Source organism: Paramisgurnus dabryanus, chromosome 11 (genome assembly GCF_030506205.2).
Source record: "Paramisgurnus dabryanus chromosome 11, PD_genome_1.1, whole genome shotgun sequence".
NCBI classification, from domain to species: Eukaryota; Metazoa; Chordata; class Actinopteri; order Cypriniformes; family Cobitidae; genus Paramisgurnus; species Paramisgurnus dabryanus.
In genome coordinates, this window is record NC_133347.1 from 16,884,763 (window position 1) to 17,028,941 (window position 144,179).

The following is a 144,179-nucleotide window of genomic DNA, read 5'->3' on the forward strand; positions in this document are numbered from 1 at the left end:
CATTGATTTTCTCAGGTGTTTAAAAACTTCTTTGCAGCTGTATCATACAAATGAATAGCTAAAAAAAATCATACATTGGATTTTTTTTTAGATTATGTCTCTCACAGTGGACATGCACCTATGATGACAATTTCAGACCCCTCCATGATTTCTAAGTGGGAGAACTTGCAAAATAGCAGGGTGTTCAAATACTTATTTTCCTCACTGTATATGCTGGGTTGTTTCAACCCGAAATTCTAGGTTGAACATACATTGTTGGATCAAATCCCTACTGAAAAAAAACAGCATAGACCAGCATAATTCCCATTGCTGGTGACCATCAGCTAAACCAGCACCAAAACACAACATATACTGGTGTTGCTGGTATGTTGGTTTTCCAGCAGGGATATAAATGTTTTCTAGGTTAATTTAACCCAGACTCTGGTTTTGTCCCTTTTTGACCCAGCACTGGATTGAAAATAACCCAGAATTTTTTAGAGTATCCTATAGAAGCCAAGCTTTTATTATTTTGTCCCGGCCTTTTTGATTTCTCATGGTGACACTTCAGGCAGTGTTTGTAAACCAAAGGCTTGATTTCAATTTGTTAAGTGGGTGTTGGCCTAATGTCCTATGCAATTCACTGTCACAACATTAATAGGGAATAATATGGGTATGTTCCTTCCTTATCTCTCTTTACTGTATGTCCCTCCTTTAGTCGTCTCTCCTCCCATTTCCGTTTCATCCTGAACATTTCCTGGGAGCAAATGATTTAGGAAACTCCAGAGAAAAAATCTGAGGCTGAGTCACATTCTGACTCACTCTTGATCAGTGTCAAACAGCAGATGTTTAAACAAAGTCTAAGTAGCCACTAAAACCTTAACAAAGTTTAAAACAAACTAAAAATAGGAGCTAATGAACAAAATTGCTAAATTCAGATCTTATTATATGCTTTGCTATTTTGTTAAAATATCATTAACAATATACAAAAAGGTTAAGGAATAATACTACTGCAGCATTTCTTCATATTAGTTCATGTTAATCACATCATTTACTAATACATTTTTAAAATCAAGTTTTAACTATAACATTACTTATCACACACACACACACACACACACACACACACACACACACACACACACACACACACACACACACACACACACACACACACACACACACACACACACACACACACACACAAACATTAGTTAATGCACAATGCACAACTAACATGACCAATTTTATAAATATTTATATAAAAAAAGACAAATTGCTATGTTACTTTATTTTAGCTAATGCATTTACCAATGCTAACAAATACAAAATGCTTGTGAAGTATTACCAAAGTTTTTGAACTAATGTTTAAGTGCACTGCAGAGTAAAGGCCACTGATCCTCATCTTGAACTCTTCAAGTTGAACAGCCAAAATGAGGTCAGCATACAAAACAATCGTAAAAGGTCATATGACTTGGATAAATAAATTTGTGGTTCCATTGTTTTGTTTGTTTTCTGATTAAGTAAATGGAAAAACTCTGTCGCTGGCCATCGTGTTTAGGGACGCTGTCGGCCTGTTTGAGGGCACCCCTCAACCGCATCTTGTTTTTTTGAGGTTTATCGCCATGGCAACAAGTGTGTGCGCTGTCATTTCCTGTTTGCTGTGTGCGCCCCATGCGCATGTACTCTATGACACCTTAAAGCAATCTGACTTGCAGTTTACGTAAACAGCAAGACTCGGTGCTTCCCCTTATGTGCGACGATCGCTTCCTTCCTCCTGGTGAAAACACACAACGCACGCGCTCACTGACGTGTGCAGAGGCTTGGCGATGTAAATGCTGTATGATGACCTGCTAAAAAGATCTTCCATAATAACTGTTCTTTTTTCACCACCTTTACATCATGGTCGTCACGGCAACGCTCCACTTTATGTGATTGATAGGGGGGATGTTTTCAAACACAGGACATGAAGCAAAACAGCATGTTCTCTAACTCTTACCATGTGTCTGTTTTGGTATTCTGGCAATGAAAGCTAAGCATCATAAGGGCCCTGGGAGGTGTGGTAGACTCCAAACATATTCCCAGATATTTTGTGGGACCATCCAGCCTAGTCTACAGTTTACACTTTAAATAGTCAAGGTCCTATACGATGCAATTGGAGGAACAATTTCATCTGGGTGGTTCCATATAGAACCATCTGCAGAACATTTCTGTTGTACAGGTTATTTTTTAATAAAAAAGGTGCAAATGAGAATAAAAAGGTTAGAAAGTAATCGTTCTTTTAAGAACCTTTATCTGAATGGTTCTTTGGGGAACCAATAATGGTTGTTTTACTGGAATCGCTGTGAAGAAACTTTTGTAGCACCATTATTTTTTAAACAAGGGTCATTGCAAGAGATTTTTTATACTGGCCCGGTCGGGCTAGTGGTTCAAGGTGCTTGCTCTGACAAAACCAAAAAAATTTTCATTATTTGTTAAGACAATTGGCAATTTTAAATGTTTAAATTAGCTGTGCACATGGATAACTCATATCAAAGAAATCTTTTAGTAAGAAAGATTACGAACCTATATTAATAAAACTGTGTTATTAATATGCTTTGTTGATATGTCTCTCAATGCGCTTAAAATTCTCTTCATTCATAAATCTCGCCATTAAGTTCAGTGGACCATAAAGGGTTATTAAGCAACCCTTTTAGACACTATGCATGCTTTGTGCTGTCAGCTTTTCTCGTAAGTTTCTCGTTTTCTTTACTGTAGTTGCTTGTTCCAACGAAAAAGGCTCCAGACTTGTCTGCTTTACCTGGAAACTGACTCCAAACTGTCCACATATTGCATCATTTCTTTTGTCGTGTTTAACACTAGCAAATGTCTCCTTCCAAGAGTAAAATAATTACGTTTTCGTTTGGCCTCATAATTAAGAGTGGGCCGCTGCCATCTTAATGTCTCTTTGCTCTACTAGCTGACGTAACACCCAACAGTGTTCACAACAACTAATAAATATAAGGTACACTCTAAAAATGGCTGGGTTATTTTTGACCCATAATGAGTTAATATTGGACAGAAAACATGCTGGGTTAAATTAACCCCATGCTTGGTTAAAAATGACCCAATGTTGGGTTGTTTTATGCAACCATGGGGTATAATAACCCAGCAGTTGGATTAAAACAAACCAGCATTGGGTCAATTTTAACCCAGGAGTGTTTTCTGTCCAATATTTACGCATTGTGGGTCAAAAATAACCCAGCCATTTGTGTAGGAGTGTAGGAGAAACGTCATGACATTGCTGAGAAGATAACGTTCGCAATGCTTAAAATGTGTCTCGATGGTAACATTGCATAAGAAAACATACAGACAAACAGTCACTGGGGGGAAGCACTGGCCAAATTGGGCAAGTGACAACACTGTTTACTGGCCCGAGCGTCTCTCATGCTGGCCCATTCCACCAGGCAGTCCTTTATGATGAGCCCTATAAGAGTATAGCTATATCTCCCTGCAGAAAACTGGGCTGTAGGGTTTTGGTCAAGAGGAAGGCTTGATTTCCTCTTCAGCTTCTGTGTTACTCAGCTGTGTATTTTTATACACAACAACATGAACTTTTAGGCCACCTCATCCTTCATGATTGTTTGTGAATGTATGTCACTAATCGGTTCAAACGTTCACATTTTCCATTTTACTTGGCATGACTAAATTTCTTAGTAGACATGACTTGGCAGATGGTCTGTAAGGTGCATGCTGCACAGTTCGTGACAGAAAACCCACAAATTTCCTACATAAAATCCTCCTTATGTGTCATTTGTCGAGGAATCTTTTTCACCGATTGCATCATTTCTAAGCCAAGGTTAAAAATGATGAATAATCAAATAATTGTTAGACAAAATTACCTTTTTGTTCAATTGACAACTTAGTGATTATTTACTTATAAGTTATATGCCTACTCATCGGGAAGGTTTCTATAGCATGGATCAAGAAACTGAAGTTTCACACTAACAGTGAAAACCATACCAAGATGTTTATTGTGTATCTCTGACACTGTCTCGGGGTCAACTAATGTCCTGCTAAATTAATGCTGAGTATGTTCAACCATATCAGCGTGTGAAAGCATTATTCTAGTGAACATCTGACTCAAGTCTAGCTGTAATGGGTGTGTCTGGAGTTTCAGGATAGTAGGGGCAGAAACCTGCAGCATGTGTTTCTGCAATAGCTCATTCAAGTTCTCAGACTGGGTTTTGTTGTTTCAGTTTTACCTCCTTTCAGACAAAAGAAAACTAAAAGTGAGTAATTACAGGGGTTTCATGTTTAATGCCCACAGCTGTAAAATCCTACGATACACTACAAAATAATAGATTTTATGGTATACTTATTTTCACTAGAAGTTACCTCCCGACTACACTGCACATCACAATTCACAACACTGCACAAAAGCCAACTCATCAAACACAATGCTGCACATGGCTATAGGGGATTTTAGAGTGCACCCTGGGTCAGAAACAGAGATAACCCAAAGTCAAGGACTAACTGTGTCTAATGATTCTTTGGGTTTTTAAAGTTCAAACACATACGCAATACTGCGAGGAAAAGCTTTTCATTATTCAAGACCTTTATAGTTTAACAAGCCAATATGTCACCGATTGTGTTCTCTGTGGTTTGTATTAAGTCCCACCCTCCATAACTTGCCCTCTCATGTGATCATAAATGTTATCTATACAGAAATACAAGGAACTCAACATAAAGCAGTGCATCGGTCATTAAATGCGCACAGTAGCCTTCAATGTGTTATCAAGAGCTCTCGTCAGTTAAAATTGTGACACGCGTGTACCTTTCTTTCTACGCTCTGTGCTTTCTTCTGCGATCTCTTGTGTATGTTATCTCTCCAGGAAGGAAGAGATCCAATATAGTGATGTGGGGTAAGTTGAGTGCCACGGTGTGCTTTTAAGACAGTTAAGATTCCATCACGTGAGCTTTTTTCATGCCTACATACACATGCACATGCAGACACAACCAATATCAGTATCCTCTGATCCTGACAGTGGCCTATATTGAGCCGCCCGCACCGGCTGTCTATCTCATGGTGTAGGTGAAGTGTGTAGATGCAACCTTTATGCTAGGGCGGCTGGGAGCCCCTCGCTGATGGAGAGATGGCAGGTGGAAATAAACGTTTGTGAAAAAGATAGTGACATCATCAGCGCAAGAAACAGATCAATCTCTGAAAGTCTTGGACTATTTGGAGAAAAGAAAACATGAAGTCTTAAGCAAAAAATAAGTTACTTGGCTTAAAATGTCATTAAAAACTCGCTTTTGATAAGTTTTAGTTTTAAATCAAAGTGCGGTGGAAATTTTTCATTTGTGGTGCTTGCTAAAGTGAGCATATACACATGGCTCATAGTTTTAATTACACGAAAATGCTCTGCTATATATATTTTTTTAATAAATGGCCAGTTGTGATTTTACATCTATCTAACTGTTGAGTTTTTTATCTGTTTTATATGTTGAGTTAATGTTTTTATAATTTATTTTAGTTATTGTTATTAACACATTATATTACTAACATGTTCAACAACGTGTGTGTGTGTGTGTAGTTTAATATAATTTATGTATTCAAAAGCTCAGAGGTGAGCAATCTTGTATACACAAAATGCAGCAAGAAGTTAAAAGAACTTGGTTTTGCAATGCAATTCAACCTACTATTTTAGGTTTTAACTTGTGATAAGTTGACATAACCTATAAAAACAAGTTGAAATTGTTTAACTTAATTTGTTAAGTTAAAGTAACATGTGACATTATTTTTGTACAGTATATAATGGCTCATATTAAAGGAATAATTCACTCAAATATGAAAATTCTATGCCGATTAATACTTCACATATCCGATGCTGACCGTGTAACGCTTCACAATTAAATTGTCAGACCATACAATGTAAATGCAAAAAACTTTACTAATTTACTTACTAAAAATTATTTTTTCAATTGTTCTGTAACTCCTCCATTTAAATTATATTAAGCTTTAAAGTTCTGCATAATTAAGAGTGTGGCCACTTGAGTGAGGGATGAACAGCCACTGCGGTCACTAGAATTGAGCTACCCACGTCCCGCCTCTTTACCCATTTTCGGATATACAAGAGTGATACGCGATGACGTGCGGCCAAAATGGCGACGGTAGACAACGCCTACTTTAAGCTTCAAAAACGATCTTCGGAAACCAATGGGTGATGTCACTACGTCCGTCTTGGGCGTCTTTTTTATAGTCTATGAGTATGACGCACACTCTTTTAGTGACATACCGTAATGATAGTAATAAGCACACATTTAGATTATCCACGGCCCGTCAGTATTGCGAATGATCCCAATCACTCTTTTTAAACATGTCGAGTAACAGTATTAAGATTAATCAGAAAATGTAACACGGCACTAATAGAAAGACGATCATATGCTAAGAAAAGGAGAGAAAATAACAATAATCCAATGACGAGATTATAAATAAAAACATTTATGGGTTCCTATTTCATTGGTAAATTTTTTATTTTATTTTGTTTAGATGGTATAATGTGTTTGCATGTTTTAAGGTTAAAAAACTCATTATTTTCCACATACTGATATTCCTGTCTTCCTGAAACACACCGATTTTGTACAAAGCTCATCGATCTGAAAAGCGCTGTGTCCCTGATTGGCCAGCTAATCTGTACGTTGTAATAGGCTTGACGTCAGCCGAAAATGTGACGCTCCTTACCAATTTTGAAAGATTCGCTCACAATGCAATGCTAACAGGAGTTAAATTACAGGCTGTGAGTCCAAGCGGGAGGAATTATGATAATGTCGATCTTTACTACATCACCAATCCCAGCAAGTAAACTATTGCCTACAATCTGTGTTTGTTGTAGTCCAAGAAAATATCTTTATGTTGGAGACGATAACTTGTGTCATCATTTACTTTAGGGTATTTTCCTTATGCATATCGTTAACATGTACTAATACACACTTACACACCAAAGGAAATGTAAAATGCATTTACATTGTATGGTCTGAAAATTCAGTTGTGAAGCATAACACGAACACGACGCATATCTATCCCTAAATAAGCTAAAACTACTAATTGTTTTCTCTCATAAATGTATTGTTTCACTGCGGAAGAAATACATGAACCCAATGGAGTCATTTGGATTACTATAATGATGAATAGATGTGCTTTTTGGTGCTTCACCATGATGAGCCCTAATATGATAGCATTGTTTTTATATAAAACTATTAATTTGTTACCGGCTGAAAAAAGGAAGTCATATTTTCGATGGCGATGGCATGAGTGTTAAGTAAATTATGAGCGAACTTTCATATCTAGGTAAACTTTCCCTTAAAAGTGAGGCCCCAAAATGCATGGTCAGTGATGATCATTATGACTGATGTTCTATTCTGTTGTGTTGCAAGAACAGGAAGGCTGTCAATTACTCAACCCAGTTCTGCATGATGTGACCAGTACAACCCAACGCCATGGCGGTGGATGTAAGCCACTGCGCAAGCGTCAGAAGAATAGCAGAAGTGCAACAGTGTCGAAATCTGGGCCAGTGTCCTGCTGGGTCATTGCTCCACCCCTTACGGCCATTGCGGAAGCCGCATGAGTTCCCGACAATCGAGCCGCAAGGCCCCGGATGTTCGCCATCAATGTCATCTACATGAGTCCAGGAGATCAGAAGAAATGGGGACGGAAAGAAAGAGAAATGGGGAAGTGGTGGATGAATGAATGAGTGGCTTTAATATTAGCACAGCATTTTCAAACTGCCAAACCCGGACCCTCCCACAAGCCTGCATGTCCACTGCGCGTAGTAGACCGCAGTAATCATAAACTTACATTTACCTGATCTCCACATAAACACTTTATATTTTTTTGTAGTTTTCTTGAACTTTCAATAGGATTTGTGTTGCTTGTATGTGGGGACCTGTCAGGCCAACTTCAGTAAAAAAATGTCTCCTGTCTATGGAATATTCCAGAGCCTGGCTCTGTTTCCTCTGGATGGTTAATATAATGTAAGTGATTTTAATAAAAAGCAATGTTTTTGCCCACAAAATAAACATGTTCCCTCATGCCCATAAGTTCGCTCTATCACATTGCTCAAAGCAAACATCTTGAAAAGTTATGTTGACCACTTGAAAAGGTGTAAGCAACTCATTGATTTATTAATGTTCCCTCTCAGGGATTGTTCACCTTTGATATGTTGGCCTTGTCTGTTGTGACAATGGTCATGTTAATATTTAACCAAAGGAGTTATACCAGAACAGCCAAAATGGTGCAGATATGCTCAACTCTTTTATAAGGTCTAAACCCATTGTTTGCAATGAGCACCAGCTGAGAGAAATTCTTTCCTTTCAGTATATGTTTTCAAGGAAAGGGTCATTTTAGGGAAGTGAGAGGACATCATGAGAAGGAAGCATAAGATCTGCTTGTGGTATAATTAAAAGCATTAAGTTTGTACAGCCAATTTGTGAAGTGATTCTAAAGAAACAGATGCATTTATTTAGTCACAAAATACGGTATGAGGAGCAGTTTTATTTTACTAGGTAAACTCTATAGTGCGTGGGATCAAGGCATGAAAATCCAGTGTAGACTGGATCATATTAGCGTGACGCAGCAATTCCTTTACTGAGAGACGCAACACTGTTGACGGTAAAATCCTGCCTGGAAGCAGGAGGGGCATTGCTCTCTAATAAAAGGGGAAAGGAAACTTCAAATCCTGATTTTGGAAACCCCTAAGTGAGCGTGCGTAGTCCTTGAGGTTGTATTTTGGGACAAACTAACACAACAGTAATTTATTTTTACATATGAATGAAAGGGCTGACACATATGTCAATATAGAGCTGTATGATGACATATGAAATGTATGTGAATCATTGTCAGAGTCATGGAATAATGAAAACTGCACTTCTTTTTTGTAGCTATTGACACTTTCTTGACAGTGTCAATACAAATACTCTATATTAAATTAAATGTGAATGGGTTTGTTAAAACGTCATTTTTTCATGATTTACTTTTTACTACTTCATTCATATCTACTTTAAATCATTAAAAAAATTGATAACTTTAATATTGTCTGAGCTAAGCCATGTCAAAGATTAACATCAATAAGTGAAACCAAAGTTTGATGCTCCTAATCTCATAATTACACTCTTTAAAATAACGGTGTTTCATTTAAGAACCATTTTTGGCTAAATGGTTCCATAAAGAACCTTTCGGTTTCACAAAAGGTTCTTTGTGGTTAAAAAGGTTCTTCAGATTATAAAAACGTAACAAAAATTGGTTCTATGGCACCGCTGTGAAGAATCTTTTAAGCACCTTTTTTTAAGAGTGTACATACTTAATCCTGGATTTTATAGACACAAATTGTCACAAGTGTAATTTTATTGAAGTGTAAAAATACTTAAAATCGATTACTTAAAAACCTAAAAGTCTAAAAAAGATTAAAAAAAAGATATATATAATTACGTGCTTTACATTTCTTTCGTAACTTATTAAATTAATATTTAGATAGCAGATAATTATGTAGAGATTCAGGTGGGGCTGTACTATGAAATGTTTTTAACAAGAGAGTATCTAAAGCAGCAGTTACATTATTCATGCAAACACACACATGCATGCACAGATAGAAGGAAGTTGGAAGTGTTGAGCAACTCAGATCCTTCTCCACTCTAGGACGATGTTGTGAAATACACAGTACAAAACAACACCCTTTCCTCCTTTGTCGTTGTTTCTCACAGCTCTAAAGGTTCCCTTTCAAACAACAAAATTTCAATTTAAACATTTTGCGAAACAATGTGAGTGAATGTGACAATGTGACATTTTAACAATTTGAAAGTATTCAATTATGAAACTCGATCAGTTTTAAACACACCATGAATAAACATTAAATGGTATGTGCATGTTAAAGGCATTGTGGAAATTATAACAGTCCAAACGCATGAACCAGGCTAAAAATGAGGTAGAGGGTGTCAGGACAAAACAACATTATTTATTTATTTATTGATGTATTGTTCATCAAACTGTATAGCGAGCTGAATATACTGTACTACTGCATAGTTTTTTTTTTTTTTTTTTTTTAGAAATATATGCTAGTGATTTTATTTCTGTTACTCTTTCTGTGGGGTTTATTTTAGAAATTTTAACAAAATTGACATTTTTCACTGATGCATAAATTAACAAATTAAATCATTTTCTCCTTTCCTCTCTTTTTCATTCTTCCGCCTTCTATTGTAATGATGATGAACTGCTCCTTGTCTACCTATAGTATTAGTTACTCTCCTCCCTGACTGACAGGTCATTTAACCTGTCTGTCAGGTTCCATTTCCTTCCACAGGACTTGAGCAGGAACGGTCACACCTCAACAGCTTAAAGTTTCCCTTTACCTTGCAATTTTAAAAATAAAGGTTCTAGAGGGTTCTATGCTAGGAGAACAATGCTTTTGTAAGTCAAAGGATCTTAAAAGAACCATTTTTCTTACCATGTAGAACATTTATTCTTCAAGAACAAACCTTTTCTGTGTATGATAAAGGTTCACGGCCCGACACAGACCATCATTATTAAGAGTGTACATGCCTAGATCCCTATAAAAAATCTTTTCTATATAGATGAAAATTACATGCATTTTTGGTTTAAAAAGGGAATTGAAATTTGTGTCTGTGGTTCGGTATAACTTTGATTCAAGCATTTTTTTAAATAGCTTAAATCAACGTTTCACCACAACTGCTTAGGACTGTAAATGTACCATATTCCAAAAGCTTCATGCCTTCATGCAACAGAAAGAGTGTACAATTGTTGAAATGTTTATTTGAGATAAGGGTTTGTATGATGTGGCAGCTATCCCAGTGCAATGTTTAATTTGGTTGCTTTAGACAAACTATTTCAGAGACAAGATCTATAAATTAATAACTAATTCAATTTACTGACAAGGATCCGGTGCAGGTGAATCTTGCCCCGAGGCCTCAAATGAGGTTTTTAAGGGGCTGTACCTAATCTGAAGGTCATCATCATATGTTGACTTGTGAGTCTTGATTATACAAACCTCGTATTGATTTTTTTAAAATATGCTTTATTTTATTCCTGAAATCAAATAATTTCACTTAAATGTAGCTTGTATTTTATCCTTATATTTACTCTGATTTATATTTATTCCACACAGTGCTAAGACATCATGCAGCCTGTACATTGTGTGTGTGTGTTTTAAGGGCTAGTAAGTTCAATGTTTATCTAGCCTTGAACCAGAGTCTTTAACGGATCACTGAACTCTTTGGATTGTGGACCCTGTCTGTGTATTTTAGATAATTGTACCTTTGTACTGACGTGACTCACACAGATCTCAAATAGCCTTCATGTTCTCAATTTTGAAACGCAGCACTTCTATCAAATAACCAATTTCATGCCCATTGAAACCGAAAGAAAGGGCTTCGATTAAAAACAGGGAAATTTGTGGTGGCAAGCATTAATGACAAGATGGGTGAATAAAGTACTAAAATGAAGGTGAAAGCAGGAGTAACCTGCAGGCTACAATCTGAATCTCAGCAGCTGTGGGTGGGTGTGTGTGAAAATGAATCTTCCTGCATGCAGTCAAAGGTGTACTTGTTTATGATAGCAGCAATAAAATGCAGATAAACACACATGATTTCAGTGGCGTAAAAATTATTTAATTCAATAAAATATTATATAGCAGTAGACCAGTTGTACTTTTACCGTCTTTATAAGACTACTTCACTGCGTTTCCAATACTGTTACAATGAGTTGCATCATACCTCTGCAGTAAAACTCTTCCCATGACAACCAGTGCCCCAGATACGGGCAAAAAGATTTAAATAACAGAATATTAAACAGTAGATATCTCACTTTAAAACCCGTACAAAAATACTTTACAAACGAAATACATGACAGGCTTTCCAAATTACCAAGCACACGATTGAGAGATTGCGCAATCCAGTCGCACAGTCAACATTCATGTTTTCTCTCGGTTGTAAACGCATTGAACGAGCAATCGCTCGTTCATAATCGATCACAGGACACTTTATTTGTAAATTCGGCACTCTTTAAAGTCTTTTGACAGTCTCTGTCTGTATAAGAGTCCCGTCAGCATTGACCGGTAGCTGAGAGCAGGTTCCGCAGCGTCGCCAGCTCACGGGACAGCTGTTCCACGCGCTTCTGTAAGCGGTCGTTCTCCGCTGCCAGCTCCAGCACTTTGTGTTGCGTCTCCATGTTGCGCCTTTTGGCTTTGTCCCTGCTTTTGCGCACAGCGAGGTTGTTTCTCTCCCGGCGCTGTTTGTACTCATCACTTTCCTTGTCCAACCTCTTCTTTCCCTTGCCACCAGAGGCCATTTTGCCGCCAGGCTGTGGCGATCTCCCCTTACCTGGCGGCGCAGGTGTGCCCGGTGGGCTCGAGCACGAGGAGGACGCGGTGGAGATGTTACCCAGGCTGCCGCTCGGAGCGTTCTGGTACTGCAGATACGAGCGCATGTCAAAACCTCCGGGACCCTCCATTTGAGGCTCCTCGTTGTGGTCGTGCCGCCAGGTACTTTTGGCGAAGCTGCCCAAAAAGTCCGGACTGAACACCGCGTCTATGCGCGACTCCTGTATCTCAGGATAAGCCAGTTGGTTCGGGTCCCGTTCGGTCAGCGAGATGTAGTTCTTGTAGTTTTGTAACGCGGTGGCTCTCTTGCTCTTGCTTTCCTCCGAGAGAAAGTCGCTGTAGATTCCCAGTCCGCGGTGCCTGGTTTCGTCCTGGCTGGCCAGGTGCTGCTGATACTGAGAGTCCAGATAGATGCTGATGTCTATGGCTTTCTCGTGCTCAGAGATGTCATGAAGCTTCGTCATGGAGCCGTTAATGGGCTGCTTGCAAATACCGTCGCTTACCGGATTGCCGTTGGTATGGGTGCTGTGAAAGGCGAGGTAGTCCCCCTCGTAAAAACCGGCCACTTCCATGGATCTTAACACCCGCCGGATTGCGGCAGGACGGAGGTCAGGGTTTCACCGCCCTGATAACTTGTATAGCGAACGCAAGTGAAAATGACAGCAACGCAGACTTTAAGCTTAAATAAAACAACTTGTCTTGCAGTTGCAAAATAACTAGATGCGTGCGTGATGTCTAATGTGCGTAATCTGGGTAATAGGTTGCCTACCCAGCGCGCGCTGGAGAGCAGAAGTCAGTTCCCATATCTCGGATTGGGGTGTTTATAGAGTTGTGAAAGTGGGCGGTGATTGTCTATGGTATGTGACGTGTTTTTCTAGTTTGACCGCAGACAGACTCACGACTCCAAACTGGGGTCCAACACACTGGTAGCTAAACAACAACAATAGGAAATAAACGTAACAGCTAAAGAGGGGCAGTTTTATGCTTTTAAGAAACACCTTCATCTTCAACGGACACCGAGTGGCGTCGTTTACGTAAACGTATCAAAATCTATTTAATACAATCTGACCAATATCAGATGAAAATAACGTTTTAAATCCGTTTTAATGCCTATAGCTTTATTTTGGCTTACTTTAAGCTATCATTGCCATTCTGCTCACTGAAAGAACATGATACGCAATATTTGGGTGCGCTTTAAAGTTTGTTTATCTTCACACAGATTATAAATATACTCTATTGTTTACCAACTGAGCTCTCCAAACATAACATTGATATTTAATAATTATCGTCAATATCAAGCTGCAGGCGTTGGCCGCTGCACTATACGCACTTCTGCTCCATCAACGTTGCGGCTAGACTGACATCTGGCGGGTAGATAAGGAATGGCATTACAAAAGCAACCTTACTGATAGATCAAGGGTTCACCGTTTGTCACAGTGTTTTTAGCTCTTTGTGATTGTTGTTGTTGTTTTTAAATAAATATGTTAAGCTTTTGTATTTTTTATGTTTTTTTATGTGTCTGAATGCACCCAATGTAGCATATCATCTCTGCATTTTCTCAGGTCATTTTGAAAACATTAACATGTTATCAAATATGAAATTAAAGGGAACATTTCACTAGCCTTTTAAAGATCAAAGGGTCAAAATACCATATAGATAATTTATTATAACATGTAAAAATTGACACTTTGTAGGTACGATGACAACATTTTCAAAACCCCCAAAGTTCAAAATGTATCACATGACTAGACAGAGCAGACATTCCCATTTACAAAGATACCTGGTTTGTAAAAATCCGTTGAGGTTATAATATTAAAAAGTTATTATATTTTTAATATTAGAAATCAGAGGAAAAAGTTATATATGGATGTCTATGGAAGGTGTGCGACCGAAAATGCTGCTTATTCACATGTTTTTGCTTATAACGTTCTCATTTTATCAGATATTTGCATCAAATTTTAACAGAAGGTAGAATATTGTTAGTTCTTTCAAATAAAATCATGAACATTTACTGTTTTAGTTGGAATGGGCATCGGACACATGGTAACCATGGTTTTTAGAACAATGCCTGCAGTGGACGTTCTGCAGGCGTTCACTGTAGTCTATTACCAGAAACGTAATATTCAAATTTCCGTGAGTTATTTAAATACAATCTTCTCCATAGATTTAGATTACCATGTTTCAGTACCAAGAAAAAAGATATATTGTGGTTCATTATTAGTGTCCAGAGTTTAGTGGAAGCACACCAACCGGTTTGAAAGTGACATAAATTTGCAAACAGTTGCTGTGAACTAAAAACACCTCCGGGTTGAAAGCTCAAAATATCAAATGCTTCCGGTGGTCGGAATTTATGTTTTTATTGTCGTATTTAGTGAAAACATAGTACAATCATGCGACAAGGATTGGATATTGCATGAGACTAATTGTAAAAGTCCCGCGCGAGCGGAAACAGATTTTATGCCTAAGAATTTCGACACGTGTGCCCGCGATTTAAGCATCGTTACACTTTGTAGGTGTAAGCAGAAATGTGCCGTTTTTAGGTGTGTCCTTTTAAATGCAAATGAGGTGATCTCTGCATTAAATGGCAGTGTCGTGCTTGGATAGTGCAGTTTAAGGGGCGGTATTATCCCCTTCTGACATCACAGGGGGAGCAAAATTTCAATTGCCTATTTTTTCACATGTTTGCAGTAAATGGTTAACCAAAACAAAGTTACTGGGTTGATCTATTTCACATTTTCTTGGTTGATAGAAATACTGGGGACCCAATTATACCACTTAAACATGGAAAAAGTCAGATTTTCATGATATGTCCCCTTTAAGCATATCTGTCCTAGGGATCCGAGCTCGAAATATTATCACAAACCTACCCTCTCGATCACTGCGCTCTGCCACCGAGCGAAGACTTGTGGTACCATCTCAAAAAGGGAAGAAAACACTAACGCGTACCTTCTCAGGAACTGTCCCACAACTGTGGAATGATCTGCCGGTCGTGACACGATCAGCTGACACTGTAGCTGTCTTTAAGACTCGGCTAAAAACCCATCTCTTCCATCATTACCTAACTTCCTAATTACAGATTTACTATCTTTATTTAGTTACCTTCTCTTTATCTCTTTCTCTATCTACCTTCCTCTTTATCTAAAAAAAAATAAAATAAAAAATAAATAAATACTAACATACCCTTGGCTATGTATACTGTGTTGGACTTGATGAGACTATTTCCAGTGCACTTATGTATTGCTGTTCTTATGTTGCCATAATTGCTTCTATTGTTTACCTCACTTGTAAGTCGCTTTGGACAAAAGCGTCTGCTAAATGACTAAATGTAAATGTACCTAGAGTAGGCTCCTCCCCCCTCCTTAACTGTGATAGATATACTGAGAATGAGGCGATGGAGTGAACGAAGGATGCTGCAAAATCTCACAATGTCATGGGACAGAGGTGAAAGACGGCCACATCTATCCTCCCAATATTTTGTTTTAAACAGATTTCTGTTTTTACTGTTATCGTAATTATTTTATCATTATTATTATATGGATTTTATTATTACATCTGTTTACATGCTAGATAAAACCAGCATAAGCTGGTAGCTGGTTTAAGGTGGCAGTAACTGGTTTAAGCCCCAGATATCACAGGTTAAAGATCTGGAATACATTTTGTGTGTAAAAACATTTGATAAAGGTCTTAAAGAAGTTGTTTTACAAACATTCTAAATCAAAAACAGACATCTTCTGTCTTTATGAAATCTTTTAGGACAGTGGTTTTCAAACTGGGGGGCCGCGAGATGGTGCCAGGGGGGCCCCCACATTTTATAAAATACATTCATTTATCATGAATTCTGTGTAATTAAACCTAAAAAATAATAAGCCAACTAACCAACAGCACTACTAGGTATAATTTTATGTTTTGTTTAATTAAAATATAACATTTTAAAACTGTTTTTGTCATACATTTTCTTTCGGGGGGCCGCGAAAAAATGCACTGAAAAAATTTGGGAACCACTGTTTTAGGAAACGTCTCAGAGATGTATTACAGATGAGTAAACACAAAAAAAAAAAACATCTTACATATGTCTAAACACAGATATCAAATAGATGTCTCTGTATATGTGATACAGTATATGGGAATAACTGTAGTCCTCTCAGTCTGGCAAAGCTGGTCAAGTTGGTGGGTCAGCTGGTCTTACCGCCTGACCAGCTAAGTCCATCTTAAAAAGGGACCAAAACACGGCAAAACCAGCTTTCCACCCCATAAGCTGAAGAGCTGTTTTAAGCAGTTTTTTTTCAGTAGGGTTTGGCTTTAGGCTACCGATATTTGTGCGATATTGTTTTCTGATTGTCATAAACAGATTTGAATTAAACAATACAAATTTTAAATTTGTTCATTAACTAAATGGGCTTATTAATAAGTGACCCGATGTACAAATCGATCGAGTCTAGTGGTAAACTTGTGAAACTTTTCTGATGTGTAAAATATAAACATCTTACTGTACAGATTCAAATCTAATCAATCCAATGGAAGCATAAAACATTCTTAAAAATGTAAACGAAGTTATTAATATATTACAACTTACTCATGTACTTCTCCCACACCTGCATCAGGCAGATATCGCCAGTCGGTGGCAGGCTAGTAGTATAGTTTAACAGAGTTATTTTTTAGGATATGAGTTCAACTCGAACATGCCTAGAACCTTCGAAACACTCTCGCGACACTTGATGTCATACACCGCACAGTCTGCGCAGCTCTCAATGAAGTCGAACACGCCCATCAGTATGTCATGTTTTTTGATTGGTTGCATCCGGGTGGGGCCAGAACATTCTTGGGTTCTATTGGTCTTCATGCTTTTTGTGTTCAGGGACAATCCAATTTATGATTGGCCGAATGCTGCAGAGGGACGAGCGCGATTGGTGGAGGGAGCAGACGCGGAACAGGGCGGAAAGAGGCGTGTGGTTCAGGATGCGGAATTAACGCATCCGCTGCGTCCGAACCCGAACTGAATATGGCGAGCCCCGAGAGCGAAAGCGGTTCTTCGGAAAACTTTCAGACATCCAAAGCAAGCGGATCGGACCAGCCGGGCGCGAGATGGGGACCACAGCACGCGGGTGCTCGAGAGCTAGCGGAGTTATACTCGCCAGGTGAGAATTTTAACTGGTTTTCTGTTTCTCCTGGGCACCGGTGTATGCCCGATTCTGCCCACACAGCGGACTAAACGGACTGTCAGTGATGATTTTAGCCTTGACCATCCACCTCCCGCCCGAGAGTGGTCAGACACCAAGCAAAGCGCGTGTACATCCAGTGTGTGGGGGCAAACGCGGCGCAGTTGTTATTGTAGCATGAAGGGAAAGACGTGATGTTTGTGTGGCAGTAAGTCATGCTACTAGTCATAATATACAGAATAGGACTTTTGTGCTCCTGTATGTGTTATGAAAGAGGGAAATAATTCATTGTCATTGACTTATAAGGAAAGTAGTTCTTGGAGGTGTTGACAAGTGATCAGCTTTGTTTTATTAAAAACTCCAAACATCCAACAAAGATCAAACAAAACATTAAAGCAGAGTTATGTTAAGACCGTTCATGGAGCTGTTTTTTTTCCAGGAATTAACTTTGTATGTGTCTCATATATTTACATATTTAGGTTGAATTCAGGTAGACTGAGTAAATTTTTGACATTGGAGAAAAGAATTAGAACAAACCAGCACAGTAAGACCAGTTTTAGGGTGTGGTAAGTTAGAAATATGAGTTTGTATATGTGGGTGGGGTGATGTGCTTCCAGTGGTTAATGGACAGTGACTGGTGCTGGTTTTCGGTTAGCGTGACTTCCATTAAACTGCGTTTGTTTCATGTGTCCTCCAGCTTCACGTCATTGTCCTCTATTAGTGCTGTTTACAGTCACCATGGTAACAGAGGGAGTGTTCAGATTCTTGGTATTAGATAATATCAACTTCAACAGAGCTCTGTTTTTCTAGATTTAGTCTTGTGCCAACCGTGTTGTGAATCTTGTTGTTTTGGTCACTTCAGGTTTGTTCTGGAAAATGATTCTGTTCTGAATGGAGGCCAAAGTTGAATTTCCCCTCTGCACACAATTGCATCTTTGTAAGGAAACAATGCGGCTGAAAAAAATTGTTATAAAACTGCCCTACAAGCTTTCTGTTGTAACCATTTCCTTCTGTTAAAAAACTTCTGAAGGATTGGATGATTGCTTAACAGTTACAATTATTTGTGATTATGTTTGTCTGAACAGCTGACGCCGGTAAATAGTTACTCTATAAATAGTTATTTTATACAATCTGTTCTACTGTTGGTTTATATTGACCACTTGTTCTCTTAAAGACCCACTCAAATGCCTTGAATTCCCCCCTTTAAATTTAGGTTTTATTTTCTTTGTCTACTCGGGGGCTTCAGAATGTAATGCACTGTGTTGCTAACTTAATGGTTTGGATTAAGACGGTAAATTTAAACAGTTAATAAACAGTTACACTTAAATGCTTAAGGCAACTTTTTTACGCATACGCTAGGGTCCTCATAGAGTACATGTTACTCAGTATTCATCATCAGGAGAGTGTTTGCTTTCTGTACACACACTGCCAGATTTTTGAAACGTCACGTACATTGTACGCATTGGTCGCACATGCACGTGCAAGAAAATGTAGTATGTAGCCCAGGAGATGCATAACATTTTTAGCAATGCGCAATGCATTCAACGTTTGTGTACATGCACGAGTTAAAGCTGCAGTCGGCAAGATTTTTTTGATCACATTTACTGAAACCGACACTATGCTCCAATAGAACAACACAAATTAGACTGTTAAAGAAAAAACCCAGCGCTTCTACCTTCACCTAGTGCCTGTTATTTGTTTGGCCAAAATCCACTGCTCCCTGTTCATCTGGTCCAATCAGCGCAGGCCGGTTCATCTGGTCCAATCAGCCCAGGGCTGTGTAAAATCTGCCTGTCCATCACAGTACCTGCACACGCCACAGATCCCCGCTCCCCCCTCGGGGTGTTACACATGCATCCGCCTGAAGTTAACATGTGTGTTGGATTAAACGCAGTATACTCTGGGATATAGATTGCCTTAAGGGTTTTTGCCTATTGGGCCCAGATCTTTCATTTGCAGATTCTACATCATTCAAAGAGATGCTATCAAATGCACTTTGGTACCCAGGTCACTTAAGGTAAAGACCTGATAGATAAACACTTGGCAACTTTTATGAAAGTTTACAAATAGTTGTGTCACACTGCTGACGGCAGGACTTTAGATGTTTTTCCTTTCATTTTTGTAACAAGGTTCACAGAAATCAAGATTAGCCAGTCTCTCCCCAAAGCTACACCTGTCACAAAAACATCATGTGATTATGCTCCTCATATTTTTTGTTTGGAAGCTTTTGCGGAAAAGTAATCCACATAAATATAGTTACACAGTTCAATAGGAAATAAAAACGTCTAAATCATGGTAAATTTTCTATTATAAAATGGGCAGTTCTGGTTCTTCATTCTGATTGGTTGAAACACGTTCTAAGCTGTGATAAAATTCCCTGGCAACCCCATGGTTCAGACCGCATCACTGTGCCACTGTTGCTGCGTACTGATTTATGAAAAAAAACACCACAGTCTTTAATCATATTGTACATTTTTCTACAATTGCACTGTTTGCACAATTAATGGCGATATCCAGATAATTGTCAAATAAATATTGTTGAGTTATCTCGTCAATTAAGAGAAAACAATTCCCTGAGGAATTTTTACCTCAAATTCATATATCTGCTTATCCACGATCTTACCCAACTTAAACACAGGTGCATTCACTCCCCACTAAAAACTCCACGTAAGTTTTGATCAGCGGTCTGAATCTCTCTAACCAAAGTCCTTCACAAAAATGGAATTGTCTCAGCTTTTAGCTGAACATTTGAGAGTTGATAAGAGAACAAATGAAGGTACAATGAAACAGCGGAGGGTCTGTTCTTTCATTTGATACATTTTATGTTTATTTAAAGAAGAAATTTTTTTCTGGAAGGCATTAAACTAAAACTGGGTGGCAACTTTTTTTTTTTTTAAACGCTGACGGGGAAATTTGATTCACACCTCAACAGTTGCACTACTTTGTTTGGTGGAAGAGTAATATTTGTATTAATATAATTACTCACTATTAAATAACTTATTTGCTGTGTTTTATTTTATGAAATCCTGCTATGCGTTTTATAAAAGCAATAAGCCCCGCGAAGCAGTGGTGTTACAGTGCATTTTATAACAGCTAAGGGGCACTGTAAGGCACGATGTGAATCGGTAACCCACCGCTTCTTGTGGCTTATTGCTTTATCGAGGATGAGGTTGTTAGATACATTATGATAGATGCTTTCTTTTTAGATGCTTTCTTTTTAGATGATTTATATGTGTTAAGTTTGTATTGTGGATGTCACTTTATCAGTTTGTTTTGAACAATGTCTTTTTTTGCAATTCTAAAGTTACAATTTTTTCCTTTGTATAAAATCTTGATTTGTTTTTGGCTTGTTTTTTTTAGGAAAAAGATGTCAGGAATGGATCAGTGTGGTTCTTTGCTTTACCCTCATGGCCTTTAACTTCTGTTACCTGGTAACATACTTCCACCTGGGACACACCTGGTACATCCTCTTGGGCATAGGTTGGTACAATAAACAAACCCACACAAACCCAAAATAAAATGTAATAGGATACAGGTATACACAACAAAAACGTTATGATCTAGTAGCTAAAATGTTTTCATGTGAATTGAAAGAGATTTGAGTTCGTGATAAGACTTTGAAAGTGAATTTATATACAGCTTGCCTAGTCGACGTCAAGCATCAGGTGTCTAATTGATCTCTGCTTCTGGTCTGTGTGTTGTTATGTGAGTGTAGTAGCAGGGATCCTGACAGCAGATTTTGCTTCTGGTTTGGTCCACTGGGGTGCTGACACATGGGGATCAGTAGATATGCCCATCTTCGGAAAGGTACTGGGATGAAACACTGTTTCTTTCTCCTTAATTCATTTATGTTACGCAAGAGGTCAGGTTAACTTTGTGACCCTGTCTGTGAAATCCAGGCGAAAGTCTCATGATCTAATTATGAGATTAGGATTTCATTCATTGATTTCACATTGATTGACATGGCAATTGACATTGAAATGTTTTTTCCATCCCATACAACAAATACATATAAAGTTCATCAGTATCATTGGACTAATTTTTTGTATAAAGGTGTTACAAATGTAAGACACCTACTGTACAACATGTTTATTGAACTATATAATACCAAAAGCTGGCTTCAACTTTCAATAGCTGGTTGTTAAAGTATTTTAGAACATTTAATTGTCAAAAAGCTATTTCTGTTTTAGTGCATGTCTGTATATGAGTACCGAATCCATTGTACATTATAATCCCTACAGCGTTAAACCAGATACTTGCTATTATCTGAAAAAAGCTGTGTTGGCAGAATTATTTATAGTATAGAATAATGAATACATTCTCCTTGTTGGTTGACTTCCAGGCCTTTATTCGACCGTTTCGAGAGCACCACATCGATCCAACAGCTATCACACGCCATGATTTCATTGAGACGAATGGTGATAACTGTATGCTAACCATTATCCCGCTGGCTAAAATGGCTGCAAACTTCCTGATGCTGCCACCCGGTAAGATGTCAATCATGTTAGTACACACAAATACTGAACCAAAATTTACATTTTTGACGACCTGAGTATCTCACTTCTCCTTTTGCTCTTTTTCTCTATCCAGCGGAGATCTACCGAAACTACCCTTGGTACTGTTATGTTTTTGCTTTAGCCATTTTTGTCACGTTGACCAATCAGATCCATAAATGGTCGCACACATATTATGGGCTCCCGCGCTGGGTGACGTTTTTTCAGGACTGTCACATTATATTACCACGGAAACACCATAGAGTTCACCACGTTTCACCTCACGAAACATACTTCTGCATTACCACAGGTATACCCGCTGAACCATTGTGAACAAAACGCATTCTCATACGCTTTCATGCTGTTTAAGTATTTCATGCATATTTTTGTGTTGTCTAATAGGCTGGTTGAACTATCCACTGGAGAAACTGGGATTCTGGAGAAGCTTGGAAGATCTCATCCAAAGTCTGACCGGAGAGAAGCCCAGATCTGATGACCTCAGATGGGCCCAGAAAACCAAGTAATGATCTTCTGCCACTGAACCACCTCCAATACCTCAGATCCGCTTGTAGGAGAATCTTCTGTCCTCCATCTAATTCTCCACCCTCGCAAGAGAAATGGCAAGATATCAAAGCCATCAATTTTTAAAAAATGTTGAAAGTAAGAGGGTTGACGATGTTACTGAAAGCAATATTCCTCTCTGCTTACTTCATTGATCAAAACATACACGGTTTCTCGTTGAAAACCTGAGACTTTGGGGAAATGTTTAAAACTCTTTAAAGTGCAAAAAAGATCATTCACAGTGTCAATACTTGAACAAGCTCTTTTTTTGGATGACTTTTCTTTAACATTGAACTGCTGTCAAAGCTTCTGCACTCTTGGGTTTGACCTTTGGGACTGATCTCTCTTGCTCTCACCTTCTTCTTGTTTGGGGGTACAGGGCTGAGAACCTGTGTCTTCTTTTGTTGCTTGTGTCTTAATGGACAAAGCAACATCATACAGTATGCAGTCTTACTTCAGTACGCCTTAAAAAAAATGAATCGCAGTAAAGAAACTGCTTCTCTTGGCCTCATCTTCGCACTTATATAAATATCTGAAATAACTGTTCATTGTTAATACTTTTCTTTTGAAGCACAGTTGCAAATTCAGAGGTGCTGTAGGCAAGTAGCGGTTGACCGTAAGCGTTGCGTTGTTAGTGTTTTAAGTAGATCAATGTTATGGTCATTAGTGTTTGTACCTGCAGTGTAAATACACCACGAGAGCGACGTTGCTGCTTGACTCTCAGATGTAGATCCCACGAAATTCCTCTGTGGTCCTCTTTTAATCTTGTATTCATAAGTAAGCCTGTCCAGAAAATTAAAACGTACACTCCATTGCTTGAGATTTAGTTTTGTATACGTTGTTACATTACAGATGTGCACAGCTAGTTTGAGGTGAAACGTTTAAGGCTAGCATGTTCTCATCTAATACTAGTATGACATATTAGTGGCAGTTATAGCATGATAAACAAGTCTCATAACAAAATGCTTGTAATTTCATTACAGTAATGGAATACACATTTTTACATTTTCCAGTATAAATTTCTAATAATGGTGAACTAGAAAAAAATTATTTTACTATCTAAAAGCAGTTAAATAGGAGATATAATAAGGATAATCTTTAATAATAATATATTGGCTTTGCTTTAAATATAAGTGTTGCTTTTCAAGCAATGTAGTTTAGCCAGTATTCATTGTGTGTGGTTACCATTGTAACAATCCTCCAGTAAGAGTAAAGAGGAAATGTGCGAGGCTCTGTACCTCCAGAATTTAGGTTTATATATTGTTTTTGGATGTGCCATTTTTTTGTAATCGGTTTAATATTTGTTTTCAATCACTGTCACATCCAGTTTACACCAAACGATTTTATCAATGAAATTCCTACTTTTGATTATCTCTTCACTTGTCTCTGCATTTTCATGCCAAACTTTGAAAGTCTTGTTACTGTTAGCAACAATTTGTTTCACTAGGTCAATGATAGGTCAGTACGATAATAATACAGATAGGTCAGCTTCTCTGAACGTACATTCCTCAGTCCATGTTGTGAAACTGTTACAATGAGGTCAGCCAGAACTTCAAAAATAGACATGAAGTAAAGTGTTTTGATCTGATTCATTATGCGTCATGTGTTACGTGTTCCTTCTCATCTGAATTCAGGAAGGTTTGTTCAGTGGAATATTGTAGTATTTTCGACTAATATCTTATATATTTCTATACTAAACGAGATGCCAAATTTATTTTTGCTTAGCTAATAGGTCTGTGGTGTGTTTGGTGTTATGTGAAGAGGACACTCCAGTGGAAAGTTTGACTGTACAGGGAATTTGAGCTTAAACCAATTTTTTAGATTCGATAAAATGTTCAATTTTTGTCATAGGATTGTATTTACTTTCATACAATTTTAGACTTCTGTGTATTGATGATCATATCATATTTCATGTCAAGGTATAAATTATTTAATTCACAGATTAAGGACTTCACCAGCGTAAGGGATTGTTTGTGCCATGACTGTAAAGCTCTTGAATTTTGCTTAAGAGAAGATTCTAGATTTGTGTGCAATGCATAAGGAAAATTGATATTGTGATAATAGGTTGATTGTGTTATTGATTGTGTAGAGTGTTAAAGTTAATTTGAGGCAAGCAAACAAAGATCTTTCTCTGTTGATGGTAGGATATTGAACTAATCCCATTGTGCTTGCTCAAAAATATTGTATTTTCCTTCAGATAACACAGCTAAGCCAATCCCTTATACAGCGGGGACTTGGAGAGAACTTGCCGCAGCTGTTGGGTCATTTGATTGATGACCATTGGCATTCACACTTGTTACTGAATGTTCATCCTTAGAGATTTATTGGGAGAAGCTTTTTAAAACGCAGCGTCAACTGATTTTGCAATTCACCTTAAAGTCTCCCGTTCAGTAAACTGACATTTTCTAGGATGGCTTTTTGTTAAAAAATGTTAATAACGCCTTAATGCCTTTTTGTTGTTTCCTGTTTTGAAAACTTTTATGTCAATAAGTTTGTATTTATAATGAAATTAATAAAGAACTTCAGTCTGATTTGAATCTGTTATTTATTTTGCTTGTTGCCTGTCAAGCCAAAATGGTTGGTTCATGTTTGTGCACATCTTACGCAAGATGTGTGGAATTTGCATGTTCTCCCTGTGTCAGTGTGGGTTTATACTTTGGGTACTCCGGTGTCCTCCCACACACACTCAAAAAATGATTCATTGGATTAACTCAATTAAATTGTGGGCAGGATTTCCATCCAATATGAATGTGTACCCCTAACTCATAAAAAACTGCTTCACACAATAAAAATATATTGAGTTGGTCCAACTCAATTTAAAGTAAATGGCAATACTCAATTAGTTGCCTCAACTCAATTTAGTGTAGTCTCAATAACTCAATTTAGTGTAGTTTGAATAACTCAATGTAGTGTAGTCTGAAGAACTCAATTCTGTTATTTTATATAAAACGTTTTTATATCATACTAATTAGCATAAGCACATGTTAGCATGCTAGTAATAATAACATATGATACTTTGGATGAGCATGTGAGAAGAGACTGATCTCTAAACAGGCATTAACACAGTCAGTGCTCATTGAGAGAAATATGTCACATCCACAACCTAACCACAAGCGCCACTCTTTTGCACGATAGTAACCAAACAATTTGAAAAAATATAATACAAACGCTTTTAAATCAATAAGATAAACGGACATTAAACACTATTAAGTCTTTCTCTTTACCTAAAAATGCATAAAATAACACTTAATTAAAAAAATTACTCTCCAAAAGCAGTTGCTGGGAAATTATTTTTCCAGAACCCAAACTCAAACTAATTGTGTTAACGCAATTAAAAAGAAATCAATAAATTATAGTACATATTTATTTTGTGTTATACTAATTAAATATATATACTTATTGCTCTTAATGAGGTATTTTACATTTATTGAACACAATTTTAATTTGTCATTTCTAAGAAGGGCTTGAATCTTTTTTTTGAGTGCACCAGGAACATGCAAGTAAGGATATATTGGAGATGCTAAATTGTCCTTTCCCCAATTTATGCATAGATCAAACTAACTATGGATTAACTTGTGTATAGATTACCCATTTCTTGCCCTGAACATATCAGCATTAAAAAAGCAATAAATAAATAACATACACGCAAAATAACTAGTTTGTAGGGTCTTGGATTACAAGGAGTTATCTGTTTAGTGTACCTATTTGTCTCAATTGCATACTCAAATTCTAGACATTTCTGGAACCACTCCACATCATGCTCTCGGTTCAAAACACGAACCCACTTTAAAGACCTAGAGGAGAAATTCATGTGACATGTGACCCTGTTTTATTTACCTTTACCTTTCAATCCAAAGTTCAGTCACTGAATCTCATGCACAGATACACCTGTTGCTCAAATGCATTTTTTCCTAACTCTTATAATATTATGCCTGAACCGAATAGGAAATAAAGCATGTGTTGAGCAACAATACATGACAACAGATTCATTCTCTGTGATTTTCTGTAGACTCCTAATGTTTTACAGATATGTTTTGGGATGATTTCAGTGAATAAGCATTGCAAGATGAATCTATATTTTAGATTATGATTATATTTTAAAAACATGCTTATTATGAGCTGTATTTTGTGGATCGACATTCAGAAGTAAGTAGTTACGCTGGCAATTACAGTTCAGTTAAAATTTTGCTATTTATGTAATTCAAAAAATGCTTTAGGGGAATCTCATTGTCATTGTATCTGAGAGAAAAGATCTTTCTTAAAATTGTTTTTGTGTTTAAACATCACAATAAGTTGTCAACAGAATAATATTGATGTTATCATGAAGAAAAAACTGTTTAGAGTTGTTAAGACTTATAGATGTAACCTTGTGTAAAGCATTTTTTTATAAATCTAATTTCTAGTAAAAATGTATATTTTAGGTGTCTCATAGCCCAATGCCTATTTTTCTGTGTGAATTATGAATAGTTTTTAATGAATTCTTTATATTTAGGTAAAAGTTGAAACTCTGAGCTCAAGTCTAATATAAGCTGTTACTCATTAATAAAGGTTGTACATTTACTTCACACCATAGAAAGGCTGCCAATGTTTTGTTTGGTTGAATAGGCTGTTATTTGGAACAAGCAAGTTCGTTTGTGATTATTCGTTTGGAGTTTTCCTGCTCAATGTGAGCATAAAAATAAACAGCACGTGTTTAATGTTTTATGAAGGATTAATGGGTGTGTTTATTACTAAGTGTTCTATTCAAAGTGTTCAAAGTTCTAGATCAAGATAATAGATCAAGATAATCATTTTGATACAGATATGTGAGGTACCAGTTTGTACCTCTAAAGTACCAATGTGTACTAATTTGTACCAGTGTGTACTTTCATGTACTTATATTCACCAAAAGTGCTGTTTAAAAGGTACCGCCCCAGTGGACACTTTTGTTCCTTCTTATACCTTTTTATTTTTGAGAGTTCATATTATCAATGAAGCCTCAGTGCAGAACATTTGTCCTTTATTTAAAAAAGACAGCCAGACAGACAGACCTGCATGTTTTCTTGAACATAATAAACATTTAATGAGAAATCAAATACGTATAAATCACATTATATCTCCAGTTGAGGACACCGTCTTGAATTGCAAAAATCACACAGATTACCAAAATGTGTTTTTCTGTAATTCAGTCAACTGACAACAATTTCGTTAAAGCGGCTGATCAAAAACAGACTTCCCCGCCTACAAATTTATGCTGAGGCTAAAATCATAAATCACTCTTGACATCTTAGACTTGAGGTTACAATTCACAAGTTAAACGGTAACGGCTGAAGACCAGACAAAAGGCTGAACGAAAGGTGAATCTATGACTTACCTGTGTGTAAAGAAAACTAACGCATGTGCCAAGAAGAAACAGGCTGTTCAGTGTGGCTCATTGCCTCAGAAGGACTGTGAGTATTTTATTTGTTTAAAGCTGATCCAGTAAAGAAACCAGAAAGATAAACAAAACAAAGGTATTTGTAATGTAAAGGATTTATATTTGTAGCTATAATTTGTACCATTTTGAAATATAAATTAAATATAAAGCTATTACTGAATACCTTGAACATGTGCCACCACTGTTATCAAGTTGGAACTTTGGAAGAGAATGCAAATCTCAATGACGTCCTCTTTCTCTTTGACCAAAGTGTTTTCAGAGTCCCGAATATAGTTCAAATGCACTTATTTACATTTTTTGTTGTAAAAAGTATACTTTTGGCATGGATTTCACACACATGGTTATAAACGTGCTTATAAATGTTCGCTACAAACTTTTAAAATATATTTATCCTATAAGTATATAAGTGTCCATAATTCATATTTTCTATTGTATATAAACTTTTTTTTGCTGTGTTCAAATGTTTTACTATTGTTCACAACCTTGAAATTGCAAATCGTTCAATAATACACTATAGCATACAGTTAGATGCGATACTTTATTAAGTACAGGCTAAAGCTGCACATGATCTAATTTGAATGAGCCTATAATACTTGACACCAGACCTTCAGTATTTGTTTTTTAATTTCTCCTTTTGTTATTTTATAAAGGTGATCATCTGATGTCCTCATTTGGACAGCACGAAGACATCAAAATCAAATTGAACTGATGTGAGATATGACACCAAACCTGATACCATAGTGACACAGCTCACGATACTGACCGACAAAATCTGTGGAAAGAAAAAAATTGAAACCTCTAAATAGGTCTTGTCAACTCCTATCTGATAAAGAATCAACAGTGAATCAGAATGAATCTGTACATACATGTATTGGCATGTGCTTTTGGTGTGGGTTCCTGGATTTCCATTAATGGCTTATGGGTGGAGCTTCCTCTGATTGTCAATATTCTGCCAGAGCGATGGGACTTACCCTCTTACCTCACAGTTATCATTCAGCTCGCCAATCTCAGCCCTCTACTGGTCACCCTGGCACACCAATTCTGCCCTGGTCGACTACGGGAAAATCTGGTTATCTATTCGGTCCTTTCAATTGGTATTGCAGCTTGTATTCTGCTAGCTTTGTTTTGGAAGAAAACCACAGTAATTTTAGGGCAACCACATAGCACAGCATTTTTTATCCTTACGTTCTTTCTCGCCCTTGTCGATTGCACCTCCTCTGTTACATTCTTGCCATTTATGATGCAACTGCCTGCCAAATACATCACCACATACTTTATTGGAGAGGGTCTGAGCGGTTTGGTTCCAGGCCTGGTGGCGCTGGCGCAAGGGGTTGGGATGTCCGAATGTGTCAATGTCTCATATGTGCCGAATAACCTTACGGAGCCTGGACAACCTACCTTTGTGGTGGAGACACGATACCTCCCTCCCAACTTCTCGCCAGAGGTCTTTTTCTCATTCCTGGCAGTAATGACAGCAATAAGTCTAGGTGCTTTCTTCATGCTAAATCGTGTGCCTCGTACTTTTGAACTCTCCTCTGAAAATCTTGTTCCAGATGATGTGGCGACAGTCTCTAAGGGTTTGGAAAGCCCTGTGGAACTCACTGCATGCACAAACAGTGAAGAGAAATTTGAAAAGAAGACCAGATTGCTACTTCCCGTAACTCTGGATAGCAGCTACCGGCTTGCATTTATGTATTTATTGGTAGTGTGGGTTAATGGAGTGACAAATGGGCTGTTGCCATCTGTGCAGACGTTCTCCTGTATGCCCTATGGAAATATGGCCTATCACCTCTCAGCTGCTCTGTCGTCAGTAGCCAATCCAATGGCTTGCATCATTGCAATGTTTTTCCCTAAACGGTACACTCTTTAATTTCAATCTATGAGCATTGTTTATATAATGTGCATATATTTCAGCACTGTTGGTTACTATCATATGCAATGTTTTGGATGTTGGTGTGCTTGTTTTTGACAATGACATCAGATGTCACTTGTTCAACCAGCAAAACCATCTTGATTGACTAGATTAACCAGAAAGACTGATGGCTGACCAGCTTTAACAGAGAAGAATTAACCAAATGTATTTAACTTATACTTAATATTCTTTTTATAAAGAATTTATCAAATCTTTCTGATTCCGATTTTGGTTTTCAATGTAACATTAAGAGTTTATGCTCTATTTCAGATCTTTAGTACTTCTTGGATTCCTGTGTCTGCTGGGCTCTGTTTTTGGAGGGTACAATATGGCCATGGCTGCTATGAGTCCCTGTCCATTACTACAAGACACGGCTCTAGGGAGTGCTCTTATTGTAAGTTACCTAGTTAGGTGTTCTGCCCAGTTATAGATAAATATCGTATTGATATTTGTATCTGTCTCGATGCAGTTAAGTACAAATTATTAATTGTGGTTTATTTTATTACACAATATAATAATCTCTTTCTTTGCTAAAAAAGGATGAATAAGAGATTCATTATGCACCAAACAACCATCTAGTTTTGCATTTGCTTACATCAATAATGCTGAGCTGTGTAGTTTTTTGAATACTGACTAATGAGGTGAGAGAATATACTTTCTCAAACATCTCTTACTTATTCTGATCTTATAAGTCAGACCACCATGATCCATCTGAATTCGCCTACTTCCATACTTTATAGTATGTAATTAGTATGGGAAATGAATAGTAGCCTATGTCTGTCCAGTATGGGAGAAATACCCAAATGGTCTGTTTTTGCATTTTTTTTAAAAGTCCTTAACGGTCACCCCTTTGTCATGAAAATGCACTATACAAACTTAAATAGCTGTAATTCGTGAATGCTTTGGAATACAAACATACAATCTCATCAAAATAATTACAAAATATTATTTTTTATAAAAGTTATTTAAGTTTAACCATTTAAATGTCACCATCTGTCACAGTCCCTTATACAGTACACCTGAGTTTACTTTAATAATTTTCATGTAGATTTTAATTGATTCAGGATAAACTATGTATCGTTGGAAAGGGTAAGCCTTTAGAATAAATATTTTAACAGTGTTTTATGGTTTTTCAGTGTTTTGTCACTGTCCAGACAGCTGGATGACTACTTTACTTCAGTGTTTTGCATGTAATTTTTTATCTTATCATGACAAACAATATATCTTTGGAAAGCTCTAAGAGTGTTGTTTTCATAAATGATGACGTAGTGAGAGTCAGTTTTTAAAATGTCATGGGCCCACAGGCAGGCCCACATTGTTTTTACATATTTATAGCACTAATACCCTATTCTAAACCAAAACAATCTTGACAAAATATATATAGCTGGAAAGCCGTAAGAGTCAAGTTTTCATATATAATCACCATTTTGGGGAATAAATAATGTAGAGAGAGTTTTTTTGTTACATGACCCCACCCCTCATAGGAATGCATATATATTCATATATCCTATTATTAATATTAAAAAATAATGAAAAACAATATATCATTGGAAAGCTCTAAGAATTTAGATTTTATATTTCCAAACCTTTTTTCAGTAATAATAATAATAATAATGCAGTGACTGTAATTTATATATTTGTGACAAGAGTAGGAAGCAAACCGTTGACACCTGGTGGCCGTTGTTGGTAAAACCACTAAAAGTGTGACAGAAACCTATTTTTTATATTTAAACTTACAATTTGGATGAGAACTAGTTGAGACTTGTGGCTTTATGCTTTTAGCATTTTGGCCATAAACATTTTCATTTTTATGTTTTTTTTTTAAATAAATATAAAATACATACATTCCATTATTTTGGTTATTTAAAATAATTTTAAACTGCTGTAACAATTTTTCTGTTTAATACTTTCACCATATATATATATATATATATATATATATATATATATATATATATATATATATATATATATATATATATATATATATATATATTATATTATATTTATTTTTTTTAAAAATATATGTAACTTACCAAGAAATGAAGCTATTCCTCGAAGTTAAATTGTATTTGTTTTACAACACCAAATGAAATAATTTTCAAGGTGGTTGTTAGTACATGAGAACGAACAAATGGGTCACATATCCATATGCACCTACACATACTATAGCTTTTTATTGAAAAAGTCAAGAAGTAAGTACCGGTACTTAATTTAATCCAGTATGGACTGTCACACTATGCGATTTTGGACAGTATGCGATAAAGTGTTTTATAAATTCTCTTGTGTGTTTCAGGTTTTGTCGTGGGTTTTCTTTACTGGCCTGATGTCTTATGTGAAGGTGATGGTGGGTGTGATTCTCCGGGACAGGAGTCACAGCGCTCTCGTGTGGTGTGGAGCGGCAGCGCAGGCAGGATCGTTGTTGGGCTCTGTTGTTATGTTTCCTCTGGTTAACATCTTTCATTTTTTCCAGTCTGGTGATATTTGCAACAACGAATGCTCATTATAACTGTCTGCTCTGCTTTTTTATTTTACCATTGTCCATTATAAATTCACCATTTGTATTTTTATATGTTATTGTTGGTTATTTATGGTATTGTGAAACATTTAATTATCGTAACTATTTTGGGAGGATATCATTAGACATCATTAAACATCATTAGCTCATCACTAAGTAATTATGTGTGTTATAAACGCTGACTCAGGTTAATATTACAGGAATGTGCCTTTCATTGTCACTTTCCCTGCCATCACTAGATGGCGCTCATTTACTGCATCATTTGTAGACAGCTCCACTCTTGCTGATGATGGCCTGAATTTACATCAGTTGCTGTAAGAATGTAATGAGTTAAAATCACCCTGAAATAGAAATCTATGTAAAGTAATAAATTCAAGACAACTGGCCATCGTTAAAACTGAGTGGAGATAATTAGTGGTAGCCTAATATAGAGAAACACTAGCATTGCATATATTTTATATGTATCATATATAGCTCGCCATTTAGCTGGGACTTTAATTGCTTTTAGTCAAAGCAACCTGCAGTAAATTGGTAGCAGAGACCCTAAACACCTCTGTAGCATTGTGAGATTGCTTTGCTAGGCACAAGGTATGATTACCACCTCAGTAAATCTTCAGCTCTCCAGTCACACCAGTTCAGAATCGACCAGTCAGCTCTTGAGTTACCAGCCTAGATTTGTAACCACTAGGGCCACTAGCCGTGTTCAGTGGACCAGTAACTCTTCCAATCAGAGAAAATGTACGATTATTTTAGACGTCAAATGATTCAAAACACCAAGGAGAGCTGGAAGAATTTAATGAATGACAGCACATTGCAAGAGTTTTTATGTGAATATATTATTAACCGAATGTTTAAGCCTTTTACTTAGGAGGTTTTGTAGCAAAAGGCTGCAACATATTGTTATTTAAAAGTTATTTAATTTACTGACTAATAACCTGAGTAGCCTAATACTTAAAGTGAAATTACTCAACCTTAAGTCCCACCAATAACTATGGTAGGTTGCACAGACAGATCCCTCTGCTCGAGTCCCTACAGGTGATCAGAGAGGCAGAAACGATTAACTGATGAAGAGAGACAAAAAACGAGCACTGTTCACTCATCCTGTTCTCCTGAGGCAAAGAAAGAGAGACACGGCGAGTTAAAGAGACAGAGAGAGTGAGAGAGGTGTCAGCTGCTGACCCTGATTCTTGGGCACTCAGGAATGCTTGAGTGATCCTAACGGGGCGTAAAAAGCCCAAATTACCCTCCATACATCCACCCTACGCAAAGCCTGGAGGTCAGAGGTCAGGAGATCATGCAGATGCCCTCTTCACTGTAGTCAGCATCTCAGGGGAGACCAGACGTTTCCTGAAATCTCCACAATGAAACATCTGATGATCATATGGTAGTTCAGACAATACAACTTATAAGATATGTACATTTCTATAATTGTATAGTTTTGTTTTATGTGTGACATTTCAGAAATCTTTGTAAGTTTTCTCAAAATCTGCTTTACAACAAAAAAAATAAAGTGTTTATTAAAGAATTATCTTGATTGACCTTTTACAACCCTCTTCACATCCGCACCAACTATGTGCCACTTCACAAGATGAGGACTCTCACAAGCCACTGTGCTAGTTTAACCATTTAAAGTCCCAATTGTTCAGCTGTGAAAAATGTAATAGAAATAACAGAATGCAAGGATAATTAGCTCAATTTCTTGCATCTCTCTCTTTCTGTCTTTCTCTTTCCCATTGTGCGACTGTGGTATTGACATGCAAAGTGTTTGGTGGAGAGAGTGTATGATTTTCTGGCTGAGTGTCAGATGGTCTTTCACTCTTCCAGCTGGTCGGAGAGCGTGTTGCCACCTGGTTTCCTTATTTTGCATCACGTGAGAGCTGCAGAGGGTAGAAGGCTCTTTAAAAATCACTGCTGCGAGTTCCATCTGCTTTTGACTGAACTACGCTGATATGAACATGCCCTTAAGTCTTCTAACATGTAAAGACTCTACAGAAAACATACAGTGTGCGGACAAAAAAACGACACACTGATGTTCTCCAACCCAGTTAGACTTTATACACTGGTGCATAAAAGCGATAAAATAACTATTTTTGGTACTTTTCAGTCAAAGGAGAATCATTTCTTTTATAGCTTTGTAGGGGTGAGCGGGGCACAAACTAACGCCGGGGTTAATTGTAACACGGCTACTTTACATATTTATAGATGGCCGAGCAATTTGTGCTTTTGGTCTTTTTCTCTTACTTTCAGAAAATTATCTCCTGTAAATTTGTGAAAAGTTTTGATGTTTTTTTTTCATTAAGATATTGAACAAAGAGTGTTTTGGAGGCATTAAAGTATTTCTTCATCTTTTTTTTACGATTTCTGACTTGGGTGTGTATCCAAATCCAACCTTATATTATTTTAACTGTCTTGTTACCTAAAACATAACACCATTTTGAAACATGTCAGCAACTCCTAGTAACTGATAAATGGGATTGAAAACACTGTAACACAGCGGGGTTAGTTGTAACATAGTGTTACAATTAAGCCTCAGGTATACAATGATAATGAAATGAAAACAATATAAATACTATTCATCAAAATGATTACTGTAAATTCAACATCAGGGAAAATAACTCACAATTATGACTTTTTATCTTAATTGTGCAGCCCTTAAAAAAAAAATCGATTTATATGCATTGATGCATAATACAATGATTGTTATAAAGGATTGTGGATGGATGAATGTGTGGATATCTATCTATCATTGGGGAAAATATAAAAACAATATCCACCTGTAGTATATCACCAGAATTTTATTGAATTATTTGTGTTTAAACAAAGGTTTCTAGTGTTACAACAAACCCTCTGTTTGTTATAATTAACCCCAAATATGTAAGTTGTAACGTTTGCACTGTCAGATTGTCTGTATAATTGTACGATAACGGTAGGTCCCACAAACAAACTTTAAGTGTTCAGTTGTAGCATTGTGTTGTGTGTTGATTGTGTAAAAAAATTATTAATTGAACCTAAATATTTTTTAAATGATGAAGCTAAAGCCAGCTCTCCCATATGTACTTTTTTTTACTAGACTTTTTAAGCAACTTTATTTTTAAAAGTATACTATGAAATGCATATGCATTGCAATATTTTACGATTACATAGACTTAATATGAAAACTGACCTTTTTGGATGTGCAAAACATGCACATTAATGTGTGCATTTAATGCATATCAAAGTAACACTGGCCAATATTAATGTAGTAAGCATATACTGTACACCACCGGTCAAAAGTTTTGACTGAAACACCCTTTATTCATATTTTTTTCCACATTACAGGATAATAATAAACTCATACAGACTTTAACTATAATATTTATCATCTGAAGTGCTGTCACCCTTTGCCTAGGAATTGCAAAACCGTATTCATGTCATTTTATCAAGACGCTTCTTGAGATTTCACCTTATTAGAATATTGAGAAGTTTACATTTAATATGTGCTCTTATTGGCTGTTTTTTCTTTAATAATCAGTCTAAGTCATCTATTAAAAAAAAGTTTTAAAATAGCAAATAATCTGCTAAGTTGAGGGATTTAACCATACACCTTTAGATTAAACAATTTTTAAGATCATTGTTAACATTTCTGTCAAGTGTGCTAGTGTAAATCTTGTGAATTTGATATCAACAGCCTGCAACTTATAAACAATCGTTGTTTTGACGTGCTATGTTACAATTTGTATCATTATAAAACACTACAAACTGTAGACGGTGTCTGGCTGTTCCTCTTAAGTTCAATCAGCTGCTTCTCTGCATTCAGCTGTTTAAGCGTTACGGTAACGGTTTCATTAATGATGTTTTAATAAACTCCTCTCTGTGTCATTCACACTGTCAGGCAGATGTAAAGGTTTTTTTGGCTTTATTGTAGCAGAGAGGTCCGGCGAGGGTCATCTAACTCCCCCGGGATGCTTTATTTGCTGACGGTGTGTGTTGAGACATATGGGGACCTTTTAGGATGTGAAACACAGTGAGGAAGTATGAGCCTGTTAGTCTGTTGTATTGAGTTCATTATTGCTCACTTATGGTGGAAAGAATTTGTGGTCTGTACATTTCTATGGTCAGTAAATCTTCAGCGTATCATTGTTTAATGATATATACAACTCTCTTATACAAAAGGCCTTCTGGGGCTGAAATGTGGGTTCATAGCACACATGGCATTGGAGACACACATGTGACAACTGATAAGGAGATAAAGATAGACTGACAATCTGTCTGATGTTAATGCAATCGTTCACCCAAATATGAAAATTCTTTTGAATAGTGTTAAATTAAAATACCATCATGTTATCTTCTTATATTGGGGTCAACATATGTTCAGCTAAAAAAGGGGAATCATACACATCTGGGATGACATAAGGCTGGGGGGAATATCATATTTGGGTGAATTTTACCTTTAAAACCCCTTAATGTAATAGCAAACTGTTGGCAGACCTTTTTGAGATTAGTTTATGTTACATTTCCCAACAGCAGCTTTTCCCACCTTGCGGATCTCTAAAGAGGATGAAATCTAAGAAATTTCCCTCCAGTCTGCCTGAATGCTAATGAGTGTTGCGTTAGAGCCTTCAGATGACCTTGACGGTAGGCACATCTGGAGAATAGCGCATTAACTGTATTAGTATGAGCCTGGCACGATAATGCAACAGAACGTAAGTCACTCTGATAGTCCCACACAGCTATATTCAGCAATCGCCTCTTATGCGAATGTGTTATAAGGACATTCTAGAGGTAACATAACACATTTCTCCACAACAGATGGCTAATATTGAAACTTCTGTTCTGTATTATTCAATTTTTTCACTGTGCAAAACATTTTCGCTCCGGGTTGTTTTGATGCGTTTTGCCCACCTAACTGGCCAGTGGGTGTAAACCATGTATGCGTGTGTGTAGCACATCTAAAAGCTCAGATGCAAACCAAAAAGCGAACCAGCATTTAATATTATGAAGATCATGAACCGGTCAACACACATACACAAACACACACAAAAAAAAATGTACACAAAGATGCAAAAGTTGTCTCTGGGGTAGTACCTTTTCAAAAAGTACACTTTTGTACTTAAAATATGCATATTGGCACCTTAAAAGTACATACTGTTTCCTCAAAGGTATATCTGTACCAAAATGGTACATTTTAGGACCTTTTTACCATCCTAGTGACAACGTTTTTCATTTTTCTTGAGAGTGCAGGTGTCCACTTTATGGGGACTTAAATGATATACTTTTATATGTACAAACTGCATATTCTATTTCCTTCCATTATATAAATGTAACCCCACACCTAACTCCCAGAATTTTTTTTGCTATGTCTATCTCGTCCAGCTGATTTATGATTTTTACTCATGTCTGGAAAGGACAGTGTTTTTATATAATGAATGGAGAGAGTGTCCATTTGGACCCGAGCCACATGAACACTATGAGCTCATCACCATGGTAACCTTCAGAGAGATTCTTACCTTTCCAGAGTCATTTCTGCTGTCATTGAGTTTTGTAATGTGCACATCTCTCGCCTATCCTTTCTAAACTTGCACTGTCATGGCACAAGGCATTTTGCATGAAATCAAGTTGCCGTGACCCCTGATATGGAATGACATTAATTTATGTAAAAAAATGATTAGACTGTATTTATGTTCTTGCACTAACACCAACAAATATTTGAAAAAAGTTGTATAGTTTACAAAAAATGTCTAAATGTCTCCAACTGGTCAGCTACTGGTTGAGCCAGGGTTGCTAGGGGGTGGATAAAATAGGACTGGTTGGGTTTTTCAACCAAAAAGAGCAAAATTTTGACAAAGTTACAGATCCACTGTGTTTAGAATCAAACTTTAAAAGAAACACTGCACACTTCAGCTTCAAGCATAAGCATGAATTATTATTAAATACTTGAGGGGGAAAATATTGGAATGCAACCCCTCCACACAAACAACCCTTTCATTTTTCTTCTTATATTAGAGTACCTGACTTTCTTTTAATTCTCCAATGGTTTCTATATTGTAAGGTCAGTGAAGAAACACAAAAAAGGAAGAAAAAATATAGGACAGACAATATACAATGAATTTTACATTCAGGCCAATGGTTCTCTCTCTCTCTCTCTCTCTCTCTCTCTCTCTCTCTATCATTGTTATACTGATGTTTATTCAACCTCACTTGCATTTCTCATGTTATAACACCATAACACCATAACACCTCACCTGAAGTTACAGGTTGAGCATGTCAGACTCCCCCACAGGATTTTATTCTGCGAGTCTTTCAGTGAGTTTAAACTCGACATGTTTTTATGCTGTGCTGGCTGAACAATTCACATGTTGCACAAGTCCAAAGGTGTTGTGCAACACAAACAGTTAAGTTTTGAAAGCTGTCTTATTCCGGAAGGTCACCCTGTGCCAAAACATCTGATATTTCTGAGGAGAAAAGTATCTTCAAAAGAGAATTCAACTTAAAAATGAACCTTTGAATAAACATAGATGCTAAATATTTTTCTCTGAGTGCTGGGAGGCAATCATGGTCATGCATATTTATAAAGCTAAATTTCCATTTTTAGTCTTTAAAAAGAAACAAAGTGACCTTAAGTGGATAAGGAGGACAACTGAGTGGCATAAAATACCAACTGGACTGAGTGTGTGTGAGTGATCTGTCTAATACTTTAATAATGTCTAGTGGAATGCACTAGTAGATCAAATGAATTATCTTACAGAATATGTGTCGATAAGAATTTAGATTTTTTTTCATGTGAAACATTCAACAAAACACCCTCCATTCCCAAATAAATTGTGTATGGTGTACAGTGGCAGCTTGTAAGTGTTCATCCGAAATTCAAAATATGTGTTTGGAGTGTCATGTGTCTTGCTTGTGTTTTCAAAATATGTGTGACCATGTGCATCAAGTGTTTTGTCAAAATAAGTGCCTGCTGCCCACACGTCAAAACCGTTTATGATAAAAGAGACGCTCACGTTCACAAAATACACGCAAGACACTCCCTTAACACTCTGATTACCCATGAGATTATACGAGTATCTGGCAAATGTGATGCACATAGGATCTCTTGATGCGCAGAACACATATTTTGAAAAAAGGAACCACACACATGATGGGCTACATACATGTTGTGACGAACTTCACATCGAGCATCCTCGAAAAAAGTCAATGGCCGCCACTGATGGTGTACAGTACTGTTCAAAGGTCTAAAGGCCGTTTCACATGGTACGCGGCAAGCGGCAAAATCGCCGCGCGGCTTCAGCTTTTCTCTTGTATCAGAAGCGGTTTATGCAGCATTTAGTGTTAATGTGTGTATCTTCAAAGGCCCTGCCATTAGGGACAGGATTTTGGGTGCATGAGCAAGGCGTGTGGACCAACTCCTTTTTACCTCTATAACCCCCACCATTTTGCTGCTTTCCGCATGTATCCTATTTTGCAGCGTACTGTGTGAAACGGCCTTTAGGCCACCAGGCTACCACACTGTAAAAACAATTTGTTAATTTTTAAAAAAAGGTAAGTTACCTGGTTGCCTTGAAATATTGAGTTAATTCAACTTAAAAATATTAGTTAACAAAAAAATGTGTAAAAATTTTTGTGTAAACTAATATTGAATTAACTCAAAATTTTGTAGCTACACAAAAGTTGTAGGTCTCTTTTATGAGAATAAAACCAGAAAACACAGTACATTTGTATGCAGTATTAAAATAAAATTAGAATAAAAATATAGGGTAAATGTGAAGTATTTAATGTGACCTTCCCTTACACTTGATAAATAACAGGAACATGCCAGCTCACTTTAACCTAAATATAATAAAACTCTTATTTCTTATTATAATGTAATGACAGTTTTCTTATAAGAGTTCAAGCTGAGCTTAGTGCTAAAGGGGGTCACATTATTTATTCAAATAATTATGTCTTTATACATTTTGTGTACATATAATACTTCTAGTTTTAATGTTAAAAAAGTAATATAAGGATAAAAATAAATAAGGATAGTCATTAAAACAACAAAGCTGGTGGTGGCTGAAATCTTTTGCACAATACTGTATATTAATGCACACATGCAAGTGTGTGTTTGGTGTTGTTTAGACAGGACAATTTATTTTAAAATTAGGCCATGGCCCTGTTCTTAAAGCATATGGTCAACCATTCACACATGTTTGCAGCAATATACTGTGAGTGCCTAAGGCCTTGCCCTCATACAAAGAAATCACGAATAATGAAACATCAAGGCCTGACCTTAATGTTGCATCAGACACATAAAGAAAGAGATGCAATAATAAAAAGAGAGAGGTTTTGACATGATTGAATAATGCAGTACTTTTAAATACTTTAAAAAAGCTTTTAAATAATTTTCAAGACAAATTTAAATAAAAGCTTGATAAAAAATGAAATGATGTTGTATTTCCAATGTTAGTGAATGCACATGGATCATGGCGATATGACTAATACGGCAGACTAATGTGCCTCCCGGGTGGTGCAGTAATTAATCCCATAGATGGCCAAATCAGTGATGTTTCCAGGGTCATAATCAGGTTCATAAGAGATCTGCAGTCACACATGTCAGTGTTGGGTATGTGTCTCTCATGATTCTGCTGAACACGCACCTCTGCATCTGCAAGCATAAAGAGCACCTGTTACAACCCATTAATGACATTCATAAAATCTGCACACAGCTAACGTGTTACCATTTGGTGCACTGAAAAACACAGAGCTTCAGCAACAGCATTTGTCCTTCAAAAGCAATATAAAATGCCTGCTGCGCATTTATGTGTCCCTAAAGCTAAATTAGAGTGATCTGCTTCTAATGCCGAAGATCAAAATGTTGTTTAACATGATGTATTATTAAAAAATCATATATATGCATTGGGGGATATGGATAGCATACTAAACAACTATCTTTGGAGGCTTTTGGAGTATAAAATGTTATTATTTATATAATTTCGCTACAGTATATCTTCATCTTAACACATTAATAAATCCTTCAGGATGTTTTCCATCGATTTTTTTCTGCAGCTATTTGATAGCGAGTTTCCAATTTTCTAAACTTGCCCCTCATCCAAGCCTCCTTACCTGCACCCACATATCGAAAAAACCAACCTTTGCCCTGTAGTGAAATGTGTTTAACAACGGTAAAACACACCACAACACTTTACCACTAGATTAAATTGTTTCAGCCACACACCAGCACACCCACATACAAACACATCAAGCGATCAACATCAGGCAATCTGTGCAGTATTTCTCAGCACCCCCTCTCCCTCTCTCTCCTCTCTTACTACCCTTTGTTATGTTTCAGCAGATGGATTTGGGAACAAAGAGCACCCCTCCACCCCATCCCATTTCCACCCTACCCCCATCACACACACACTCACGCATCACTCACTCAAACACAACACACACTCATCATACACAGTCTGCAAGATGCTTCAGTTCAAACCGATTTACTAGATAAGAGCACAACTCGGGTTTGCTCTCTTACACCATCTTTCACCTTCTCTGTCCCTCTGCCAATCTCTATTTAGCCTTGTATGTGTGTGCGCGTGCATGTGTGTGTTTGGGGTAGCAGGTGTATAGATCTCTGGGTTCAGTGGGTCAGTCTTCAATAAAATCAAGAAGATTGAAGTCAATTTGTGCATTGACAAGCTGCAAATCAACACCAGAACAAAACCGTGAGGATCAGAAACAGCCCACAGGGTCTCCACTCTGATCTTTATGTTTGTTATCCTTGTTGAAGCTCAATACAGAAATTAAAACATACCGTTGTCCCATGTTTGCTGTGTGTTGGGGGTAACGTATTACAAGTAACGTGCATTAAGTAATAATATTACTTTTCTGAACTAACAAGTAAAGTAACGCATTACTTTTTTTTAAAGTAATGCGAGTTACTTTTAAGTTGAATTAATTTGATAAAAAAATATATATAAATATTAATAATTAAACTGAACGTAGTCACACAAAAGCCTGAGCGGGAACAGTTTGAGAAACGGAGTTGGCAGGTCAGAGCTTGACATTTTTGCGATGAAAATGTGCAATTTCTAAATGCAGAACTTCTAAATCATAAAAAACACCTGCAAGGCCTGAAAGAGATCAAGCCTCAGCCAAATAAGAAAAAGTGATGCAAAAGTAACGCAAAAGTAACGTAAGTACTACTTTCCATGAGAAGTAACTAAGTAACGCAATTAGTTACTTTTTTGGGGAGTAACTTAATATTGTAATGGATTACTTTTAAAAGTAACTTTCCTCAACACTGGATTTGACTGAATTTCATTGTTTTTGCAGTGTATTTTGTATCCCGTTGAAGATTCTGGCACTACTATTTAATTTAGTTTCATTGTTACCAATTTTTTTTTTTTACCGTACATTACTTACAAGAGTACCGAGCCCCTAAGGTGACATTGGAGTAAAAAAATCTATAGTTTAGTTTCATGTGCTCACGTGAAACTTTCATGTGCTCACGTGAAACTATTATGTGCTCACGTGAAACTTTCATGTGCAGAATTTTTTAAGAAATTATCGCGCGCGCACATGAAAGCGAAAGTTTCACGCGAGCACGCAATAGTTTTACGCGAGCACGCGAAACTAAACTTTAAAAAAAAATCTGCACATGAAAGTTTCACGTGAGCACATGAAAGTTTCACGTGAGCACATGAAAGTTTCACGTGAGCACATTAAACTAAACTTTATTTAATTTTTGCTCCATGTCCCCTTAGGGGCTCCGTACTAGGGCACCTGTGTGAACTTAAAGAGAACAGGTTAAACTGGTTTAAGGATACATTTTATGCGTTTTTGCTGTTCATTTACACAACAACAGCATTCTAGGGGCATGAAAATACAAATTTTTGAAAACAGGTATCAAAGTGAAAGTTTTTAAGACAATATTTATGTGACAAACTTTAGCTTCATTGTTTGCAGATAACCTTTGGGTATTTTATGAAATGCAAACATTTTTAGGTGTACTGAATTGTCCAGAAAGCTCTGAATACTTTTTGGGGGACACTGTATGATCATATGGCCAGTAGCAGTACCTAATTTAAATCTAAATTTTAGGAGCAGATATGCATTGTCATGACTATTTGACTGCATGACTCTTATGTATGGATCATTGATCATATGTTACAAATCGAAAAATCACATCCTGTGAAATAACCTTCCTCACCCTCAGGGACTTCTGGAGTGGGGAAAGTCATTTAGATGGCAGCGTACAGGTCTGTAATCATGGATGGATGCTCTCTTTGCAGGCTGACAACACACTTTACATTGTCATTCCAATGCAGCCACTTACTTAAGTGCTTCTGATTGTTAGCAAGTTACATGAATGAAGTCATAAAATTTGTGAGCTGACAAAGTTGACATGAGGAGTAATACTAAAATTAAATATTGTGTAACTGTACAGCTATGAAAGCAGGACGCGTGATGAAATGGATTGTCTAGCGTGTAGGAAGTGTAAAAGTGCTGTGAAAACGAGCTATTCAGGATTCAGGATTTGAATAGGTTGTATTTAACTAAGAGGCCCATTAGCAGTGTTATCAAGAGCTTCTGCCCGGTCCTTCTGTCATATATAAAGGCACCTGCATCCCCTACCCCATCATTTAACTCCCCCCACCCACCAGACTCCAGAGTCCTGTTAAAATATTGAGCAGGTACTTAAGTGTAATTTGGCTGAGTGCAGGCATCGCTGAAGGGCCCTTCATTCTCTGAAGACGTTTTGAAGAGACGAAACGAACGCCATCAATTATGTATACTATTATTCAACATCTCAGACTAAACAGAGACAAGAGCCGATTCAGTCTAATTTTGGTTTTTGTGTGATTATACAATTTCTGCTAGTGGCTGACAGGTCTCATTACAAAAACAAATGTGCCAGAGTTAATTTTTACCCCATTCTCAGTTTAAGTGATACATTTACATTTATGCATCTGGCAGATGCTTTTATCTAAAGCCACTTACAGTGCATTCAAGCTGTACATGTTTAAGTACACGTGTAGTTATGTAATGTGTGTTACCTGGGATAATATCACAACCCTGTAGTTTATGTAATTTATGCATCTCCAAAGATTATTAACACCAGTTGAGCTATACAATAAATGGTTCAAAAAAGCTGGCACTTTACAAAGATCCTAATATGTACCAGAAACATTGGGTACCAATATGTAAATCAAAAGTACTAATATGAAATCTTCAGGTACAAAGGTGTAGGCTACTTTTTAAAAGGGCACTGACACCCAGGGACAATTATTTTACCTAATAAAGGAGTTTCTTTGGAAATCAAGTTTTATCTCGGCCCTTTCCTATGTTTGTTAATTTTAAACATGGAAATATTGTGAATACATGAAATTATGTTTGGATAAACTTACATAAAACTTTTCAAACAATTTCACCAAAACATAATTCATTTACCCTATGTTTTGAAACAACCCAGCGTTTGGTCTGTTACAACCCATCCGTTTATTTATATCCCAAAATCTATCCAGTCCTACTGCGTCGTTTTCCAGCATTTATACTTTTGCATTGTCGTCCATGTCGATGTGCAAACACACATGCAGACCGCTGGTATCCTTCATGACAACTGTGAGGGGGTGAATTTTTTTGTAACTCATCCATTTAAATTATATTAAGCCTTAAACTTCTGCATAATTAAGGGCGTGGCCACTTGAGTGATGGTTGAACAGCCACTGCTGTCACTGGAATCGAGCTAGGCGGGCGTGGTTTCAGCCACCTCAGCTTCACCCATGTCCCGCCTCTTTACCCATTTTCGGCTTTGCGTGAGTGATTCGCGGTGACGCGCGGCCAAGATGGCGACGGCAGGCAAGGCCTAATTAAGCTTCAAAAACGATCTTCACCAACCAATGGGTGACGTCACGGACACTACGTCCATTTTTTTCACAGTCTATGGAAAAATACATATGAAACAGTTTTTTTACATGACGGGAGGGGTTCAAGTGGACCAATCACAGCGATTGCAGTCCGCGTAGAAATGACACGTTAAAAATTTGGCAAGGTGCATGCCATTCTATGCAAAGGCTATGGATAGTCTTGGGTTAAAACAATCAAGCATTTTTTAGATTGTTACAAAACTATAATTTACTATAAAATAAAACACTCTCAGAAAAAAGGTACATACAGGTACACAAGTTGTCACTGGGGTGGTACCTTTTCAGGTACACATTTGGCACCTTAGTACATATGGCTGGGTTATGTTGGACCCATAATGGGTAAATATTTGACAGAACACATGCTGGGTTACAATTGACCCCATGCTGGGTTAAAAATGACCCAATGTTGTGTGGTTGTTATGCAATCATGGGGTATAATAACCCAGCAGCTGGGTTAAAACAACCCAGCAATGGGTCAATTTTAACCCAGTGGTGTGTTCAGTCCATTATTTACCCATTATGGGTAAAAAATAATCCAGCCATTTTTAAAGTGTTGGTTCCTCAAAGGTACATTCTGTATCTGCACCAAATGGTACTTTTTAGTAGTGATGTTACATTTGAAGCGAAGCTTCGGAGCTTGTGTCGAGCAAAAGTGGGCGTGCCAGATGAAGCATCGATTCGAAGCTTGTGTTGTAAACGTAGAAATCACGTGACCACTGACAAACGAAGCTTCACTTTCTGCTCAGTCATGTGCGCGCTTCGTTTTGCGTGTCAGAACGTTCGAACCCCAGAGGTTTTTTAGCAGTTATTTGCATTATTCACATTTTAGTCGCACATAATACTGAATAGATAGTATTGTATGTACATATACTTGTGCGTGTGAACATTATTCAATAAAATACACACTGTAAAAAAAATCCGTAGAAATTGCAGCTGGGTTGCCGGTAATTTACCGTAGATTTACATTTATGTTATTTACTGGCAAGAGTTTGTTCAAAGTTAAATGAACATTAAACATTTACAAGTCTTTGTCTTTACAGAGTAAAACAAAAAAAAAGCATCAAGCCAAACATTCTGGGAAACAAAATCTGAAGCAAAAAACAGAAAAAGGTTGATGATGATTTCTGGTTCCCAGAATGCTTTGCATGAGTCTGTTATTGTATAGTTTTATTCTGTAAAGATAAAGACTTGTTAATATTTAAAATTTATTTAACTTTGAACAAGCTCTTGCCAGTAAATAACATAAATGTAAATCTACGGTAAATTACCGGCAACCCAGCTGCAATAACATTGTAATTTCTACGGAATTTTTTTACAGTGCAGTATTGAATCGTATAAATGTTAACTCTTATTAATTAATTCTGAAATATTTGGCACACTTGAATGAGTAAATAAATGTATTATATTGACCATTCACACACATGTTGTCTAAGCTTTATTTGTACACATAATATTAATATTAATCTGAATTTCATCAGCTTGTTGCTTCACTAACGGATCTTCTTCCAGAAGCGACTGCTATATGTTTTATTAACCAAAAGATGGCGCTGTTTTCGACACCCACGTTGAGGCATCGAATCATGGTTCGAAACAGCAAGGGAAGTATCTGTGCTTGATTCGATGCTTCATTTCCCCATCACTACTTTTTAGGACCTGTTTAAAAGGTATCGCCCAAGTGACAACATCTGTTCTTTTATTTCTGAGAGTGTAATGCTGTCAGGGCTGTACCCTTTACAAAGGTCCTAGTTAAAAACATTTGGTACCAATATGTACGATTTATGTAGGTCTATCCAGAAACAAGAAAAATATGGTGAACAGAAACACAATTAAAAAGAAAAGTTAAGATGAGAGCTATTGGATTTGAGACTGTCTGAGAAACTTTGGACAACATCGAAAATCAATATTTTGTACTTCTGTTGACTAGACACAGCATAAGTTAATAAAGATCAACTCTCTGAACTGTGTTAGTACTGACAGACAATAGAGCAAAAACAAAGAAAAAGAAGTGGAAGAATCTTGAATCTCAAGAGAGAGAGAGAAAGAGGGTAATTATGTGGAAATGAGCAATCTCCCAGCATGCTTCTCTCCCTCAGCAATGCAGACAGGAGCCATTTGTCATCTGGCCCAAAATGGCATCTCTGGAGCCTGTTTGAGAGAGAGTGAGCGACTCTTTCTTTCTGTTATTTTCTTACAGTCTCTCTCTCTCTTACTGAGTCTTGCACTATACACACACCTGAAACTATGAGGTTAGAGACAAATCTAGGGATATATTGAAGGATATATCAAATGTGTCCACAGTGTTCACTGTCTGGATTTATATCCCTCAGCCCCTGAGGCCCAGTGCTCGGCTATCTAACGGCTAAGACAAGAACAGAGAGGGATGTGATCAGAGGCTTCTACAAGTGTCATTGCTTCATCAGTATTGACCTTTTGAGCCTAAAGGTGAAAGATACACAAATACAATATCTGTCATCTAACAATTTGCCACTTTTTCAATATGTCATTGCTTAATACAACATAAATCTTGTAATGCAATGCCTTAATGTTGGCCCTTAAAATATATATTTAACTTTTATTTTCAATTACAAGATGAAAAAGACTTAAAGGTTACAACATATTTTGTTGTAGAAGTATAATCAGCATAAACAACTTAAGTTTTTCTCAGACCAGCATCTTTATAAAGCATTGCAGGATAAAAGAGGACAAAAGGTTTCAGAACACACTGTAAAGATGCTTTCAGACAGTCTCTCCAGAGCTCCAGGGGAAAACACAGCCTACAACATGAGCAGAAACAATTCTTCTACAACCCTCCAAAAAGCTCCAAAATCCAATCTCGGTTTATTACTGAGAAACATTAAAGGAAGGGATGGTGTACTATGACTTACAAAATCACAAAACAATGAGAGACTGCAGGGGAGAGAGAGAAGGATGATGAGAAGAGGGATAATGAAAGGAAGGAAAGAGGAGTACAGCATCTCCCAACGTGGGTTTTGTGTTTCTCCTGTGAGCAGTGCAAGAAGAACATACTGGATAAATGAAACCACATTGAAGGTAAAGAGAATCAGACACCAGGGACCGGAGAAACAGGAAACATTCCAGACAGAATGATGGAGGAGAAAGAGGGAGAGAGAGAGAGAGAGTGAGAGAGAAACAGAGAAGAAGAAAAAGTAGCTTTATCTGAGAATGAGATAGATGAAGATACAGAATAAATCCCCCCAAACAATAATCACTGGATGAAATCCAAAGCCTTTCATAGCACGCAGCAGGCAGATCTGATCTGGCCCGCAGGCACTGGGGGTGGGGTATAGGGAACTGCCTGTCCTGGGGCACTGACCAGATGCTCAAATGAAAGATTGGGATTTTTGTCTTTGTTTGTTTGATGGGTGGTGGGGGGGTCATACACAACCTGTAACATTTCACTTGTTGATAATTTCAGTGATTTTGGCCACTGAAATAATATTAAATGAAAAAGCTACATATGTCCACAAGTCAGCAAAATATTAATTTAAACGATAGTTTATTTATACTGTATATTGCTGCAGATTTATACATACAGTATATTTAAAAGTATTTTTATTTATTTATATATATAAATACACAATACTGTGCAAAAGTCTTAGCCCACCATGCCAGAATTAGATTTGATGTTTTTGCAATGTTATAGTGATCATATATCATTGTTTCTCAGTCTCTTTAATAAAATACATCCAGAAAATACAGGACATGTGTATATAGTATTAAAAACTGTATAATGATGTAAACTGATGTGTCAAGTTTTTAGGGTAAACTCCCCTTCCACTTGAACAATAGTAGGAAACTGCGAGATCTCTTAAACCTAAATAAAATTAAATCCTAATTTCTATTTTTAAAGTCTTTTTATGTCATTCTGTTTAAAAACGCTCAAGATGTGTTTAGTGCCAATGGAGGTCACACTAAACACCGACGATGCCTAAAAAAAGACATTTAGTCCTGAAGATTTAATTATTTATTTTTTGTACATATTTCCAGTATTTTCTGTTTGTATCTTAATTAAATAGATTGAAAAATAAATACGGATGGACATTAAAAGTCTGGTGGTGGTGGCCTGAGACTTTTGCACAGTAAATATATACATGTAAAATGTATTGATAGGCGTATTGATAGATGCCAATTGTTATTTTACTTTCATTTATACATTGAGAACACGCAAACATTTGACCAAACGCCATTTAATTCCACTTAATCTTTAAAGGAGTAGTCCACTTTAAAGATGGGGTCCATTGACTTAGTAGGAAAAAAATACTATGGTAAGTCAATGGGCCCCATCTATAAAGTGGACTACTCCTTTAAGATTTGTCTACTTCGTTACAATAGAAATGATACAGCCACTGTAATTCGTGAGCAAGAACATGCGGACATTCATATTAACTCAGAGCGAGGGTTTAAACTGCTGAGATGCTCAACGCGTTAAGATTAAAAGTCAAACACAACACGCCTCAGACTTCCCATACAAACATCATTGTAAACCCAAACAAAAAGCACATGCAGTAAATGACAGAATAATATAATTTATAGTGCATGCACTTTAAAAGGTTTCAACACAAATTCAACTTTTTGCTGACGTAACAAAACAGCTCTCGCCTCGACGAGAAATCCTGTGTGGGACGAGATCTACCCCTAATAAAGACAAAATATGATAATAGATAAATATGGTTTATCCAAGATTTTTAATTACTTACTCTTAATTATAACATTTTGAAAACGACGATCATGTTTTAAATTAATTTAAATAAATAAAATATTCAATTAATAATTTGCATCCAAATTTATAATATATCTACATCCAAGTAATGTTACAGATGTGAAATGAAATCAATTCTAAAAGCCATTTATGTTGTATAATAATTATTTTAGAGAACTGCTCGCAGGGAGAGAAAGGGCGAGAGAGACTGGCATGTGATGTATTCAGAGACTTCATTAAGTGAATGGGGGCAGGTTTCAGAGACTCCCTCTAGCTTTACACATGAGCACAAAGACATGTAGAACATAAAAGCCGTAGTATGCAGGCAGATGCCGACATCATCCCGTACTGTGAGGATCCATTCACAGCAAGTGTGTCCTGCACCTTCCCTCATTCTACGCATATCCATTTGTTGCTTTGTGTGTGTGTGTGCATGGTCAACTAGGCTTTCAAAGGCCAAGGTGGTCCTGGCTCATATATTACCCAAATCATAGTTTACATCTCACATTTATGCATTTGACAGATACATTTAACCAAAGCAACCTACCATGCATTTATTTATTTATATTAATCGGTTTGTGTTTTCTCCTGGAATTAAGACCATGACCTATCTGTTAGGGCCAAGGGTTTGAGAGCAGTGGGCTAGGGAATTAAACATATAATTAAAATATAACAGAAGTCCTCATTAATGTACTAATGTAGAGAAACAATCCTGTGTGTATTGTAAGGTATGTTATGGCCTGTGCTAGAGATTTGCTGCAAAGCTGCATGAGCGGCAAAAAAGTTCCAATACATTACAGCTAATGGTCTCTTGCTCTTCAAGAATATGCAGCCAGTTAAAATGCACAGGAAGAGTATATGAATTATAACTGACGTTGCTGATTTAGAGAAAAAGGAAGCAGGTATGACTCGCCAGTCGCCTGTATTTGATTTGCTTGTCGGTGAGACAGACGGGACGGCGAACAGAACAGAAGAGGACAGAATGCATGCGGGTTGTTATATCAACTCAGTTTGAGATATGCGTGACATTTCAGGCTTTCCACCTCTTTTTCTCTCTCTCTCTCATTGAATGGGGGAGTGAGAGAAGGGTGGGGGGTATCAGAGGGGGGTCTGTCTGTCTGCCTGTGTGTGAAGGCACAGACGGTTCAGTAGTAATGTGATGTGTGTCCCGAGGGATGTTTGATGGATTAATGCTGAGCAGCTCCATTGCGATGTACCACCTGATCTCTCTCCCACCGCCTGCCTCTATAAAACCTGCCTGACTGCTGATCTCAGCTAGTCTCACAGTTTCTCCTCTCTCTGCCTCTCTCTCCTCTTTCTCTCTCTCTCTCTCTGTCTCTCTCTCTCTTCTCTATCCCTTCCACCGCCTCCGCTGCAGGCTAGGAGCTATCCAGTGCTGAACAAGTGAATTTTTTTCCTTTTTTTCCAAAGCGTAAGCAGGCGTGTGTGTGTACAGTAGCAAGCACACGCGCACACACACACACACATAGAGTCCTGAATCATCAGACATCTTTCTCGCCTCCTGTGTGCTCTTTATTTCCTACATTGACTCTTTGTTTTGTTGTGGTTTCTGGGACGTGGAGCTTCTTTTGTTGGTGGAATAGAGACGTTACATGCGGGACAGCACCGAGATTTTCTCCGGGATATTTTTGTGTGTTGGCTTTCTGTCTGCGGCCGATGTGAGGGATTTCTGCTGCGTCTGCGTGCGACCGTGTGTGAATCATGCCGCGTTCGTTTCTGGTAAAGAAAATCAAGCTGGATGATTTTTCCTCGTCTCCCGTGACAACATCTAATCATCATCATCATCACCATCATCATCATGATCAGCTCAAAGACTCTTTTACTCGCTCCCGTTCCGATCCCACGACGAGCCTGGGTGTCCGGCTTTGTGAAAATGGTGAGTATGGTGTCTGAATGCCTGTGTCTGTCCCAGATATTGTTTTTATGCAACTACACATACAGTTGCCCTACCTGTTTCTCAAGTCTTAATAAAATACCCTTCCAAAATAATCCTTTTGTAAGGGCAGAAGTCAGATTTGATCACTGTGTAAAGTCCAGCAGATGTTACATAAAATGTGCCGTTCTGTTCTGGTGTAGGATCCAAACTAATCCCTAAAAGCCTCCATCCTTTCACCCCAGCCCCCCATCCTCATCTTCCTCCATCGTACCCCCAGATCTTTATTTGTTTTTGTATTTTTGACACATGCAGATGTGCTGAAGCAAATCAGGTCACGCAAGAAAGATCAGCTTATCCGAATAAAGCCATGTGAAAGCACACAGGCAGCAGGCTGTTACCAGTTTAGGGTCGGTAACAGCTAATGCTAACACACGGAGAGTCAAGCTAAGCGCATAGATGCTGGTGTTTTTGTGTTTGTCCTTAGCTCATACTGCCCTTGAGTTTCAGTCCACCTCCCCAACATCCCACAACATTGCTCCAAACACTCTCTCTCTCTCTCTCTCTCTCTCTCTCTCTCTCTCTCTCTCTCTCTCTCTCTCTCTCGCTCTTTCTCCTCCCCCATCCTCCTATTCTGCCTCATCTAACTATTTCTCCTTTTCTCGCTCCTGCTTCCGGGCACATGAATCTAAGTGCCATTGGGGGAATAGGGGGTGGGTTCGAATTTCAGCCATCATCGGTGTCTCCTGAGACATTTTAGTACAGTATTGTACGGCTTGAAGGAAAGATAAGGAGAAAGAGGGGATGAAAATGCTTGCGGCAGCAATGACTTTTGTCACATGAGGCAGCAGGGCACAGGAAGCACGCACACACACAAATAGCATCACATACAGAGTAAGCTCAGCATCCCTAAGTAGATATGATGGGACAGGCTGAGCTAAACTAAGCTATAGTGAGACTAAAGGGAGTTTGTGAGCTCTCTTTCCTAACAGGCAGCTTTTTAAAGCAGATGTGTGGCTCTCTATGATCTGCTATGGTGTTTTTCATGGATAAGCGAGATAAGACATGACGGATATCTTCCCACCTGTTACAAAAGCAGACAGTTGTTGTTTACCTATTTTTTGGGTCATTGTAAGATGACGTGAACTTTTCCTGTACGGAAATTAACCATGGTTTTACTACAATAATCACCCACGTAAAAATATACTGTAGGTTTTACTATATTTAAATGAAGTAATTTTTTGTATACTGTAGTATATTATAGTAGCCTTATAACTACACTTTGTTAATGTATACTAGTAAATTTATCAATTTAGTTAATACTGTCGTATACTTTATTATGTACACTATATAGGTTAAACACAATATAAAATGTTGGATTTTTTTCTACAGTTTACTATAGTAAATATTAAAAAATACTACAGTAATTGATTATGTAAGCATATTTTTATTATGCTACTACACTTAATATTAAAAACTATTGAGATTATGGAAATACAAGAGGCCTACGAATGTTAAACAATTTGTAAAAACAAAACAAAAACATGATTACGGTTCTTTTACTAACTTTAAAAAAACATGGCTTATTTTCTTATGGCTTAAGCTTTATGGATTACATTTATAATTTTGTATTAGAAAGGGTTTTATTTTAGCTGTGTTGCTTCAAATTGCACCACAAAATAATAATTGCAAAATATCTTACTTTAAAATAAAATTGGCTTTTAATGAATACCAACCGTATCTTGTTTTCCCTCGATGGTTTATATGAATGTGTGTCATTATTGTGACAGGCTGATGTTTTGCTGCATCGTGAAGGTCAAACATCAAGACCCCCAAACAAAGGAAGAACAGCTCCGCGTGTCACATCAGTGAAAAGCTGACAAGACATGCTAAAGAGACATTTCTATCGCTTAAAGACACGCGATCGCCTTTTTATAAGCTCTCGAGGAACTACACGAGACAAAGACGGCAGAACCACAGTCAGCTGTTGGACTTAACAGCGTTATAAGCGCGATACTTACGAGCGTCCTTTTTGACTGACACTTGTTATACGTGCACATATTTTATTACGACATATTTTATTTATTTAACTAAATAAACGTTTTTAAAATACTAAATTAACAAATCTCTAAAGTTTTAGGTAAATTAACCCGGAAGTGAAGCAAAAACATATTGTTAATTCCACGCAATACAATTTAGCATGAGAACCAAGGTTGCTAAATTGTTGTTTTTACTGTAAAATCGTAATAAATTAATATGGTACTCTAAAATTATCAGCTTTCAGAATCTGTCATATATTTTTATGCATACTTTGTACCATAGAGTATGCACTTTGCTTTTTTATGGTGCCTTCATGTTCTTTTGGAGTTATCGTACAGGTTACCTAGTTGGGAAATGGCAATGGACGCCATCTCAAGTTGAGTTTATGGCTGGAAAACTAAGATAATTTTGATACAAAGTTTCTGCAGACCATAAACTTTAAACATCTTGGATGGGAATTGATGTAGTGACTGATATTAAATCTACACTGCATTGTTTTGTATAAAATCTTGCATGTGTTTGTATATAAAGAATCATTTTAACCAGGTTGTATTATACAGCATATAAAAATTCTATCAAAATACCATAATTCCTGTGTTTCTAAGACAATAAAACATTTGAACGTGACAAACTCTAGTTATTTTTTTAAAACTGGGAAGTGGGAAATTTCTGATAGCATGTAATGGGCAGCAATAGTCTCATTGGTTTATTAGCACTCAAACTGATCATGTGCTGTGTATTAAATGCCTTTGGGTTTCCCTTTTAAAGGGCTTATTGAATTAAAAACATTTTATTCGAAGACATGGCACCTTGGAAGCCATATTATGTCTGTTAAATTCAAATGTCGATAAATGTGTGTCTGGACCCCGCGGCTGCCAGAAATCCTTTTAGCGGCTCCTAAATGACCCTCACAATGCATTAAGGCTCGATCCTCACTCCAATAGGCCCCAATAATCTGTTTAGAGAAGTTAGTTAGGAGTTTATTTGTTTCAGTCCACATAAAGAATAAGATATTTTGTCTTAGGAAAGATATCGTCATATTTCAAATAAACAATGCGCGGGGGTTGGTAGTTTAAAATCTGGGAAAGAACGCCAGTTCTCTTTTGATGGAAGTGAAAGTCTTTTGAAAAAGTCCCATTGAATTAATTACTTCCCTTTAAACAGTTTGAAACCATTTTGAATGAAAACCTCTCAATATTGTATTGTTTATATCAGACCTCCACAAGGGCCACTATCCTATCACAAACAGAGTAGCTTCTTCATCTAATAAAAGAGAGAATTGAGACCTATGCCTCTAATACAGTTAACCTGCTTAATCAGCCAACCCTTAATCAGGTTTAAACATCATGGTTCCCGTTTCTGTCCTGTCCATTATCACACTTATAAGCTTAATCATTTGTGCATTGTCTGTAGTTCTGTAATTGTTTTTCACATATCTACAGTTGCATAGAGAAGCAGGAGGGTAATAAATGAATATTTTGCTCATGCATAATCTGTCTTTGCTACAGGCTACATCCAGGATTACATCAGTTCTTCTGCATACTCTGATGAGAAGAAGACCGACATGAAGCTTGGGTCTGGGTTGCCAGATCCACTGTACTCCCCAGTCAGCAGTGGTGGAGGGGAATACTGTCAACCGGACCTGGAGCATCCCGACAGTCCTCAGTCTGGCCTCACGGCCCGTGGATACTTCAGCAGCGAAAGTGAATCCCTCACCGAGGGTTACACCATGGATGCGTTCTTTATATCCGACGGTCGCTCAAGGAGGAAGGGAGAGGTCGCAGAAGTAAGTAAAGGAGACCCGGAGGAGAAGGAAGTGGGCGGGGTCAGCAACGGAGGAGCCAGACACACCTGCAATGAGTGTGGAAAGACCTACGCCACCTCCTCCAATCTGAGCCGACACAAGCAGACTCACCGTAGCCTCGACAGCAAAATGGCACGCAAGTGTCCCACCTGCGACAAGGTCTACGTGTCCATGCCTGCGCTGGCCATGCATATTCTCACCCATGACCTCAAGCACAAATGTCATGTGTGCAGCAAAGCCTTCAGCCGGCCATGGCTTCTGCAGGGGCACATGAGATCGCATACAGGAGAGAAACCATTTGCCTGCGCCCACTGCGGAAAAGCCTTCGCAGACCGATCCAACCTACGAGCTCACATGCAGACACATTCGGCCTTCAAAAGTTACAGCTGCAAACGCTGCAATAAAACCTTTGCGCTGAAGTCGTACCTGAACAAGCACTACGAATCCGCCTGCTTCAGAGGCTCTGGAGACGAGGACGAATCCGGATCTGAAAATTAACAACACCAGATCCAAGATAAGAGAGAAGAAAGATTAAGAAGAGATAAATGATAACACTCTCAAAATTCCTCCACTTACTCCTCCACAACTTCCCCCACTCTCCCTTTTTTAGAAAGCAATATTTTCACCAAGAAAAAACCAAACAAACCCAATAATAAGAAGACAATAATGAATAGATGCTGGATTTTTTCTTTGGTAAAAAAGACTCATAAAGACACTTTCAATTATGAGGCCTGGCATGCAAATTTTTATGAACATAATGCTATTAATAACATAAGTAATAATATTTAGATTCCTGATGTTTTATAGCAAATATGAAAGAAAAAAAAACATAAAAAGGACAACGACACGCTTTTTTGAGAAATGAAAATCAATTTGTATTTTTATGCTGCTCTTTTATTTTGAATTCTTTTGCAACTGCCGACGTGAACTTTTTACGAAAATGTGAATATTGACAGTATTTGCAAAAAATGAAAAGGAAAAAAAAGATTGTAGACCTCTGGAAAGGTGAAAACTTTTGTTACACTTTAGTATTTTATTTATATGTGTTATTTTTATATTCGAATTCCCATCATTCCTTAGTTCCATATTTATTTATTTAATTATTTATTGTGCCAATCATTTCCTGTAACTGTTGGTGTAAAATAGAGAAGAGTGACCATTGCTCAAGTTTACCGCGGTTGCCGCCCAGAGGATACAGCACTTGAGACTGAACATTTCAGCGAGCATCTCAAGCGCTCTCATTACGACATAGACGTTCAATGACATCGCAGCAGAGTTTGAACATCTTTGGTGGTCTTCCTGCACAATTCACGCTAAACCAGACTGCATGTGCTCCCCATGACAGGAGCTCCTCCCCTTGTCTTCCTTCTCCATGATTACCTCACCCAGAGGCAGGTATGACCCCTAACCTCTGCTCTGCTCGAGCTCTTTAAGCACCCATCAAACAAACCTCATTTCTACCATTTCAGTATTGCCGTTGCGAAGTAGATATGTATTTATTTATCTTCATTTCCCTATTTATTAATGTGTATTTATTTATGCACCTATTTATTTATTCTTTTTGTGTAATGGATTCTGAACTGCCGTTGAACTTTTAAGATGCTGCTCTTTAATGAAACTCTTTATATGCATGATTCAGCTGTAGAGGGAATTTAGTCTTTTGGAGAGGAACGGTATGCAGTGTTTAAGACGGAGGAATTTCAGGTGATGATGCTTTGAATAATGGGCAATAATTCTTCTTAGGTACAGCCACTTATATAATCACAGCTGTCCTGTTAGCAGTCAATGTAGGGCAATAAACGAAACCTCCTTAATATCTCAAAGGTCATTTTCTCCATTTCGTTGTTTCTACTCCATTTCCTGCCTATAGCGTCTGTAAATGGTGTGCTTTTGTGACTCCGCCCACATCTGTGTGACATCACAATTCATCTCATTTCCAAATGTCAAACAATTCAGTATTTCATAAATATCTTGTACATCTACACACACCAGTGATATCCCAAATGACATGCACAGCAAAATCAAGTTATACTGCTCCCTGTAGGAGCCAACCTTAACTTATGTTATTGCTCTTTTTGTACATACAAATTTAAATGACATTTTAATAATGGAATCAGCAGCAATAATTTTAACTAGTCAGATCCAATAAACGTGCAGCCTTTTTGTAAAAGCAAAATGATTAGGCTTTTTTTACTTGTATTATTATAAACACAAACTTATTACTACTGTCTTACATCTTTGCAATATAGCTTTCGAATGTAATTATAAAAGACTATCCCGAAGCGTGACGTATTTCATGCATTTGCTTTTAGCTCACTATCCAAATGGATCCCAAAGCTGCAGCTGGCAGACGATGATATGAATATGGGTTTAGGTGACCCGCAGTCCCAAATCCCACACCCAGAAATAACCCCGCCCCTTTCACTGACCAATCCGTGTGCTTCAGCCAGCCAGACTGAGTACTGAGTTCAGGACGGAGATGAAACAAAATAGAGGCTTAATGGCAGAATTGCTAGTAATAACTGAGCATATGGCATCAAGGTGTTTGGAGATGAAAGGATGAGAGGCTCAATCATATAATCAGTCTATTTAACATCTGTCCTATGGAGCAGAGACAGTCGCAATTAATATTAACAAAACTGTGTATTTTACGATACAGACATTTTATTACCATCGTTAAGGAGAAAAACAACGTAAAGCAATAAACCATGACAAGCTGTGCATTAAATTTGGTTTTATTATGGTAAATCACCGCATACTCCAGTATGGACTTTTATAATTTTATGAAACTGCTGCAACAGCATGATAAAAGCACCATATGCTCAATAAATAGTTATGTTTTTATTCATTATCCTAACTTAGGTTGCTAAGGGTAGGCATAGCTATTATGTGTGCATTAAAATCAAATGAGCAGTCACAGGTGTGCATTTGTAGTCCTTTTACCACGCATTCGAATGCAGTTCATCCAATCAGAGTTTAGACAAAAAAAAATGCAATTTAAGGATAAACATCCAAAGGATGCAATTTTACTCTCCATATGAAAGTTGATTTGCATGAAAGAGTCCATAAATGCATGTCCACTTCCATAAGGGGTTAACAGGTGTTGGTGGACAGACAGTAGTCAAGGGACACAATTGAGTCTGTGTTTGACCTTGTAAGAAAGGTCGAGTAGCAGCAGCCAAAGGCTCTGTCAGCGTTTTGCATATTGTAAAAAGGACGACACAATCTCAGTAATGGGCCAAAACCTGCAGGGAATAGATAATGAGTTTCCCCTCCCACTTTTCTACTGCACTTCATCTCTTATCAATCCATGGTACATCGGCACGCCGTGTCCTAGCAAAACTCTGCATCGTTGATGGACACCCATTCTGCTTTTGTTCTGAAACCATCTTTCATATTTCAGACACACCACCATTGGAAAGTCAACACAGTGTCTTCTTTGACCTAAAAGTTACTTTAGGTTTGGATATTTGCCATTGTTAGAATAAGGTTTGAATTCAGAGGGTATTTTTATTATGAAAAGCATAAGCATCTCTATTCCAAAGGACTATCATCTCTTCGCAGAAAAGTGTCCCACAAACATAATGAAATGTGAGAAACCTGAAGAGTTGGAGAAAGCAAAAGTAAAAAGCATTATTCCTGAAACAAGTGTAAATATATGTGTATATAGACCTCAGCAATAATGAGACATCGCATGAAACATTTGCTTAACCTTTTCTGAACAGTCGAACCCTGGACAGACCGAAAAGGATCAGGGACTCCATCGGTTCATTACCTGCTGTAGCTACCAGCAATATTAACAATGCGAATCATTCTCTCTGTTCATAAGGATCTGTCCGTGTCTCTCTCCCTCTTTCTATTTTTTCTTTTGTGGAAGTGCCCAGCCTGGCTGAACAATAACATGAAGTGCCAAAAAAATAAAGAGTTATTTCCATGACAAAAGCCTTCAGCATATGGTAGGCAACTCACAGCCCTCCATATGGTCCTTGAGAGATTTCAAAGTGTCTCTCATTTTCTCCTTGCCTTCTCTCTATATCTTCTATCTTCCTCTCTGTGTAGACATATAGATTTTTCCAGTTCTGATACTACATTTTGCCTGTTATGAGGGGTAAAGCCAATAGTGATGTTTATGAACAATAAAATCAATAGCACAAGCAGTCTGATGTGTCTGTTCTTTTTTATTGCCTCTACCTTCTTTAATTTTTTATTGTACTTCCTTTTTTAGACATAGGCAAGAACACACACACACGCAGGCACGCACGCACACACAGTCAGGCATACATGGTATACAAGGACAATTCCAATGCATTTTATACTGTACAACTGTATATTGTATTCCCTTAACCGACCCCAGTCCCTGTCTTTAATCTATGAAAAATGACCATTTAGTATGTTTAAGAGGGACACTTCCTGTGTCTGCATAAACATTGTTTACAGCAGTATAAACATGTCATTATAAACTATTCATGTCACTGTACACATATACCACCCCACACACATGCACACCGATATACCCTCCAACTTTTCGATCTTATAAGCCGGGAAATGTATACGTCATTAATTCAAAGTCACAAATCAGCAACTCCTGTCTGCTGCTCCACTCCTCTCAGAATCGCCATTAGATGTTGAACTGTGATCAGCCTTCTTTTACATGCATCAAGACTTTTAAGTATCCCAAAAAAAGATCAAAACTTTGTCAAGTCAGCAGCTAAACTCAGCCTGAAAGCTGGCACTGAAGCATCTGTTTTGGTGCTGTTAAGCCAGTCTAACTCATTAAAAGTTAATGAAACATTGATTTTATGTTACTCTCTGGCCTTACAAAGATGCAGCACTCAGAGCTGAATGACACTGATGACAGAGAGATGAGAGAAAGAGCGAGCGGGCGAGAGAGACAGAGAGAGAGAGAGCTAATAGACAGCAGTTATGACTGTTATTCGGGAAATTGATAACAAGAGTCAGGACCTTTACTGTCCTACAGCACCAAGAGAGGTTTTCAGTTGCCTGTGTTTTAGATTTAACAGATGGCTGTGAATTCATTGTTATATTATTTTAACAGTTCCCTTAAGTGATGCATTTAAATATGTAAATATTAAAGATGTCTGGCTCTCTACTGCCCTCTTAAGGGCATTTAAACTGTTAAATGGTTAATACTTTCACATAAACACCATAACAACCACAGACATAAAGATATTAAGAATATTGCATCAATGCAATTCCATCAAATTTTATTTAACCTATACAAATGGACTTCCTAAAATTCTCCTTGGGTAATATTACACTGTGTTTTACAAAAGTAAACCAATTTTGGTTAGCAAATCCATATTTTACAGAACGGTTAAAAATCACTTTACTCATCATTCCAGCACCAATGAGAGACCCTAATATTGGTCCATTAAATAGATAGGCACACAGATAGACAAGCAGAGAGACAAAAGTGAGTGAGTCGAGGAAAAGATCAATGGTGTTATGGGCCATGTTTTCAATGTAATGTGCAGTCAGACCGGAGATTGAAAACATTAAAAAATGCATGAACTGTCCATGTAGAACAGCAGGGGCTGAGTGTGCCATTAAGTTTGCACTTGTCTCAAAATTAGGGCCACAGGTAAATAGTGTGAAACTGTAATGCACACACTTTCCTTGGTTTTTTTCTTTGTTTTGTGGCAGGTTTACCAAAGAAATTCAACATAAAATTAAGTGGTCAGTGTAACTAAAGTCTCATAGTCGTGATGCTGCTCTTCCTTTCTTTGTGGAACCACTGGATTCAATAAGAATAAATTATTAAACACCAGCATCTACAATATTGAACATGCAACCCTAAACCACTCAACTCCCAGTGAATAGCCCTGATAACACACATCCTACTGAGTTTCAACCTTTAGCACAGGACTCGGAGGTTCAAGTTCTTATTGATCCTACATAATAATACAAGAGAAAAATGAACATAGAAATAGAATCACAAAGCTTCAGGGCTTTAAATTAAATTGGAAAAAGTACCCAGTGTTCCTGTAGATCAATCCTTAGAGCATTGTGTTAGCTGTGCAAAGGTTTAAATCGCAGTATAGCTTGAATGCACTTTGACTTTGCATAAGCATCTGCCAAATGCATAAATGTTAATGAACTGACTGTATGTGTTATATCACTAATAATAAGCTGAAGGCTGTTACTGAAAGAGATAAGAGAAGTCTCTCCATCACTTTCAGATACAGTTTCTGGTATAGCCAGTATTACCCATGTGAAGCCTGAAAACACTGTAAGAATAATGCAAGATGCTATTTCAAACCATATTTATGCTTCATATATGCACACCAGTATTTAATTACAATAATATTGTCCTTCTGACAATTCTTTGCTATTTAGCTTTGATGCTATGACATTTGTACGCCATCTGCTGGTGATTATAGTTCACTACATTCAGATGGTAGCTTACTAAATCTAACTCTCAACAACAGCAAAATAGAAAAAAATTACAATCTTGAATGTTTCATTTTTAATTGTTTTATTCTTTATCTTGATTTATTGCTTGTTGCACAAGCTAAACTTATTTAAACATAAATCATGTTATGTCGTATGCTCATGTAATTAACAAAATGAATTATTTTAGTAAAATCAACCTGCCTGTGAAACCCCAGCCAAATTCTTTTTTGGGGGATTTATTGTTTTCTACATAAAATCATCATCCTTTACCATTGTGTGTAAATTTTACCTTGTCATCTTTAATATTGACTGAGTAAGGTCATGTCAAAGACAGAATTTAAAGTTAAATCAATGAGTGAAATCATTTTGATGCTCTTATTATCTCATAATTATGAGATTTTAGCCTGGATTTCACAGACAGGGTCACATATGTCTTTGAAAGTTTAGAGATACAATGTACAATCCGAGTGGACAGTTGTCCGGTCATAGCACAGAATGAATTAACATCTCCTGCTAGCAGTGCCTCATTATCCAGACTTTGTCTTCACTGAGTTCCTGTTTGTGCCAGTCTGGATGTTCTTGATGTTTTCTGTTGTTTGTGTGTAAACCCATCTGCCTGTTACAGCCTGCTGGCAATAGATCCAAATCTCCCTTCTGCTCTTGTCAGAAGAATCAACTCACAGCATTAAGGGACTCAAATGCTCAAACTCCTTTTTATTAGTGCAACGCACAAGATAGAGTTAATTTAGCTTCTGTGTTCATTTTATGTTTGATGTAACACTCTGCTAATTGGATATACACCATACCTTAACTCACATAGCCTATATATAGTCTTAAAATCTAATTATGAGATGAGGAGCATCAAAGTTGGATTTATTTCACATTGATTTCAATCTTTGACATGGCCTTATTTAGTCAAGAAACGGCCTCAATGTCAAGGGACTAGTCCTTACAAGTCACTTCCTTCAGAGGCTAGGCGAGGCCCACCCTCTCTTCTACGCAGCGTCTGAAGTTTGCATATTATTTATTATTTCTCTCTCCAGAAACAACTCGCGTGCATTTTTGTTTATGATAAGACTACAAAGGAGCGCGTGAACGCACAGTTCTATGCTGGTAAATGATCTCAGCTTCAGAGTGGATATTTGACAAGCTCCCTGATTTCTGCTTTGATACAGTTTTCAGACATTTCTCATCGTGATTGTTTATATGCATTTAAAACCCGCATTTTGAGGAGCTGAACGATATATCTTGTTGGGATGACATGCGGGTATTTTCGTTTATTATAGCTCAAATGAGCACGTGACGCGATATTCTTTTATGCTGCTGAATGATCTCTGTTTCAACGCAGTAAGTAACGAGCTAACTTACCTGATATCTGCTTCAGTCCAGTTTGCTGACATTTCTCGTCGTGAATGTTGTAAATCCCTCATTTTAAAGAGTTGAACCAACTTCATGTTGCCATGACATGCGCGTCCTCACTACGGCACGTGCGTCATTGTTTATGCGTCTCATTTATCATTTCCTGATAACTGCTTCAATCTAGTTTGCAACATTTCTCGTGGTGAATGTTTATATGCATGTTATCTCTCGTTGTAAGGAGCTGAACCATAACTTGTGTTGTGATGATGACGCGCGCGTCCTCACTTCGACACGCCCATTACTGCATTCTTGCGGCTTCTTGTTCACACAGAGGGTTATCCGGGTATCTGACTAGGTCCTCTTTCCGGCAACGATCCCAGAAGATTAACGGAACGAGTTTTTGTTCACACAGACGCTTGTCTGGCAATTTTACGGGTATTTTCTGGGACCAGAGGTCTGTGTGAATGGGGTTAAAGTGAATCCCTTGACCAGCATCTAAGGGGCTGTTTACACTTGGTATTAAGATGTGTTTTCATCGATCCGATCACAAGTGGACAAGAGAGTAGAGCCCTGCACGGGCTTAAATCTCCAGCCCTAACCCGGCCCTGACCCGACGTGTTCAAGCCCTACCCGACCCCAGCCCGACAATGCCTGCAATTTTTTCAGCCCGAACCCGACCTGACCCGAGACCAATATCAATTACTTTTAAGCTCTCTCTCTGACGCGCGCGCTCTTTGATGCGCGCTCTCTCTCTCTCGGACGCGTTCTCAAACATAATAAGAGGTGAAGTATAGCTTTAGCCTACAGAAATGCTTATTGCTTTAATGTAGGGACTAGGGAGTTATAATAGCTCATTGTTCACAGTTCATATTTATGATCTTATAGTCCATTTGAAAATTTTTGTACGAACTGACTGTATTCTTCAGAAAGCACTAAATAACTTCCCTTCCCTTACCTGTCGCTGTTCAGTGTGCAATTAATAAATAAAAATTAGTATGACGTTAATTTTTAAAAGTGTGCGAGGTCCGTGCACGTCCTCCGCTAACACAGAAATGGCAAAAAGCACAATCGGCTAAACGAGCATTAAATATTAATATGACGTTGATTTTTTGTTTTATTAATTTATAGTCACAAAACTTATCAACAAAACATAAATTTTAATTAAGAGACAAATTATATGAAACGAAATTTATTTTAAAGTAGCAAGAAAAACTTAAATTAAACTCGGAAATAATGTCTGACCCATTACAATTCTACCTTCAAATTGACCTTTACGCCCTATATGGCGTTTAAAATTACGGTCTCTCTTTCGTATTAAGCTAACTAAATTTAAACAAAAAATAAACAACATTACAACAATATTCAAACCCAAATACTCAAACATAAATATAAAACAGACATTCTCTATAAGGATACATAAAACAATCTGATATAGCGTTTATAATAGCTGGTTGGTAGATGTTTACTATTTTTGGCAAAACCTCCGTTGCAAACCTCCATTTACCTGAATAAAAATTATTTTTACTTTGAAAATGATGCGCTGTCACATTAACATGAGCTGTTAATTTACATAAGACTCATCTACGTTCATTTACACTGCAGCGCAACGTCTGAGTTCTCAAACTAAAACAGGGTCTGCAGCTTTTGCGAACGAATCCGTTTATGAGGGATGAAAGCGGTGGTGTGTAAATGAAAGGCATAAGCGTAGCAAAAGTAACGTTTTAAAGGACAAACGCATTAATGTAAACATAGCCTCAGATGCGCGCTGTCTCTCTTACACACGCAAACACACACACACAATGAGGAGAGACGCTAAAATAAGCCCGAGCCCGACCCCAGCCCGGTCTGTAAAAAAAAAAAAACGTCCCGAGCCCGGCCCAAATGGGCTTAGCCTGTCGGGCCCCGACGGGCTTGCAGGGCTTTACAAGAGAGACACATCACATTTACACCTGGTATTTAAATCCGTCTCTTTTGTCCACTTTCGACCGCTTCTGTCCTGAAAACTGTGAGGGGACGGTCCGTGAGACAGTGGGCGAGTCTCTTTGCTGTCATTCAAACGCGAGCGCGAGTAATAATGAGTTTATATGGACGCAAACTAATATTATGTCGGAGTCCACTGCTTGTTTAGCAAGTATACATGCTGCACAGTGTTTTGTACGTTTATATGTTGGAGCTTTCTCTGAATTTTCAGCGCAATTGATGAAATAGGATCGCACAACTTTCACGCTTTCAAAACGAAACTACGGAGAACACCCGCAGTAGTTTTATCAATGAAAGGCTAAAAATAGCGCGCACCGTATGTTCACGCCAGAAGTAAAAAAAAGACGTAAACTTGTGTTTAATACCTCAGATTAGATAAATGGGCAAAGAGAAGGCGCGTGTGGCTGTTCGAACACATTTAACCACATTTGCGTGCCGCAACTCCAAAGCGATCGGATCGAAAGTGGTTTCGACTACCTCTGGATGTGGTTGAAAGTGGTCGAAAGTGGACGTGTTCAAAACGTTTTGAACACCGTTTACACCTGGCATTAACGTCGTCCACTTGTGATCCGATCAACGAAAACGCATGTTAATGCCAAGTGTAAACAGCCTCTAATATGGTTGGGTGAACTCGGGTCAGTTTTGATAACACTACCATTTTGCCTACTTTTTGATAAACACGTTTATAATTAAAAGGGTAGTTAGAGTTTAATGATCTGTTTCCTAAATAAAACTAACATCACATACACGTTCACTTACTTAATTAAATGAAACAATTAATTTACATATTTTTAGAAAATCCTTTGCAATTATTGTGTAAATGTTTGGACTGCGATCTTGTTGCTGTTACAACGTTTTCACCAGCAGATGACACCATATTTACATGCTTCAAGCGCTTCGAAATTATTTCGAAGCATTGGTTCGTTTCTCCCATCACTAACCGGCAGTTTCTAAAATGCTCTTGCTATCTCACTTTTCCACGTGACCACGCTGGAAATCGCCTTGTTGAGTGGCAAACGTTTAACAAAATGGCTGGTTTTCATAGCGGCTGCTGCGAAAAACAGCAATGACTATTATCAGCTTAAAGTGAATTTAGTTGGCCTTAACTGTGACCCTAACAACTTGCCAAACAACTAGTCTGTGGAGTCGTGTGGACATTTGGCATATGGCCAGACTTTGCTTCTCCTGACATATGTTTGTCTTACCTAACACTATTAAATAGGGTTGCCACCTTTGATTTCTGAAAAACCGGGACACTCAGATTAAATTTATTTTTGTTTTGTTTTTTGGAGGGGGGATCAACTAATATTTGCAAATATACTATGTTAACAGTTGTAGGACTCTATTCCCTCTCTAACCTATATTTGTCCTGACATAGATGCTTTCCCTGAAGTAGATGCACTCCCTGATGTAGATGCACTCACTCTGGACTCCTTTCTACATTAAAGGCGAAGTCCATGATGTTTGAAAGCCAATGTTGATATTTGAAATCACATAAACAAACACGCCCCTACCCCAATAGAATCTGGACCTTCTGTTGAAAGACCCGCCCCACACATACGCAACCCGGCAAGTATGTCGGTTAGTAGACACGCTCCTTACTGCTGATTGGCTATAAGTGTGTTTTGGTAGTCGGCCCGACTCCTTTTCCAAAGCGTTTTTCAAACATCGTGGACTCCGCCTTTAAATACATACATTAAATACATTTTTGTATAAATACTGTGTAAACATGTACTGCATAATTATATTCTATTATAAAATATAATCATTTGTACAAATATAGGATATATTCTTTAGCAATTAAAACATGATTACATGTATTATAATAGATTATAAACAACTTTTTGTTTTTGTTAACTTAGTAAATTTGGGCAACCTAAAACTGACATTTCTCACCTCTTTTTCCATGTGTATTTCTCATCCCTTTTTGCTGCCTGCAGAAGTCTTGGCTGTCCCTCAATGAATGCTTTAAACTCCAAGCATGATCATTTAAAGTTTAATCTAACTTGAAGTTCAGCTTTGACCAACCCCATTGATCGTTTTAAGCTGACTAGCAACTTAACTCAAACTATTTCATCCAGGATGTGTGTGTGGAATCTGTGGATGCGACGCGTGCGACCAACCGACAGCATAGGTAGTTGCTAGGCGATAAGTTGAGCTTCCAATCAAATAAAAGTAAACGCCTGGCCAATCCACTGTGTTACCTGTTCTATTTTACCCGGTTACAGACACAGGATTGGATGAACACAGAAACAGTGGAAGGAAACACTTTAATTTGAAACCAGGAAATTCTGCTTTAAAAGTTCATTTTCACAAAAAACCGGGACAATTCGTGTCCTGGGAAAGAATATAAATTTTCCGGGACAGTGACTCAAAAAAGAGAACAATCCTGGGAAAACCAGGACGGGTGGCAACGCTACTATTAAACCATCCCACCTTTGTAGAACACAAGGCTCATCATAATGGATATTTTTTAATGAAGGCTTACTGACAAAACTTTGCAATTACACAGAATAAGAGTATTCATTTGTGTATTTCTATAGGATTTTTTATCACACAATTTTACATACCTGACATATGGCTATTGCTAGTGATTTACTTCTCCTTTGTATCTATCGCACAACAGCTTTTTCCAATTTAGACGCGTATTCCCCGTATTTTGATTTCACACTGTGTGTACTCAAATGCTGCTGCTCAGTGGGCGTAACCGCAGTCACTTTCGTCGAAGGTCAGTCACGTGCATACCCTCTATTGGCTTTTGCCTACAAAATATGAGGCGGAGTTAACTAGCGCAACACTTCCGTGTTCCTTAAACTTTAGTTAGAGATGCTTCAAACTTTGAGCCGTATATTCAGGAAGCACATTGGTACTGCAGCTGTGAACCCGTTTTGGATTTACACCCGTAACATGGGTAGTTTAAAGAGCGAAAATCGGTCAATACATTCAGATAACATCCAGGATATTCATCTCATCCCAATGGATGTAATTATACGACCATTTCCACCTGAATTAGACGAACAGAAGGTCCAGAGTCTTATGACGAGCATCCAGGTACATAAACAATTCAGCTCCCAGTCAGAATTTTTTTTATTAGCCTGGTGATTATAATACATGTAGGCTATTTTACACGCTTTGTTTATGTGTTACATGTAAACCCATATGTTCACCTTGTTACAGTATGGTTAGACAAACCCTTTAATAACTAAAATTGTAAAGTGTGTGTGTGTGTGTGTGTGTGTGTGTGTGTGTGTGTGTGTGTGTGTGTGTGTCTCGTGAGATCAGTCACATAACTGGACTACTAATGGTTTTATAGGAAGGATCAGATATCTCAGGTGTACCTCCTATAGATGTGCTGTGGATCACTGGAGAAAAGGGGGGTAATTATTATTATTCATTTGGAGGCTGCCATCGATTTGCTGCTTATCAGAGAATGAAGATGAAATCCATACCAGCCAAGATTATCAAATCCAACATCTCAGACCTGCGGACCTACCTTGGAGCATCAACGCCAAATCTACAGTGACTCTGATAATAGTCCAATGGTCAACTTAGAGTTTATCAATCTTTTTTTATATTTTCCTATATTTATTTATCTGTATCTATCCTGTGTATATTAAGACCTGACCTAAAAAGGCTTTAGCAAATGGTTGCTGTAAAGAGCTTGTTGCTATTAAAGAACAGATTCAATTTTGTACTTCACATATAACGTAAGAAAAATAAGAAAATAAAATGGACGTGACTCATTGGAGAGTCACTCTTATCTCTGACATATTTCTGTAAAACCCTAACCAGACATTTTACTGTTACTATGAATCACAATGACTAAACAGAACTTTTTGTCTGCCTGTTCTCCTTTTTTACCACTAGATGGCAGCATTATTACACATTCAAAGTTAGGGCCCATACTGTATGTATTTTGGAGGTATCTTTTTAAGGTGTTTTAACGCCTTGTTTGTTTTGAGACCGCCAAACGCTATCAGAGCAGTGCAGTGTGTATATGTGAACAAACCAAGTGATCTCAGACCCCACGTTCAGAGGTGGTCTGAGTACAGTTCGCTTTTGTATTCTTTTGTGGTTCGATTTCTTTTTGACATGTGAAAGTAATGAGGTCCAGGTGTGCGTGTCGTTTTGACATGTATCAAAATCAACTGCTGCACAGAAAGTTGGTGTCTGAGTTCTTATGAGGTTGTGATGTGAACAAGAAAGGGTCTAAGATCACTTCAGTTCTGAAGAGGACCAAAAAAAGGACTGGGTCCTCTTTTGAGTCCAATCTATTGTGAACACCAAAAGGACTGAGGTCACTTTTGGCTAATTCCTTTTCTGGTTCACTTAAAGTGAACAGTTTTTTTTTTAAACTAACTACATGTGAAAACACCCTTAGTTACACTACATAGTGTGTTAAGGGTGTTTTCACATGTAGTTAGTTACAAAGCTCTCTGAGTTTATCACAGCCCAACTGGTGCTAGCAAGACCAAGGTCATGTGTTCGATTTTCTAGGGATATCCTCAAAATGTATATTTTGAATGCACTTTCCTGCATTAAAGCATTTACTGAACTATTCATGTGATAAGAGTGGGTCAACTAAGGTAGACATCCAAAATGTGAAGTGCTGGGGAGGCTTTAGTAACTGTTTGAATAGTTCACCACTATTATACCCAAGCAGTCACCACCACTGTACCAATGTCATTGCAGATTTTAATATTCAGATTTGATCGAATGAAAATTTTTTAAAGGCTTTATTGTTTATTCTATAATTAAAATACATGAAAGTGATAAAAAAATAAAAAAGCAGTATTTTTGTTTCTGTTTAGTGCTTAGATCTCTCTGACCCGTCTTGGTGTTTTAAAACTCTGGTTTGAAGCAATGGTCTCATTGCAGCTAAGTCAAACCACATTTTTGAGCATTTACAAGATGACCACAGGCGTGTGCTGGTCTGGTGACTGCTGGACATGGTTGTATGTTCTAAACCGGAAGCCTTGAGAATGGGTCACAAGGGAGGTGTCCGATTTTGTAATCTGGCACAGTCAGATTTATAAAATAATTTTGCTCCCATACTGTAACAATTTCTGTTTGAAACACTTTTACAGCTACACATGAACACGATCTGGTCATAAATATAAAAAGCCATTGGTGCACCACCTTTTTGTTTTAATAACAGACTATTTTGGGCTGTATTTTATTTTTACATTTATTGCTAAATTGGATTTTCCTGTGCCATTAGAAGGGCATGAGAATTGTTGAATGTTCTCTGAAGCTCATCTATAAAGGCTGCACATGTCTGGGGTCATGGGTCATGAGAACTGGCCGGCGATGTTCTCTTCTGCAAAATGGAGCGATGAAAGGAATGAATTCAGTTTTATTGCATTGCTATATATAGATGGATTTCAGCTCACATTCAGACAGCACTATGAAGGAGAAAGTAGAACTACTAATCTGGGTGTAGTTTTTTTTCTTGACTTTGTGAGTAATAGATGGAAACTTTTCTCAGTCATTTTTGCTCTGAGTTTTCAGCTGTTGTGTGGTGGATCAGAGATGGGCATGTCAGATTTTTTCTTCTGTAATGGCAGTTTACTTCCTTTGACCCCTGACCTTTGCCTGATATCCATATCCATAGGCCTCTCAGACAAGAAGACCTTGTCAACAACAAAGAAACCAGGGCTGCAGGTGACTCACTGCATAATGATGCTGAGTAATAAAGTATAAGAAAACATCAGATCTTCTGGAGAGCTTAGGTTTATATATGTAAGAGGGGAATGTTTTATTTGTTGAAGTTTAAAAAAAAAGTTAATTAAAGTTTATCTATTTATAAGGACCAAAAACAAAATACTCTGTATGTAGGGGTGTGCGGAGCAAAAACTAAGGCTGGGTTAATTGTAACACGGACTGTTTACAATACATTGTTGCACAGGGTCGAGCTATTTGTTTTTCCATTATTTTTCACGCTGCCAAAGACGCTCTCCCTCAAATTATTGAAAGGGTATAATGTTTTTCCAGAGAGTAATTGATGAAAGATTGTTTTGGTGGCAAGCACATTTTTTCAACATATGTTTTTTTGAGTTGGGTGTGTAAGATACTAAAGCCAATGTTATGTCATCTTAATCAGTGTCTTGTTGACTAAAACATAGCATCATTTTGAAATACGTCTGCAGCTCTTTTTTGGTAGGCTTGAAAATATTTTCACCCACCTCAGCACTAACGATATGAAAACAGCTCACGTTAGCATAATTCTTGCCATTTTAAATAGGCTACACACGAATGATTACTGGCTGTCAACAAAATAAATGTGCCTGTCTTATGAACAAAAATACATCTTGACAGACAATTTTTTATTCTTTAATATTGGTTGAATAAGGTCATGTCAAAGATTGAAATCATAATGAAATGAATGGCTAAAATCAGATTTTGATGCTCATTATCTCAGAATTTGATTTTGAAACTGTAGTATAGTTATTACAGACTTGGTCACATATAAAACAATGTTTTGTCATAATTGTGCTGCTTTTTCTCACATATTTAGACATTTGTATCCATTTGTAATTGAACTATGGTTAGAAAAGGGCTGGATGAATGAAAACAGTGTCGATACCTGTCTTTTATAGACAGATATATAAACAATATCCACTTTAAGTATATAGACAAAATAGTACTGAAATATTTGCCTGCAAACATAATTTTTAGCAAATGTTACAACTAACCCCCTGCCTGTTGCAATTAACCCATGGGGTAAGTTGTAACGTTTGCACTTCTGTCATGTTTGGTGTAATTGTCCAAGAATGGTACTAGAAACAAACTTAAAATGTATATTTGTTGCTGAGATGTTTGTGTGTTGCTTGTGTAAAAATATAATTAATCAAACTCAAATACTTTTTTTAACGATTGAGCCAAAACCAAAAAGCGTTAGGTTGTGCCTGCTCTCCCCTTTATACTGAATATTTAATAATTTTCCAATTTCTTCTTTCAGGTAAAGCCGCTAAATTGAAACAGTTTAACTTTGTACAAATGCCCTATACTACATGACTTGAAAACTTTTGATGATTTTAATTCGAATTTTTGGTAAATCTTTACAATAAAGTTTTATTAGTTAACATTTAGTAAGCGCATTAGCTAACATTAAATAACAATGAGCAGTATAGTTTTTCAGCATTTATTAATATTTCTTAGTTAATGCCAATACAATGGTTCATATTAGTTCATGGTGCATAATGTTAACAAATAATAACATTTGATTTTATGAATATATTAGCAAATGAACTACACTCAAAAAAATGCTAGGTTATTTTCAACCCAGCTTTGGGTCAAGAAACTGGGTTAAAGCAACACTATGTAGTTTTCATGTAAAAATGACTTACAGCTCCCCCATGTGGTTGTAAAGCGCAACAGTGCCTGGTATCAGACACTCTTCTGCAGGCAGGGGGAGGGGCGGGGCTGTGTTTCCTACCCTCCACCGTCACTTTCAGAGTGTGTTTGTAGCAGCTAGGAGGCTGCTCAGGTTGCAGCAACAGTACAATTTGTCCAGTTAAAAGTTGTTCTATCACTGAAATAATTTTAGAGACATTATTTAAAGGTAAAAAAACTACATAGTGTTAACCCAGAAAATGTTTATATTTGACCCAAAAATTGATTAAAACAACTAATCAGTTTGAGTTAAACACTTTTTTAAGAGTGTAAGATAAATAAATGAATTAAAAGTAGTGTTCATATTTAGTTCATGTTAGCTAATGCATTAACTAATGTTTACAATTTTTTTAAAAAACCTTATTGTAAAGTGTTACCAAGTTTTTTAAAACTATGGTGCAGTGTGTATTTGTGTGTTTCCCCTTCAAACACAATTTCTCAAACCCATCAGCTCTTTAGTACTTCAAGATCTGACCTAGATGTGTCAGAAATGAAGATTCCTCTAGGAACAAGATTGAAAACCACAGTTCAATTGGTAAATTTTTTTTCCATTAGAACAAATCAAATAAAATAATAGCACATCAGCTGTTCCAAAGTCATGTTTCTGTGAAACTTCTCATGCAGCTTTGCTTGTCCATCCATGCATAAGTTTATATAACACTGAGCATCAAGGTCTTGAACTGTGCCCTGCAAACCCTTGTCACAGTCTTTGTTGTAGACAGTTTAATAGAATACAAACAGCTGCTGATTACAGGAATCACGTCCTTATGACCGTGTCCTTTGATCGTGGAAGAAGGTACCGCCCTGCGATTGGCGATTACTACCTTGTAGATCACTGCCAGAAGATAACAGACTCTCTCCGTTGCTGATATACGAGTCCCTGGGGTGCCGGCCCTGATCCTGGCCTCCCTTTGGGGCCCCTCAGGAAGTAAAGAGGGGGCCCCGGGCCTCGGCGGAACAAACCTGCATGACTGTAAATTTCTGGCAGAAGAATGGTCGCGTGTGAGAAGACTTCCTGTGGCTTCCTCACGGTCTGGAAAAAATGTCTCCTAAGACATCTTCTGACACGCACAACCCTGACTGAGCAGACCGGTGAAAGAGAAACAGTAACACGCCCAATTGGGGGAAGCGTGGGCTGCACCTGCTGCTTTTTGGGGAAGTAAAGGAAGTTGTAATATCATCCCCTACATCTCAAAGATTTGTTCCACTTAACTAGGAGGAGAAAGATTGGACAAAGTGCAAGAGAAGACATATTGGTACTTTAAGGAAAGCTTCACTTGCAGATGAACGTCACGTCATTGAAGTGCATGTGTCCATCAAAGGGTAGGTTTTATTAAATATACTTAAAGAGATAGTTTACCCAAAAATTCTGTTATTTACTCACCAAACATATATGACTTTCTTATATTTTGAATGCTTTAGTTCATGTTTTTCTAAGTGGGGTTCAAAACACGTTGGTCAAACTATCCCTTTAAGAATGCACTTAAAAGTGCAGGATGATTTACTGTGAGTGATTATCTCAGCTTCACTGGCACCTGTCATTGTCCACTGACTGATGTAATGACAATACTCTGCTTTTGACAGGTGTGAGAATGATCTCTTACTCAAATCCACTTTCTCCGGGAACAGGACACAGACTCTCTTTGTCTTTTTGTTGTTGAACATAAAGTTCTTCTGGTTATATAATTCTAAATTTGTGACATGCAAATCATTTGCAGATACTGTAATGTCCCAGTGATGACTTTTGTACCTTTTTTTCTGAAAGTGTTAGTACCTTTTCTTTAAAACTTTGATGTAATACCTATATTTACCTGCTACATAAAAGTGGTTAGGAAATCCATTAACTCTTTCCTTGAGTAAAAAGAGTATAATATATTAGTAAATTCTGTACTTGGTGAGAATTAAAGTTATTTTTCAATGATGAACATGTTAATACAGGCGATATTGGTTCTGTCATCATTTTTGTTTTCTGTTCACTGGTTTCTGCTTTCTGGATACTGATTTCTTTCATTAGAATCATCAATGTTCATGTAGACTGATGCCAGTCATGCATATACTTATTTATGTAAGCATTGTTTGAATACTGAGCAGAATCAGAAATAAAGGTACAAAAGCGTTCAGTGGGTTGATACCCTTTCCAAAGGTACTCATTTGTACATTAAGGGTACATAGTAGTTGGGGAGAGCAGGGACGAAAGTAAAATTTTTAAGAAAAACTTAATATTAAAAGATAATGTTTTAGACAGAGATATATTTTGCTGTGCTCAGTAACTCACAATTGTGGTCTATCAAAACCAGATTAAATGTAGAAAAAATGTAAAAAGACTTCTGTATAATTTCACTTTAAACATGAGTAGTGAATTGTTTCTTTTGACCCTGACAGCAGGGACGAAAGTAACACACAGGTGGGTAAAAAGTAACACAACAAAACAAGATAGATTTTTGTGTTACACTGTGTTACACTTGTTTTTATTAAATAAATAAAACTTTTTTGTCATTTATCTTTGTAAAAAATAATGAAATTACATTTTTATTTAAAATTCAGTTTTATCAAATGTTTCAAAAGCAACAGTACAAACTTGAATTGTTGAGATTAAAACATTTTTTGAACACTATGAAAATGAAATTAGAATAATATACATTTTCAATTATACAATTATGTATTAGCAGCGGGACAAAAGTAACAAGTGCTACTTGTCCCGACAGGATCTCTTCACATTTAAACTCGATTTACTTTTATTTTAAAAAGCTTTGAGAAGTCAAACTTCAGGATGTGTTAGAGCACTAAATAACCTCTTGATTGGTATTAAACTTTGATATCTACACGCAGAAAATGGTGAGTAAATAACGCGATATTTGTCAGCTCTGTCAAGGGTTTGTGTCTTAAAGATGCTGTCATAGTTAGTTTGGGATGCAAATGTTATCAGGGCTCGGAGAAAATCGCTTTGTAACTTTCGTCCTTTTTGCCCCGGTTCTCCCCTACCTCAAATGTGCATGTTACTAACTTTACAATAATGTTCATTAGTTAACTACATTAGTTTACATAATGATGAACTGCACTTATACAGCATTTATTAATCTTTATTAATGTTAATTTAAACAAATACTAATACTTTATTAAAATTTGGTTAACGTTAGTTAATGCACTGTGAAATAACATGAACAAACAATGAACAGCTTTATTTCTATTAACTAATATTAACAAAGATTAATAAATACTGTAACAAATGTATTGCTCATGGTTTGTTCATGTTAGTTAATACTAATGTTAACTAATGGACATTATAATAAAGTGTTACCCCTAAAGACACTTTTAAAAGTGAAAAGTTGGATCAACTTAAAAAAATAATGGTAACACTTTACTTAAAGGGGTGTTCATAAAACTGACATGACACCTCATAATCATGATATGACACGTGTCATGAACATGAATGAGATTTTATGCACATTTATGTCATTAAGTGTCATTTGTTCAATTATGTCATTTTTAATGCAAAGATGACATTGTTTGAGATGTCTTTGTTCTGACAACTTGACATTAACCAAAACATCATAACTTGTCATAAATCTGTCATGACATAGCAGAATAATTATCAAACTTAAGAAACTACCTTTATAGGTTAACATAACATTAAACTGTCATTTAAATGTAATTAAGTGTTAATACTCTGTCAAATTATTTTAAATACCTTAACAAAATGCAACAGCCACGTCAAAAGATTATACTTAACTTTATGTATGTACACAACAAATAAAACTAACAGAATACAATTTTATCAATTTTAATGATTATTATTATTACTGGATGATTGATTTTATTTGTACCACTGTAGTTGAGGTCAAGAAAAATATTCATAACGTTGTTATAAAACTATATGAAAGAGTATTAACACTTAATGACATTATAATGACAAATTCAATTTGTATCACTGGTAAAAAGTGGTCGGTTATGTTGTTTTAGTAATGTTACGGTGTCATGACAAGTTATGATGTATTGGTTTATGTCAAATTGTCGTCATAAAGACATCTCAAACAATGTCATCTTTGCATTAAAAATGACATTATTAAATGAATGACACTCAATGACAGTTGTCATAAACGTGTATAAAATCAACTTCATGTTCATGGCATGATTATGAAAGTGTCATGTCAGTCATGAAGACTTTTTCAAGCAAAGTGTTACCAAAATGACTTTAATTGGTAAAAATTTTAGTAAAAAAATTGTAGGTAATTTTTTTTGTGGGGGGTGTTACCAATTGAAGTTGGTCTAACTCTTTACTTTTTAACAGTGACCTATGGTACAAAGGTACTGACCCTGTGACAGCTTTTGTGCCTTTCTTTCTAACAGTGTGTGAGTTGGCTAAGTGAAACCCCTACAACCACAGTCACATGGGCGTACAAATTTGGTCATATGAATTCATATTAGCCACCTTGCAAAATATTTGAATTGCGAAGAGATTGTGTTGGATATTAGAATATTGATATTTTGCTTCATTCTCTGGTTTGAAGAGCCATTTAGGTGTGTGTGTGTGTGCATGTGTGCACATTGGTGTCCTGCTCTATGGTCTTGTTTTGCATGTCAAAGTCAAAGAGTTATGGAGCAATAGGACATGAATAGACTTCCGTTTCCTGTACAGCTTTTGGCAGGATCCTACCATTGACCCTTACCTGCAGAGGTCAGTCAACATTTCCCTGAATAGCGTCTGATTTCACACTGCGGCTCTGTGCTCTGTAGGAATCCCTGACCGTCAGTTTAATCCAGAGGGGTTACATGATGACAAAGTAATGAAATATACTTGGTCACTCACACAGGAAAATGTACAAAACGTTTCAGCGTACACACAAATGAATAATGGACCTTTCATCCCCTCTGGATGGACAGACAAACAGTCTGCTTGCAAATGCTATGAAAAATACCCACACCCTGCCATCACATGTGGACACAATATGCACATTATGAGGTATCATAACAAAAACTGACCGAGGTCATATGGCTGATGTTTTGTCGCATTATAAATGAAATATCAAAAACTGATAAATTTCATTCAAACATCAATTTGGTCTCATGAAAAAGTGCTCTCAACACCATAAAACAAAATATACATGTGTATACACGCCTGCAGCTCATGAGAATAATTGTGTAGTGTGTGTTTTATATTGTGTTGTGTGAGGTGGAGTTTTTATAGTTCTCACAGTCCACCCCCCTCTTGCCAAAACACACCTGCTCCACTCACTCAAATATATGAACCCCAAATCCCACAGTTTCTCTTTCTAAACAGGACTGTCAGTTTATCTCTGACGATGTTATCGGTCCTGTAAACTTGTGTATTCAGCTGTATTCTTACCTCTGTGACCCCATCAAGCACACCTGGGGACTTTTATTGTGTATGGTGATTAACTAAGAATTAAGACGAATTAAAATGTGTTAAAGCTGTTCCCCCTTCTTGTAAATTAACATGATCCATTCGGAAAGAGATTCAATGCACAAATGCAGTTTATGCCTCTCGCCCAAAATTTGCTTGATTGTATTGAGGTCTGGAATTTAAGGGGGGAAGAATAGAAAATTACCTTATTATAAACTCTCTATGGTGGCGACCACTATCTAAAAAATAATATCATTATGCTCTATATCCCATAGAGCCATTACAATGCGATTTAGGTAGTTTTCCTTACTGGCCCGTCAAAGTGCAGACCTCAACCCCATCAAACAAATTTGGGGCGAGTTGGATAAAAAAACTATACTTGTACATTCAAAGAAAAGCCTTTGGCATGGGATAATGTTACTGATGATGTTCTGAGGTTCTGATGATGTTCATATATGCCAGAGAGATGTGCTGCTGTAATTGGTGGAAAAAGTGGACTTACCAAATATAAAAGCTTAAAGTGGATAAAAACCAAATAACTCACTTCATCTGATATTTGCTGTTTCCAGAGCAGCCATCATGAAATGAAACCATGTTTTGGAGGCAAAAAGGTCAATATTTTCAGGCATTCTAATAATAATAATAATGTATAGAGCAGGTCTGTTCTTTTATGGACAGTGCTGATTAGCGTTGCTCTTTCTTCATTGATTATTGCCCCCCTGCCTTGTAAAAATGCAATGCAGGTGTTAAAAAAACATTGTAGATGGTGGAGGGTTGGTTGTTGGTGCAGCTGAATGCACAGATAATCCTGGCTTTAAGTGACATTACGGCATGTTTGTAAAAGCTGCTCCAAGTGACATATTACGGGCTGTGCAAGCGCAAAGAAAATAAATGAGATGGTCTGGAAACCATTTGCCACTGTCTCACTCTCTCTTTCTTAGATCATCCTAAACATCTGCCTCGTGTTTATTTACCCAACACCCGCTTCTGGCTATAAACAAACCATCTCTGCATGAGTTCAGCCCCTGCAGAAGCTCATAGCCTCAAGTAGCACTTCTGCCCAGGGGCAACAAACCGCAAACAGCTGAGATCAGCAAACATATCAGTAGTGCAGTTGAAAGTAATGCTATCAGATAAGGAATGTAAGACAACAGAACTACTGCTTGTTTCCTTTATATTTCATTTGTTCAAGACATTTACTGTTAGCTACTTGTGTCATACTTATCAAACACTGTAATAAAATAATAAAGGATTCAGAGATAAAGTTTGCTGTTGCTATGTAACATGTCAAGCTCATTGAGGAAACATTTGACGCAGAAAATTGAGTTAACATGTTCAGTAAGGATGACTTTAAACAAATGGTCCAATAAAGCATAATGCATACGGAACAAAGAGATATTATTGAAGCAAATGAGGATGACCACATAAGATGAGGTCAGAGATGAGAGGTCACAGGTTAGTGAGCTTAGTCACATAACCCCATATGGTTGATTTAAGGTCTTGCATTCCTTTGCACTGAAACAGAGTCAATGGATGGTCATGATGAAGCAGATAGACATTATTCTTTACAGAAGTCATGAATTATAACAGAAAGGAAAATTAAAACTTACATTGGTGAGCATGATGGAAATAAATAAATATAAGATGTGTTAAGTTAACAACAACAAAAAACAATAATGAAAAAACAAACACAATCTGCTATAAAACTCGAAATAAAAAACCCAAATTAAAGTCCTAACCTATTGTGTGTATGACAGCAGAAGAGATAAGAGAAAGTGTGACAAATATTGGTGTCATAATAAAGGAGTGAGAAAACAAACAAACAAACAAACAAACAAGCAAAACCCACAGTAAGTGTATAACTCTGACTCAAGAAAAATCCTTTACCTCGTGCATCATTGTAATAATAACATTATAAAAACAGATACTTCAGCTAACACTTTTGATCAGTATTTCAAAGCAAATGCGCTTTGCTGTTATTGTTGGTCGTTCATTTGAATCACGTCAATCACGTACAGATAGGCTACTGTATGTTCTGTGTCTTAAATAAACTGATGTTAATCTGCCGTAATTAGACCACGTTTGCCAGTTTGTTTGTTTGTTGCACGTCAATTATTAGGTCCAGTGTTTTTGTTAACACTTGGTTGTCAAATGGTCGCGAAAAACAAGGCAATAAATTTTAGACGATCTTGCGTTACCTGCAGGTGCAGCTTCTGTTTATCCGAGTGAAGTTTCAAATTACTCATATTAGTGTAATCTCTTTCATTTAAAATAAATATTTTTCCTATCTATTATTTAAGATAATAAGTGTTCTAAAAACGTTTAATCATATAAGAAATATACATACATTTAAATCGACCTAAAACCAAAACGAAAATGGGTACACTAACGTGTCAAACTCAGTCTACATAGCTACTTTAGCTTAGAAGTATTCCACTTAAAGAAATAAATTCATGGTTCTGATAAAATAATAATTTATTACTAATTACAAAGAGGAAGATGAGTATTGTTGCTAGATGCTTAAATTAATAGAAACGCAGAGCACAAAACACTACATATATGGGATAATTGATCTCGTCTGGTTATTTATTTTCTTTATCATGGTCACAAATGCCTTTTAGCTGATTGTATTTAATTTGTTTTAACTATAAAAATATGCATTTTGCTTGAATATGATGTTGAGTGAGGGAGACTGTAGTCTTGGTTATTTGCATACGACTTGCGCGCTCCTCCCTGAGGCTATAAGACTCGGCGCACTCAGCCTCTGGTTAGCTCGCGCGTGGACCGAGTGCGAGGAGGCGCGTGAAGAGGATGTTTCTGAATAACTGAAATTGACCATCTGCTGAAATATTGAAGGGAAAACACATCAAGTTTTTACAATGCAGTCTTTTCGTGGCAAGTGCTTGATAGCAAGCCATTAAATCATTTGCGACACTTTGGATACAGAGTTATTTGGACTTAATCGGAATCATCACAATTTCAGTGATGGCATTTGCGATGCTGCGGCCGTTAGCGACTCATCTGGCGTATCCGGATGTTGCCATGATGTCCGAGGATGAGGAAAATCGCAGCGAGAGCGACGGCAGCTCGGAGCAAAGCTACGGTTGCTGCCCCAGTGAGGAGAAACGGCGAAGGATGTCGCGCAAGTCTACCGTGAGCGGTGTGGTGATCGTCAAACAGCGCAATGCAGCAAACGCGCGGGAACGCGACAGAACGCAGAGCGTCAACACGGCTTTTACGGCGTTACGGACTCTCATTCCCACCGAACCTGTGGACAGAAAGCTGTCAAAGATTGAGACTCTGCGCTTAGCGTCCAGTTATATCTCCCATCTGGCAAATGTACTCCTGATAGGGGACGGTGGAGAGGACGCGCAGCCGTGCGTGAGCGCGGTGTACAGCGCACAGGCAGAGAGCGGAGGAAAGCAACCGCGTACTATCTGTACTTTTTGCCTCAGCAGCCAAAGAAAAGGGGTAAGGGGTGCAATTCAGGTTTATGATATACCGTGTACAAAAGTGCATTTATTAATTTCTATCCAAAGCAACTTGCAAGTGAGATAATATTTAACATTTTGTCTAAGGAGCCGACAATAAAGATTAGAACAGCCCATTTAAAAACACAAGAAAACATAAAGAAACTGTATTTATCTGCACTGAAAGCAGAACAGCCTTCTACATTATGGACAAATGTCACGTGGCTAATATTATAAAGTACTATTACTAGGCTTATTACTTTACTGTTAAAGGACCCTATTGTATACAATTTCTTTACAGTAGGTCCTATAGACCTACTTTTAATATTAACATGCACGCTTTTGTTGTTACCATATACAGATAAACACGCTTTTAAAATCACGATTAAAGCCTGTGTGCATTAAATAAACTACATGCATAATACAAATAAAATAGGCCTAGTATAAGTCAAAGCCTAAATCTCACGTGTGTACGCTTTATATTACTTATTTGCATGCATAACCCCCTTTACAATTTTGTTGTTGTTGATTTGTTTCTTTAAAACTAAACCATGTGTGCATTTGCAGGTGAAGGACAACATGGACTGTGTCCGCATCCGGGGAATCACTTCACTCCGCGTGACACGCCGGTAGCCAGCAGCCGGGAATAGGATAGCAATATCAAGAATAGGAATATCAAGGTGAAACTCAGGGAGCGCGAGAGGTGAAACACGCGCAGGACTCACCAATCAAATAAGACTTAATTTTTGTTTTTGATATTTTGTCTTTTCTGTGTGTTTTTTGTATAGATGTATGAACATTTAAAATGCAGTGCATACTTATTTTTCCTTCTTTGTTTTCTAAAGAGAATTTATAATTTTTTTCTACATAAATTTTTTTCTATAACATGATGGAATAAAATATATTTTTATCAGATTTCTAAATTTCAGTTTTGCGTGGATTACAACAAACTAAATTACTTTTTATAACATGTGGTTAAAATTTTAGTATTGATTTTTAGTAATATTGATTACAAATATTTAATGCAGTTTTTAAAGCATAGAAATTCAAGAACTCCAAAAGCATGCAGAATTTATTTAATTATTATTATTTATCTTAATCTAATATTTACCTTACTTTTAGTCCATTTGGTGTATAAAGCAAGTGACAATAGAAGTTTAAGAAATGTGTATAACTTTATATCTTGGTTTACTGTATCCCTTTTTCTTTGGGTTAAAAATACAAAAATGGCCAGGAAAATACAGTCAAAAGCAAAAAGAACAGCTTAGGGTATAGGTTATAGGAAATCCCTCAAACCAGGCAGTCATTTGAATATTAAATATTTAAAACAAATTCAGATTAAATCAATTGATCAAATTCTACATACTGGGAAGAATTTGATCACTGGGAAGTTAAAATCTCAATCTTTTCCTTGACTTTTTAAAAATACATTTTTATACATATCTCTGTCTCTCACCATGTGTTCTTAAGATCTGGTATGGATTAGTCACGGTAAATACTACCCTTCGGTCAGTATAGGGACCTGCCGCAGCTGTGCATCTTTGAGCTGTATAAATCACCACTGGGGTCAACTTGGGGAGGGGGGTTGAATATGGAGAAAGAGAAATTATGAGGGGGAGATAAAAAGGAAGCAGAGGGGGTCAGTGTCTTGGTGAAGATTAGGCATCCCAACTATTGGATGTAGGTCATAGGTTGTTGTACAAACAAGTGTGTTGAAATATTTTTCATTTCTGATTGCATTATGTGCAAGCCAAAAATCAGAAAAGTTCTAAAAAACTTTTAATTGGGTGAACTTTTGAGGAAAAGCACAAAAACTTGGTGACCACAATACCTTATAGCTCTTATTGTGGTCTACAGGTACAGTGTGATTAAGGAATTCATATGGGTTTGGGTGAGACATGACAATAAGTAACAGCAAAAGAACAGTAGCTTTTAAAAAGGTCCTAATATGTACCAATTAGGTATAGATATGTACCAGCGTGTACCTTAGAGGTACCAATATGCACCGTTTAGGTATGCCGTTCATGTATCTTTTTTCTGAGAGTAATTACATAATAACATAACTATGTCATCTCACTCTCTTTAGAGAATCAGTAGACATAGGGTGGTTAATACATTACTTATAGTAAGTATGTCTGTTGTATGATCATCACAATAAAGTCTTAGTAGATATTAAGTAGTTTTTTTAATGACTGGCAGTTGACAAGAACTTGCAAAGTTATTATAGTTAGTTAATAAATTGTTACAAGCATATGTCCTGCATGCAGCAGTGAAAATAAAATCAGTTTTTAAAGTCTAAATACACTGAAAAAAATGATTCATTCAATTTACTAAATCGTTTTAAAGTAAGTGGTTGCAATCAATTTGATTTAAGCTACATTTAAACAAAAGTTTTTTATTTTATTTATTATTTCAATTTTTTGTTTGTTTAAATGTAGCTTAAATCAACCACTTACCTTAAAACACCTTAAAAAGTTTTCTTCAAATTAGAAATCCAAATGTATTATTTTCTGGATGTTGCTGCTGTTCAGAAATTAATATATAGAAACGTTATGTTTTTAGTGTAAAAAAACTGCTTTATCAGTTTGTCATGATGGCACTGCAGTGTTGTGGCAGCTGGCTGAGTCTAAATTCCCGCTGTAAGACACAGATCAACAGTGTTTAATGTGTGACTGAACTCTCCCAGCCGGATATATACAGTATAATCTCCACACACACTGCTGCGATTTCCTCATTTTACAGCCGATTTTGCAAGATTAACTTAGATTTTAGAAGCTTCATAAATCGATTTTGATTGGGTCTCTTTGGGTATTTCGGTTGGCTGATTAAAAGCATTTCATAGCAAAAGCCAACAATTTCTCTCCTGTCAGACCCCAAACCTGAGGTTGGTTTACTAACCACTAAAGTGGTTGCCTAGTGACACTTATCCCAAAAGGAAACTCCCTCCTCTGAGTTTTGGCAGGAAAATGAAAACTCCAGCATGAATGCAGACACACACACACACACACACATAAACACAACAGCGTTTGACAGTCAGAACAGACAGGCCGGTAAATGTTTGAGGAAGAGTTGATGAAGACTCCCTGGTGCTTGTGTGCTCATGGAAACCTCATTACCTGTTAAGAATTAAGAAAAACTCCCTCTTCCTTTTCATCCATCGCTTTTTTCCGGTGTGTGTGTGTGTGTGTTTGGCTCATATGTCAGACTTGAGATGGCTCCCCTAGGCTTCTGTTCTGCAGGAAGTTGTCACGGACACACAGGAAAGCAAAACATGCATGTCCGACCCTACCATGACCGTCTCAGCGTGCCTTGCATACACATATGCGTGTACACACATATGCAAACACTTCACTGACTTTCAGATTCAGCAGCATATAGCTTATGATCAGTTTGAGGGTACAAAGGTTGGGAAACATTGCTTTGGAAAGACAGTTTAAGTGGTACTGTACAAAACCAGCACTTGTGTAGTATAATTCATATGAGCGAAACGCCGAAGCACAGTACTAAAAGAGAAACAAAGAAAATAAACATATTTTACATTTTACAAGTTTAGAAACAATGGAATCATTTAAATATTTAAAATGTGTACATTTAATTATAATTTAGACATCAATAACAATGCAGATTAACTAAACTTAGTCTTACTTTTTCAGTGCATCCAAGTAAAATACTAAACTGACGTAAATTATTTACAGCTTTTTCCCTTTAAGCTTTAAAAAGAAGGAAGGAGGAAGCATCAACAGTGTATACACCTTCACTGACTTACATTCTCAGCCTCCTGCTCTCTCTCGCTCTCACACTCACACACATACGCACTTGTTTTTGTTCAAAGTTCAGGAGTCTGGAAGCGGAATTCCCAGAGTTGGGAATTGCAGGACAATGTAAACGCTCCACGGCTATCAGTGCGGAATGCCGCTGAGCAGAAGATGTGACCCTCCCAGACGTTAAGCGTGCAGGCTGGTGAGCTACGGGTGAGGGGTCAGTTTCAATATCGTGCTAGTGATGCTTCCGACAGAAAACAATCAAACAATAAGACACCCACACAGCAGGAGGGGTAGAGAGAGAGAGAGACAGGCCATCATCATTTTCATTGTCAACATGATCAAAGTAAACAAATTGCAAACCGGGATAAAACTTGGTCAGTGAAGGCTCTCAGCCAAAACATTGCAGACACACACCCACTTGTCCAGGGAAACTGTATCAGAGCCAAAAAACATTTCTTCGGGAAAGCCCTTAACTAAATGCTGCACTGTAAAAACCCTGTGTTGCACTTTAAAGTTAAGTTAATTTTTACAGAATAATATTTTGTTAGGTTTGTGGATGGTCAAATACATTTCTTAGCAAGGAATGTGAACATGTCAATCAAAATCAATTGCAAACACTCAATTCATTCACAACCAATCAAAAGAGAAGTCAATCTCTGTTGAATCTTTTCTTGTTTATTTGGTATTTTTCGTGCAACATAACAAATCATTAGCGTGTATTTGACTTTTAAAATATTTATGACATAATACTTGTTGAATTACTTGATTATTATTTTAGTTAAAGGGAGAGTTCACTTTAAAATGAAAACTCTGTCATCAAAATTTTCAACCTTATGTTGTCCTAAACCTGTATGAATTTATTTTTTCTGATGCAAATGAAGATATTTTGAGAAATGATGGACAGCAGATAGTGACCATTGACTTCCATAAAAAATATGATGGAATTGAATGGGTACCGTCAACTGTGTGCTTACCATCATTCTTCTTCATCATTTATCACAAAATATTGTTTTCCTACTATGGAAGTCAATAGGCACTGTCTGCTGTGTGTTTACCATCATTTCTCAAAATATCCTCTTTTGTGTTCATCAGAAAAAAGAAATTCATACAGATTCAGAACAACATGAGAATGAGTAAATTATAACAGAATTTTTATTTTAAAGTGAACTATCCCTTTAAATTTCTTTAAATAATATATAGTTTTATTTTTTTCTATTGTCTATGGAAGATGGGTCTATACACACGCACGCATATGTGGACATATACACACGCATATATGGACATACATACGCACACACGCAAATATGGACAAACCCAACTGCTGGGTTTAAATGAACCTTTGGTTTAACCAAAAATGCTGGATTGTTTTGTATGGTCCCATGTAAACATTTTCTAGATTAATTTTATCCCAATATTTGGGTTTGTCCATATTTTACCTAACCGTGGGTTGCAACAATGGATCCTTTTTTTATGTGTGCTGTATTATGAAAATCAATACTAAAATTGTACAATAATTTATCATATTATCATTATCTTTATGTTTATTAGATCATTGCTGTGTGTTTTTTGTTATTGGGTATATAAATGTGAAATTTGTGCAGCTGTGGAGATTTTGAGAGTCTGTTGTGTATTGATAAAACATTTAGGGTGCTTTTCTGTGTACATGTGTGTGTGTGAGTGTGCATATGTGCAGAGGTAACGATCATCTAGAGGAAATCCTCAATCAGACGCCAGATAGAGCATACCGAACAAGCTCACTGACAGAAACATGGGCCTTCACATACACACACACACACACAGCTGTGTCTGCTAACAACCTCAGGGACCTGCTCCGGACTGCACAACACACACACACACACACACACACACACACACACACACACACACACACACACACACACGCATATGCGCGCTCACAGACTTGAACTCAGTGACCAACCAATATCTCCCTGACTACTTAAGGTTCATGTAAACAAACATACATACATCTGTTGTCATATTATCTCTTCGCTATAAGTTTCAATTTATTGCCAATATTTTTGTAATACTGATTAATTCAAGTCAATTGAAACATATCATACATCTCAGTGTCAAAAAAGTGCCACAATCTACCTGAATTCTCCCTATATTCTTTATGCCATCTATATTTTTCTTTCTGTTTTATATGTCAATCCATCCAGTCTTCAAATCCAGTTGTCCTCTGTGGGGTTATGGCAGGGCTGGATCCCAATATTTTGGATCCATTATTCACAGGCCGTGTATACCCTTAATAGATTGCCAATGTTTAAGAATTCGTCTTTCTTATTCTTAAAGTATATTAAAAAGTAAATTTATATCATCATACTATACATCCTTGATACATCAATCAGCCTTTCTTTGTTAAAACCAACTAAGCTCACTCAAAAAGTGCTACACAACCAGACATCACATAACCAGGGCTTTGGGTTACGGAGGTCACATTCCATGAATTTACTATCATCTTTAAATAGATGGGAATATAGTTTTCATGTAGCGGTGCAGATATCACAGGTCATTGACATGGGCTGGAGTTCTCCAACTTCCCTCTGCTGTCCATCCTGAGATTGCCAAGGCATTGTTTAATCCAGATGGTCTAATTACAATCCTCTCTCTCTTCCTCTTTCCATTCATTCAGCCTCCTATTAATATCACCATCGCTATCCTGTCAGCAAGAAACGCTGTCAAAAATAAGGAGATTGAAGGAGAGAAAGAACGAGGGAGGAAAAGGAGAGAAGGGGAATCCCCAACATGAAGAACAACAGGATGGAAGCGATCATGTCTTACGGTAGGTTATGGGCAGGAGGGTCTTGCTCTCAAGAGAGAGAGGAGGGCAGAGTTCCGGACGGAGGAAAAGCAAGTCTACCGTCAACCACTTTCACAGACGCCTTATTTACTGCTGGGGAAGAGAAGCTTTACGGCACTGTCATTCAGCCATTTGTGACTGCAAATGGGACGCAAAGGAAAAGAAAGACTTCAAAAGAAGTAAGACAGAGAGTGAGAGAGAGAGTGAGAGAGAGAGAGAGAGAGAGAGAGAGAGAGAGAGAGAGAGAGAGAGAGAGAGAGAGAGAGAGAGAGAGAGAGAGAGAGAGAGAGAGAGAGAGAGAGAGAGAGAGAGAGAGAGAGAGACTTTGTAAGAATACTTTCAGATACATTGATCAAAATAACAGTGTAGTCTGAATGTAGTGCTCTACTGTGAGTACATATCTTAACCACATTTTTATCTCGCAGTTTCTTGAACTTTTCTTGTTAAAAAAAGTGTGGTGGCATATGTACTCATGTTTTCCACCTTACTCTTTGTGCTTGCAGCACAGTTTCTATCCTGTCAGCAATTCAAGTAAATGACGAAGCCTTAACACCGGAAAGTAAATAAAAAATGTTATCTGCCTTCATTGGACTCTGAAAAAATGCTGACTCTAAAATAGGAACAAAACCCAACCGTTGAGTTAAATTAACCCAGCACAGGTTACATTAGAACCCAGCAAAATGAGTTCTTCTCTTTTTGTGTGTGCGATTAATTTAATTCACTATGGTGCCAATATAACTCTGAGTGAATGTGTATGCCAAACGTCTTCAGTTCGCATAAATGTCATTTAAAAATCCTGCAAATAAACAAATAACACAGGGTTATGCATATATTAATTATAAGTGATGGACCAAATTAATAATTTTCAGGCTGTGAATGATGTAAATGTGAAGTAAATTATAATAACAATAGTGATAATAATAACAATGTAATGTACAATTTATGATAATGAAATGTAAAATAAGCTTAACTAATGTCACAACTGGTTTGTTGTATTTTTAAATTGTATTTTTATTATAGTTAATTTAACAGATATTGTCAAGTGTATTTTGAACACTGATGTTGGAAGGATTTTATTTTTGAGTATCAATTTATTTAAGGTATATGCCTTACTGTATAAAGCTGCAGGGACAGGTCAATAAGCACATTAAGTCAAAAGTATATATTTTGAACGACTTAGTAAATCAATAAAATATATTAAATAACTATGAATTATAATACAAGTAATTCTTAGAAACTCTAGCTTCTTTCACACAACACAGAAATCAATAACATATATTTGTACTGAATTAAGCCATACTTTTAGTCATACAACCTTTAATTTTAAAAGCTGTGTGAGTCTTAACAAATATTAGTTTGAAATGTTGAAAATGTTTGGTGCTTAAATGATGCGGTCATGAGACTTCCTTTCTTTTTTGAAATAAAAGAGTAAGTTTTTATTTTGACAGGAAGTTTGTACAGGTTACAGTCACAGCAGAGGGCATAATTGAGACACAAATGAGACTATGAAGCATTGGTTTCACTTTTCCTTGCATATGTAGGATGTAGTACTTCTGATTGATGAAATGTTGGTGGTTTGTTTTTCGATCGAGTGATATGAAACCACTGTCTTATATGAACTGATGGATCTTTTAAAAACACGTACAAAAAACTGAGGATGAGAAATCAAAAGATTTCAGGTACGTTTAAGACAAGACATGTTTGTGTCATAAAATAAGTTAAGGTTTAGTGTATTTTAAACTGTGGGAAGCATGCTGGTTAAACTGTAAACTGTCTTTATAGTATTTATAACTTCTTGTACTAGCCTTGTACGAAGAATGGCTGAGATAGAGCCATGTAATTGGAAATGCTGTATATTTTTACTGTATATTTTTACTGCCTCTGTCTCTTTTGATTAATTCTATTCCTTTAAAAAAAGAATTGAGATAAGGGGGTTTTGAAACCACTACTTCCTGTTTTATAAAAGCAGGCATATTTTTTTTTTTTACAAAATTGCTTTATGTTTTAAAGCATTTACATAAATGTTTTGTTTATTAAATGTATTTCTTTTAAAAGTGTATGACAGTCAAAAAATATTATTATTATTATTATTACTACTACTATTATTTTTTATAATAATAATAATATTATTATATATCTATCTATCCTATAATTATTAATTATTAATAACATCTGAAAGAAAAAGTCATTCAAGCTTTATGAAAATTATTTCACATAGTATAATACACATGTACTCTGTGCAAACATTTTTAGAATGTGCACAACTTGTTTTATTCGTTTTTGTAAGTGTTAGTGTTTATTTTCATTTATAATAATGCATATCTGAACAGATGAACAGATCTGATGCTCATCTTCCATTGTTTTAAGGAAGTTTGTTTTGTTTCAGTATCACAGGGGTCACATAACTACAATTGTTCACGTCACTTATTTTTAGTTAACTTGTTTATAATTACACTCAATAAAATAATCACCACATATTATATGAGTAAACTGATTTTGTGTGCACAAGGTCTGATTTGCGCTTTTCAATTCCCTCCTCTTGTTTTGTTAGATTATTTTTTTCAAGCGTTAAAATGTTTTGTAGACACAGCAGATCTGGGTCAGTGCCCTTTGTGGAAAATTTGGTTTTATGAAAACATGTTCGAAGGTATTTCCTGATAATTTTGCTTTGAAGGTCTTGCCACACACCCCAACAGTTTGAAACAGATCATTCATGTTATTAATACTAGTGACTAAACCCATGCAAAACACCTTTTGTTTAATATGTCTCCATCTAGTTTTGTGTTAGCAATAAATACATTTATCTGAAGCATACAAACATCATCTGTGTTTTTTTTGTGAAATATCCCTGTTTTTTTGCAGTGCTGATGTTAACTGAATCATTAGAGTTTATTTGTGCAAAAATACAAGAAAGATTCAGCAGAAGATTGTTGTTATGCTAGATATGTTTATGATTCAATGATTCCACTTCTGTTTAATTGCCCGGTTTTTGATTATCAGAAAGGGTCCTGAACAAAAAGTAATTTAATATTATTATTATTTCTTCTATTTTTGTAGCATTCCTCTTATTTATAACATCAGCATTGCTTTGTGGGATGCTGGATGGGATGGATTCTATTGAGGGGAACTGTAATGATGTCATCAGACTTCCGTGTGAAGCTACTAGTCGAACAAAAAACTACCGCTACAGCATGTGGTACAAAATAACAAAACAAGAGGTGAGTTGCTGCTAATGTTTACACTGATATATTTGCTTGCCATTCTAAAAATAATAGCATTACTTTTATCTAATTTATTTGTGCCAAAGAACACAAAAAATTGCCAAATAAAAAAAGAACATCTTGATTTCCGTCTTGATAAATGGTGGTCCCAGTCTTTCCAAAACAACTATACAAAATCCACTTTACTGTACCCAATCATGTCTGTTTTCTATAGAAACTAGCTATTATTAAGAAGAAAACCAATAATATTACAACATATAACAACTACTCTGCATCTTTTGGAGACAATGAGACTCTGGAGTTACACAGTGTGAACCCATTGGATTCTGGAGTGTATGAGTGCTACCTAGCTGCAGCCATCGGCGGTCAGAATGTAGAGTCTTCAATTAGACTGAATATTTCAGGTAATTCAGGCGCTGTTGCTTGCAAAATTTTATGTTTTGTCAATGAATCGTCTAATAAAAGTCTGTGCGCTCAAATGTGTGCACAAAATTGCACGCTTGTGATTATATTCATGTTTTAATCATAAAAAAATCCAAGGAATGCCATTAAACAAAACTTGTTTCTTTTATTTTCAGAATGCACATATCTGACCACATTGCGTCCTACCACAGCCCCGTGCCCTGAACTACAAGTACCTGTTTCATGGGCGCTGCTTGGCTTCTCTCTCATCAGCTTGGTCAAAATCATACTTTGCATAGTTACTGTGGGGGTAAGTAAATCATCTAAATGCTAATAAAAGAGCTTGACATCATCACACTTCCTACACAAATTTCCAGATAATGCACACACTCTCAGTCACACAGACATCATACCCGCATTGTAGATCCCCAATTAATAAGAAACAGATTTGTGTGTTAAAAAGTATCACAGAGATCATGTTCTCAGGTCTTTTGTACGTTCATAATTACAATATATCACACAATCATCAAATAAGATTTTTTAAGCAAATTTTGTGTGCTGTACTCTCGACCACAATGTTTGGTTTGATTCCCTCTTCTTACTTGATTGAAATGAAGAAGAAGGAGATCATGATCTATGATAAAGAATAATTTATGGTCATTTACAGCAGATTTAATGTTGTTCTCTTCTAATTCAATCTTATTATATTAGCTTTGCATACAGCAGATGGATCTAACAAAACACATTTTGACCTTTGTGTTTAACACCTCCCAAAAACTCTTGCACAACAGGAAACTTTGAGATGGTGAGGCCATCGCCCCCAACATCAACTATGTTACGTATCTGTCCCCCCTCGCTCACGTTTCCTTACACAAACGTACCAAAGAGTGCTACCATGCACATCCAGCAACGCCTTTGTTGCATGGTTTTCTTTATCACAGGAAACAATGTTTTTACTGCAAAAGCCACCAACGCATTGTAGCAAACAACTATGTAACTTATAAAGACGGGGAAGCAAGTAATTTCGGTACATCTACACAGAACTGATTGATACAAGTATGTAGGAGAGAGGTCGTTTTGTGTTTCTGTGATTAAAGCCTGGCTGATGTAACATTTCCTTTTACAGGTGTGTAATCAAGTTGTATTTAAAAGAATACAAAGAAAACAGGAAGTAAGGGGAATCAAGAGAGGAACAAGGTCAATCTGGAAGAAATGAAACTCAGAAAAAAAAACTGATGGGGTTTCAAAGATTTGGCTCTCACTTTCCTTTAGCCAGTAAAAAAACTATTTATATTTAAAGGGTCATTTAGATTAAAGGTAGTTGTGACTGTATAATAGGAGGGTGATTTATAGCTGGTGAGGGAAAAAATCTAATATAAGGCCTCCATTGTGGTCTTAATAAGATTATTAACTTAAATATTGTTCTCTACATTGTACAATTATATGTAAATATTTGAATTATTAGTGGCAGAATTTTAGAAATGAACGGGTTTATGTATAAATGGACAAACATTGTTTTATAAGATGTTTGCCCTTACATCAGAGGTTTTCAATTTTTTTGAAATTTTTTTTTTCTGAATTATTTACTTGAAGTATCCCCAGAGATTTTAATTAAATGTTTCAATAATTTAATAAAACATTCCATGTTTAACTTCAAAACATGTATTTTTCATCTGTTTTAAAGTTTTTATCAATAGTAAATAGTTACAGACAGTTATTATTACCTGTTATACTATGGGTCCGTTAAATGCTTGAATCTGATTGGCTGATAAACGTTCTGAGGTGTGCAATTATTTTATGGGAAATGCACGGCAGCTCTCTTGACCGCATGACAGTTCCATATCACTTCGCATAGTTAACTGTAATAACAGACTAACAAAAACAACATGACAGATTTTCCGAGGCAATAACAGCGCTGTTTAGAGACGCAAAGAGGTAGCACAGTCTCTCTCTCTCTCTCTCTCTCTCTTTTTCTTTCTTTCTTTCTCTCTCTGTGTCTCTGACGCTCTCGCTCTAATAACTTCATTAATAACTGCATTAGAATGCTTTCAACGGCTCAAGCCTATATTGACAGCTTTAAGATAACGTTTTGGAACAAGCAAAAGAGCCGTTGGATGAGACGTGGAAGAAATATTCCTACTCACAATACCGATTTAAGTACAAAAACTGGACGAATCCCTTTAAATATTTCATGCGATCAATGTCTTGAGGTGTGGTAACGATCATATAAGTGGAATAATTGACTCCGGGCCGTTGAATTATTGAAAAATAATGCACATCCGAGGTGTGTGGATTATTTTTCTAACAATTTTATGCCTGTCGTCAATTATTCCTTACCATTGGACCTTCATCTGGTCCTTTTCTTTTAATAATAATAATAATAATTTGTTACATTTATATAGCGCTTTTTCTGCAGACCTCAAAGCACTTTACATATGAATGGGGGAATCTCCTCAACCACCACCAATGTGCAGCATCCACCTGGATGATGCGACGGCAGCCATATTGCGCCAGAACACCCACCACACACCAGCTTATTAGTGTAGAGGAGACAGAGTGATATAGCCAATTAGTATATATGGGGATGATTAGTAGGCCAATGGTCAAGTTTGGTCAGGATGCCAGGGAAAACCCCTACTCGTTTTCGAAGGACATCCTGAGATTTTTTAATGACCACAGAGACTCAGGACCTCGGTTTAACGTCCCAAGGACGGTGCTTTTTTGACAGTATAGTGTCCCTGTGACTATACTGGGGTGTTAGGACCCACACAGACCACCGGGTGAGCACCCCCTGCTGGTCTCACTAACACCTCTACCAGCTTCAACCTGGTTTTCCAGGAGGTCTCCCATCCAAGTACTGACCAGACTCAACCCTACTTAGCTTCAGTGAGAAAACTGTCTTGGGCTATGGGGTGATATTTTATTGATACATTAATCATATCTGTCCATTTTGCATGAGTTTTCAGTTGTCTGATAGGCATATCCACCTTATTTTCGAACGCAGAAGTAAGCAGTTTCCTTGTGTGACGATTTCCTTTTTTGTGTGAGACTTCCGTTTCAATAGTTGCCTGGGAGAGAACATGTTGTATTCAAATATTTTGAGTTGACGGGACTTCAAAAGCACAGAGGCATACCACCGGTACAGTGGGAAAGTCAGTTCGAGTGTTTTGCTTACGAAAAAGACCAAGAATTTGTGTTTATACCTTTGTCATGTGTATGTTTAAAATTTCCCAACTGAGTTTAACACCACAATTTTTAATCGACTGTTATTATGTTTGAGTTTTAATGGTGACACATCAAGCTTATCACGTGAATGTGGTGCTTCCTCCTGACAGTCACCATCAGTATCTTGTTCATTCAACACATTAGAAGTAATTTGAACAAACCACAATAATCGTTTTTCTATAAAAGGTTTTACTGGATAGATATATATTATGGGTGTGCGTGTGCCACATCCACATTCAGCTCTAGTGCATGGTTTATGGTCAAAACAAATGTTTTGTAGAGATTTACTGTTTTTGTATTATGGCAGCCCCTTTCTGCACAAATTATGCCAGTTTTTCTGGATTTTATAATAAACATAGCCAGGAACCCACGTGCAGTTCCCTTGCGAACCACCAGGGGTTCAAGCTCAGACTCAGACCTCATGGCCTTTGGTATGAAGGTCTTGCTGCCCGAGACTAATGCCAAGTTTAGACTGCATGATTTTAGCCCTGATTTTGACTCGTGTGTAATGTGTTCTGACTGAAAATAACATCGGCGATGACCTCAGCCAATGAAAGAGCAACATACAGGGCAGCTGGAAGTTCGGGGAGGAGTCTTCCCAACCATTTCCTTCTTCATAACCTCTTTTCTTTTTCTTCTTTTCACTGCTAATGAGCACACATGCAATTTGTATGGGAAGCTTATTGCGGGCTATCATATTTAATAATAATCCCAGTCTCACGTGAGAAGTCCGGTCTTGCACGCGTGACCACACGTTGTTTCCCTGTCACTTCTCGCGTGCATTTGGTTGTGAGATGTAGTTGGCGGACTGGGAAAAAGTTGTCTGCGATTCTTCCAAAGGTAAAGTCATGCAGTGTAAAACCCCTTGTCGGCGATTCATTGTGCAGTGTGAAAACAGCACCGACTGAACTCCAGATTGCGATAGATAGCGATTGCTTTGAACAAAACAGGAAGTACAGCTCTCTCTTAACACTTGAACCCATTGTAATTTTAAGTCTGTTTTTTATTTGGAGTCATTTGGTGCGCGATGACACACAGCCCTCTCACATGCCATCATATTGCTTAGTTGGTCTGTTATGTGTGCAGCTCAGACATTCACTTAACCCTGCTCAGATGGCATGCGGTGGTTGACGTCTCTTGTTTTAAATTGTGCTCTGGCCCGATTTGCGATCAAATTGAAACCCATGTGAACCGCACTCTAGCCCACCTCTGCAAACCGTACAGAGCAATCACACAAGTCAAACGAACCAGGCTTTGTGGGAAAGTGTGAGTTTGGATAGTGTGATTCCGCCCTGCGTGCGTGCTTCTGGGAGAATAGGGGGTAACAATTGCGCTGGGGCATGGTTTGGTTTTAGGCCATGTTTACATTAGAGCATTTGCATTTTAAAACGGCATTTTAAAATGAAAACGATCCTCGTTTATACTGGCATTTTAAAAAGAATCTTCATCCAAACTATACACCACCATAAACCCACGAAACATGAGCAATCATGTAACTGGGCATGCGCATAAAAGTGTAAAATAACTTATTACTCTAATAATAGCTTACGTTTGCGCGTTTACGCAGCCTAGGGGTGTGCGATATTGACAAAAAGTCATACCTGGGTCCTTTGCTGGCAACTATAACAGACACTATTTTTGAACCTATAAAAATGTGTTTGGGAAAGTCTTATACTGTTCTATCTCCCCCCTACAACATATTAATATGATTAATAGGTTAATTTTGATTTTATAACTAAACATAAAGGTCTTTATGATTTAAAAAGAAAGCATTCAAGTGAACAGTACTAAACAGTAGCGAACTTGAAGCAAAAATAAATTTTAGCAAATGCAAACTTCAATCAAACATAGTAAGAGGTGAAGTATTGCTTTAGCCTACCAGAAATGCTTATTGCATTAATTTTTAAAAGTGTGCGAGGTCCGTGCACGTCCTCCGCTAGCAACACAGAATAGCTAAAAGCGCAAGCGCCTAAACGAGCATTATATATTAATGACGTTGAGTTTATTGTTTTTATTAATTTATATTCACAAAACTTATCAACAAAACATCGATTAAAATTAAGAGACAAATTATCCGAAACGAAATTCATTTTAAAGTAGCATACAAAACTTACATTAAACTGGAAAATAATGTCTGACCCATTACAATTCTCCCTTCATATTGGCCTTTACAACGCCTATATGGCGTTTAAAATGACAGTCTAACTTTCGTAAGCTAACTAAATTTAAACAAAACATAAACACATTAAACCCAACAATACTCAAACATTAATATAAAACAGACATTATCTATAAGGATACATGTTAAAACAATCCGATATAGCGTTTATAATAGCTGGTTGGTAGATGTTTACTATTTTTGGCAAAACCTCCGTTGCAAACCAACATTTACATGAATAAAATAATTTTTACTTTGAAAATGATGCGTTGTCAGGTTAACATCAGCTGTTCGTTTACATAAGACTCCGTCTACGTTCATTTACACTCAGAGCAACGTCTGAGTTCTCAAACTAAAACACGGTCTTCAGCGTTTGCGAACGAATCCGTTTATGAGGGTCGAAAACGGTGATGTAGTGTAGATGAAAGGCGTAAACGTAGCAAAAGTAACGCGTTTTAAAGGATAAACGCATTAATGTAAACATAGCCTTAGTGTGTCCCAAGGAACTCTCATATACATGATCTCTTACGGCTAAAAAAACTCTCTATAATTATTGTTGTTGTTTTAATGTTTATATTTTATGCATATCATAGCATTGTTAAAATCATTAATATTGTTTAGTCATTTACATACATCTTGTTTTCAGTTTCAATTTGCAATAAAACACTTTAAATAAAATAATTTCCTCAATATAATGTGTCACAGACGGTTAATAAATTGCTGGCAAGCGCAAATACTAAATATAACCATATTTATTTTCACTTTCCTTTTCTTTTCTTTTCAAAGTTCTGTTTTGTTTTTGTGTGAACCAATGAAATCGCAACTAACTTTACTTCCGGAATAAAATCTGCAGCTTCGCCTGTGAAATTGTGAAAGCACTCATACAGAAGTAAACAAACCGTCTGGATCATGCAGAACATGTTCATTATTGTTTGTAAGTAGCAAATGCATTTTACCTTGTATGCATTTAATCTTTAAACATGTAAGGTTTTGCATAACTGCAAACGGTTCAGGAATAGCCTACAAAAGTGAAACTAAACCGTGGTGTTTACTTGTGACAAAGCAGCGTCTGAAAAACAAAGTTACATGCACAGTTGTTAACTATTGCAGGTAAACACATATAAAATAATTGTTATATTTTATAAATATTTCCTTCAGTATATCTGGTGATTCACATCTCAATTGCAATCGAAGAGGAGCGGATTACAATACCATGTCATGCCAATACTGAACATGGTGTACAGTACAGGAAAATTACCTGGTACAAGGTTTGTCTCTGCCTACGGAATACTGAGAAATAGACGTGCAATCATAAGTTTACAATTTTTGGGGCTGCGTAGACGGAAACGATCGTTGACATCAAAGTACCGCGAGAGCCATTTGCTTTCGGATCGCTCTCGTGGTACTTTGATGTTTTTCGACGTTTGGTCTGCGCAGCGCCGCATGATGTCCTAATTTGGAGTCGGAAATAAAGAACTAGATGGTTTACGTCCTAGAAGTGTGTTTAAGAAAAAAACTTTATTTTACAGGTGGAAGAAGGCTCTGATGTTTTGACTGGACTTGTTTTAAAGGACCTGCATAAAAACATTACAGTCCTTTTTAAGTTTGCCAATCATTCGTATGTAGTAGGGGAGGATAACTCACTCCAGTTTCTCAGTGCAGCTGGAGAAAGCTGTGGCATTTACAGATGTACTTTATGGCCACCACTGGGCCATTACATTCAGGAGAAAGACTATGAATATTATTCAGCAGGTAAGAACTGAACTCAGACCAAATGGGTGGTGGTAATGACACTGTGCTCATGCAAATGACAGTATAGTTAAATTATTTTAGCTTAAAATATTTTGTATATAACATCTATAAGACTGCCTAAGTGGCAAAAAGGTTTTTAAATTTCCAGAGCTGCCTTTTTATTACAACATGATCGAGAAAATATACTTTGAGGCTAATCTTAGGGTTTTAGAATTTTATCATAAGATCACATTCCATTTTGTTTGCATTTTATTTGTACTAAATTTACAATTGTGTTAAATGTGTGTGTGTGTGTTTATTTATTTTTTTTAGACTGCATTGAGCCTCAACTTCAACCAGTGCTAAGCAGCAGCAGGAACAATGACGTGCCTGTCATGAATCATTTAAAATTCTTAATAATCCCATGTGTGCTGTTGGCTTGTTCTGTTCTTATATTTCTTGTTAACTTAAAAATGATGAACAGAGCAAAAAATAGATCTAATATTAAAGAAAAACTTGTGGTAACTGAAGAAACATTTGTGCAAAATTGTGCAAACATCTAGGATCATTAACCTAAAAAAATCACTTATATCCTGTAAACACTGTACTTTGTTAAGGTTTGTTGTGTATTATATTTAGTTTTTTTTTACTTCTATTTTCTAGAATTTAAAAAAAAAATAATCTGTAAACAAATGTACCAATAAAACTTTGTATTGTCAAAGTGTGTTCACTTTGGCTAGAGAGTCGGGCTTGTAAACCAGTGGGTTTCGACTATGGTGCCCTTGAGCAATACATCTTTATTTGCTCCCTGGGCACTGCTGCCCACTGCTCTGGATGTGTGTGTGTGTGTGTGTTCATAATTGCTGTGTGTGTTTACTATACTTTTCTGGGATGCATGGGTTAAATGTAGAGGTTACATTTCGAGTATGCGTTTCATACTTGACAAGCTTGTCACTCTCACTTTTTTCACTTCATTGTACTTTCCAACATCCTACCAAACCCACACAAAGAGAAAATACCTTTGAATTGTGATAAGCAGTCAACGTCAGAAGAAAGCATTTCACAAGTTCTGATGATGATACGTTTGATAGTGTGGGGTGAGTAAATGTCATTTGAAGTACGTTGTTTTGTCTTATACTAAAAAATCTCTTTAATATTTTTCTTGATCTTTTATGTTTTTAGTATAAAGTCATATTAAACGTTGTAAGAAAACCTTTAAGCACAAGATTCAACAATATTTATGACTGAAATTCAAGAAAACATTGTTTTGTAGAAAAGAAAGTAATAGCAAAAATTTAACAAATCACAACATCAGTATTAACAACCAAGCGAAGGTGGTGTAGTCCATCAGGCTCTTTGCTGTAGTAAAGCAGCTGTTCGCCACTACTTTAGATTTAAATTTATGTTATTTACTGTCAACAGTTTGTTCAAAGTTCAATGAACATTAAACATTAACAAGTCTTTGTCTTTACAGAATAAAACAATAAAATAACAGCCTCATGCTAAGCATGGGAACCAAAAAATCCCCCCAACCTTTTCAGTTTTTATTCCTTCAGATTTTGATTTTATTCTGTAAAGATACATACTTTTTATTGTTTTATGTTCATTTAACTTTAAACAAACTTGCCAGTAAATAAAACACATTTAAATCTACAGTAAGTTATTGGCAAACAGCTGCCAGTAATACAGTAATTTCTACAGAACAGTATATTGAGTGTGTTTTTAGTTTTATTGTACATTTTTTAGCGTTTGCCCTTACCGTAGTAGCTGGCAAAGAGGTACCCACATTGGTCACGGCAGCCTGTAGAGATGATATCATTTTACCATGCGATGCCCTTCAAATGGGTCAAAACTACACCTCTGTTACTTGGTACAAGGTAAGACGGCAAGATTTATTGAACACACAGTATCTCATATGTTCATATATCTGACATCGTTGTCAAAAAACTTTAATATTTAAGATTGTTTGTACTACTTTCTCTGCACTCTGTTTAAACTGTGGCTGTGGCTAAAGCAGGAAATATGCTTACACACAAACATTTCCTTTTCATCACAATCATTTTTTTCAAATTGTAAATGTGCATACAGTGACACAGATTTGTAGCCAGATAATTTAGTTTATAAAAAGTTGTCAGTTATGGAAAGATGAATCTCAACCTATTAGGACTTTCTCAACCTAAATTTGATACATATATACATGTTTCAAAACATACATGCTTAGACATGCATGTCAAACTAAGCAAATGGAAATTAAAAGGTGAGCAGTGTTTTACTGTGATCAAGTTTTAACGACATTTTGTATCCACTTGATTATCCATGTTTGAAGCTATATTTAAACACGTTTTACATCATGAACAAACAAAAATGTGCAATGTCAAATTTAAATTTTTGCTCTCTTTTCTTTTTTTAAAGGTCTATACAAACCAAATTGTAATCCTCGTTTCCGAAAAAAATGTATTTTCCCAAACTGATAAAGGAAACGGTTCTGTGTCCCTGGGTAACAATGCATCTTTGATCTTGTGGAAGGCTGCTCCTACAAATGCTGGAATGTATGAGTGTTATCTTAGAGCAAAAGCTGGACACAATTCTGGTCGCTCTCACATTGAATTGAATATCTCAGGTATTATACAATAATGCTTGGTTTGGTTTAGTATTTGGTTTGAATACATATACATGCAGTGAGTTTCCTTGGGTTTTGTGTGCATAATTTACTAAAGCCTACTTGTTTCAAGGTCATTTTGGCTCAGATTAATGCAGTTATGTGTTTGTCTTTTCAGATTGCGTGGCAACTCCAGCTTCACCTATCTTTAATTTGTCCAACCATTTCATTAATGGCACTAATTTATTCTTCACTAATTATATGAATACCACTAATTCATTAATGAATAGCAGCCAACGGACCCCTGGAGATGGCAATGAAGAGCTTTATGTAATTTTGGCTTTCTTAGGACTAGCACTGAGTAAACTACTGCTCAGTGCATTATGCATTAAAGTAAGTATCTTCTTCTACAGTGTTTTGCTAATAAACTTAATCAAACCATGTTTTTTTGTTTGTTTTTGTTAAGCAACTTTTTGTTTTCTTTAGAAAAGTGACAAACTAGTACCACTGTGTTATAAGACAATAGCAAGTTGAAAATGTGTTTTTTTACATCTGTCTGCCTATCTATCTATCTATCTATCTATCTATCTATCTATCTATCTATCTATCTATCTATCTATCTATCTATCTATCTATCTATCTATCTATCTATCTATCTATCTATCTATTTTCAGGTATCCGAGGAGCTCAAAGCACTTAGGAGAAGACAATGAGGACACAGATAAGACAAACTATTATTTATCATCATTTCATCTGTTTACAGTGTTTGTGAACCACACACTCAAAAGGCAGTGTATGGGTTTACAGTAGTTATTTAATAAATAATGTGTGAAATTGCTTGTAATCATAATGTGTAACCGGACTGATTTGTTATGCTGCTGTACTCTAATAACTTTACACACACTTCATGTAATGACTTATTTGTAAAATATGGTAAAACTGTAAAAAAACCTTTTCATACTGTATTTGTCTTCTTGTGATATTTAAAAAAATTATATGAACTGAATAGTTTTATAGCAGTATAATTACAATTTATATATTGTGTAAAATAATCTGTACTGTGTTTGCGTCTGCACTAAGAAATAATGTCTTGTGCGTCTTGGCAAATTCTAAGATCCTAGACATTTTTAAGAGCAATAAAAGGCAATTAAGTTGTTGGCCAACAGATGGCAGTAAATTAAAGGGTATCCCTTCAATTCACTGGATACATGACCTTAACATCAAAAGATTTATTAGCTCCCTCTTGTGTTCATTGCAGTAACAAACGATAAGCACTGAAATCCGTGTGTCTGAGTGCAGTCCTTCTGAGTCTGTAACCAATGCAGTAACAATGGTATGCACAACTTCTGATGATAAGAATGTTACATTTTTACAAAGTTATAAAGAAGATCTAAAGTATTTTTTATTTCCTATTTGTCACATTCATTGTAAGGTTATGTGTCATGCGAGGAGACAGTCTGAGGTCACGTTGCAAGTGTTTTCTCCTTTATGCATGCCTTGTATTCGCTGCATGGAACTTAGGAAAATAATGATTCATTGATCATTCATCTGCAGTCTCCGATGTTGACTTCTGCATCCTGTTGAGAAGTTCTGAGAGCACAGTCATTCTGCCAGCCCTCATGTATTCAGTAATGCTGCTGATGTGTGTACAAACCTAATGATTTTCCCCCTGCTATGCAATGTTTGTCTGTCTGGGTGTACTGAGGGATTAAAGCCATATCAATGCAAAACATAGTCATGACTATATTTAACACATTATTAAATCCTGTGGTTTTCAGTCTTGCATTTATTTAGGGTTTTATACCAACGTTTAAATGGCCAATAATATACATACAAGACTTTAAGATATGAATAAATTTTAAGCCCCCCCCCCCCCCCCAAAAAAAAAACTTCTACATTCAAATTCCATAAATTGACATTCACATTTAACCCCTTATTTTAGGTATGTTATCTATAACGGCAAGATCAGGGGTTAGTTTGAAATGTGAACATATGCTGGTAAAATATATTTCCTGAATACACTAAAAGCTGTTTTCAAAAGTAAATGGTTTTCTATCATATCTTATAGGATCTTTAGGGTTTAATGCAAAAGATGCTTATACCCCATTTGCCGTGAAATGTTCTCTGCTGCAAAGTAGGTCAGTCTAAAGTGAAAAGTGTGACATGCTTATCATGTATGCAACGCTTACTAGAAATGTGACCTCTGCATTTAACCAGTGAGTAGTGAACACACACATCAGTGAGTAGTGAACACACACACACACACAAGGTTTAAGGGCACAAGAGTCGCATCCTGCCAGCCATGATACTTGAACCGGCAACCTGACATGTACATTCCTGTCTATTGATTTAAAAAAAAAAAACACTAATAAAACTATTCTATTTTATTTTATTTGTTTAGTCAGTATAATTACATTTCTATGCTCATATTGGATCACAACACATAATTACTAATTTTCTTTGCTTTTGCAGTGTTGCTCTTTCTGTAATGGGATCATGGAGGCCACACCACCCTTGTTCCAACCCAGTGTTTACTCTGCTTATCACTCAAATATTTCACAAGATCTAGGAATTATACACTAAATGCAGATAGGTAACCATTAACTGACTCTGATCGTCCATTTAGGAACTTTGACCATTTTCGTATACTTTATAGTTTATCTTAGGACAAAGACAAAGCTGGGACTAAAAGTTTAAGTTTAAGTTTAAGTCTTAAATATTTCTTTTTATTTTAATATTTATTTTAAACAAAAGTAGTGGATGTTACAACAAAGGTAAATCATTTCACTAAATGACAAGATTGGTTATCAGTGTTAAACTGATTAGAAAGATAAAAACATGCTCCAACAAAATAAGAGTTTTAATCAGTTTAAGCCACCAATGCATTAAGGCATAAGAAGTACAGCTTGTTTTATTAAAGCCTTTGTAAACAGAATGACATGTGAATAGTTTTTGAAGCACATTGCATTAAAGACAGATATTTTGAAGAGACCTTAAAATAAATAGATAAAAACACACATCAATGTCACAGTTCTGCACTTATTACACATAATACATAGTAATATGTATATAAACACAAACATTATGGTCTCTGCACACGTGTCCGTGTCGCACACACACAAACGTTAAAAAAACAGCTTCTTGATTTATACATTTGTTCTCTGTACATAAATTTGAGAAAATATTTATTATTTTTGTTATTTTCAGATTATTCCTGAAGTCAAATGAAGGAAATAGAGTTGAGTCAGGTGCCAATAGAGCAAAAAGCAGAGCGACAAGATCAATGCTACAAAACAAATCCACTGCAGTATACCAACTATCTTGCATGTTGAATGAAGTAATAGTTGGAACCAAGTACATAAGCATATTTTTTTGGATGCTTATGTATCAAAACTGCATCTGAAATAAAGCTGCATCTGAAATTGTCTACTTTCACACAATATAGCAGGCAAAAAGCAGTAGGTAAGGCAAGTAGTATGTCTGAATTCATAGTATTCAAAAAACAGTATTCAAAGGTACCCAGGTGACCTACTACTTCCGGAAAGAAGACCCCAGAGAGAGGATGCACCCAACGAAGAAGAAGATAGAGTGAGTTCAAAAAACACATCTCTCTGTAACGTCTCTCTCTATCTTCTTCTTCGTTGGGTGCATCCTCTCTCTGGGGTCTCCTGTAATAGAAACTGTAAATCGAATGAACACTTTATAACCTTTTCGGAAGTAGTAGCTCACCTGGGTACTTTTCGACTACTGTTTTTTGAATACTATGAATATTAAAACATGTCAGAAAGTGGTAACGCAGCTCTATTCAAATGGAAATACAAATGGAAAACAGGTTGCAGCAGTCATGGTACAGGTAGCAGCTCTCAGAAAACTCCCAGTCCTCATGCTGTAACTACGAGCTCTAAGAGGATGTGAAAGCTTTTTACACGCTGAAATCTTGTAATTACGACATGGCACAAACACACTTATATTTACATTTTAAAGGACTGTCAGTATACCAGCTGAAAATGCCATTTTTGTGTTCTTTTCCACTTGTAACTTAAACTCTTTTTTCTTTTTTTAAATATATAATTTGTAGAGCACAAAGTTTTCTGTAAAATAAGAAATTTTTTTAACAATTTACCCCAAATTACTTTTAAATTTAGGCATGCCCATTTCCGCAAAAAAATCTATTCATACTGCAGAGAGCAAGTAGTTAATACTGCAAAATACACTCAGTGTTAAAGTCACATCCCTGGCTGTCCAGATTAAAAGAGATCTTCCCAAATTGGACCCATTGTGCGGGCTGTCTTTTTAGTACCTCATGGTTTATTTACATGTTGCTGCTGATTGGTCCGACAGTCTTGACACACCCACCATACAAGAGAAAACATGTCTCAATCTTGTTCACACTGTTTCCAGGAAACATGTGTGAACATTGCACCAATTTGAATTCCGGTAAACCTGAAGTTCATGCAGTCTTTTTAATCAGGCTGTGCCCGAAATCGTCCCCTGAGTGCTTATTCACTCTTCACTACATTTATTCATTAATATACTGCAGTTGGGTGAATAAAAATGAGTGAGTGAAGTCAGACACCGGAGACCTAATAAGAGCTGCAGGCGTCGCAATTTAAGGGTCTTACTAACGACCTCAATGTGTTCCAGTCGATCACACGCCACGAGTGGCAAAACAAAGAGACTTTGTGTTTAGACGGCAACTGCCCAGAGATAACAGTGCCATGAAAAATATCAGATATATCACAAGATTGAGCACTGGTATATGGGCTCAAAATATGGCCGGTCTGGCGAACAGAAGCCCCGCCATCAAGTTATAAATCAATTGATAAAGGGATCTATACAGGTGCTTGCTAACCTGTACGCATGTCAGGTTTAATTGTTGATTGAAAATATGTTGTTGAATGGTAACTGATTTTAGAAATATCAGTCCTTCGCCATTAAAGTAGATAGGACTTCTGCATCTTGCATGACTGAAATAACTGCCCGGAGGTGTTGCAAAGATGGCCGCCTAGTGGCGAACTGATTTTGCTAAGTGGTTGATGTCCTCAGGGCAATATATTGTGTTGACCCAAGGACAACATTTTTCTAAATTAAACCTAAACCCACCCTAAACCCCAACCATAACCAAACCTTAAAATCAGAGGGAGATGATCGGTAAAAAACAATGGTCTAGAAACGGCTAATCCTGGTTGTAAGCTTTAACTTAAAACAAACTGTAAACTTATTTCTGAAATCTGATTGGTTGATGGAAATGTTGTCCCAGGGTCAACATAATGTTGCCATGAGGACATCTACCATTTGGCAAAATCAGGAGAGCCGCGCGGGCTCCCCTAACAGGACTTTAGTGCCATTCCAGAAGTTATTTCCATGTAGGAGCTGGGTTTGGTTTCGTCTTCAATTATATAACCTTGATAGTCATGCACTTCAGTTGACATAGAGTCCACACGGTTTTCCACAAATAATGGTACCTGAGGTTTCCGTATACTCTGTGATGCTATACAAGCTTCAAGATCATGATCATAATAACCCCCATGTTTCAGTTTCTTCATCTAACATCAACAGGTAAACCCTACACAGATTTTTCTAACCATTTTAAATGTCTCAGTTTTGTCTCTTTCTTTCTTCCAGTTTTTCACTTGGACTGACATCCAAAGCAGCAGAGTATCTCCTTAAAAGTCTTCCTCATTTCAAGGCTGCGGCAGGCATAGATAAGAGGGTCAATCACAGAGTTGCACATAATGAGGACCAGGTAAGTGGTGAAGTGGGACATGTAGCACAAACACAGTGGGTGCTGTGGACAGGACACCAGCAGAATAAGATGGAGAAAAAATGGCGCCCAGCAGCACACAAACACGCCAAGCAGGATGGTGATAGTCACCGCTCCTTTCATGCAGCTGTGTTGACGTGGGGCAGGGTTGCCAGCGCCGGCCACTGCAGGGGGCAAGGCGGCAATTCGTTGCACGTGAAGTCTGGCGAGTAAAAACATGTGTACGTAGAGTGTTGCCATGAGAACCAGCATTGCAAAAAACATCGTAATGAGACACACAATCACAGTCTTGCTTTCTGAGTACACTATAAAGACGATCCCACAAACCACACAAACCAGCCAAATCGCAGCTATGGCGACCATTGCCCTTCGTACAGTTACTATGCTGTGGTAGCGTAGGGCGTAGAAGATGGTAACGTAGCGGTCAACCGCAATGGCCAGAAGGTTGCAGATGGATGCCACAAGTGAAATGCAAATCATCGAGTCAAAAACGTTGTCCATCAATCGCACAAAATGATCGCTGGCCACCAAAAGGCGGCTATTTAGTACTGCAATGACAATGGTCTCCAGAGAATTTGATACACTCACCAACATGTCTGCGGCAGCCAGGCTGCACAGGAAAAAGTACATTGGAGAGTGCAGGTTCTTATTTTTTACAACTGCTGAGATGACAAGAATGTTCTCCAGTAGACTCACGATACCCAAGGTGAGAAAAACCTCTGCCTGGATCTGAACCTGCTCACACAGCGCCCCCGATGGAGAATCCGCAGTACTGCCATTGGAAGGCGGCAAAGATGTAGTGTTCGCAGATATCTGCTCTTTAAGGATCTGCAGGTATGAGTCGTTCATCAGGAATGTGAAGTATTGATGAATAAAAACAGAAAAGAGATGGGAGAGGTAAAAAGAGAAAAATGGAAATTTGCTAGAAAGCAACAAAAATAAGTCAGTAAAGAATAATAATGGTAACAAAACAGATTAAGATGGTAGAATTGATTAAAGTAGTAGAGAAGAAGTAGTTGAATAATCAAATGTAGCAGTTTTCCAGATGTTTCCAAAGAAAATCTTCTGCTGTTCTGCCTGATGCTCGTGAAGTGATGCTGTCTGATTCAGAATCTCTGAGCATACTGGCTCGCTCACAGATGCTCACCACGCGTCAGCTTTTGCAGCCTCCCCCTGCTCTTTGCATTTGTTACCTTAGGATTTTAAATGAAGATGCGGCTACATACATGCACAGGTATACAAATCTATTGCATTAAGCTAATTTGCCATTTGATCTAAAGTAAAATATAATTTGTTTATTTAACACTCAAATGCATGGAGATTATACCGTGGACAGAGGTTACTTAGCCATTATTAACCACTCATTGTCACATTCTGTGATGTTACATCTAAACAAAAGCTTGTGTGAGATGGCAACCTGTGTCACTGGAAATATTTGAACAGTCATGCATGCTTTGTATGCCATTCACATAATGGCTTTGAACTGACTTGGTCACCATTTGGGGAATATGTTAGAAATGTCACAAACTGTTTGTCTCTCATAAAATATTTATAAATTAAAAAATTGTTCTTTAAAGTGGTGACACACTAAAATATTTACCATTATATTCTGTTGAAGTGGACTTCCTCTGTGTGCAAATTTGACTCTCTCGAAATACATAATTGAAAATGGCAATATTTATTTTAAGTGCATTAAGTGGATATTTTAAGATTTTAAGTGCAAAATAGAGTTATTAACTAATTTGTAAAAGTGCACTGTGTTGGTTGAGAAAACCGTTGAGGTAAAATTTAAATGTATAAAGGATTCAGATTTGAGTCTTTTTGAAAGACTCAAAAAGCTAAATTCCAAAGATGTGCTAGCTGAGAATTCAGAATGGTTTCACATTTAAGCACTGGTCCATTAGCATTGAGAAATCTTTACTACCACATGATTTAGGCCTATGTAAATATCTCATTAAAAAAAACATTGATTTGCTCGCTCTTGCATTGTTGTGATTTCGCAGTAATCACTTGTGCACCTCATCATTGCTCAGGTTGAAATGAAATGTCCTTGCAGAAATTATTGCCTTGAAGTATTCACTCCCTGCAAGAAAGAAACATACAGTATCTGTTTCTTTATATCACGTAGCAGTATCCAGGGCAACTTGTAAGTGCTTCTTATATACAAGCCTTTAATGGTGTTACTATGACAGGGAAACATAGTACAATTCACAAAATACTGCAGTATAATTTTTATAGGACCACGAAAGGCTTTGAAGTTAATGAAGTGAGTTTGAGAGCTGTCCTTTGCGGGCTTGACTGTGCGTGTGAGAGAGCTGGCTTTTATCAGTGGGTTTGTGAGACAAGACTATTCCCACTGGATATCGATTGATAATTTTCACAGCTCATCTTCCGTTTCAGTGACGTTCTAGATTAGACAGTTTCATGTGATGCCTGGTTTACACTTCAACAGATAATCATTCATCAATAAATCCTATTTCTGCCTTATCGGAAAATACTGTGGAAATAGTTTAGATATATTTATAAGTAAGAGTAATAATGCTGACAAGGTTGATGAGAGGCATGCAAAGGTAAATTGAATAGATAAGCTACACAAACTTAAACATAACACAGTGAATCTATCTTTTAAAATGATAATGAATAATTTTATTTTTTTAAGGTATTTTAATGGTCTGTTGCTACCTCTCCTCTGAACAAACCAATCAAGGACAAACCACATTATAAAACCAGACAGACTCAAAACTTTTGTGGAAACTGATAACTTAAAAACATTTAAGTAGAGTAGTACACTGTATGAATATATAAACTACACTGTAAAAAATATGCAGTGAAAACATCACATACTTTACTGGATAAATTAAGATGAACAATTTCAACTTGAATTTATGTCAACTTCTTAAATCCCAAATTTAAAATAGAAGGTTGAATTGACCTGCAAAACCAAGTTATTTTAACAACTGTGCATTTTTTTACGGTATAAATAACTAACTGAAAGTATTTTAAGGTCCAACAGTACAACAGAGTCAGGGTCAAAGGATTCAGATAATGTTTACACTCAGTGATAATACATTTCACTTATATTTAACTACATTTCACTTATTGGAATAATACCAATATACTGCATACGGAAAAATAATTATAAAATCTTTAATTTGTGCTTTAAAAATACAGAGTAAAGCAAAATAAAACAGAGTGAATATTAAACATAAAGTTAAGGATATTATTAAGTACAGTATAGCACAATATTAATATAAAGTGGGTATTGGAGGACCTATTATAGGGTTAAGGAAAATATACTGTTATTTTTTTATTTCACAGCAGACTGCCAGGATGTACATATACTATGTCATGTTTCCCAACCAAGGGGGCAGGGCCCACAGGGTGGCCTCATCAGATTTTCATAGGGTCTCAAGATGACTTAAGATGGTAAAATATTTGAAGAAACAAGCATTAAAATAAGATGTTTTTTATTTTTCTTGGCCATTTTTGTAGTGAAAATACATCTGTCTAGTCATTTCAAGCTCTATAATTTTATTTGGGAAAAAAATGAGTGAGTGGGAGGCCTTAAAATATTGTTGTGGGCAACTAGGGGGCCTTGAAGTGAAAAAGGTTGGGAACCACTGTACTAAGTTATTTAATATGCTTCACAATATAATAAAATTTTATCTCTGACATTTACAGAGCTGACTGTAACAATGATCTTCCAAAGACGTCATTGTGCCTAAATTAAACACTAAGGTTGGTAGGACTATGTGATTATATATGTGATTCGAAAATTTTATATTAGAACATGACATTTTATGTGTGCAATATTTCTCCTAGGTATATTGTGTTTTTGAACTAGAGCTTTATACGGGTTTTATCAGTGGTGGTCCTAGATGCCGGGGGCCCTAAGCAAACCTTTGTGAGGGCCCCCCTGTCAAAGCATTAATAAAACCCATTCATTGTTTCTATTTAACCCAGTTAGTTGTTAATGTCACAAGCCAGGGGCTGGCTGCTAGTGGTTAAGCCACGCCCCTTCTCAATTCCCACCTCGAGGAGGTCCCCGAAACCAACCCAATGACCAAACAACCACGAGGAACAGGTAAGTATAAAAAAATATTCTTTATTTGTTTAAATATTTAAAAGATACTGGGGATTTGGGGAAAGGGGAATTAAAACTAATGCCCGAATCTGTCCTCCAGGGGGCCACGAGCAAGCGAGTGACAGGGGGGTGGGGGTTGCGTCGGGGAACAGGCTCCCGCCTCTGGTTCCCTCTGCCCGTGGCGCGCTCCTCTTCCTTCCTGGAGGCAGAATAAATCAAATCAGTGTTGGTATAGACTTTTTCTTATCCGTGTACCTGTAGCTAGCTCGAGGCGGTTCACCGCCTATCTCACACAGCTCCTTGCTTGTCGACTCACTCTCCTTCCCTGCTCTCTCTTTCTCCACAGACTACCGCCGGGACACGAGGACACGGTGGATCGACCTCCGAGGGTTCTCTCACCTCTTCACCGACTGCGGCTCTTGGTAAGTATAGATTTCCTTCCTTACCGTTCCTTTAACACTCACACGGGTTCTCTCTACTCCTCCACAGATAACTACTGGGGACACAAAGGCACTGTGAATCGGTTTCCAATGGTTTCTCTCACCTCGTCGCTGACTACAGCTTCTGGTACGTTGGGCTTTCCTGAACGGCTTGATAGCTCAGCGGTCACGCTGACTCTGTCTCTCTCTCTCCACAGAGGACTCTGCGCTGACTACAGCTTTGGGTAGGTATGGCTCTCTCTTCACAGTTCGGTATCTCAGCATTCACGCTGGCTCTTTCTCTCTCTCCACAGATGACTGCTGGGACACAAAGGCACAATGAATCGGTTTTCCAATGGTTCTCTCACCTCTGCGCTGACTACAGCTTTGGGTAGGTATGGCTCTCTCTTCACAGTTCGATATCTCAGCGTTCACGCTGGCTCTTTCTCTCTCTCTCCACAGTTGACTGCTGGGACACAAAGGCACAATGAATCGGTTTCCAATGGTTCCCTCACCTCGGCGCTGACTACAGCTTTGGGTAGGTATGGCTCTCTTCACAGTTCAGTATCTCAGTGCTCACGCTGGCTCTCTCTCTCTCTCTCCACAGATGTCTGCTGACTACCGCTTCGAGGTAGGTATGGCTCTCTGCACAGCTCTCACAACACACTCCTCTTCCCTGTTGATTTGGCAGTTTTAACGGTCATATGTTACTTTAACAGGGTGGCGGACTTACGATAACTGGCTGCGCGATGCGTCAGCTAGACAGTGGTTTCCTATGTGACGCCGGGGGCCAAAACCCTCTCGGCGAGCTCGTTGGTCTACAGAGGGGCGAGAACGTCACGCCAGCACACCGGGTCGAGCGCTGCCCTTTCCTCGAGACCCGTTGGTCAATCGAAAACTGGACCGGGGCGCCCTTTCGTCGAGACCTCGGGGCGGCGGATCTCCTTCGCCTCCAACTCTGTGATGATAAAAGGACACAGGTAAGGTAGCAATATTATAGGTAATACTCACACACCGTCAATAGCACAGTTCTTCACCGCCACTCCTAAACTCAAGTCCGCCGAGCGTTTGGCTGGGAAAATACTTCGAGACGCCACTCCGTGATTTTAAGACTGAAACACACTCACAGCATATTCATGTACAGGTTTTTACTCTAGAACCGTTCTTCCTCTTTGTCGTCTCAAGAACGAGTGACTGGAGGCGGGGGTACGTCAGACAAGACAACAGCAATCTCACTGCAATACACAGCATTACACAGCACCACTTCAAGTGAAAATTTCTACATCCAAGACTCACCCACCACGCTCAGTGCTTACAATAGACGCCCGTCTTCCTTCACCTCACTCTGGACGAAGAATATGGAGATGGTAACGTGGCCTAGTGTTTGTTTTCGTCACTGGAGCTGTTTCAGCACAAAAGACCCTTTGGCTCACCCACCGCGCTGGTTCAGGGGTAGGGCCACCCACTCTCTTTTGAAAACACTCAAAGAGATATACAGGTCAAATACATGCACAACACATCCATAAGGAGACTCCGTTACTTACAGCTGCTGTACTTTCTTCGTTTCTTTCATCCAAGGTCAGTATTCGTTTAATTCTTCTACCTATAAGGTCTTCGGTATCTTCATCAATGTAAGTCTATAATCCAAACGAGAGAGAGAGCAAATACAGCAATCCAAAATAGCGTACCCGGTGAGCCCAACTCAACGCTACGATACACACCACCAACAGGAATAATAAGCACCCCAACTGTGGTTTAAACTGCTCTAAAATACTCTCCTGAGTGTTGCCATCGTCCAATCACCCGGCGCTCCTCTTAATGACTCTCAGCTGTATGTAATTCGGCTGATTACAGCGTTCGCGACGCTACCGGATGTCCGGTGTTTTCTCTTACCGGTCCGGGCGGAAACATCCGGGCGGAACCAAACTTTCCCAATTTTTGGTTCCGCCTAAAAGATCGTCACTCCTGTGACATCCTCCCCCGCCAATGCATTCTAGTCCCTGGAATGCCTCGGCGTTGTCCACTCACCGTATCGGGCAGGGGGGCGTCCTCGGCTCTCCCGTTGGGAGCGTCTCACGGGTGAATCGGATTCGACTGGCTCGGGTACTACCTCTGGTTGCATCTGGGCCGCCGGAGGTTCAACCGGCTCAGGTGCCAACTCAGGCGGTATCTGGGCCACTGGGGGTTCAGCTGGCTCGGGTGCTATCTCTGGCTGTATCTGGGCGGCCGGGGGTAGCGCCGCCACGGGTCGACCTGGTACCACAGCCCATCCTTCCATCCAGGGGGCCGCTGGCACTGGCTCTGTGGGCCCCTCTATCACAGCCTCGGGGTAATTCGGACAGGGGCGAAGCATGTTCCGATGTACTACACGTTCGGGGCCAGGTTTTCCCTCGGGCCGGATGGTGTACACCGGCTGTCCCGGTCTCTGCTGCTTGCAAACCACATACGGGATAGCCTCCCAGCGGTCGCTCAGCTTTCCCTTTCCTTGCCGCCGGTTATCCCTCGCCAGGACCCTCTCACCTGGTAACAGGGGGGCATCTCGAGCAGTCCGATCATACAATCGTTTGTTCCTTTCTCCTGCTGTCTGTATCTTCCTAGAAACTTGTTCGTACGCAAAGTGTAAGCGCTGGTGATGGCGCCCCACCCACTCCGTCACACTCACTTCTTCCCGGTCTGCTGCTACTCCCAGGACCAGGTCAGTGGGCATCCGTACGTGCCTGCCGAACATCAGGTAAGTAGGGGCATACCCCGTCGTGCTATGAACACTGTTGTTATATGCTTGCAAAAGGTTTGGTAAAGCACTCACCCAATCGCTCTGCTGTCGTTGATCTAAGGTCCCCAGTAGCCCCAATAGGGTCTGATTGAACCTCTCACAGCTTCCGTTCCCCTGGGGATGGTACGACGTGGTGTGGGTTTTGGTACATCCATACAACTGGCATAACTCACGGATTACCTTGGATTCAAAATTTGCCCCCTGGTCGGAGTGCAGAAACTCGGGACATCCAAATGTCTGGAACACATTTCGCCATAGAGCTGTGGCGGTGGTGTTGGCTGTCTGATCGAGCGTCGGGACTGCCCAGGCGTATTTGGTAAATAGGTCAGTAATCACCAGAATATTTTGATAACGGTCCTGAGGGCGGCCCAGCGTCAGGAAATCCATTGCCATTATGTGGAGGGGGGCTTTCGCGTGGATGGGTACCATCGGTGCTCGGGCCTCTCGTCTAGATTTAAACAGCATGCACCGGGGGCAAGCTTGAATTAAATTGTGCACAGACGCCTCCAATCCCGGCCAGTAGAAGAATCTACGCAGTAGGGATACGGTCCTCTCCTGTCCTTGGTGTCCCAACTGGTCATGATAGGCTGAGACCAATGCGTTTACCTGGCTGGCAGGCACCACGATCTGGCACACTTCCTCGCCCACTTTCGGATCGCGGGTCTTCCTACAGAGCACCCCCTCCTGTAGCTCCAGCTTCTCCCACTGTCCCAGTAACTTCTTCCCGGTCTCTGTCTGGGCTAGCCTTTCCGCCGACGTGGGCCGTCGGCCCTGCTCTACCCACGTCTTCACCTGACACACGTCCCGGTCCTGGGCCTGCCTCTCTATCCACCGGCGGGGGTCCCACCCCCAATTCCCTGGTGCAGCTTCCTGCTGGCCTCCTGGCGCCTCCACGGCCCCTATCATGTAGCCCTCCTCACGGCTATTCTCCCTTCGATACCCCTGGCGTCTGGGGCTCTTTCCCTCGGGCAGTCTTGAGAGGACGTCCGCGTTCGTATGCTCTCGTCCAGGCCGATACTGCAGCTTGTAATCGAAGTTGGCCAGCTGTGCCACCCATCGCTGTTCCACGGCCCCCAGCTTCGCCGTCTGTAAATGGACTAGAGGGTTGTTATCTGTGATAACTGTTACCTTAGCTCCCCAAAGGTAGTCCTTGAACTTTTCGCTCAGGGCCCACTTCAGGGCCAGCAGTTCCAGCTTGAAGGAGCTGTAATTTGCGTCGTTCCTCTCTGCCGGATGGAGACTCCGGCTCGCATAAGCGATCACCCGCTCTGTTCCTTCTTGCCGTTGGGCCAATACTGCCCCCAATCCCAGGTTGCTCGCGTCTGTATATAAGACAAAAGGTTCAGAAAAATCAGCATACGCCAAGATGGGGGCCTGTAACAACTCCTGCTTCAGCCTCTGAAAAGCCATCTCACAATCATTGTCCCAGTTAATAGAGGGCGACCCACGGCCCCGGCTTCGTCCCGTGCCGACCAGCAACTGGTTAAGGGGCTTGGCAATCTTCGAGAAATCCTTAATAAATCGCCTATAATATCCCACGAACCCCAGAAAGGATCGTACTTGCCTCACAGTCTTAGGCGCGTCCCAATCCTTCACTGCCGAGACTTTCTCGGGGTCCACGGCCACCCCCGCTGCGCTGACCACATGGCCCAGGAACTTCACTTCTCGCCGCAGCAGGTGGCATTTGTCCGGCTGCAGCTTCAGCCCGTACCTTTCCATGGCTCGGAAAACTTCCTCTAGGTGCCGGAGGTGGGAATCGAAATCTGGGGAATACACAATCACATCATCCAGATATACCAATACTGACTCCATCAACTGACCTCCAAGACAACGTTGCATCAAGCGTTGGAAGGTGGCCGGAGCGTTGCAGAGCCCGAAAGGCATCCGGTCCCATTCAAATAGTCCGAACGGGGTCGTGAAGGCGGTCTTCTCCCGGTCGGCCTCGGCTACTTGCACCTGCCAATATCCACTGGCCAGATCTAAGGTGGAGTACCAGGCTGACTGCGTGAGGCTAGCAAGGGAGTCTTCGATTCGTGGTAAGGGGAAGGCGTCTTTCTTGGTTACCAGGTTCAGCTTGCGATAGTCCACACAGAACCTCCAGGCTCCCGTCTTCTTTTGTACGAGCACGATGGGGGCCGCCCAGGGACTGCTACTCTCTCGGACAATGCCCCGGCCCAACATGCCCTGCAGGAGTGTACGTACTTCCGCATACAAGGTAGGTGGGATCGGTCGATATCTCTCCCTACTTGGCCCTGCATCCCCAGTGGGGATGTGGTGTTCCACCACCCTGGTGCACCCGTAGTCCTCATCGTGCCTCGCAAACACATGTTGCCACTTCCGAAGGAGTGCCTGCAGTTTCTGTGTCTGTACCTGTCCCAGGTCGTCCCCTCGCAGTGACTCACCCGCTAGGTGTTTTGGCACACCTCTCTCCTGGTTACTCGCCGGGGCATCCAATTGGGTCAGGGCCACCTCGATCACAGTGGGGCACACCTGACGAAAACTGACGTCCCTCTCTTCCCTCACCTGGTGGGGTGTGACCGTCGTCAGCCGGGCCAGTCGTTGATGCCGGTGTAGCTGTACTGCATAGGGGTGCTCGTTTCGTACCCTTACCGGGATTCTCCCCCGGTGGACCGCCGCTAGTCCCCGTGCTACCTCCACTTGTGGGCAGCCTGTATGTGGCTCTACCAACACCCACTCCTCTGGGCTCGCTTCTCGAAGGGGCACTCTTGCCCATACGATGGCCTCACTCCTAGGGGGAATAGACAAAGCAAAACGACACATTACTCTTCCCACTTTCTCCCGATTTCTACGCACCTGGTTCATTTGGACCCGACGGCAGTCGGCCACTACACGCTCCCACTTGGGTCTCTCGGTGGGTGAAATCCTCGGACCAGGCCTAGCCTGGAATATCTCCTCCCAGCATTCGGAGAGGACATTCATGCCCAATAGGGCTCGGTGGGCACCCAAACACCTATCTTCAACAATGATCACACCTTTTTGGGGGACAACTACCCCATGCACTTCAAGATCCGCCAGGCGATAGCCAATGTAGGGGATTTCTAGGCCGTTAGCGCCCTTCAACGTCAGCCAGGGGGCCTCCGTTCCTTGTGTTCCTTCCTGTCCGAATATCTCCTTGGAGAGGCTTTCTGCGAACATCGTTACCTGTGAGCCCGTGTCTACCAGGCACTGAATCCATTTGCCACACACTTTTACTTCTGCCACCGGGCTATGCCCGATCATCTGCTGCCTAGAGCTGTCCCTTCTTCCCGGGTCTTCTCGAGGGGTCCCGGCCACACGACCCACTGTGGCCGGTCGTCCTAAAAACCCCCTTCAGATGCCCTGCGAGGCCCACACTGACGACTGTAATGCCCGGGCTCACCACAACGATTGCAAATTGGTCGTCCCTGATCATCCCATTCAAAACGGGGTCGATTATAGCGGTTTGGGCATCCCGGCGGCTCTCGGCTCCTCTCCGAGTATACTCGCTCTCGGGGTGCCGGCCTTGGCTCCTCCCGCGCCCTACCTTGGCGCAGCTCTCCCAGAAGAGTTTTGGATAATTCTGACATCTGCTCCCGGACATCCTTCAACAGTTCTACTTTTAGAGCCTGCTTCCAATCCGTGCGCTCTGGTGGTGGTGGCACGCTTTCGTTTACCGCTGCACATACTGGGGTCTCACTCACCTCGACCTCATCGCCCTCCAAGGCTAACGCCTCCTTCCTTAGATCTTCAAATGTGAGGTCGGGGTCTCTGCGGAACTGGACCCTCAAACTCTGTCTCACGGGGCCCTCTTTCATCCCCAGGAGGAATTGGTCGCGCAGCAAAGTCTCGCCATCTCCCAATCCATGATCGCTGCGGGCCTGTAGCCGGGTGAACTGCTCTCGCAGTCTCAGGGCAAAAGCTCTAATGGGTTGTCGGGGGCCTTGTTTACTATTGAAGAATTGGGAACGGAGGACAGCTACGGGGGTGTGGTCACCATATTGCTCGGTAAGGAACTGAAATATAGTTTGGGCACTGGCTCGGACAGCTTCAGGGGCGGCCTGTACTTCTCGCCGCGCTTCTCCCTCTAGGGAGTTTAACACGAACTGGAGCCGCTGGGCTACACTAAGGCTTTGCAGGTCGGCTAAATACTCCAACTGGGCCTTCCATTCCGTTAGTCGTATTCCCGACTCTATTCCTCCATACTTTTGGACCCAAGGGCTGCCCATAAAGACAGGCACCGCACGGGGTTGGGCTGCGGGCCCCGCGTTGTCGGTCATTGGGCTAGTCTGGTTACTCAACTCGAGGTGGGGCCCTGCCGACTACGCCAAAATCTGTCACAAGCCAGGGGCTGGCTGCTAGTGGTTAAGCCACGCCCCTTCTCAATTCCCACCTCGAGGAGGTCCCCGAAACCAACCCAATGACCAAACAACCACGAGGAACAGGCAAGTATAAAAAAATATTCTTTATTTGTTTAAATATTTAAAAGATACTGGGGATTTGGGGAAAGGGGAATTAAAACTAATGCCCGAATCTGTCCTCCAGGGGGCCACGAGCAAGCGAGTGACAGGGGGGTGGGGGTTGCGTCGGGGAACGGGCTCCCGCCTCTGGTTCCCTCTGCCCGTGGCGCGCTCCTCTTCCTTCCTGGAGGCAGAATAAATCAAATCAGTGTTGGTATAGACTTTTTCTTATCCGTGTACCTGTAGCTAGCTCGAGGCGGTTCACCGCCTATCTCACACAGCTCCTTGCTTGTCGACTCACTCTCCTTCCCTGCTCTCTCTTTCTCCACAGACTACCGCCGGGACACGAGGACACGGTGGATCGACCTCCGAGGGTTCTCTCACCTCTTCACCGACTGCGGCTCTTGGTAAGTATAGATTTCCTTCCTTACCGTTCCTTTAACACTCACACGGGTTCTCTCTACTCCTCCACAGATAACTACTGGGGACACAAAGGCACTGTGAATCGGTTTCCAATGGTTTCTCTCACCTCGTCGCTGACTACAGCTTCTGGTACGTTGGGCTTTCCTGAACGGCTTGATAGCTCAGCGGTCACGCTGACTCTGTCTCTCTCTCTCCACAGAGGACTCTGCGCTGACTACAGCTTTGGGTAGGTATGGCTCTCTCTTCACAGTTCGGTATCTCAGCATTCACGCTGGCTCTTTCTCTCTCTCTCCACAGATGACTGCTGGGACACAAAGGCACAATGAATCGGTTTTCCAATTGTTCTCTCACCTCTGCGCTGACTACAGCTTTGGGTAGGTATGGCTCTCTCTTCACAGTTCGATATCTCAGCGTTCACGCTGGCTCTTTCTCTCTCTCTCCACAGTTGACTGCTGGGACACAAAGGCACAATGAATCGGTTTCCAATGGTTCCCTCACCTCGGCGCTGACTACAGCTTTGGGTAGGTATGGCTCTCTTCACAGTTCAGTATCTCAGTGCTCACGCTGGCTCTCTCTCTCTCTCTCCACAGATGTCTGCTGACTACCGCTTCGAGGTAGGTATGGCTCTCTGCACAGCTCTCACAACACACTCCTCTTCCCTGTTGATTTGGCAGTTTTAACGGTCATATGTTACTTTAACAGGGTGGCGGACTTACGATAACTGGCTGCGCGATGCGTCAGCTAGACAGTGGTTTCCTATGTGACGCCGGGGGCCAAAACCCTCTCGGCGAGCTCGTTGGTCTACAGAGGGGCGAGAACGTCACGCCAGCACACCGGGTCGAGCGCTGTCCTTTCCTCGAGACCCGTTGGTCAATCGAAAACTGGACCGGGGCGCCCTTTCGTCGAGACCTCGGGGCGGCGGATCTCCTTCGCCTCCAACTCTGTGATGATAAAAGGACACAGGTAAGGTAGCAATATTATAGGTAATACTCACACACCGTCAATAGCACAGTTCTTCACCGCCACTCCTAAACTCAAGTCCGCCGAGCGTTTGGCTGGGAAAATACTTCGAGACGCCACTCCGTGATTTTAAGACTGAAACACACTCACAGCATATTCATGTACAGGTTTTTACTCTAGAACCGTTCTTCCTCTTTGTCGTCTCAAGAACGAGTGACTGGAGGCGGGGGTACGTCAGACAAGACAACAGCAATCTCACTGCAATACACAGCATTACACAGCACCACTTCAAGTGAAAATTTCTACATCCAAGACTCACCCACCACGCTCAGTGCTTACAATAGACGCCCGTCTTCCTTCACCTCACTCTGGACGAAGAATATGGAGATGGTAACGTGGCCTAGTGTTTGTTTTCGTCACTGGAGCTGTTTCAGCACAAAAGACCCTTTGGCTCACCCACCGCGCTGGTTCAGGGGTAGGGCCACCCACTCTCTTTTGAAAACACTCAAAGAGATATACAGGTCAAATACATGCACAACACATCCATAAGGAGACTCCGTTACTTACAGCTGCTGTACTTTCTTCGTTTCTTTCATCCAAGGTCAGTATTCGTTTAATTCTTCTACCTATAAGGTCTTCGGTATCTTCATCAATGTAAGTCTATAATCCAAACGAGAGAGAGAGCAAATACAGCAATCCAAAATAGCGTACTCGGTGAGCCCAACTCAACGCTACGATACACACCACCAACAGGAATAATAAGCACCCCAACTGTGGTTTAAACTGCTCTAAAATACTCTCCTGAGTGTTGCCATCGTCCAATCACCCGGCGCTCCTCTTAATGACTCTCAGCTGTATGTAATTCGGCTGATTACAGCGTTCGCGACGCTACCGGATGTCCGGTGTTTTCTCTTACCGGTCCGGGCGGAAACATCCGGGCGGAACCAAACTTTCCCAATTTTTGGTTCCGCCTAAAAGATCGTCACTCCTGTGACATCAACTAACCACATATCTTGTATTATCTGACAGCTGTATATTATTACCATATGGATATTACTTTGACACTCATCTCTGGCTGATAAATGAATACTTGCTGATTATAACACAAATCATGCATTTGTTTTAAAGCTGTTTTGATTCAACATGTGTTGTTTGAAATAGAAATACAAAAAACTGATTTAAATTAAATATATAAAGATGTTAATACAGTAAGATTTGTAAAAATTACCCATTTACCAAGCCTAAACAAACTGAAAGACAAACACATCAAAGTGCATAAATGTGGTTTATTTACTGAAAACTTACTTATCATAAAGGGAAAACGAAACAATTTGGACATTTGAAAGTCTGTACTGGAGTATTATTTTGAAAATATGACACTTCTTTGTTTGGCAATACTAACAAGACTTTAAAATATTACAAGCACATAACTTTCTCTTCTATTGCTTCGCATTCTTGACGTTTTTCTTTTTTGCTCCATTTTTTTTTTTGTAGCATACAAAAAGGCTTGCAAGAGATAAAAATAAATTGCATTTCTCAGTACTGCTTTGTCAACATAGTTCAGACATGAAATAACATAGTTCCTCTTCTGCGTCATGTCACTCACTGCATGTTGTTCCAGTAGGCTACATATCAGCAATTAAAGAATTCATTAAGTATTTAAAAAAATCTGCATAAATCCGCAATGGAAATTATTACAATTAAAGCATCCTAAACATAATAATCATTTTTGATTTGGCATAATGCAATTTTAAATATTTTGAGATAAAGGGGGCCTCCTAGTGGTGTAGGGGCCCTGTGCAACTTGCGTAATTTGCGTATAGGAAGGACCGACACTGATTTTTATACACTTATGGAAAAAGTTACAAAGCTGTCACTGGGCAGTACCCCTTGAAGAGTGCATATATACCAAATGTATACCTGGCTGCACATATCTATGTATAAATGTACTGTGATCACTTCTGAGTGTAGAAAAAACTATGCCACGATCTCGTGTTTCTTCATGATCTGACAATAACATTAAAAAACAATAGTTGAAGACAGAAGGAAGAATAGAGCAATCAAATATTAATTACACTTTTGCTTTTTGCAACTGACATTGTGTTGATAGTATACATTTGATCAGTTTATTCTGGGAATTCAATTCTTAAGCTCAGTATTTCTGGCACCATGTGCTATTTTGTGACCTATAGGAATATAGACCAGTGGTTCTCAAACTGGGGTCCGGGGCCCCCAGGGGGGCCGCGAGATGATGCCAGGGGGGCCCCAGTTTTATGAAATTTTATAAAATACATTTATCATGAATTCTGTGTAATTAAACCTAACAAAATAAGGCTACTAACCAACAGCACTACTTTGTATAAACTTAATATGTTTTGTTTAATTAAAATGTTAAATTTTAGAACAGTTTTTGTCATAAATTTTCTTTGGGGGGTCCGTGTAGGAATGCACTGTACACAAGGGGGCCGCACGTGGAAAAAGTTTGAGAAACACTGATCTAGACCATTTCATCAGACCCACGTGCGGCCGGTGACGCGATTACGCCTCTGGTCCAAACTTTACTTCCGGTTCTGTTTGTTTTATGGTCTTTCTATGTGCTGAAACTGAACTCTTGAACAAATACCTCGTCAAAAATAACAAATGTTTCCTAGGAAATCTACGTGTTGTTTATTTGCTTGTTATATAAATAAACTACTTTAAATGGATTTTGTTGTTATTTATTCTTAGTGGAGTTTACTGGAAGTTACGTGTTTTTCACAAAAGCCAATTGTTTATGTTGTTACTGCTGAAACCATCTATACTATAGTATCAATGTCGTATAAAAGCTATTAGCTGTTTTTATTTTGAATAATATATTGTCTCAAGCTCTGACTTTGTGAAAGAACAATATATGCATTAAACAGCATGAACTTTCCTAAAAAGATTATGTTGATTCCTTTAGATCATTGCATACCTATCTGAACATGTAGCTGTAGGGAGATATGTAACCTTTGCTTAGTAGTCCATTTGGATCCAAATCAAATCCCACTGACATCACATCTCTGACTTATAGTGCACCATAGCTTTAAATACACCTGGGGACACAGCCAACATTTTATAGTAAAATGGTTGATGTGTAGTCATTTTTCATGGTTTCGGATGTGTTCAAGGCACAAATAACAATAAATTGACTCTCAGCCAATGAGATGTGCTTGGTTTTGTAACAGCCATGTCTTCATGGTTAATTAGTCCATGAGTCCTTTGCTTTCGGCTGCTTACAAAAACATACTTTTTTGAAGGGCATGGGCACTTTTTCTATAATTGCAAAGGTTATTATTCTAGATGCTGAATTGCTTGACCTGTTGCATTTTCAGGTGAAGCTAACAGTTGTTTTTATAATAACAGATTGTGCAAGCTCTTAGTATTACCACAGAAAATTGCTGGGTCTCTGTGTGAATTAATGCATCCAAAGGCACCCCTCCATATAGGAGAACTTTTTATTGACATCATTGGTTAAAAGTCTATTAGGATTATTTACCTGCAATGGCTGCATCATTCTGTGTATTTATTATATGTATAAGAACCCTTTGCATAATTATTATATAATGAGATTGTAGTGTGATTGTGTGTTGAATCAGAGGAAATAAAAGTGAACAAACACTAAAGAGCTGAAATCAACTTAACCATTTATTCTGAACTGTCTTTCTATGGCTTGCCAACATAATGCAGGTGTTTTTAGTAATAAAATTAGAAAAATTGTCATTGGGAGAAACTTAAACAATGCTTAAACAATGCCAACATCATATGCCAAACCTGAATAAACTGCATAAAAGTAATGATAAAAAAATAAATTTGTGATGTTCCATAAGTCGTGGTCTTGACCGATCTTGAAATAAAATACTAAAACCGAGACAATACCGAGTAAAAGACCTTTAAAAAGTGGTCTTGAAACCGGTCTCAAGACCGAGACCGGTCTCGAGAACTACAACACTACTTAGCAAAATACTCTTTGTGAGTAAAAGCCTCTTGAGGCATTGTTTTGCTGAAAGGCAAGCGTATGTGTTTGATTTTTCTTTTGTGTTTTGATTTCTTATCTGAGTGGTTAAAGAAGATGTACTAAAATACCTTTTTATGTTTATATGTTCAAAGTACGTCTGGCAACTTTTCAAAGCATAGTTTATTGAACCAATAAAATACAGTAACTGACATGTTTGCTCTCTGTGCATTTCTTTCATTCTATCCTAACTAGTTTTTATTAACTAGGCGGACAACTAAAATCGTTTGCTGTTAATGAGCACACAGATGTATTATTAGTGGATCAACACAGTGTTGATAACTTGGCCACTAGAGGGTGTAAGTGTAGTACATGGGGCAAAATGAGAATTTAGAATTAAAATCATTAGTTTAAAGGAGCTGTACGCAGGTTTTTACTGTACTAAATAAAAAAAAATACTATAATATATTTGTAGATATTTAGGAAACATGCTAATGTGTTTGCGTATCTTTGCTGTAGCCAGTTATTTTCTTTTTAAAAATGCACCTTCTGTCAGAATGCTTATTTTTGTTTTGGTCTGTGTGATCTGAGTGCATTTGTAGTTTGCAGACAACAAAAAAACATTGCAAACCAAAAAAAAAATAACAGATAAACGTATGCTTTCCCTTGTCAGTGACACTCTTGGCAACCTGAGAGGGGAACAGGGAAAACATTTCCAATATTTTGAATTTAGACTGCGGTACCAAGTTTGATCGCTAAAAGTCAATGTTACATACAGCTCCTTTAAGGTGTGTAAAGGCCTATTCAGGCTAAGACTAAATATTTTTTCACATTTTGAATGCAAACAATGAATGACTATGGATCTATGCTCACAGGCATAAACATTCATCTACTAACAACTGCTGTTTATTTTTTTTTTTAAGATTTGTTGTACTGTAGATTCTTTGGCCAATTTTGAAAATTTAATACATAGGCTATATATAAAATATATAAACATACGTAATTAAACAATGGACATCACAGAATATTTCACAACACACTTGTGTACATATGAGTAAAACCACTAGCTGAATAACTGTGTAAGGAACAAAAAACTATATATACAATGTTGATAGACCTATCAGACAGAGAAAATCACAATGAAATAAACCAGCACGGAAAGGTGCATGGTCCAAGACTCATCTGGGGAAGATGTGTGGAATTGATGTTGATGGGCTCCAATTTTGCCATCACCATCTACTCTTATTATGCTGCATAGGATTTTTCCTTAGCCAGTATATGTCATTTGTTTGATTAGTATAAAACATTTTCCAGATTGTAGTGAAAAGAGAAATTCATAAAAGCCTACTAAAAAAAGAAAAAAGAAAAGATGAAAGAAGAGGCTTCATTTCATCTGCACTAAGGGTTTTGTTTGCTTTCTCCGAAAAACAATGTCCGTGTCACAGTTCTCTTGAAGTAGATCTGCAGATCTTTATTTGTCCAAATGGTGCATGCAAGATTGATTTTCATGTTTATGAGTTAAAAAAAAGATCAGAGGTTATGTGTCTTTAGGTGTTATTAATGTACAGTACAACCAATCGATCTACTTTGGTAATTTTTTGGTAAATTCACACATTTATCTTTCATTAGACAATCACAGACCTGTAATTTAAGAAAACAATAAGCCTCAGATGACAGTTGGTATATTGAGATATTCAGATGTCTTAAAGGTGGGGTGCATGATTTTTGAAAAACACTTTGGAGAAGGGAGTCGAGCCGGCTACCAAAACACACTTGTAGCCAATCAGTAAGGGGCATGTATACTAACCGACATTGTTGCCTGGGTTGCGTATGTGTGGGGCGGGTCTATCAAAATAAGTTCCAGATTCTATTAGGGTAGGGGTGTGTTTGTTTAGGTGATTTCAAATGTCAACATTGGCTTTCAGAGATCATGCACCCCACCTTTAATGAGCATCTTGTTTAAATTCTCAATAACCAATAATGCTGTTTAACAGTGTTTAATGCAACAGTTGACCCCAGGGAAGACACTTAGGAATTGTAAAAGCTCCTTTTATGAAGAAAAGTAGGTCATTTTCAAAAGTGGTTTTATACTTCAAAATAAAATTGGTTTATTGATCTACAATTCTGAATGCTTAAAACTAATACGTTTTGTCTCCAATTGAATTAGATTTTCTTGAAGTCTCTGGAGTTGAAGGCAATTGTAAAACGCAGTATTATAGCTGAGAAAAACACTATTAAAAAATATTGAGCAGATCACCATTGGGTGTAGTTTGATGGGTTTTGTTTTTAAGTATATCAGAAACTTTTGTCAGTAAATGGAGAGATGGTAAGAACACTTGTTGCACTTAAATGTTTAATTAACTTGAATTTACAATTCATTTCAACTTTCTTGACTAGTGAAGAGTTGCTATAAATTATAAAAATAAAGTTGAAATAACTTAAGCTAATTCAGCTTTATTTCTATAATTTATAGCAATTCCTAACTATTCAGCAAGTTAAAATGAATTGTAAATTCAAGTTGATTAAACTTAAACATTTAAGTGCAACAAAACATTTTTTTTTACAGTGAAGGTGAAGCAAACACAATTCTGTAGCTGGATTATATGTTAATGATGGAGAAAGACCTTAATGGTTAATAAATTTATAGTTTAAATTCAGATGGGACATTTAACAAATTAAAAGTCACTTGCAGTCTTTTTATGCAACTATTGTACTAAAATAGATTTTTAAATCAATAAAATGGACAGATGTAAACAAAAACATGAACACTTAAATAACATTATAGTAAATACAGTAAATTTTTATGTAGATAAAGATTAGATCAGTAATCAGTATTTTAGTTAGCCTAGCTGTAACCCACGAGGTGGAAGTAAATGCTATACACTCCTTAATAAAAAAATGCACCACAGGACAAACCATTGTGAAAATGTAAATTTAAACATGACTGAGATGAAAATTTCTGTCTTTCAGGAAATCACATAAAAGTTAATTAAAAAAAATTATATGGAAAAATTGTATTAATTTATTTTAGGCTATTTATTTATTTATTTATTGACTGGATGTGCAGACAGTTTTTCAAGACCTGCAAATGACAGCAAACTCCTGTTTCATGCAAATGTAAATTCTGCTTTATAGTTCTGCAGTTTTTTTCTTACAATTGCAAAACACAACATGCAAAAGCGTGACTTTTCGAAACTACAATTCACTAGAGTAGCCTACTTTAAGAAAATGAATGCATTGTGTAATTTGGAGAACATGAGGTCAGAAGGACTCGAAACCCAGTAAACGTCAGTTTCAATATAAAAACGCTTTGCTTTTGTTGCTTTTTGTTGACTTTTAATGCTTGCTCTTTGTAAATCAGAAAACTTCGCTCTTCGTGTTTGTCGGCGCTTAAGTTAAAGGCTAAAGTCAAGTGATCTGCGCACATGGAGTTAACGAGTAAGCGAATAGTTAATCTTCTCCCGCCGTGCTAAAAAATAATAAAGCAAAAGTAATAAAGTTGGAGAGCAAGCACCGCAGTGTGTCACCAGTGTAAAGACAGGAAAACTTCAAGGTTTTGTCGCTATGGATCTTAAGACGTTTTGCAGGAAGCTGTGGTGCGCGCGCCAGCAACTCATCCTTATTCTTGCTCCGCTTCTCCTGCTTCCTCTGATCTACTTTGTGCCGCCAAAGGTAAAAGAAAAATGGTCGATATAATCCCTCACTCGCTATATGGCCAATTGAACCCAACTCAGGGTTCAAACAAGGCAAGTAATATGTAAGTTTACAAGACGAGAATCTTATTTGTGTGTTAGGATGACAGCAGTACTGTATCGTGTACATTATGTGCAAATATAACTGATATGTAGTGGCCTTAAAACGAACGCGTGGCTAATTTGAAATAATATTTTAATAATAGTATTAAGATTAATGGCCAAATTAGATGTTCTTCAAAATGAAAACAAACAACGTTTGGACATCTTCTAGTCCATATTCTGATACCCATCTGTTGACATTTTTAGTGTGTAAGGTGTCCTAACATAAATAGATTTTTTAGCCACTTTATAATCATTGTGTATCATATATTTACATCATACAGGACTTAAAATATAAAAAAGTATGTAATAAAATAAATGCAGTTTCTATTGATTTATCAGGGTTTTCAATGTTTTATACAATGCACAGATTTTTTTAGCCTTTAAGGAATATTTTTGCTTGAAAAAAATGTATTGCTATGTGACTGAAAATATATCAAGTGCTTTTGCACACTTTTTGCCAGTAAGATCAGCAAAAACAAACTAAACTCCATTAGCACTGCTTCTTCATCTTATTCATTTATGACCCAGTCAAAACCAAGATCAAGTAAACATATTTAATTTTAACTATATGTTAAAATATAACCTTGATGTTTATATTAGCTGAATGTCATCTCAAAGATTAAAATCAAACTTTAATGTTCCCATTATCATTTTTAGATTATGAGACTTTAGCCTATATTTCACAAACACAGTCACACTGTATATCTACCAATGCATGCTTTCCTTTTCTATCTATCACTATCAGGAGGGCAAGTGCCTGTATGTGGTGTTGCTGATGGCAGTGTACTGGTGTACTGAAGCTCTCCCATTGGCTGTAACTGCAATGCTTCCCGTGTGCCTCTTTCCCACCATGGGAATCTTACCTTCTAAGATGGTCTGTCAGCAGTACTTTATTGAGACTAACTTCCTGTTTCTCAGTGGCATAGTGATGGCATCTGCAATAGAGGAGTGGGGTCTCCATCGGCGCATAGCCCTCAGGGTATTGAAGATCGTAGGAGTGAAACCTGCCTTGTAAGAAGGGCTACACAGTTAATAATTGTACAATAAAAATACTTTTAATTCTGCGTTTTGCCTTTGATGATCAACAGATAAATCTGCTTGTCATTAACTTTCATATCCAGGTTGATTTTAGGGATGATGATTACTTCCTCTTTTCTGTCAATGTGGTTGAGCAACACAGCTACAACAGCCATGATGCTGCCTATTGCTAATGCCATCCTGGAAAGTCTGTTTGGTAATCTGGAGATTTTAAAAGAGAAGTGCAAGGTCAAGAGTGACCCCGAAGGTGGGTGTATTGGAAGGACATGAATGGTTTGTGAATGGCAAGCTCATGAGGAAATGAAAGAGTTTAGGCGGTTTCTTTTTTAGATTATTCAGTTTATCAATTAAACTATTATGTTAGCATGCTATCATAGAAAATATGGTTTATTATTATTTATTTTCAGGGATTAACTTGCATAAACGTCTGAGAACTTTAAACTGTGACGTATTAAAGCATTTTTTTGTTAGTCAAGATTTAAAAAGTAGAACGAGTCGAGAATTAAAATCTCTCTCTCAGGTCCCATATGGCTGTCTGCAAAAAGTACAAATTTCAGAAATGTGTTCCAGTAATTGAAGAGCTCAGATGCGTCTAACGTTTTCTTGTAAAAGAGCATTTTATTTTATCAAACTCTTAATGGATTCTGCCAACAAACGGTATTTCTGAATGACATGAAGCCAGGAATAAGCAGATTTTTAGCTAAAGTATTTGATATACGTATAATGAGAGCAATCGGTCCATATCATTATCTCATCTTTGACGGAGGTGGCGTTTTGCGGCTTTTGCATTATTATGATCAAATTCTCAATTGCAGGTGAAGCTCAGGTGAAGATGCATGAACTGCCTTCTGAAAAACAGACACTGACAACAGGGGACAGGTAAGCGCCTCCAATTTGATAGGGGTTTCAATGACTATGTAAACCATTTTCCAGTTATGCAGCAACACATTTTAGAGAATGGTACTATTATATGATCTGCAATCCATTTTACATGTACCAAAAGTATCAGGGTTTTATCTTAAAGTGACATGGGATCAACATTTCATACTCATGAATTGTAAATTGGGAGCCATCACTGGGAGATTCTGTATTTTTTGGGACCTCACAGGCCTGATGTGACCGACATATCAGATCAGAAGACTCAGGAAGAGGTCAGAAGAGAGGCGGAATACCAAATGAAAGTGTGGAAAGGATTTCTTATTTGTATTCCCTATGCTGCAAGCATCGGAGGAACAGCCACCCTTACGGGCACTGCTCCAAATCTGATCCTGGTGGGACAGCTAAAGAGGTAATCATTTCAGACTATGTACGGTACAAGCTCGTTTCTACAGAACAGAAATAATAAAATCTTTCAGGCTTTATATGTAATCTTTCAGGGATTAAGCGGATTTGAAGCAAAGGTATTTGATGAATGCATGCCGAGAGCTATCCGTTAATATCATTATCTAATTTTTGATTCTTTTTAACACAACATCAAAGTAATTAATCTCACGTGTCAAGAGTTTTGGATATTTGTAGAAAGATTCTACTGTAAAAAATGCTCTCCTAATCATCAGTCAGCTATCGTTTTTTATGAATATTATGAATACAATTTGTGCATGACCATAAATGTGTCCTTCATTTAATGTTTACAGATGATTTGATGCTGGATAACTTTCACAGTTTCACAATTTGCAATCTGACTTCAGATCCTCTAGGGCTGAGTCATGTGAACCATGTCAATGCCAATGTTTCATAATACATTGTGCTTCCTTTTCCCACATGTACATGACTTTAGTCATCCTCCTACATGATCTTAATTATCAGCCTTTAGTTCACGGTTTCCAAACAGTGCAAATTATTGAGTTAACCTTCATTAAGTGCTAATAAGAATAACATTTAATTTCTCATTGCTACTGGATGCAGTTAATTTGTCTCTAATCGAACCAACAGACAACTCTTTAACAGATTTGGGTGCTATTTAATGTAGCTTCATGCAAATCGTTATCAACCCCTTAACTTTTCATTGTTTAATTTGCATACAATGCTTATTGTTTGCTCTGGGGGCAAAATGTTAATTGCTTTCTCATTGAATAAGTCAATTTAGATAAGCATCTGCAAAATGAATAAATAATAAATATTGGAGCAGTTATTATACTGCACTCTAACTTCAACTCAGCACTTATTTGTAGAGTCCACTAAGTAAGGGATAATGTAGAGGCAGCCGGTAGTTATTGGGAAGTAAGCCCCGACAGGGTGATCAGGACCCGACGCGAAGCGGAGGGTCTTGTATCACACTGAAGGGGCTTATTTCCCAATAACTACCGGCTGCCTCTACATTATCCCGCTTATTACACGGCTACTTGCCACATAAGAAAAAAAACTGGACATGATTATGAATTTGAAACATTTTATTGGCATATTTGTTTTAAATTAACATTTTTATCCTTCCGCGAAACTTTGCACAGATGCATAAAATGATCGTAATACCTTATTAAGATCCTCTGCTTCATACTTGTCTGTCTCCATTTTTTCCTCTTTAACCAGTCTTTGAGAAGTTTTAATGCCCATTCTGTATTTTTTTGTGTGTTGGCTTCGTAGCTGTCATGCTCTATTTTGTCAAGTTCAGTCTCAGTAAGCTCTCTGTGTCTTGTCGTGGTTGTCGAGTGTTTGTCACAAGATGGCGCCAAACAGACAGTAATCTTTATTGATCTTTATTGGCGCGGAGCGATTTTACTCGTACAAGTAGTCCGGCTATGCGTTATTATTTTGGAGCGGTTATTATTTGAAAAGAACGAACCTGCAAATGTCTCAACTGACCAATCAGAATCAAGCATTCCAGAGAGCCGTGTAATAATGCACAATAACACACACACACACACACACACACACACACACACACACAGAAGAATTAAGAGGGGTTTTCTGTAATATTGTGTGTGTATGTGTGTGTGTTTGTTAGTTTGTTATTGCAATGAGCACATAGGCTGTCTAAATGCCAAAGTGGAATGACAATGTGAGTTATTGCCTAGTAAAGATGGGGTGCTTTCAAAGTCACAAGCCTTTGAGAGTTGTTTAGTTGAGCAATTTGGTCACAAAAACACGTGCAGGCCAAAAGACATTGTTTGATTTCCGTGCAGGATTACACTGGAGTTTTAGATGGCAAAGAGCCCAGCTGCATTAAAGCAGTTCAGCCAGGGAAGCAGAATGTTTTGGCTTTCTGGAACATTTCATTTTTTTGGTTTATTGTGATATAAAGGTATATATACAATAAGGATACATATCTGACGAGTCTATCTGTGTTTGTGACCTCATACTGTGGCCTTAAGCGAATGTTGTCAATCTAAAGGTAGAACACCGGTTTCTTTCTTTCTTTCTGCTATTGCCCCGCAGGTTTTTTTGTGAAAGGAGCAATTTAAGTCAAAAACAAAGGTGCAAAAGATCAAATCAATGAGGTCTAAGATTAAACAGTTAAAAAAAGAGTTGACAAAAAGATTAAATTCATATATATGGATACAATTTTGCATAATAATTGATTTATAAGCCATTTTCTGTAGGCCACTAATTTTTGACCAGGAAAAAAGGGAACAAAAATAGTCAGAGGTTGTTAGTCTAAATGTCACAAAAATTGTCCAAGGCAATAACATGAGGTGGTATTTTAGTGTAAAGGTGAAAATGACACAAAATGATGGTTAAATTATTTTCTTGCTTCGACTGTCTTAGTTTGCTGGGATCCAGTAAATGAAGCTTTGTTATATAATAATATAATATGTTTCAGACACTGCAGGTTGTCAGTGTGGGAAACATTTCCATTAGTAACTAATTTGGCAACATTTTCCAATCATTTACCATAATTACTCACAGACGTCTATTTAGCACAACACTGAAGAGGACATTTCATCTCATGATGACTAGACAAAAAGAAAAAAGTAGGCCTGAGGTTACAAAAGACCAGCATAATAGCTTTTTGTTGCTTTGAGATTTTAAAAGGAAACTAATAAAATAAAAATCTTCATCAAAGGGATTGAACAGCACCGAAATAACCCAAATCCTTTGGTTTGCCTTATCTTAAAGCAAAAAATGTTATTAAGGACAAAAAGTGAGGAAAACAGCTAATATACTTTGTATAATTTCATAGAAAATTGTTTGTGTAGGTAATTTATTAAAAATAACATTTCAATACAGTTTCATTTAGTCGGATAGTTCTCCCGCCAAAATGTTATCATTTATGTCATCACCCTCATGTTGTTCTAAGCTTGTATTAAATACTTTGCTCTGCTGAGCACAATTAGGGTGACCATACGTGCCATTCTTCCCGGACGCATCCCGTCCAGGATTTCGGTGCATCTTCCGGAAGTCGTATTTGTTGACCGCATACGCCATTCAGTTAAAAACATAAGATATACAATTGTAGTTTCATTCTTACCTTAAAATGTAACGGTTGCTTTTCTGTAATAATAATAATAATCCTCTATGATGTATGCGGTCAACAAATATGACTTCCGGAAGATGAACACAAAATCCTGGACGGGATGCGTCCGGGAAGAATGGTACGTATGGTCACCCTAAGCACAGTGGAAGTTATTTTAAACAATGTTTGTAACTAGTTTTGGTGCACTTTTGACTTCTATAGTATTTATTTTTCCTACTACGGAAGTCAGTGGTGCTCCTGCTTCCTACACAATTACAAACATCTTACTTTATGTTCAGCAGAACAAAGAAATTTATATTGGAACAAATTGAGGGTTAATGAATGATGACAGATTTTTCATTTCTGGGTGACCTATCCTTTTAACTGGACTAGTTAACAAGTTAACCATGAGAATTATTTTTTTTTTTTTAGCATTAATTAATCTTAGTTAAGCCTAATTTCAACATTTACTCATTTTCAAAATGAAATGTACTATGGTTAATACACAGTGAGCTAACATAAGCAATGACTAACTGTACTGGTATTAACTAAAACGAACAAAGATTAATAAATGCTGTAGAAGTATATTGCTTATTGTTACTTCAAGTTTATGTTAGCAACTATACATTTACTAGTGTTAACTTTTTATGCATATGTGTGTCTGTAGCTCCTTCCCTGAATGTGACCTCATAAACTTCGGCTCATGGTTCATCTTCGCCTTCCCCCTTATGTTAATCTTCCTCTTCGTGGGCTGGGTCTGGATCGCTTTCCTCTATGGGGGGCTCAATACACGGTACACAGCCAATCTGAATGAATGCACATCACAAAAAGACTAATCTACATACCAGTGGCGGCTGGTGACTTCTTTTCTGAGGGGCGCAAATTCAAAATATGTGTTCGAAGTGTCGAGTGTGGTGTGTGTGTGGTTTGTCTTTCCAGTATATAGTACTGTGCAAAAGTCTTAGGCCACCACCACCAGACTTGTTGTTTTAGAAGTGTTAATGTCCATCCATATTTATTTTTCTATCTATTTTATTAAGATACAAACAGAAAATACCGGAAATATGTACAAAAAAGAAATATTTTCAGGACTAAATGAAATAAAATAAAAAAGTAATTTCTTTAAAATTAGAAATGAGGATTTAATTTATTTAGGTTTAAGAGATCCTGTAGTTTCCTGCTAATGCTCAAGTGGAAGGGGAGTTTACCCTAAAAACTTGACACATCAGTTTACATTTTTATACAGTTTTTAATACTATACACTTTTCCTGTATTTTCTGGATGTATTCTATTAAAGAGACTGAGAAACAATTATATATGATCACTATAACATTGCAAAAACAACAAATCTAATTCTGGCATGGTGGCCTAAGACTTTTGCACAGTACTGGATGTGTTCATTGTGTCATGTGAACCATGTGCATCACGCGTCAAAATGGTTTATGATAAATGAAACACTCCCATTCACAAAATACAGTAAACTCTGACTACACATGAGATTAAGCAAGTATACGTCTCTTTTATCATAAACCCTTTAGATGCGTGTGCAGCAGGCACTTATTTTGACAAGACACGTGATGCACATGGTTCACATGACACGCCAAACACATATTTTGAAATGACGAACCACACATATGAAGGGCTAAATAGATGTTGTGACAAGCTTCGCATTGTGCACCCTCGAAACAGAAGTCACCGGCTGCCACTGCTGCATACCATAATGTATATCTCACAAATGTGTGTCTGTACACAGACTGTGCATCAATAAACACGACGAACGTGCGGCCGCAGAAGAAAAAGCCAGAGCCATTATTGATGAAGATTACAAAAAACTGGGCCCAATAAGGTGAGTCATGATGTAATTTCCTGTTTAACAACAAAACTGCTTCACCCTCAACTCTGCATATTTTCCCTTTATAGATTTGCAGAAGGATCCATCGCTTTCTTCTTTGTCCTTTTTGCCATTCTTCTGTTCAGCCGAGATCCAAAGTTTGTAACAGGATGGTCTGTTTTCTTTAAGAAAGGGTAAGACACACACCTCAGTGACGTAATGAGCAATCTCATTTCATGTCACATTAATAACCTTAAGTAACATACAGTGTCTGGATAATGCAAGATGCATCTATTACCGAAAGTGTCATACTGTCAAACCATCAGAACACAACGTGAACATTTTGTTAAGTTTAAAGTACAAATGCTGAACCAAGCTCAGTTTGATCAGGGTCCAGACATTTATGATTTGTTTTATCCATTTGGGTGCCTAATTTCTTTAATATATACAAATATATACATATATATATATATATATATATATATATATATATATATATATATATATACATATATATACATATATATACATATATATACATATATATACATATATATACATATATATACATATATATATATATATATATATACACACACACACACACACACACACACACACACACACACACACACACACACACACACACACACACACACACACACACACACACACACACACACACACACACACACACACACACACACACACACTCATTATTTATTGAATAATGTATTTGTTTTTAAATAAGTTTGACCCTACCTCGGAAAACCCAGTTAAAGCTGTTTTAATGACTTGTCAAAGATTGAAATCAATCTCTAAAGATTGACAGTATTAGACTGCAATACTAAAACATTTGTAAATAATACAATTTAGCACTTTTCTACCTCCCTTTCCTCTCTCATCCTATGGTCCATCACACTAATGCACACAGACAGGGAGGTTCAAGAATATGGACCAGTAGACCCCTGCTCTCTCTCTCCACTGAGATGACCTTTTTCTATCTGCAGGATGTCTGATCACCTTAAGTCGTGCTTGAGCTACCAAGATAAAAGCGCAATTTAAAAACAAATCAGAGTGAGAACATGAATAATATGTGTTCAGTGATGATGATTTGCTATATGAGAGGAACATGCTTGAAAGCACGCTGTTTTTGAATATAAAGTGATAATAAATCTGTTAGCAGGGATGAGGTAGTTACAATGATTCACAGATTTATGTTAATGTCCTGGGCCCGGTTCCCCGATAACGTTCACTCTTAGCGTGCTAAGAAGACTCAAAAAGATATATCTTACCAAAGTTGTTGATGTTCCTAAGTGTGTTCCCCGAAGTGTCTCTTAAGAAGCTTCTTAACACGCTGCCTCTAAGAACGACGTACAATGGCGCTGTCCCAAGTGAAGGTGCTGAATTATTTGCGATCGATCACTCAGGGATCGTTTTTTTCACTTCACACGAAGGTGCATTACGACGTTAAGAAAGACAACATGTTATATACAAATGGAACATTACTCAAATTATTCCAGTCACATTTATTTTAACATAGTTTAAGTTATCCGTAAAATATAGACTATTAATTAAATGATCAAATTCTCAGTAATACGGGTAGACGAACCGGTATCCCTCGCTCTTTATCCACCCTCCTTATCCCGTTGTGCCACTTGTGCCGCTTCTTGACATGGGTTTTGACTTTAAAAAAAATATGTAATACACTTTTATACGACTGTTAAGGTACTTAACAATCACAATTGATTGCAGTATTTCTGTTTAATGCGGTAGGCTATTGCTTACCATTAATGTTTTCAATAAAAAGCAACCTAGGTAGAGAATATAGTCTGAGAAGAGCAGCTCCATAATGAGTTGTCTTGGAAGGCGATGTTTTTATTTAGCCTCGTCAGGCAAAATTTCAAAAGGTTTAAGGGTTGACGAATAAATAAATTGGCATGGACTTAACAGTTACGCGGCCGGTGTTGTGTGGAAGTCTGTTTCCCCTATGTTTCCCTTTAGTGTAGTGTTTTTATAGCATTTTTATCACATTATACGGTTATTATTTATATACATTGAAAGTTTTAATGGCTACTGAGATGTATATGTGTGCATTTATGTAATGTATCTTGACTGTTCTTGATTGTAAGTCATTTATTTTTACAGTATGAATCATATTATATGTATAATATATATGTATTATGTTTGGAAACATAACAGTTTTAAAACAAACAGTAGAGAAAAAAGAAAAGAAAAGAAAAAGACAGTCTATGTTAAAAGACATAAAACTGTCACATATGAAATATTTAATAAATTGTATAATAGAATACATGATATTATTGCTTTTTAGTATAACCAATTGAAATCTTTAATCTTTCTAAATAAATTATAAATGTAACGTGATGAAAACGCTATAAACATATAGGGAACAGACTTCAATGAGGAACAAACACCGGCGCTGTCTTTGATTCATTAGTTCTGATACCAAATAAACGACAGTGGGCACAACTGGAGCTACATGTGCAAAACTCTAACTACAGTCTGCACTACCAAAAGTCACCTGAGCACAACTCTTAACATATGGCTCAAAACAGCTCCGTGCAGCCAAACACTAAACACAACCCTCACTGAGATAACACACACTGTCACTCACAACACACTGAGAGGAAAAACACTAACATCAAACACCAATACACAAAATACTAACTTTATATCTTTACAGTTTTAACAATTTCAGTGATGTCACACCAAGTAATGTTTTCTTTAAAGAATGATTTATTTATTGATTTATCACAATATTTTTTTTAGAACATCATAATTTTTTAGGGTAAATGAAAATTAGCAGTTTGCTTCAGTTGTCTGTAGTAATTTACGGAATTACAGTAATGAGAAAAAAGGTAGAAACTTAAAGTACATGAAAGGTAATATTATATATAAATGAAATATATATATGAAATTGGAATTTATATTTATATGAAATTGCAATCAGCAGTGTTTGAAAGGCACAATGCTGAAATCAATTCTGTTTTGAATGTGTGATTCACAGTTTTGACAGCAGTGTGTTAGCATTTGAACAAAGTGCTGTAAATCCACAGTGTTGTGCAGGTTGTGATTAAAGTCATGGAATAAGTGTGTAAAGTTTTGAAAACTGTGTTCAAGCAATGAAAAACGAACTAGAGTTTGGTCCACATGAACTGCTGCTGTGCAGACTGTAGTTAGAGTTTTGCACATGTGACTCCAGTTGTGCCCACTGGCGTTTAGCAATCGAAAAAAACTGTATCACATAAAACTCATCTTTGAGCATCGAGCATAAATAAATAAAAATTTCTGTGACAGTAATTTCTTCATGCTATGAAGCTTAAATGTAACCACGTCTGATTTAGTATACCTGGATCTATGACTATGCGAATTAGTCTCAGCCTCTACTCTTTTGCACTATCTCGGACTATAGATATATATATGCAAATAGATGCTACATTCAGCAGTTTTAGACACATAAACATGCATAACTGAACCGTGCCCTTGCAACACTTTTTTTAGCGTGTATTAACAGGTTAGGCATGTGTGAGCATCAAAAAAGTAGAGCTGAAGCAGTCTATGCGGTATCCATACATAATATCATAATATCTATGGCTTCAGCTATGGTCCACTCGTTCAACTGTGTTGATGTAATTGTTTACATGTTTGTGACTTTGGAAGCCAAAGCAATTTCAAACCATGGGAATGAGACTGTCTTTGGAAAATGTAAATTTTATATAGAAAATACTCAGCAATGGTGTTGAATGACGATCACAAACATATAAACAACAATACAAACTTGATTTTCACCAATGGAGTACTTTAAGAATCTATCTCAATATACTTTACTCTGTTTTGCTCAATTGATCTCTCCCTCTCTCCCTCTTTCTTTTTCTGTCCAGCTATGTGTCTGACGCTGTTACTGGAGTAATCATTGTCTCTATCCTCTTCTTCTTTCCATCCCAGTGTCCATCTCTCCGCTGGTGGTTTGATGCGAGAGGTCAGTAAACAAGTCATTGGTTTTTTGTTTTGCGCTGTTGAGCTGTTTACATTGAGTCATGAAGTATTCATGTCATAAACTTTAAATTGTGAAATGTTCAATTTCAAGAAACTCTGCAGTCATTAATCTGAGTAATATATAATATAATAAATCACGCCTGTTATACTGTACATGACAGACTTCAATGAGGATCACAGTTTGTAAAGTGGAACGCGTTTTATTCCGTTGCAAATGTTTGGCAGACACCAACATTGTGAGTTGACACTGTTACCCCGGTAACTTTCCAAAATAACATTTTATTCTGCTCTCTAAGAGGTTTCTACATGTGTGAAAATGGTTAATGTTGAATAAGAGGTGGAATTTTAATGAATCAGATTAGTGTGCCTGAGAGAAATCCAGCACAGTGCTGTGGAGCCACTTTGTGCACTGAGATTATCATAATCTCCCAACCACTTTTATTATTTGTATCCCTAAGTTGCATGTTAAACATCACAGTGTGCAACACTATAACATTATGACTGTCACAGGGTAAACCTTATCATTTTTGGGTTTCAATTTAAGGTTCTCTTTGTGTTTCAAAAAGAGGGTTACTGGAGATGCATACAAAGTTACTGAAAAATCCTATTTTCAGTACATTTTCGCAGCATTTTCTGAGCACATGAAACTAAACTTCAGATTTTTTTACTCCAATGTCACCTTAGGGGTTCGGTGCGATGCATAATACATGATACAAAAAAAAAAAACATAACTCAAACACAAGACACAATAAAAAAAACTTTGAAATAATTTATTGTAGCAATTGTAGAAACTTGCAGTCTGGTTTCTGGTTGCAATTCATTCATTCAACAGCTAGTTGCCAACAGGGGGCTCCACATATTTCTGGGGCAAACTGATCTCAAGGAAAGTCGTGTTATAGTCAAGAAAAATTTGATTAATTTATTTGTGTTCATGGCACGAAATTCAGCTTTTTTTCATGCCTTGAGCACATTTGTCTTTTTCGTGTCACTCGCACAAAACTTGTCCGTGGCACCACTTTCTTTTCATGTCATTTTATGTATTGTTTTCTCATAATTTTTTTCTATTTTCTTACCATTGTTGGTTGGGGTTAGAATCACTATCTGTTAAATTTTTAAACATCCTAATACAAACCCCAACTCCTGGTAAGAATAGTTTTAAAAGCTGAAGAAAACATGTAGAAACCAATACATAAAAGTACATCATAACCCAAACCCTAAATCTAACCCCAACCCCAAGCGACAATGAATTAAATATAGGAAAGAAACTGAGAAAACAATACAAACATACATTAGATGACATGAAAAAGAAAGTTGTGCCATGGACACGAAAAATTATTTATAGAAATTTGTGCGAATGAGCAATATATAATATAATAAATCACGCCGTTATACTGTACAAAATAGACTTCAATGAGGATCACTGTTTGTAAATGGTACATATTTTATTCTGTTGCAACCCCAAGTGACAATTAATTAAAAAAACAGTATGTAGGATTGTGGCCAAAACTGGTATTGCAATCACAAAACGTGTGGCTAAAACTGGTACTGCAATCACACAGCTGGTGGCCAATATACCAAACGACAACATAAACATCAGTTGAGGGCTGCAACTCCACTTTTTAAATGACAATATCCTGGCCGGACCACCGTTGTGAGTGATATAAGTATTTGAAATGAAAATGATTTCTTAATGTCTAGTGACATTTCAGGGCTATTTAATGATTAATTGATATAAATTTCTTACATATTGTTCCTTTAAATATAGGGGGAAAATGAGAAAACAATACAAACATACATAAGATGACATCAAAAAGAAAGTCGTGCCATAGACACGATAAACTATTTATAGAAATTCGTGCGACTGACACGAAAAAGACATTTGTGCTCAAGGCACGAAAAAAGCTCAATTTCGTGGCATGGACATGAATAAAGTAATCAAATTTTTCGTGACTATAACACGACTTGCGTGAGATAATGTTGTTCTGGGGCCCCAGGGATTGCATGGTTTGTGTGGTGGTTAACAATGGCTGCACAGCAGTATTCATTGTGTGTAAAGGGTTAAATACATATTCAGTTTGGTGCTGCCTCTAAATCTAAATCTCTAAATCCCTCTGTTAGTCACAGGCATTATTTAATATTAAAAGCTGTGAAATGTGGAAGCACCAGCATAAAAAACATTTCTGAACTCAACAATACCATCTTTAAGATCAATCAAGTCAATCAAAAGTCAGACTTCATTTACGTTGCTCTCAGATGCTGTTTTTGTCTATACTACAATAATTTTTTTTTGCTTGTGCTGTTCAGAAAATGCAATCATATTCACCAAGTCCAACACAAAGCATTTTATGCAGATTTTTTTGCAACAAAAGTGAATGTCTTAAGAATGCAAGTCAGCTTATTTCAACTCAATATAATGTGTCATGTTGATGATATATTTATTCCACATATTGTTAATAAGTATAAACATCTTGAATATTAGGTTAGCTTCTTGTATTCCTATTGTGATTTGCACTTGATCAGCTGCAAAACTGTTTGTTCTTTTTACTATTTAAGGTTATAATTAATTTCCATTTCCGTCTCTATCTCTTTAGCCGCAAATACTCCGTATGTGCCCCTGTTGTCATGGAGAAAGGCTCAGGAGTGTGTACCGTGGAATATTATTTTGCTGCTGGGCGGTGGGTTCGCAATGGCCAAAGCCTGCGAGGTATACATATTCTGCTGCTTCTTCACTGAAATAAAGTAACATTGTAATTTATACTTGTGATATCCGAGGGCTGATGCATTCTGTCTGTTGATAATTCACAGAGTGCAATTTTAAAATATAAAGCAATTGGGAACATGTTAACAAACAAATCCTCATGGTGTGCATGTGTGTGTAGGCTAGTATAAATGTTAACATATTGCCTCCTATGAGGAAATGCTGGATGCGCATATGAGCAGATACATATGTATGTGTTTGGGAATAGGAGTCAGGATTAGCAGTGTGGATAGGAAGCCACTTAGAGCCTCTCGCTCAGGTCCCTCCTTCAGTTGCTGTCATTCTCATCACAGCCTTCATCGCTTGCTTCACTGAGTTCGCCAGTAACACCGCCACCATCATCATCTTCCTCCCTGTTATTGCTGAACTGGTAGTGTATAGACACATGACAACCTTAAAGCTTTGTGTTACCTTTGACAATATAAAATTCATATTGAGTAAGGTCATGTCAAAGATTAAATCAAAGCTAGTTATTGTTTTTCATTATATTGCAACATTAAATCTACCAAATTAACTAAATGAACAATCATCTTTTTTGACAAATCTAAATAAATATACATTGTGTATTTTAAGGCCATTCGTCTGAAAGTCAATCCACTGTACTTCATGGTTCCAGCAACGGCGGGTTGCTCATATGCATTTATGCTTCCCGTTTCCACACCGCCCAACTCGATCGCCTTTGCCTCTGGACACCTGCTTGTCAAGGATATGGTAAGAGGAGCAGCCGACAACAAAACATAAACATTAAAAAAGTACTTATTAAATCAGACCATACACAACTCAATTGAATAAAGTGAGTTATTAAGATGTATGCCTGTGTTTTTGATGTTTCAGGTGAAAACTGGGTTTGTGATGAACATCCTGGGTATTATGTGTGTAGCTTTGGCTATGAACACATGGGGTCTTTATATGTTCAGTCTAGACACATATCCTGACTGGGCGAGACCTTTAAACACTACCTCAGTAACCGTGCTTCCACATACTCTATTAACTACAAATTTGACACCAACTGTATTAACTACAAATATGACCGGTTAGAGAACCATACTATGATACATATAATAAAGCTTAGGTTTTTAAAAACAGGTTTGAGGGCTATAACACTGTAAACATTCATACAGATGTTGTATATATAGTGTAGATATCAGACTAAAACAAATACAGAAGTTGCTAAACTGGGAAACTTCCCGCTAAGGATGGTTCACATGACTTCACTTCCTGTTCAGGAAAAGGAAAAAATCTTGGAAATATTTCAATTGTTTATGTGTAAAGATCAACCCTGATTTTGTATTTAATTTTAACATATGTTTGTAGATTGTACATTTGTTTCACTGATATAATTTATATTAATATTGTAAATTTGTTGTAAATGTAATTGTTGTGAGTGTTCCAGTATGAATAATTTTGGAAAATATCCCTGATAAATTGGTATGATCTTGTGTTTATAAATACTGATTAAAACTGTGATCTACCCGAACATTTGCCTCTAACCAGAACTAGTTTAACTACTCAAACAATATTCGATAATCACAGAAAGACAATTTAGTTTGATAGTCAATTGGGATTTAAAATGTATGGATGACCAAAAAAGACACTAAAATGTACAAGTTTTATGAAAACAAAAACAGTCAGCCCAACACAGATATTTCATAACAAAAGTTGCTGATGTTTGATGATTTTGTGCACACTTCCCATTCTAAAACATGATTTTGAATCCTTTTACGCTGTATTTTCCTTATAAGGCTCCCTAGAGTAAAAGAGCAGTTTAGTTTTTATTTGTGGTGTCATGTGGTGTAAGCATGTGTTGTGATGCATGTACCAGCAGCACAGTGTTATCTGTTTGGTTCTCATGTTGGTCTTATGAGTCAGTGTGCAT

The 144,179-nt window shown here is 37.8% G+C and overlaps 10 protein-coding genes across 11 annotated transcripts in view; 8 read left to right on the plus strand and 2 right to left on the minus strand.

Annotated features, from left to right (window-relative positions):
* Window positions 1–11,612: 11,612 nt before the first annotated feature.
* cebpb (CCAAT enhancer binding protein beta) lies at window positions 11,613–13,143 on the minus strand. The gene has a single exon (XM_065247170.1). It carries the CDS (start codon window positions 12,914–12,916, stop codon window positions 12,068–12,070), a length of 849 nt encoding a protein of 282 aa, XP_065103242.1. The 5' UTR covers window positions 12,917–13,143; the 3' UTR covers window positions 11,613–12,067.
* Window positions 13,144–17,280: 4,137 nt separating this feature from the next.
* On the plus strand, window positions 17,281–25,085 carry peds1 (plasmanylethanolamine desaturase 1). The gene is made up of 6 exons (XM_065247171.2): window positions 17,281–17,479; window positions 20,861–20,980; window positions 21,216–21,307; window positions 21,843–21,987; window positions 22,091–22,303; window positions 22,396–25,085. Exons 1-6 carry the CDS (start codon window positions 17,344–17,346, stop codon window positions 22,515–22,517), a joined length of 828 nt encoding a protein of 275 aa, XP_065103243.1. The 5' UTR covers window positions 17,281–17,343; the 3' UTR covers window positions 22,518–25,085.
* A 2,692-nt stretch (window positions 25,086–27,777) lies between these two features.
* Window positions 27,778–34,618, plus strand: slc52a3-1 (solute carrier family 52 member 3-1). The gene is made up of 4 exons (XM_065247172.2): window positions 27,778–27,983; window positions 28,621–29,827; window positions 30,153–30,276; window positions 32,179–34,618. The coding sequence occupies exons 2-4, from the start codon at window positions 28,821–28,823 to the stop codon at window positions 32,389–32,391; spliced, it is 1,344 nt and encodes a 447-aa protein (XP_065103244.1). The 5' UTR covers window positions 27,778–27,983; window positions 28,621–28,820; the 3' UTR covers window positions 32,392–34,618.
* A 15,426-nt stretch (window positions 34,619–50,044) lies between these two features.
* On the plus strand, window positions 50,045–57,928 carry scrt2 (scratch family zinc finger 2). The gene is made up of 2 exons (XM_065247175.1): window positions 50,045–51,898; window positions 55,444–57,928. Exons 1-2 carry the CDS (start codon window positions 51,724–51,726, stop codon window positions 56,235–56,237), a joined length of 969 nt encoding a protein of 322 aa, XP_065103247.1. The 5' UTR covers window positions 50,045–51,723; the 3' UTR covers window positions 56,238–57,928.
* Window positions 57,929–68,266: 10,338 nt separating this feature from the next.
* Window positions 68,267–71,539, plus strand: srxn1 (sulfiredoxin 1 homolog (S. cerevisiae)). Its single transcript, XM_065247176.2, has 2 exons — window positions 68,267–68,543; window positions 68,806–71,539. Exons 1-2 carry the CDS (start codon window positions 68,319–68,321, stop codon window positions 69,013–69,015), a joined length of 435 nt encoding a protein of 144 aa, XP_065103248.1. The 5' UTR covers window positions 68,267–68,318; the 3' UTR covers window positions 69,016–71,539.
* A 2,457-nt stretch (window positions 71,540–73,996) lies between these two features.
* On the plus strand, window positions 73,997–97,932 carry LOC135729485 (uncharacterized). Of its 2 annotated transcripts, XM_065247179.2 has the most exons (7): window positions 73,997–74,210; window positions 88,137–88,286; window positions 91,362–91,522; window positions 91,740–91,929; window positions 92,104–92,237; window positions 93,054–96,507; window positions 97,803–97,932. In XM_065247179.2, exons 2-6 carry the CDS (start codon window positions 88,250–88,252, stop codon window positions 93,141–93,143), a joined length of 612 nt encoding a protein of 203 aa, XP_065103251.1. In that variant the 5' UTR covers window positions 73,997–74,210; window positions 88,137–88,249; the 3' UTR covers window positions 93,144–96,507; window positions 97,803–97,932. The 2 variants fall into 2 exon arrangements, with proteins under 2 accessions (XP_065103251.1, XP_065103252.1); XM_065247180.2 differs by lacking the exons at window positions 73,997–74,210; window positions 88,137–88,286 and adding an exon at window positions 89,612–89,983.
* Window positions 80,841–82,659, plus strand: tcf15 (transcription factor 15). Its single transcript, XM_065247935.1, has 2 exons — window positions 80,841–81,720; window positions 82,287–82,659. The coding sequence occupies exons 1-2, from the start codon at window positions 81,235–81,237 to the stop codon at window positions 82,350–82,352; spliced, it is 552 nt and encodes a 183-aa protein (XP_065104007.1). The 5' UTR covers window positions 80,841–81,234; the 3' UTR covers window positions 82,353–82,659.
* Window positions 97,933–99,904: 1,972 nt separating the features above from the next.
* Window positions 99,905–103,482, plus strand: LOC135729484 (uncharacterized). The gene is made up of 5 exons (XM_065247178.1): window positions 99,905–100,138; window positions 100,788–100,918; window positions 101,454–101,661; window positions 101,819–102,033; window positions 102,315–103,482. Exons 1-5 carry the CDS (start codon window positions 100,114–100,116, stop codon window positions 102,351–102,353), a joined length of 618 nt encoding a protein of 205 aa, XP_065103250.1. The 5' UTR covers window positions 99,905–100,113; the 3' UTR covers window positions 102,354–103,482.
* Window positions 103,483–106,473: 2,991 nt separating this feature from the next.
* Window positions 106,474–108,560, minus strand: mc3r (melanocortin 3 receptor). Its single transcript, XM_065247177.2, has one exon. It carries the CDS (start codon window positions 108,251–108,253, stop codon window positions 107,270–107,272), a length of 984 nt encoding a protein of 327 aa, XP_065103249.1. The 5' UTR covers window positions 108,254–108,560; the 3' UTR covers window positions 106,474–107,269.
* A 19,148-nt stretch (window positions 108,561–127,708) lies between these two features.
* The window catches only part of slc13a3 (solute carrier family 13 member 3), a 17,169-nt gene continuing 698 nt past the window's right edge, over window positions 127,709–144,179 (plus strand). Inside the window, exons 1-13 of the mRNA XM_065247182.2 lie at window positions 127,709–128,144; window positions 129,015–129,280; window positions 129,391–129,554; window positions 130,123–130,186; window positions 130,416–130,595; window positions 134,365–134,490; window positions 135,451–135,543; window positions 135,618–135,722; window positions 139,431–139,528; window positions 142,137–142,249; window positions 142,512–142,673; window positions 142,877–143,014; window positions 143,138–144,179. The exon at window positions 143,138–144,179 is cut by the window's right edge and continues 698 nt beyond it. Of these exons, the coding sequence (XP_065103254.1) occupies window positions 128,037–128,144; window positions 129,015–129,280; window positions 129,391–129,554; window positions 130,123–130,186; window positions 130,416–130,595; window positions 134,365–134,490; window positions 135,451–135,543; window positions 135,618–135,722; window positions 139,431–139,528; window positions 142,137–142,249; window positions 142,512–142,673; window positions 142,877–143,014; window positions 143,138–143,341 (1,821 nt within the window). The 5' untranslated portion in view covers window positions 127,709–128,036 and the 3' untranslated portion in view covers window positions 143,342–144,179. The remainder of the gene's footprint in view (window positions 128,145–129,014; window positions 129,281–129,390; window positions 129,555–130,122; window positions 130,187–130,415; window positions 130,596–134,364; window positions 134,491–135,450; window positions 135,544–135,617; window positions 135,723–139,430; window positions 139,529–142,136; window positions 142,250–142,511; window positions 142,674–142,876; window positions 143,015–143,137) is intronic.

Coding starts and splice junctions, on each gene's coding strand:
- tcf15 (XM_065247935.1), top strand. CDS start 81,235: ATGGCATTTGCGATGCTGCGGCCGTTAGCGACTCATCTGGCGTATCCG. Junction 81,721..82,286: donor TCAGCAGCCAAAGAAAAGGG/GTAAGGGGTGCA, acceptor GTGCATTTGCAG/GTGAAGGACAACATGGACTG.
- srxn1 (XM_065247176.2), top strand. CDS start 68,319: ATGCTTCAAACTTTGAGCCGTATATTCAGGAAGCACATTGGTACTGCA. Junction 68,544..68,805: donor GTCTTATGACGAGCATCCAG/GTACATAAACAA, acceptor ATGGTTTTATAG/GAAGGATCAGATATCTCAGG.
- LOC135729485 (XM_065247179.2), top strand. CDS start 88,250: ATGAAGAACAACAGGATGGAAGCGATCATGTCTTACG. Junction 91,523..91,739: donor ACAAAATAACAAAACAAGAG/GTGAGTTGCTGC, acceptor TGTTTTCTATAG/AAACTAGCTATTATTAAGAA. Junction 91,930..92,103: donor AATTAGACTGAATATTTCAG/GTAATTCAGGCG, acceptor TTTTATTTTCAG/AATGCACATATCTGACCACA.
- LOC135729484 (XM_065247178.1), top strand. CDS start 100,114: ATGATGATACGTTTGATAGTGTGGG. Junction 100,919..101,453: donor CCTCTGTTACTTGGTACAAG/GTAAGACGGCAA, acceptor CTTTTTTTAAAG/GTCTATACAAACCAAATTGT. Junction 101,662..101,818: donor CATTGAATTGAATATCTCAG/GTATTATACAAT, acceptor TTGTCTTTTCAG/ATTGCGTGGCAACTCCAGCT.
- scrt2 (XM_065247175.1), top strand. CDS start 51,724: ATGCCGCGTTCGTTTCTGGTAAAGAAAATCAAGCTGGATGATTTTTCC. Junction 51,899..55,443: donor TGTCCGGCTTTGTGAAAATG/GTGAGTATGGTG, acceptor TCTTTGCTACAG/GCTACATCCAGGATTACATC.
- cebpb (XM_065247170.1), bottom strand. CDS start 12,916: ATGGAAGTGGCCGGTTTTTACGAGGGGGACTACCTCGCCTTTCACAGC.
- peds1 (XM_065247171.2), top strand. CDS start 17,344: ATGGCGAGCCCCGAGAGCGAAAGCGGTTCTTCGGAAAACTTTCAGACA. Junction 17,480..20,860: donor AGCGGAGTTATACTCGCCAG/GTGAGAATTTTA, acceptor TGTTTTTTTTAG/GAAAAAGATGTCAGGAATGG. Junction 21,308..21,842: donor ATATGCCCATCTTCGGAAAG/GTACTGGGATGA, acceptor GTTGACTTCCAG/GCCTTTATTCGACCGTTTCG.
- slc52a3-1 (XM_065247172.2), top strand. CDS start 28,821: ATGAATCTGTACATACATGTATTGGCATGTGCTTTTGGTGTGGGTTCC. Junction 29,828..30,152: donor GCAATGTTTTTCCCTAAACG/GTACACTCTTTA, acceptor GCTCTATTTCAG/ATCTTTAGTACTTCTTGGAT. Junction 30,277..32,178: donor CTCTAGGGAGTGCTCTTATT/GTAAGTTACCTA, acceptor TGTGTGTTTCAG/GTTTTGTCGTGGGTTTTCTT.
- mc3r (XM_065247177.2), bottom strand. CDS start 108,253: ATGAACGACTCATACCTGCAGATCCTTAAAGAGCAGATATCTGCGAAC.